The sequence below is a fragment of the Haliotis cracherodii genome, unplaced genomic scaffold, assembly GCF_022045235.1.
Source record: "Haliotis cracherodii isolate W230 unplaced genomic scaffold, xgHalCrac1.p SCAF_13, whole genome shotgun sequence".
In the NCBI taxonomy this organism is placed as follows: domain Eukaryota; kingdom Metazoa; phylum Mollusca; class Gastropoda; order Lepetellida; family Haliotidae; genus Haliotis; species Haliotis cracherodii.
The window spans coordinates 6,787,081-6,900,678 of record NW_027266268.1 but is presented as its reverse complement, the minus strand read 5'-3'; the positions used below and the strand labels follow the sequence as shown (position 1 = coordinate 6,900,678).

The 113,598-nt window shown below is 40.5% G+C and overlaps 1 protein-coding gene across 1 annotated transcript; it reads right to left on the bottom strand.

Moving 5' to 3' along the window:
• Positions 1 to 10,292: 10,292 nt before the first annotated feature.
• Positions 10,293 to 113,152, bottom strand: LOC139459556 (protein crumbs-like). Its single transcript, XM_071241102.1, has 37 exons — positions 113,098 to 113,152; positions 111,574 to 111,824; positions 110,338 to 110,544; positions 109,669 to 109,778; positions 108,249 to 108,374; positions 105,367 to 105,463; positions 104,277 to 104,421; positions 103,779 to 103,793; positions 102,393 to 102,582; positions 100,970 to 101,205; positions 96,745 to 96,879; positions 94,925 to 95,128; positions 48,301 to 48,634; positions 44,333 to 44,568; positions 35,734 to 36,075; positions 34,478 to 34,617; positions 33,811 to 34,018; positions 32,860 to 33,066; positions 31,347 to 31,487; positions 30,383 to 30,596; positions 29,267 to 29,733; positions 28,451 to 28,711; positions 27,779 to 27,901; positions 27,235 to 27,465; positions 26,584 to 26,700; positions 25,551 to 25,664; positions 25,151 to 25,446; positions 24,133 to 24,483; positions 23,034 to 23,384; positions 22,317 to 22,479; positions 21,831 to 21,984; positions 21,158 to 21,384; positions 19,264 to 19,485; positions 17,872 to 18,069; positions 14,577 to 16,511; positions 13,238 to 13,765; positions 10,293 to 12,063 (listed from the first exon to the last, which is right to left on the bottom strand). The coding sequence occupies exons 1-37, from the start codon at positions 113,126 to 113,128 to the stop codon at positions 11,810 to 11,812; spliced, it is 9,561 nt and encodes a 3,186-aa protein (XP_071097203.1). The 5' UTR covers positions 113,129 to 113,152; the 3' UTR covers positions 10,293 to 11,809.
• Between the last annotated feature and the right edge of the window lie 446 nt (positions 113,153 to 113,598).

Below are 113,598 nucleotides of genomic sequence, written 5' to 3'. Positions count from 1 at the left end.
TAAAATCATATCTTAGTTCTAGCTACATCAGAGGACATCCCATTAAGGGTTACGTCAGACCGACCTTGCAAGAACTTTGCCTGACCAATGGAATGACCAATCAGAAGGCAGCTTTCTCATGCTTTATGGCACTAATTTCAAATTGGCGACTACACGTTGAAACATATTTTGACAAATCTCGATCACAAATTTGAAACCTGAAAAAAGAACATTCTTGAATGGCTAATAGATGGTCTAGATTGTATGGATTCGGTCATTAAACCTGTAACTATCGTTCGGAGTTAAATTTTTCGAGGTTGCATGATGAGAAATCACATTCCGACTGTCACTTTCATAATCTGGTAAGCGACGTTCTGATTTGTCGGATGAAAGGTCGTTCTGACATGACCACTAATGGGATGTCCTCAGATCTTTGTTTAGCGGTAGCGAGAACTGAGGTCTGATTTCAATGAAATTGACTAAATTCCAGAGGAATGTATATTTTGATACTATGGGTGCTATATAGAGAAAGGACGTAAAATGTAATTAGAAATTATTTTTGACTCTCAATATTCTTTCTTGTATATTCTTTTCATTTTAAGTTGGTGTTTATTTCATGGCTGGTTATGTGTTGATTTATTCTAACCATGTTTCATTTGTACAGATTCACACAGAATGGTTTTACATTTATTTATATACTTCCTACCAACATACTGCCTTTGTGTTACTGTTCTCAGGTTCTGTGTCACTGAAGCCTATCCCCTGAGTAGCGAGCAGGGACCACTGATCAGACCAGTCATACATCACCCCAGAAACATTGCCATCAGAATCATCTAACTACCAGTGTTTACATACATATGCCACAACCCAAATATTACTGTAATATAGTAGGTAGTGTTCATCTTACCAAACTTTCAAACAATTGTCATTTCTATTAGATATGTGACAAATATTATATCCTGCATCTTCCCGAGGCAAGAGAGTTAAGTGACTTTAAAAGTCCAGTTTCCACCCTTGCAGAACTAGGCTGGAATTAACGGGCTCGATCGTAGCTCCACCAGTGGCTATTACTTACCAGTTAAGTCCCTTCTAAGCCTCTCCTATGGACCAGTCAAATTCCACCTCTTGTCTCACTTGCGTTTGCTTCACACAAAATGGTGGTGCCAAGTCAGGACGATCTGATCGATAATCAAGATCTGTATTGTGATAAAACGTTACTTACATCGCGAAATGCATCAAATCATGTGAGCATCTTGATAATAAACATGAAAAGATTTGGAAAATATCTGTTTGACACCGAGTTGGTGGTGCACATGCTTTGCAAATCCTTCAATCGACTGAAATCTGCACGACAGTTTATGAACCAGATTTCTATTTCGGTGCGAGATTTTGATTGGACTATGCATAGACTCGTCTGTCCAGCCAAAATGTAACTCCATAATACCAGCCTAGTTTAGCAAGGGTGGAAAATGGACTTTTATAGGCAGTTAACTCTCTTGCCTTGGGAAGATGTATATCCCGGTACTACTCAAAGAAGTTAAAGAACATCGGATTCATTCATATTACTGTAGTCTCTCATGCCATAGTTTATGGTTATATAAAAGAATCTGATGGTTTTTTAACTTCTTTCAGTAGTATTTTTACTTCTGCGTCACAAGTTGATGTATCAAAATGAAAATGCCCACCAATCAAGTTTTAAGGATGTTGAAATCTGAACCAAGACTGAATTATTTTAGGTGTAAAGTGGAGTTTTACATATCAGCTGCAAACAGACAGTTAGGTTAACCGAGTTATTTGTGTTTTAACGTAAACACTATAAGCCCTACCCTATGCTAAAATGCCATCTAGAAACAATTGTTTGTATAGAACAAGGCCTACGGCTAACCAATTTTTCATGTGTATCATAGTACTGCAGTTATCACAGCTGCCATTCAGCTTGAAACGATACACTCAAGTCTCGTGTATCATGATGCTTAGTTTACAATGTGGGGAACGTTTTAGCCTAAACATGCTCAAGTGTATCCTTGTTTTATAAACTGGGGGGATGATATTCATCCGGGGGAGAGAGGGTATTGTTAATTGGTATCTTGCTTAGCTGGAAACTGCTATTGGTCACATCGCCCTGGGATAAAATCAGTCTGTTCACAGTTAAGTTTTCATCTGACTTGAGTGCATTTTGATACTTCTCTGTGTGTATTTGCTCAAGTTAGGTAACTCTGTACATTCTTCATGTTAGTTTATGCAATGGAAAATGGAAATTCTCACTTTGTCAAAATTGTGTTTCTTGTATAAAGACATGTAAACTCATAGAAGATAAGGAATACAGAAATATTGAAGATTAATGTGTGACAGTGTCTTCAGTGAAATGTTTACACTGGGTGTAAGGTTAATATCTGATGTGTTCACTACATTTGATATTTGGTTTATGGATTTTCCTTTCATCACAATGTAAACAGGTAGTGTTTTTTAGTCTGAAGGTTAATTTCATATGGAAAAAATCCTCATGTTTATATAAAGCATATTTTCCGTCACAGAGCAATGTTCTTTCTTAAGAGATAGTTTTCTGGACTATATGAACTAAAGACTGAAATGTCAGCACCGTACCCGTGGGTTTCACCAAAGTGGTAAATGTCTGAGACCTGCATTACTTCAGGCTTTCTTTCCACATTAAGCTGACACAATATGATATAACTGAAATACGGCTGAAAGCAGCCTTAAACCCATCGATGTTGTATCACTCTTTCAAGGAGATGCTCATAATTAACCAAGGGATAATCAGACCAGTAGTCACAAGCTCTTACAAGTTTAAAACTGACTTTTGGTTATCTTGCCCAATCACTGTCCTAACAGTGAAAACACGATTATTTAGAAGTTGCTATGTGACGGCTTCATACTGTTCATGAAATGATTTCCATTTCCCATATAAGGTGTGACAAGGTTGTTCTAGATATTGACGAAAGGTCATGGATTCAAATAGATTAAGAATAATTCAAACTGTTCAATTTAGTACATTTTACTTAATTTTCCAGAAAAGACATCTGCTAGTGTAAGATTAGAATGATTTTATTCAGTTTAGGAGCAGTATGAAAATGTACATAACTTTAATAAACCTTGTAAATATCAGTTAAATATTTCACATTACTAACAGTAGTTCTGTGTCGGTCTTCTTTCAAATGTAATAAATTTTATGCAGACTATCGTGTTGCTTTGTATTTATGTAGTATAAGCATTCAAAAACAATATTTACCCATGAAGATCCAGATTAGAATTAGCCTTCAGCAACCCATGCCTGTCTAAAGAAGCAACTAAGAGGAGGTGAGGCTCATGGACTTGGTTGATGAATGTCATTGTATCCCAAATGCACAGATTGATGCTCATGATGTCAATCACTGGAATGTCTGGTCCTGTCTTGAGTATTTACTGATAGATGTCATATACATGTAGCTAAGTACAGCATTAAATGACAAACCCACAAAAACAATGTCAGATCCGAACTAAATGAACGCAGATGGATCTAGGCCTTAGGATTCATGCTGTATCGGTGCACATTCCAAAGAATTATTTTAATTACAGTCACAATTGCATCTTTCCTTTCCCCAGTCCCAAAGATGTGAACCACTGCTCTCAGATTTCTTCTCATAATAACACTACTCTACTGAGATGGCTAAATGTACCAGCCAGGAGCATATTAATCAGTTTTTGACTTACTTTAGACAAAGTCCTCGATTTTAAGGGCTTGAGTCTTGCACTCTTTAGGACAAATGACTGCATCTGTGGTTTAGTGGACAGAGTGCCTGCCTGGAGAGTGGAAGGTCAGTTTTTCAATCACCCAGCACTGTCATACAAAAAGATGGAACTTGTTACCCTGCCTGGCACTCACTGACTTGGTTGATGTATCCCAATTGCATGGATCGATGCTCATGATACCAATCACTGGATTGTCTGGTCCAGACTCGATTATTTACAGACCAGCGTCATAGCTGGAATATTGCTGAGTGCTGCGTTAAATATCACCAACCAACTAAAACTCTGGCAATGGTATCTCGATGGGCTAGCACCATAAAACCAGCATTAGTCCGGACAAGTACAAGCAGCCACATACATACAACCACATCACCATAGGTGCAATAATTGTGAAGCGATGTTTCATCCCATTTCAACTCAACTGACCTGACCACACAATACCTATGATTACTTCACTGCTACCACTGCATCACCTTCTTCCCACAAGCAATCATTTTGCAATTTATTTAATGGCTCAAGATTCCAACTGAAAGAGAATCAAAGCGCCCATGTAGTAAGAAAACAAGCAACTCGAAGTTTGTTTACCAAATGATTTATTTGTAATTTGTTGTTGGTACAGTTAAAGCATGTCACCATTAAAACAACATCACACCAACAGCAACCAACAATCAAGAACTAACAGAAATGTACTCGGGCCACCCAAGATGGCTGCCATATTCATATTAGGTAACCACAGTAACAAGATGGCTGTCCTCTCATTATAAATCAATTCAAAAAGAAATTAATCTGAAAATGGGGTAATTAGCATCAAAATTATGACCATGAAATGTAACATTGAGCAAATTACACATTTCTTTTTTAATAATTTGGAATTCTGGAGAGTTTGAATTTATGAGTCCCATGTAGTCTGCAAAGGGTTTTTAGGTGTACTGGAATATTTAACTGTAAAATGACTTGTTTTGTGCAATTTTATCATTTGCAAGTAGGGGAAATTCTGAGAGGGACAGCCAGTTGAGGGACCGGCAATTTAATATTCTGCCGGAGCCTGTAACTTTTGTTGATGGCAGAACATGTTTCAGTCAATCAAGACATACATTTTTTCTCTGAAGTATTGTCAAGTATTTTCTATAATATATTTTTTTAAATCCCACATCCCCCCATAATAACATGAAATGACTGGTCCCTGACTGGTGATGGCATCAGGTCAGGTGCACCGAGTACGACACTCAAGCCTTAAACATCAAGCTCAGTACTGCCTTCATGAACACATCATCAGATAATTCATCAACACTGTTCATTATCCGTTTAATCTACTAATCAGCAATGAATTATATAGCTTACACTTTTAAAACTTAATTCTATTGATATGGCAAACTGTTGTATAGAGAATACTTGCTTTGTACTCTGCTAGGCCACAGTTGCACGTCTGCTGATATTATTCACTTTCAGAAAGCTACAAAAATGGTTTGCTTTAAGTAAAACGCTTAGATGAATATCTGATAATATGCACTCCTGCAAATGCACACTTAGCTCAGTCATCAATTACTGATCCGACAATCAATACTCTGTGTACATAAATTTGATTTAATTTTATATTTCAAGACATGAAAATTATGCATGGCATATTGTTCCTATTCTGTATTACAAACACAAATACTTCCCAGATTATTGAATTTAAAGCCAAACACAAGGATTACGTGTTTATTTGTTAGTTTTCCAAATAATTCCTTATTGTTATACATAGAAATTGACCTTTCTGTGAAAGAGTTTCACAAAGTGAGCACGAAAGAGCTATATCAAATACTTGTAAAATAACTTGTTATAACATCATAAACACTAGAAGCAATATAAACACCAATAAAACAAGTCAAGGAACAGATACGTCTTGGTATCTGTCACACTTAAAAACAACAAAAAGTTCTCGCTGTCTCAGAGAGGCTGTCAAGAGTTGTCTTTCCCTATACACAGAGTTGTCCTTCCTTGCACACAAAAGCATGGACATTTAATGTGTACTGTAGTTTGCGAATTACAAACCAAATGACTGAATGGCAAAAGTAATGAATCATGAATTGATTGAAAACATATATTAATTATTAGTAAATACAATTAATTTTTTATTCAGATCAATAAGTGAAAAAAAGCTTAAATATTATTTTTTATTAAAATATGTCTATAAAACTGATTATATCATTTACTGAAAGAAAACATAAATCTTCCAAAAATTTCATCTTTAAGGCTTGTTGAATTTGAGATTTAACATAATTGCAAATAAACATTTAGATAAACATCCTTTCAATACAGTATTTATCCATTTTTGTTCAATAAAGCCAGCCAATTTTACAAAAATAAGAATTCAAATTGCCAAAAAACAAAGCAATGAAATATAACCATACTGAGTAGATAAGTGAATATCTGATTGACATAATAAATGTACAATAACTGTGTGGCTATAATATACACTTGCTCATAACCTATTGCTCACAATAAGCATCATGGTCAATGCTTCAGGGGTTTGTATACACTACGCTCCTCCATTTCCATGAATACATACATCTGTTACGTGTGTCTATTTGCAGTCAGGGTTGTTTGTCATTTATTTCTTTTTAACGCCGCACTCAGCAATATTTCAGCTATATGATGGCAGTCTGTAAATAATTGAGTCTGGACCAGACAATCCAGTGATTGACAATGAGCATCAATCAACGCATTTGGATACGATGAAATGCATCAACCAAGTCAGCGAGCCTGACCACCTGATCCCATTGGCGGCTCTTATGACAAGCATGGGATGCTGAGACCAATTCTAACCCAGATCTACACATGTATTATAGTCAGGTAATGAAATGAGGCCGTGTACAACTCACAAAGTCAAATGCGTACAGTAGCTGACAGCAAGACTAGGGCACATGTGCCACAAGAAATATTGCCAATGCAATCTCAGTCCTCGTTGGTCAAGACTCGCTAGTTTCCCTTTCATTGGAACCAGGCCTTGGCTTGATTCGTTTGTTAAAAATAGTGACTGCAACAGTGGCTATATGTACTAGTATTCCTAGTTCGCTTGTTAGTTTAAAGTTTAACGCCACACTCAGCTATATTCCAGCTATATGGCTACAATCTGTAGATAACTAAGCCCCGACAATCTAGTAATTATTGTTGGCAATGATCTAAGCTGTCAATGTACGAGGAAACGCTATGAACTAAGTCCGAGAGACGACCACGCGATCCATTTGGTCGTCTTTTACAACCATCATAGGTTCCAGGGGACATGGAACTGGTTCCACAAAGCGATCTAAGTGCTAAAGTTGGTCGTAACTCCCATACTTTATCATAGGCTTACAATCAACGTAGCACTAAGATCGCTTTGTGGAACGGGGCCCAGTTCTGGATGATGGTGGAACTGAACACAAACCCTGAAGTACTGACGGTTAGTAAGCAGGAAACAGGAAATTCAACTTTACAGACAACCTCCCTGACTTCACCTGATTGACATATACAAGAAAGCTTCTACATTTACATAGAGCTCATAAACAAGGAAACAAGGCCAACAGACAGAACGTACTGTTTTGCTTCAATTTCATTGACAAGGAATGATAACATATCATGTTATCTTCAAAACAAACCTTTTAGAAAGGCAGAAATCATGTGTACACACAACTTGTACATAATACCTACCTATAAAAAATTCCATTGCACTTGAAAAAATGACACTTTGGACAACACACAACACTGAAGAGATTTGAAAATTGTAAACACTTACTGTATAAAAATATACCATTGTATGTTAACAGTAGTTGTGAGCAGATAGTCTTAACAATGAACACACTTGAAAACATCATTGGATATTTGGCTATTGGAATAAAGGTTGCTAGGTAACCTGTTTATATGGAAGTTCTTAAATCTAAAACATGATCAACGAAAACTAAAAGAAGTAGAGCTGAGTTAACACTGGTGAAAATCTACTTGATGAAATATTCAGTTCACGATATAAAATTAACCTCATTACTATTCTTGATAATTTAAAATGTCATCACAAAATATATGTTATTTTGTAAATGATTGTCCAATTGTCATTAATGGTTGTCAGTTTCATTTTATTATTACGGAACGTTTAGGCCAGGGTGATATCATGATATGACATAATGATATGACATAATGATATGACATAATGGTATGACATACAAAAGAAAACCAGTAACAGATAATGGTGCATAGTGTTGAACCAGAATACTTACTGTGTTGATGGCCCTAATGAACATAAACAGGAGATATCGCTTGGGTGAAATTGATTTGCAGATCATTGTGACGTCATCGGTTACCAAGGTTGTCTGAATTACCTGTGAACAGTTACTGGGCAAAGATATTCCCTACTCTCCATGTCAAGGGCTGTCAAGGTTCATTATGTATTGATGCATCACACATTCACAGCTGTCGATATTCATATGACTACCCATGTATCGCTTTATGCCTCAATTCTGTAATAACTATCACCTGACCAGTAACTGCTCAAAACATATCAGTGTGGAAAATATAAAGAAATTTCACCAAAACTGGTTTATCCCTAAACTAATATTATTCAACACAAGACTTGCTGAATTCATGAAGAATTATTGAGTACACAATCAATTAACTTTGTAAATATAGCTATTAAACTGTTTGGGAACAAACACAGACTATTTAAGATCAATAAAAAAAAAACATTAAAAAAACAAGAAAATAAATATTCTGGTTCAACTGAGATCAGTGGAATGAAATTCTTGTCTGCCCAACATGCTGACCAATCATTGATATACTTGATCAATCATTGATATACTTGACCAAACATGCTGACCAATCATTGATATACTTGATCAATCATTGATATACTTGACCAAACATGCTGACCAATCATTGATATACTTGATCAATCAGTGATATACTTGACGAATCAGTGATATACATGAGCAATCAGTAATATACTTGACCAATCATAGATATACATGATAAATCAGTGATATACTTGACAATCAGTGATATACATGACCAATCAGTGATATACTTGACCAATCAAAGATATACATGACCAATCAGTGATATACTTGACCAATTAGTGATATATTCACCATGGTAAATAGGAAGGCAACATGTTATGATATGAGTCGTATCAAACGACTATGCCATTGATAACTGGTTGTCCATGGGTAATAAACATGTAATTGCCATGGTTATGTGACAATTGAACATCTACTGATGTATATGAACAATAAACAAGTGAGACATATGGATAATATGAGACTGATTTTCTTCTGGTTGTTTATTTTCCAATCTCATTAAAATCAGATCGTCAGCTTGCTACCGCTACACAAAGATCTCGAGGACATCCCATTACAGGTCACATCAGAATACCTTTTGCAAACTTTGACCAACCAATGAAATGACAAACAAGAAATCGCCATTAGCCAATCAGAAAGCAGCTTTCTCGAGCTTTCTGACACTAGTTTCAAACTGGCAACTTCCATTCCAGACAATGAAACGAAAAATATTTTGACAAGGGTCTTGATTAAAAATTTGAAAACTGAACAAGAGAAATTTCTGGAATGTAATTGATGGCCGAGATTGTATGGCAGTATGGGCTATTGAATGTCTCTGTTTCAAATATTTATCTGATTGAAGCAAGAGATAGACGGTTTTGATGGAATCACATTCAGATTTTCACAACGTGATCTCGTAAGTGATGCTCTGATTGGTCAGTCAGAAGGTTGTTCTGACACGACCTATAATGGCATGTCCACAGATCTGTGTGTAGCCAGAGCGAGCAGTAAGATCTGATTTTAATGTTAATTTCTCTCATTACAGAGTCTTTTCTTCAGTGGATCACATAAAACTTCTTTACATGGAAAAATGTGTACATGTATCAAACATTTCGTTTCGGGGATGAAAAATTATTAACGTTTCCATTTCAAAATAAATAATAACCAATAATTCTGATAATCTGAATCAATTTCAACCATTTTATTTTCAATTTAAGGTAATCAGACCCACTAATCCATGGTATATACAAAGAAATCTTTAGGTCTTGAATGCTAAATTAATGTATGACGGAAGACAGATTATTCTGACAATGCAGAAGAGTATTTTGTTTATATGATAAAGGATTTAGGTATTCTAGATAATGAAAAAATTTACATTTGGCACAAAAATAATGACTTGCGATGTATATAATATTATCTACAATAAAACAGTTTAGAAAATACTGTTAAGTGTATGCACTACTTATGATGCAATAAAACAACGTGTGATAAATCTCCGGATCACCCACCCCAAGTCTGTGTAATACTGACAGAATTTATACAGATCAGATACATTTTACCTCTACATGTAGTACTAGTTTCTAGCATTCTATCACAATGTAGTACCTGGTACATGTTGGAAGTTGCAGACAGTCGGCAAGTGATAACTGCAATATTGCACATGTGCCGATGAGCCTACCTTCACCAAGATTTCACAATTATTAAATACCTTATTCTCTGTAATAAGCATCCCGGGCAAAGGGAAGCACTTATTAAAACCACACACAAAGAGTTAAATGTGTTTTCAGTGATCAAGCCGTAGAGAACAAACTAAGTTCAAACATTGATCAAACCAAAACGTTTTTGATACCTGTCACGTGGTAGTTATATATCCCCTCCTGCACTGTTTTCAGTGAAAAAAGTGTAATACACAAGAAAATATGTAAATCATGTCAGTTTGTTTATCTGATACGAGAGCGCTTATATGGATTTCTTAATGATTGATCAAGAAGTTGGCCTGCATGTGCTTATTGGAGCAGGGCGCTTAATGCGTTGAATATGGTAGATTCATTTCTTATCATTGGGGTCAAACATAGCATTTGGCAGAAAAGAAAAAGCCAGTTTAAAATGCTTCAATGGCTAATAACCTAAAATTATATTTAAAGCTTTTCTGTCAAATAGCAATTAGCACACTGCCTAGCAACAGCAAAGCCCCTTCTTCTGATAACTGCTAGTAATCTCTATCTCCTATTTCATAATGATTAGTCTTCATCCCAGGGTGACTATGGAATAAGCTGGTTTCCATAAGAGACAGCAAAAGGTAACCAGAAATGTTAAGATATATCCTGCATAACATCTGCAGAGCACTTAAGGTCAAGGTCACTAAGCATGCCCTGATAACCACTTGGACAAGATCTACAGAACACTCAAGGTCAAGGTCATCACACAACCTCTAGAGCATTCAAGGTGAAGTATAGGTCAAGGTCAAACTTGTATGAATGAAATGTGCAAATGATATGTTCAATGCTTGAAGATTCAAGACAGTGGTGGAACTATGTAGGCCACTAGCAGCAAGCCAGGTCCCTGATCATGAGTCGCTCCTTGTGCAGGACATTTGTCCTTGGTGCATTAAACAAGGGTTCTGTTAGTCACTACATCACTCATCTGTCGTGAGGAAAATTCAGCGAGATTCACAAGTCATTGCAATCACATTGTGGAGGGAACAAGAAGGAAGAATGAGCGGTAAAATATTCTTCCTTGTCACATTCTCACAATGGTAACTAGAAGTTATCTATGCAACTGGACGTCCCACTTCTATCATGGCAGTGTCCTAGTTCCAGCTGGAGCTCCTCAGACATGGAGGTCTTTCTCATTTGTTTCATAGAAGTCTCTCTCAGCTGTCTCATGTGACTCTCTCCAATTGTTTGATAATAGTCTCTCCACCTGTCTGAATTTAAGTCTCTCTCCTGTTGTCTGATATGATTCCTTTCCATTTGTATCATACAAGTATCTATGTCTCATAGACATCACTCTCTGTCTGTCTAATTCAAGTCTTGTTTCGGGTGTCTCATATGACTCTCTCTCTCCATTTGTCTCATAAAGGTCTCTCTCCATTTCTCATAGAAATCTCTATCTGTCTAAATTCAAGTCTTGTTTCTGGTGTCTCATATCACTCTCTCTCTCCATTTGTCTCATACAATTCTTTCTCCTTGTCTCACTGAAGTCCTGACCCTTTTCCATTTGTCTCATACAAGTCTCTCATCATGTCTTTTTTGATGATCTCCCCATTTTCCTCAATTGTGTCTCTTTCCTCGCTTTAATCATATGAGTCTCTCACCATTTGTGGGGTCAATCATTTTCTCCATTGGAATCTCTGCACTTGACCTCTGTTCGACCTTGGCTGGCTTGTACCTTCCCTGTATCTTGCGACTGCGTTTTGTGTACCATGCCGCATACAGCAACGCTGCAGCCACAAGTAACAGCAATATCACCACGCACGCTGCAACAACTCCCTCGTTACCACCAGTAACATCACCGCTCACCGGAAGGGCTACAGCTGCCTCACAGAAACGACCTGAAATACCAACATAATTCTAAATCAGGAAATATGCACATAACTTTTACACAATCATTACATACCTGTTGCTATGCAAATGTGGGACGGTAATTATGACACGAGGTTGAGTGAAGTCAATTCATGTTTATTTCCATCTCAATGTAGACAATAAGGAAAAAAAACCAGGAGACCCATTCGATAGTTGGGACTATCGGTCCGAAGTCACATCAGTCACCACTGAAGTTGATCTGCAGTTGGTTATTGAGAAGAAAAGTAAATGCACGAGAGCGATTGTTGTCTGCTGCCTGCTTCGCTAGAGGCTTGGTGCATGTGCCGTATCTCGTGACATATGTCGCAAAGATAGTTTACAATAAGACATTATTTTATTATAGAAAGAGGACTTGACTTAACATGGAATTATAACTACGAGAAAGTTAAGTGAAAATTACGAAATAGAGTAAGGAAATGTATAATCTAAAAATTGCAAACTTCCGGAATTCGACGAAAATTAACAAAGTTAACGTAGCTAATTCGGTCTCTTCACACAAACAATAAAATACCCCAGTGTCATAAGTACCTAGATAAATATTCCATTTTCAATTGCAAGAACAGTGTTACAGTGAATATCTGAATTTATGAACCAAAACTGGCTCCCTCAGGATATATCACTTGGGTGAGGTTGGGTAAGTTGGGTAAGGTCCAAGGAGATATCATGACAATGAAATTGTATCTCAATGTTTTGCAGACCATTGTGATGTTATCAGTTACCATGATGTCACAATCAAATGACATCACCTATCACTGCCACTGAAGCTTGTTACTGTATCTTTCACACTCAAAGAGACTGGTTATTACTGTTTAAAAACTGATAATTAGAATCTCACCCTCATATCAAATTAACACTCATCAAAGAAAGTCCACGCAAGTCCACCCAAGTCCACTCAAGTCCACCCAAGTCTACTCAAGCCAACCCAAGTCCACTCAAGCCCACCAAAGCCAACCCAAGTCCACCCAAGCCAACCAAAATCCACCCTAGTCCACTCAAGCCAACCCAAGTCCACAACAGAGAGAAAACAGCTGTTCAATTGAGCTCAGAGGTTAACTCATAGTGTGCCACGTGACTTCCACTTTAAAGTGGTTTATATAACTATGTTCAATCGACAGGGAATACATCCTGTTATCGCCCACTTACCACCTTTCCCAGCTGCACAGCTGCAGTTGTAGTCCCCCCGGACATTGAGGCAGCTAGACCCTTCACTACACCTGTGTGACCCCATCACGCATTCATCTACATCCACCTGGCAAATAGTCCCACTGTACCCAGTGCCAGCACAGTCACATGTGAATGTTTCCGCCACATCGTTGCACGTTCCGTTATTCATGCATGGACCACTCTTGCATGGTTTCTCCTTTGTCTGACAGAGGGCGCCAGTGTACCCAGTTCCTGTACAGTTGCATGTGTATGTTTTCACTCCATCCATGCACCGGCCGCCATTTTGACAAACATGGCCGCCACAGTCGTCTGTGTTATTTTGGCACCTGTCACCATGGAAACCTGTGCCACTGCAGATGCAGACGTAGTTGTTCATGAGGTCTATGCATTGCCCCCCGTTCTGACACGGCTTGGTTTCACAGTCATCAATGTTTTGACCACATGTTGGCCCGGTCCATCCCGCAGGGCAGGTACAGCTGAATGCTCCGACAGAGTTCACACAGAGCCCTGGAATGGAGCACAGCTGAGTCAATATGTATCAACAAATTCAGGAAACAAATAGTATGAGCCATATTATTTATTAGAGTGAGTGAGTGAGTTAACTTTTACTCAGCTTTTTAGCAACATCACATCAGAAATATTGCTGATGTTGACATCAGCACACACGAAAAGTGAGGTTTTCCCACCTTGCACATGTGCAGTTGCAATTGCCTGAGGATAACATTTACCTCAAAACTAGTAAGATAAGTTGGCAGTGAAGAGGACGTCTGTTGAAAAATCTAAATTAGCTTATAATGTGATGACAGCCCAAACAGGAATCTATGGCAAATTCATGATGTAATCAAGGGTGTTCAAAAGAATTTTGGGATTCACACATTTTATCTATGTGGGGAACCAACCCTCGACCCTCAGCGTGATGAGCAAATGCTCTAACCACTAAGCTACACTACTGCCCCTGTTTAATCATTTGAAAGTGAGACTTGTACACTGTACAGTATATCAGCTATATCACTGCAAGTCAGCTTATGTTGGAGTAAAACACGAAGTGATCGAAGTTGTACGTCTTTACTACTTTCATGAAAACAATGAACATGGACATCGTGCTGACAGACCAAACACTAAGTCGGTGACCAGTACATCCTGGCATGTCTAAGGGAAACAACTGCCATGCCCGGGCCCTTTGTATTTTATTATTAACATTTTTCAATCAGAGAATCTGAATTTGTAATTTAACTTTTGCAATAATTTCTTCTAATCAAGAGAACAAATGATGTCATGTTTTAATTATGCAGTAGTATATTTCTACAACAAATTTTACCTCCATTATAGCAAGGGTTGGTTCCGTTACATTCATCGATGTCAATCTGACACCTGTCACCAGTGAATCCCTTTCCTGCACAGTCACACGTGAATCCTCCAACCGTGTTGTCGCACACACCACCGTGTTGACACTTGCCCACTACAGCGCACTCATCCTCATCCTCCGTACACTGCGGCCCCTTGAAGCCAGTCCCCTCACAGTCGCAGAGATACGAAACAGAGTGTGTTGTACATCCTGGTCTGTTGAAACAAGACTGAGCCTGACATGTTTCGTTGTGCCACCCGCAGTGGCTGATGATGTCAGAGCAGCTACACAAACCCTGATAGCGGCATCTCCCTGCGTTAAAACAGGGCTGACTGAAACACGAATCGGCAATATTGTCACAGAATGTCCCTGTATACCCTGGAAGACACTGACATTCATATCGGGTAATAAGGTCAACACAACTCGCCCCATTTTTACACACGTGTGACTCACACTCATTTATATCTATTTCACAGTATGTTCCATTGAAGCCGGATGGGCATTCACATTTATACGATTTGTCCTCATTTTCGGCACATCGGCCATTGTTTTGGCACGGAGACGAGCTGCACCCTCGATAGTCATATTCACAGTTGATACCTAGAAAGCCCTTGGAGCAGACACATCGATACCCGTCGATGTAGTCTTCACACACTCCACCATGTCTACACGGCTGGCTGTCGCACTCGTTAGTGTCATTTTCACATCGAAGTCCACTAAACCCTGATTTGCAAGCACACTTGAACCCAGGGTAAAACGGCACTGAAGTGTCAGTCAAGCTTTGTCGACATGTTCCGCCGTTCTGACACGGGTTGTTCGCACATTCATCGATGTCAGTCTCACAATGCTGTCCGGTATGGCCATTGTGACACAGGCATGTGTATTCCTGATCGGGAGAACTTTCGTTGAAGAAACACGTAGCACCATTAAAACACGGATTGAACTTACACTGGTTCACAGCAGTTTCACATTGGTTTCCAGTGTAGAAAAACGAACACTGGCATCGGAATCCATCTTTGTCGTTACGACATTCGCCACCATTCACACACGGCTGGCTTTCACAGTAATCACGGAACTGACAATAAGCACCATAGAAGCCTGAACTACAGTTACAGGCGTAAGCGGTGTTGCTCTGGACGCAGGTGGAGTTGGGGCTACATTGGTGGCTGTAGCAGTAGTTGAACGTCTCACAGTTGCGGCCAATGTATCTCTCATCACACATGCAGGTGTAGTTTGTGTTGTCATCGCTGGAAACACATCGGCCTCCATTGAAACACCGCTCGGACGAGCAAACATACTTGTACTCGCAATTGTCACCAAAGTAGTCATTGGGGCATTCACATTTGTAACTGTTGATAAGATCAAGGCATGTAGCCTCATTCTGACAAGGATTGCCTTGACACTCGTCTATATTCTCGGTACAATTCTTGCCTGTCCATCCCGACTTACACTTGCACTCGTAGTCGATGAGCGTGGTAGACAGGCACTGTTCTGTGTTGGTGGGGGAGCAGGGATTAGAGTTACAGGGGTGGTAACTCGATTCACACAACCGCCCTGTAAACCCAGGCGGACATGCGCATGTGAACTGTTTGTGACCATCGATGCATGTGGCACCGTTCTGACACATCTGACCTTGACAATCATCTGAACTCTGAAGACAGTTCTCTCCCTCCCAGCCTTCCATGCACAGGCAGGAGTAATCGTTCCATTTATCTTTACAGTAGGAGTTCGCAGAGCAGGGGCTGATGTGGCAGACGTCGTCACCATGGCAACCAACTTGTACACTGTTGTTCCTGGCCACCACTCCGGGCTGAGGGGCGTGGCTTGGTAGGTAGTTCAGGTATTGGTTGTTGAAGGTCACATTACGTAAACAGCCCTTGAAGTAGCCAATCAGATAACTGGAATCACCTGGAACAAAATAGTTTTAATAATGATACTCTGTGGGCTGGGATGAGGACACTAAGTGCAGTGCACAAAAACTAATCAATTCTGGTAAGTAATGTAATTGTGTTAATCGAACTAGGGTGCACAATATAGATGGTAAGAGTTATCTCCCTTTGTTTAGGAGCAACTTAGAACATGTCAACAATTTAATAAAGCTAACTAATTGAACACACTCAGGTGCAAGGATGACTTGGCTTTATACCACTGCCACAAGCTTATCACGTGACCAGACTTTCCACCCGTTTGCATACAAATGCGCTTATGAAAGCCTGCTCTGATAGACTGGCTTAGGAGAGTTGTGATAGTAATGCAGCTGAAGGGAAAGAGAAAGCTTATTAATGTATGATCTTGAACGGACATTTAGGCCTCTGTACCTAACCACAACCCATCTTAACACCAATCAGGTGCTTACCTGTACTTTGGACCTGAACAAGGTCACAAACTCTTCACAATGAGAAGTGTGTATGTAACCTGATGACATGTAACCCTGTAGGCCAGCGGGCGATGCCTGACCTGGTCTGATCGGCTTGGCTCCAAGGTACACCATGATAGTGGTGTTAACCCTGTAGGCCAGAAAACCTCACCTGGTCTGAACAGCTTGGCTCCCTGTAGGCCAGAGTACCTCACCTGGTCTGAACGGCTTGGCTCCCTGTAGGCCAGATTACCTCACCTGGTCTGAACGGCTTGGCTCCCTGTAGGCCAGAGTACCTCACCTGGTCTGAACGGCTTGGCTCCCTGTAGGCCAGAGTACCTCACCTGGTCTGAACGGCTTGCCTCCCAGGTACACCATGATACTGGTGTTAACCCTGTAGGCCAGAGTACCTCACCTGGTCTGAACGGCTTGCCTCCCAGGTACACCATGATACTGGTGTTAACCCTGTAGGCCAGAGTACCTCACCTGGTCTGAACGGCTTGGCTCCCAGGTACACCATGATACTGGTGTTAACCCTGTAGGCCAGAGTACCTCACCTGGTCTGAACAGCTTGCCTCCCAGGTACACCATGATACTGGTGTTAACCCTGTAGGCCAGAGTACCTCACCTGGTCTGAACAGCTTGCCTCCCAGGTACACCATGATACTGGTGTTAACCCTGTAGGCCAGAGTACCTCACCTGGTCTGAACAGCTTGCCTCCCAGGTACACTACAGTAGTGGTGTTAACCCTGTAGGCCAGAGTACCTAACCTGGTCTGAACAGCTTGCCTCCCAGGTACACCATGATACTGGTGTTAACCCTGTAGGCCGGAGTACCTCACCTGGTCTGAACAGCTTGGCTCCCAGGTACACCATGATACTGGTGTTAACCCTGTAGGCCAGAGTACCTCACCTGGTCTGAACGGCTTGGCTCCCAGGTACAGCATGATTGTGGTGTTAAGTCTGTTGTCGTACGGGTTAAAGTTGGTCTGTATCATCCTTGTCTCTGTATCCATAGTAATCCTCAGCTGGTTGTCTTGTCTTCGCCAATACACGCTGTGCCAGATGCCATCAGCAACAGTAGTGGAAAACGTCACAGGTTCTGAAAATCCTGAAAAAAGAAAATGTAATTGAAATCCACACCCTAAAGCATACTGAAAAGGCTACAATATTACCCTGGTGAATGGATCAGTGTGCACCTGATTTTGATTCTCAGCTCCCTGGGGAGTATACAAACCAAGCTAGCTGTGAGGCGCTAGAAGGTCGAGTCACCCATCCAACTACTCTCCATGACAACATTGATTAGCTTCGCCTGAATTGTGATCTGTGCACTGAACACAGGACCACGTGCCACCATTTATGAAGATGTAACTCGTTGGTCCCAACAGAATCCTTACCAGCACTTTGGTCTAATGTCAACCGTTTGACTCAAATATTCTTTACATTCCCAATGTTTCCAATAACTACAAGCAGTGTTCGAAATAAGCGCCTGCCCATAGGCCCGTAGCAGGGAGATCTTGTGTCGGGCCCATAGTTTCAAATTTGTATGGGTCCTTATGGCCTGCAGTAAGTTAACATGTATATTTATCACAATAAGCTTCAGTTTTTAAAATGGGGGCCTGAAGAGTTCAGTCAGGGCCTCCGGCATCCTAAGTCTGTGGGTCCTGATGGCAGCCGGGCATCTTTTTATATTTTAAACACAGGGGCAGTCGGGTAGCCTAGTGGTTTAAGCGTTTACTCGTCACGCCGAAGACCCGGGTTCAATTCCCAGCATGGGTACAATGTGTGAAGCCCATTTCTGGTGTCCCCCGCCGTGATATTGCTGGAATATTGCTAAAAGGGGCGTAAAACCATACTCACTCACTATTTTAAACACTGACTTCCAGTTGTACTGAGGCGTGCAATGAAATAACAGTGTCAGTGCTATAAAATACAAATACAGACTATACATGAGGTCAATACCTGTTTTGATGGACAAAACACAACACTGACTGAGGACGAAGTCGGAGGCTTAGGTTTGGAGAATACCACTTTCAGGTACAGCGACTCAAGTCAATACAGTAAATTATCCAACCCAACATGGAGTCAATATGAGTGACAAGTGACTGCTTCCAGGACAATTATACAGAAATGTGGCAGAAAACCTTGCATTATACAATAATAAAATCTAATTTCTCTTGACTTATTTCATTATTTTATTTTGTTCCTGTACATAAGCTTTGCAATGCTGACTGGAATATTTCCATTTTATCTAGGATAGAAGTTTACTCAGAATTATATGAAGTTGTAAGATTTTCAAACTCACTCCCTGTTCCTGTGATGCTAATCTGGAGTTTCTCCTTGTAAGTGCGGTACTCTATGAGGTTGCTAAGCAACCCATTGCTGTAAAAAAGCTCATGGTAGACGAGCGTGGCCGTAGCCTGTCTGGTCTTGAAATCGAAGCTGCCTGTATCTCCAAATGGAAACATGGACCTGTTGATGGTGACGTGGATGTAGCTGGCGTTACCGTTGAAGGTCGACGAGGATACTGGAGCAGAGAGATCATAGTCATAGTACTGTCTCGTCTTCAAACAGTCTTATTCTATACAGACCATATCGTCATGGTGACAGAACTTGGTATCCAATCAGTCTGTAGAATGTAATTTCACTTGATGCACTATATTGAATAAATGTTAAAAAATGGTAATTCTTGTAACCTTCTGTGGCACTAAGCATAAAAGTGATTAAACAAGGACTGGTCAGCTCGGAGCCAGTATACTGTGTCTGAGTGGGATACCCATGTTAAACTGCAGCAGGGTATCTCAGTGGGTTAGCACTATAAAACTGACATTAGTCAAGACTAGTACAAATAGACACACACACGGACACACACTTGCATGCATGTTGCTATATAAATGCAATAATCTTGAATGCGACATTAAACCCTATTTCACCTTACCTCACCTCATATCCTAAAGTTGAGCCATATCTGGCAGTTGAGTAGCCAAGTGATTAAAGTATTACCCTGTCACATGGAAAACCCAGGTTCGATTCCCTACTTGGTTGCAATGTGTGAAGTTCATTCTTGAAAGCCCCACCATGATCAGGCTTGAATAATGCTATACGTGGCACAAAATCCTACTCACTTACCCTTGAAAAACAGTAGTGTTCATCTTGACCATTATCAACTTGACCACAAGTATTGGAATTCTGGCTTCTTAGAAATAACAGCATACCGACCACAGTAATAATACTCAGAACCATTAATGAAGTGTCACCTGGGTATACAGGGTGACATACATGAACATATGCCAACAAGTGTCAATAGGTCTGAGTAGGTTGATAATGTGATTAACAGTTGAAGAACATGTAGTAAATGCCAATGTCACACAGATTGGATGCTTTTTGAAACTTGAAAAATGGATGACTATTAAAAACAGCGAAAAGTGCAAGATTGAGGGTTATGGAAAAAGCTACCCAAAATACACGCGTGATCACAATCAGTGGTTTAGCCCATGCACGTGCAATACATGAGAAGTAACAGTCAGCATGGGTATAAAATGGTCTATTGAGGGATGAGAATGGATATTTTCCTTTTCAGCTGCAACATCTTTGCAATGGAGCGTGGTCCATAATTTGCAGCTGTTTATGGGGGAAGCCATCAGATTTTAACAAATTTGTGGTCACTACAATTTGCGGATCTGCAGATTCTCATCCCTGCTTATTGCAGATGCAACTGAACTGCACTCTTATAAGCTGAAAATGCACCATTTTTTAATACTTTTATCCCTTATTATCTGCATGACCCCTCAATAGTGACGTTGAGCATACCGTGTTCGACGTATTAAGCGCCCCGCTCTAATAGGCACCCACAGCGATATTTGCTAATATAGTGGTTGGTGAACAATCCCAATTAGCACCCCTTCTGATTGATCAATGTACACATGACTTGTTTATTAGTGTATATTACGCACTCGTGTGTTATATGCAGCCTTAATTATGGGCAATTAAATTCTGGAAAAATATATCTGTCGTATAAACATTTCAGGCTGTCAGCATAAACCACGAAATTTACAATCTTTGAACTTTTTGTTACCAAAATAATATTCTTATAAGAGCCCCCTATTTCTAATTTTGAGAGCGCCATGGGCGCTTATTGCGTCGAATACGGTACTTTGATTTTGCTGAAGTAGTCACCAGGCATAGCATGCTGTACCTACCATCTGTACAATTCTGTCCGTGGTAGTTGGCCGGACACTGACAGGTGTGCCCCTCCCACCCTGAAACACACATGCCCTCATTCTGGCAGGGGGAGGGGCTACACGTTTCCTCCCGCCTACATCCAGGGGTGGGGGGAGGAGGATCGTTGCCAAATATGGAAGCAACATTGGACTTGAGGTCAATAGGGTTGTAGTTGATTGTCAGGTCCCGCAGGCAGCCTTCAAACCTGGACAAGAAAAATGAATTTCTTCATACATGACCCCACAAGCACCATGACCAGATACACAGTATTATTTGGTTGGTGGTCCGATAAATATGATGAAGAAAAACAATTTAAAGATGATTTTTTCACTGATCTTAAATATTAAATTAAATCAAATACTATTTCCATCATATTACATACTATTTTCCTCATGTTACAATCTACTGTCCTGACATTAAATAATATTTCCCTCATATTACAATCTATTTTCCTCATATTACATATTATTTTCCTCTATATTACATATTATTTTCCTCATATTACATATTATTTTCCTCATATTACATATTATTTTCCTCATATAACATATCATTTTCCTAACATTAAATACTATTTTCCACATAGTATTTTCCTGAGCAGGTTATAATTGACCCCAATTACACTAATTGTTTAGATCTACTGTCACGTACCCCTCGAAGGTGGGTAGTTTGCTGGGTCTAAGTCTCCACTTGTCGATGGCGGGGTGGTCATGCAGCTTCCCGATGAACAGCGGCATGGTGACAAGGATGTAGCTGCTGACCGTGCCGCTACCTGACCCAAACACACCTGTGTCTGGCGTCGACACTGACGGAGGACCAAGAGGAATATCAGTGCAATAGACACAGATGATAAGAGAGTGTAGTTGCCGATTGTGCGTGAGTGAGTGTACTTGCAGATTGTGTAGTTACAGATGGTAAATAAATAATTTCATTTCAAATATGTAAATTCTTTATTTGATTAAATGAAAAATTACAGATTGTTGAAGCTTTATTGCAGTTAATTGTCATTCAAATAAAGCTTTTATACAGGGCAGCTGCCATCAAAACAAGATAATGTGTTCAACAGGTTCCTGACAAAATAATAGTAATGTAAATGTCAGCATTAACAGTGGTAACCATTTCTGGAGAGCCACTTACCTTGAATTCTGTATCTCCCACCAGTGAGGACAAGGCTGACCTTGTACCAGTCTCCATTGTTCACATTCTGGCCCACTCGGCTGACAGTGTCTGTGTTCCCAGACACAATGTGCAGCCGGATCTGCCCACGGTCAATCATCATGGCCAGGGCATCATTAGTCACCTACAGCACACAAACAACTGACATGTAGGGCAATATTAGTCTCATATAGCACCTAAGACTCCTTAGTAAGGGCCTGCATTAGTCACCTACAGCAAACACTCAAGATTTCAGGACAACATTGGTCACCTAAAGCATACACTCAACATTTTGGAGTAACATTTAATCACCTGCAGCAAACAACACTCAGAACATTATTTGCCTTCAGCACACGTTGATTTCAAGACTTCTAGAATTCAGGGCAATACTAGCCACCTACAGCACACGAACACTCAACATTTTGGGGCAAATTAATCCTATACAGCACACAAGTACTCCATATTTAGGGGCAGCACTTGTCACCTACAGCACAAGAACACTCAACATTTGGGGCAAATTAATCCTATACAGCAGATAAGCACTCCATACTTAAGAGTGTCTGCATTTGTCATCTCCAGCACAAGAACACTCAACATTTTTGGTCCAAGTTGCCCCCCAGCAAGCTGACCTGTTCAGAGCCTCATCAGATTACCATTGCTCTCCCCAACAATCATGTGATACTGCTAGGATTGTCTTACAGTGTACAGCAGCATCCCTGAAGAGTTGGTGGCGCTGAGCCAGAAGGAGAGTTCCCTGATCTCCACCAGGCCACTGTAGTGCAGCATGGAGCCCGCAGAGAAGTGTGCCATGTTCTGGAACTCGCATGTCTCCCCGGCAAATCCCGGCCGACACTGGCAGTACTTCCTGGTCCACAGATCAACACAGGTCCCACCGTTGCGACACAGGTTGGTGCTGCATGGCTCGTGGGCCGAACATCCCGGGGTGGGGCGCTTCATGAACTGGCTGGAGATGGTGGGGGAGGGGGAGGAGGAGGAGGAGGAGTTCCCTGGGGGAAGCAGGCTCATGGTCTTGCTGTTGATCATCAGGTTCTGGAAGCAATCAGAAATATGGGAATGTTAAGATCTACAGTAAACTACGGTTATAACGAACTCAATGGGACCACTTATATTAGTTCAATTAGGTTGAATGCTGCTTCAAACAGAATTCAAACACACTGATCAACTGGAAGATGCTCCACAAACAGTACTGGTTCAAACACATCTTATTCAACGACAAGGCCAGTCATCTGAGGAGTTTCCTCCCTTAGGCAAACCAGAATCCTGTGATCATGGTTTCAAATCCTGGTTTGCCCAAATTGTTTCTAGGTTTGTCAGCACCACACCTGTGCTCGTGGGGTGCACATTTATTGAATGGGTGGAGGGTGTCACTAAAGAATATGAAAGTCTCTAGAGGAGCGTCATAAAAAATAAGAAACATATTTATGGTGGGCATGATCAATGGACATTTTATGATAAAATATAAAATGCTTTTGCAAAATATTATCACAGGGGAGGGTCACACACACACCCTCCCCTGGTAAAAGACTAGTGCACTTGCATATTCTTCTTAAATTACAAAATTATTTCAAGAGACACTTCTTCACCTTGAACGTTCGGCTGATTAAAATGATAAAAAACTGTTCTGCTGATGTTAATTATGGACACGTTTTGCTATCATTAAATGCTGACGAATGCTATGTCTATTGTCGTCTATTCGCGTCATATGAGAGCTCGGCCAAAGCCTGTCAACTCGCTTGGTAGACAGGAGCCCATTCAAACAAAACACATCTGTACTTACCCCCAGACAACCAGCAAATCCCTGCACTGTCTTGAGTTTGCTGCGGATGTATGGAGTCACGCTAGGTATCCCTCCGAGGTACATCTGCCGTTCAAAGGTGAAGGCCATGCTCTGGTTGTAGGTGAAGGACACATAGCAGGAAGGTATGTTGTTGCAGTTGTTGGGGTCCAGGGTGACGCTGGTGAAGCTGGGCATGATGATGATGTCCACGGTGTGGCTGTAGATGCCGCTGATGGCCTGGCCAAGCGGGATGCTCTTCTGTGACGTCTCCAGACCACGATTCTCAGTTACCCAGAATGCAGTTTGGTACAATTCCAGGCTGAAGTGTTGGGGTCGACCTTCTTGGTCCGCCTGGTCAATTGTTCAGAGAACAGACATGAAAATTACTTTTCATATACTATTCAAAACAAGTTCAAGAATACCTACAACATGAAGGTTGTGTGAGGCAATACCCACCAGCCATGACAGATTAACCATACTCTTGTGAAGAAATCGGGTGTTCTTTATCTTCTTTGGAGGTTTCAAAGTGTTATAAGGTTACAAAGTGTGTAAAGTTTAAAAATGGAGAGAAGAGGATTGTCCAGATAAATAGAACATTTGTTTTTTCTTGTGAAATCACATGATAGCCTCACCTTGTGACATTGTTATATTATACTTGTGGATGTGTCACACCAGTCATGAAAATACAAATTTATCAGGTCACCTTAGATATAGACATGTTATTTGACAAGATTAGCCATATATCCTCTACATCTAATATTGAGACCCCTTTGGGATTCTGGCTTAGAACAGGTTCCCAAGAACCAATGTTAGTTGTACAAGGCAAGTTAATGGATCGGGGGGGTTAGACTTAGTGACTTGGTTGATAGTGCCCCATTGACATGGATTGCTGCTCATAATATCTATCACTGGATAGTCTGGTCCAGATCGATTGCTGTAATATTACTGAGTGCACTGTCAAACAACAAATACATAAATGAAATAAAACTGCGGACCGTGAGACAGAATCTGGACTCACCCCCATCACCACCATGATGAGGCCAGTGGGCACAGTTGTCGTAAAGGTGAACCTCATCCCTGTCACGTTGACCACTTCCCTCCGACGCCGGCGCCTCCCGGTCGCCGAAAAGTCTGGCTGCAGTTGGACATAACTCAAACCATCAAAACTGGCCGTATTGACCATCTCACAGGTGGCCCCTGACACCCCACTCGGACAGACACACGAGAACTGGCCGATCTGTGGCTCTGAGCACTGACCACCGTGGAGACAAGGGGTGGACTCACATTCTTTGATGTCCGTCGTACAGTTCAAACCTGCAGAGATATCAAAACTTCGTCACTTGTGTTTTGTTTTCAGCTTAATTTCTAAATGACGAGCTAGTAAAATTTTTAAGAGACAGTTATGTGTATGTACTTACCTGTCATACCTGGGCGACAGTCACACCTGTATTTGTTAACGAGGTCCACACAGCTGCTTCCCATACCACAGGGTGAGCCAGCACACTCATCGATGTCCACGCTACAGGCGATACCTTGAGAAGTGGAGGAACAGTAAGAGGTGAAGCACTCGTAAAATATCAACTGTAGCTGTTATGGACGTAATACTTGTGAAAATGGAAATAAAGTATAAAACGGGCAATTAACAGAATCAGAAGCTGTCAAATCATGCAATAACAACCTGATGTTACTCAGCATTGTTGCATCTTCCTGAGGCCAGGGTGTTTACTGACTAGAAAAGTCCAGTTTCCAGGCCGGAATTTCTTGGCTCGATTGTAGAGCCACCAGTGGCTATTATGAGTTATGTCACCTCTATATCCCTCCTATTGACCAATCAGATTCCACCTCTCAATACACTTGCAATTGTGTAAACAAAATGACGATGCCCAGTCAAGACAACCTCATCGATAATCAAAATCTATATTATGAAAAAACATATTTTACTTCCCAAAATGCATCAAATCAGGTGAGCACCTTGATCAAAAACATGAAAAGATTTGGGAAATATCTGTTAATTTTGTAAAACCTGCAATCGACCGAAATCTGTAGGGCAGTTTAAAACCGAACGTCAACTTCATTATGTGATTTTGATTGGACTATGCATAGACTCGTTAGTCCAGCCAAAAGATAACTCCATTATTTCAGCCTAGTTCAGCAAGGGTGGAAACTGGGCTTTTATTGTCAGTCAACTCCCTTGCCTTGGGAAATGGAATTACTGAAGCTGTATCTAGTATGCCTGGATAATAAATATATGCCCAGCTTCAGTGCAGACAAACTATACAACTAAAAAAAGTTAAGGATCACCCAATCACCCAAAAAACTATTGTACTGTAGTAATATGAAAGACTCCGGTGATTCTTAACTTATTTTAGTAGTAAGGATACTGATGGACTGAGCAACTGCATGTCCGGTGTATGAATGCACACTAACACAGCCAGTCTTAGCCAATCCTACCTGTATATCCTGGCATACATTCACACCTGAAGTTGTTGACGAGGTTGACACAGGTGGCATTGTTCTGGCAGGGTCTGGCCAACTCACACTCATCAATGTCTGTCTCACAATGAGTGCCTGGAGGGTAACAAGTCACTTGATTAGACAGTGCATCACACTCACAAGCAGCTTTCCATTCTCTTGGGAATACATAAATCTTCGCTGAAGTACTTCAGCAATATTTCTAATGACACATGTGTGCTACAGATGCAGGTGTACCACTCATTCAGGTGTTCTTACAAATCGTTGATGTAGGTGCACTTGTTTTTACTGAGTTGATGTTTTTTACTGGGGGCTAAGTCTGCGCTGTACAGTTAAATCACCCACCCAGTAAGTGTATTGAGGTGAATTGAGGTGAATGGAGGTTTAATATATTGAAAAATAAAAGTGCAAAAGATATTCTGCGACTTGGTCTTATATTGAAGTTGCAAAACTTATTGAACGCCCCTCGTAATATACACATTAATTTTATTTCAATAGTGCGGTTATAGTTTCTGCTGCATATTTGATACGCTAGCATTTTTTTTGTCTGCGTATTTCAGTTTCTATAATGCCTATTTTATGCAAATACACAGCTCATCTCCAGCTCTGATGCAGATTAGCTTCCCTCACCTGTGTAGCCCTGCGGACATGAGCACTGGAAGACCCCCTGCCCCGCCTCCTGACAGGTGCCCCCATGCTGGCAGGGGTTGGGGTCACAGGGGCTGATCAGCTCCGTACAGGTCAGCCCGGCGAAGTTGGGAGCACACTGACAGCGGAAGCCATTGCTAGCATCGGTGCATGTGCCACCATTCTTGCAGGGGAAATAACTGCACTCGTCTATGTTGGTCTGACAGTTTGCACCTGATAAAACAAGACAAACAAATTGTTAAATTAAAAACAAATGTTTTGATATTTCAAAGAGGGTAACATGTTTCAAGGGTTTTCTACAGTTTAAATGCACAATTTCATCTTATGCCTAAAAATTCCAGAAGTGAGAATGTTGTGAAGTGAATATTGGACTGCAGGATATTAACACCATTCTCACACCAAAGTTAAGTGGAAGGCATTTACGTTAGAGTCTGCCAGACATAGGCAACACCCTGTTATTTCCCCCTCTCCTTGAACAGTCTTACCTGAAGGTGTTATCCCCACACTCTCACCCCCCAACACTTACCTGTGTATCCGGGGTAACACTGACAGATGTAGGCATCCCCCTGCTGCACACAAGTCCCCCCAGACCGACACGGTGAGATCTCACACCCGTAGTCCCTTGACTCACAAGTAGCACCAGTCAAACCTGAATCATTAACAAAGCACACAATGACACACAGTTGGAATACTATTAAATAATATACATCTAACATAGCTGAAAATTCATGAGTTCATAAGATGAAAGATCTATTTCCAAAACATTTTAAGATGATTTATCCCAAGCAAGAAATATGAAGACAAACAAAAATTACTTGCTTGATAACCAAGCAGTGTACTTGAATTCACATCAAACTCACTAGGCTCATGAAGATCCGGGGTAGAATAAGTTTTCAGCAACCCATGCTTGCCATTAAAGGCGACTATGCTTGTCGTAAGAGGCGACTAACGGGATCGGATGGTCAGGCTCGCTGACTTGGTTTATGCATGTCATCTCTCCCAATTGCCCGGATCGATGCTCATGATATTAATCACTGCATTGTCTGGTCCAGACTCGATTATTTACAGACCGCTGTCATACAGTTTTAATATTGCTGAGTGTGGCGTTAAACAACAAACAAACTCACTAATGCTCAAATCCACCACCTCATTGCAACCACAGATTCAAACCACAGACTAGGACCCACACCAAACTCACCTGGAGGACAGACACACCGGGGGCTCCCACCCACCACCTCCATGCAGGTTGCATTGTTCCGGCAGGGACTCAGCTGACACTCCTTGATGTCCACCTGGCAGTTGGGGCCTGTCCAATAGGGGCTGCACACACAGCTATATCCACCAATCAGATTGAAGCAGCGACCACCATTCTGACACAGAGTTGCTGATTGGTCACACTCGTCGACGTCTTGGCGACAGTCCTGACCCGTGTATGTTAAAGGGCATTGACACGTGTAGCCTGTTCATGTAGATATGAAGAAGAAGATTGTTCAGAAGAAGTCTACCATTAGGGTGTGCGATTCCATTATTTTAATGTTTGATTTTCATCAATGCGATTTAATGTCATGTTCAAGATTATTGCACTTAAATAGTGATAAGCGTATATGTGTGTGCATGTATGTTTGTGTCTGTGCATGGGTGTGTGTCTGTTTGCGTGTCTGTTTGCATGTCTGTGTGTGTGCTTCTACTAGTCCAGACTAATGAGGTTTTATAGTGCTAGCCCACTGCTATACCATGCCACAGTTTAAAATGAATACCCCACTCAGACACAGTATACTCTAAACCGACTGGTTCAGATTTTCTACGCCCTAAATGCCTGGCACCAGGCAGGGTTATAAGTACCATCTTTTAACATCTTTTAGTGTGATGGTCTGGGGATCAACCACCAATCTTCTGATCTCTGGGCAGACACTCTATCAACAAGACCATGGAGGCAGTCTGTGTCACTTGTATCAAGTAGAGCAGAGTTAGAATATAATTATTATTATTATGATTATTTAGAAAACATAATTACCATTTTGGTTTGGTGTGCAACTTCCTCCGTTCTGACATGGCGTGGACATGCAGTCGTTGGATTCAAGTTCACAGTACGTCCCTGCAAACTCTCTCGAACACCGACATTTGAAGCCTGCATGTCCATCCGTGTTCTCAACACATGTACCACCGCTCTGACAGGGGTTGGACCGGCAGTCATACACATCCCCTTGACAACGCTTGCCAATGAAACCACCCGTACAGGTACATCTGTAGCCCTCGACAATGCTGTTGTCAAGGAAACAGGTGCCGCCATGGAGACAAGGGTTAGGGAAGCAGGGATCTACATCAGTGTCACAGTTCCTGCCTGTATATGGGTATGGACACTGACAGACGTACATGTTGCCGACGTCAATGCAGGTGCCGTGGTTGTTACATGGGTTGCTATGGCAATCATCAATATGGACGTTACACACATCTCCTGTCATGCCTGGGGCGCACTCGCAGCTGGAACACAATATTTGAATGTCATTAATTTAAACATCCACATAATTAGTTCAATCTCAAATGATGGAAGAAAAATAAAGTTAAGTCTGTGTTTATTCATGTGACCTTGGTAGCCTGAAGCAATATGTGCCGCAGACTCCTTATAGGTGTGGCAGTAGGGGTGTGTACAGGAGGCAATGAGTTTGGTTTCACACCCCTTTTTCAGCTGTGTTAGAATGTGTCATTTCAGTGTCGGAAAAAAATGATGCACGTCAAAGAGGATTATCACTTTGGAGCAACTGTGAGCATTGGCATAGTGCTGACAGACGAGGGGTCATAATCAAAGATCCTGGCACAAGAAAGGGACACGATTCTCTACATCAAATTGTGGTGAGTAATGGACCACCTACTCTTTTTTCTACAATGATTGTGGTATAGCTTAACCCTAAACGGGCCCCATCCTTAAATGGGCCTCAGCCAAACACAGACAGGGGAGATAACTCTCACTAACAATCTGCTGAGTGCAAACACATGGCACCAGCCACATGCTTGTGTACTGCTACAATTCTGGTAATTAGGCAATGAACGAAGATATCTTAGTCTTATTGCCACACTGATCCTGTCTACCTGTCTGTAGTGAGGTTGGTGATGAGACGGATCGAGTACCTACCTGTAGTGGTTGACTCTATCCACACACACCTGGTAGTGCTGGCATGGGTTGGAGATGCAGTCATCTACGTTCACATCACAACTGATGCCAGTGAAGCCTGGCCGACACTTACAGCCGAAGGTGTTGAGAGCAGGTTCATAACACACGCCCTTATTCAAACATGGCTGACTTGCACATTCATTGATGTCCACTTCACAGTTCTTCCCTTCGTAACCTAGGAAACAAGGGAAGATAATCAGTGACTTGAACAGTTTCAGAAATAATAAAACCTTGAAACATAACTTTTTCAAACACACAACAATGGCATACAAAATCCAATACAGAACAAGCCACCCCAAACATTTATTAATTCCATTTTAAATTGAATTCTCAATCTGCCATTTCACCATGACCGTATTCGACGTAATAAGCGCCCAGGGCGCTCTCAAAATTAGAAATAGGGGACTCTTATTAGAATATTATGTTGGTGAAAAAAAACAGAGTTGAAAGATAAATTTTGTGTTTAATAGTGACAGAATGAAATGTTTATGTACGACAGATATATTTTTCCAGAATTAAATGTAAAAGACTTTTTTATTCGCGTATAATACGCACTCGTGTGGTATATGAACCCTTAATTATGGGCAATTAAATTCTTGAAAAATATATCTGTCGTATATAAACATTTCAGGCTGTCCGCATGAACCACGAAATTTACCTTTCTAATAAGAGCCCCCTATTTCTAATTTTGAGAGTGCCCTGAGCACTTATTATGTCGAATACGGTACTCCATTTTTGATAGGGATATATTTTTTTCTCTCCATGATACACAAATCTCATCCTCACATGTCATGTGTATATTTAAATAGAATGATATATCTGATTATCCCTATCGAAAGTTGAGTAGTATATACACTAAATGGTTCAGAGCATGCAGCTCAGTCTCTATGATTGCTGTTAATATCTTGAGCTAAAAGATGCATACCTTCCACACAGGAACAGTTATAGAAGTTGATGCCGTCACGGCAAGTGCCTCCGTTACGACAAGGAGTTGAGGAACACTCGTTGATCTCAGTTTCGCATCTGTTGCCATGGTAACCAGGTTTACAAAAACACGTGTATCCGCCTAAAACGGAAAGTAGATTAATGTCTTCAATATACAAATATCCAGTGAAATAATAAATGGTGTTGAAACCTTTTGGAGAGAGTGTATGGGGAGTGAACCAGCTATTGTGTGATCCATGCCATCAGGGCACATTATAGGGCCAGAACGTTGATGGTTCTGGATGTTTTTGATTCATGCATGAAATTATTTCTGAGTGTACGTGATGTCACACCAATACCTATAGAGCTTCGACAGCGAAGAAAACAACCCAAGCGCTGCGTAGAATAAACTCACTTCGGTCATGTGTTCATTAGAGCCAAATTGAAGAGAAAGCTTCTGTGTTTTTCTTAAGGATGAGTTACAAATTACTTATAGGCAGCTTAATTGGATTAGAAGCCAGCGTTTATCAAATCCTAGATTACAATACAAATGCCTTGGTCGTATGAAGCCAATCACCCTGCAGAAACAAGGCAGAAGTATTCCCCGAAAAACAGCGCTTCCTGACCTGAGTGCACTAATGAATTGGTCACTGAAGCAGAAACTACCCTCGTGCAATAAGACGAGCAGAGCTGAATAAGCTATTTTTTGCACAACGCTCAACATTCTGGCACTTTATGGAGATTTACATGAAGCGTTTTTAGATTTACAGTTGTTATTGAGTACTTGATGCCAGAAGTTTCATTTGGAACCTGCATATTACTTATGATATTGCTTATTAATGTTGAAAATAGCATACGTATGGCAATATCTCTGTACGTGAACGCTAACAATTAAGTTGTGTTTAGGCATGACATCATGCTGGGATGCTATATGCGACATCAAAATGCACCAGATGAAGTCATATTCTATCACAGCAACTGAAAACGCAAGGTTAGCAGAACGTGGAAAGAAACAACCGAATCCAAGTTATTCTGATAAATACTGATCAAACAATAATCAATGTGGTATCCGTTTTGCCAAGCTGAATGGCATGTTTATTAAATTATGAATTTTAATCAAGAAAATGGAATGTAATCCAGAAAAGTAATCATTTGCAAGTCTTAAAGATTTCAGTGATCACATTTACCAATGTTCGACCATTCAGACTGCAGCACACAAGAAAATACCAAGGGATACTTTTTGAGTTGTTACAGGCACTTAGAAGTTGGATGTAACCATGACACAGGATATTATCCTTCACCTGATGAAGGGGCAAAAGATGAGGTGAAAACCCCCGACCTTCCGTTCTCGGGGCAGATGCTCTACCACCGGACCACGGAGGCGGTCTGAAGGGGCAAGAGGTAGCCCTGGAAAGTTGTGCATGTATAACAAAGAAGTTCTTATCCATAATATTCTTTGTCATGAAGAGATCTTTTGGTGTCTAGGATGTATCAAGACAATGTTCTGAACCTACCAGAAGGCTTCTCCACACATACAGCGTTGTCCCCACACGGGTTGCCGAACTGACACTGTCGTATGACTGCCTCACAGTTCTTTCCCATGAAGCCCTCCACACAGTCACATCGATATCCACCAATCAGGTTCACACACGTCCCATTGAAGTGACATGGAAGACCTTGACATTCGTTGATATCGGACTCACAATGGCTTCCAGAGTACCCTGTAATGTAATGTGTCTTATCAAAGACATATATAGATCTTTGGTCTAATCAACATAAACAAATGTCCTTAAATGAGATCCAACTATAGCCATTAAGTTTCTATTTGTTGGATGACAGACCTGCATACCATTTTTCTTCAAAATATGAAAAAAAACACTATAATAATCTGAAATTAATGTGTTACTAAAAAAAAACAGCTATAAAACTTATTAAAACTAAAATTTGTCATTAATATTTCACCAATTTGTTCAGTCTATGAGACCTAGCGAAATTCCGTGCATAATATTATCTTTCCCGAAATTAACTGAATGAGTGAGTATAGTTTTACGCCGCTTTTAGTAATATTCCAGCAATATCATGGTGAAGGACACCAGAAATTGTACCCATGTGCGGAATCGAACCTGGGTCTTTGATAAGACGAGCAAAAGCTTTAACCACCAGGCTACCCCACAGTGCCAAAATTATCTCCCTTTGTCTTCCAAGAAAATAAGACCAAAAAAACAAGCTTCCAGTAGATGATGGCACTAAAGATGGAAAATTTATAGGTCATTGGGTCTGGACCAGTCAATCCAGTCATTAATACTATGAGCAACGTTCCATGCCTTTAGGATACAATGTCCACGCATTTAGGGTACGATGAGACTCAATCAACCAGGTCTACACCAGAAGACCTACAGGGAGATTTACTCCAACTTCAAAAACAGTGAAAAGCAAACATTGAGTATACATCAAGTGATGCCTACCTTCCCCACAGTCGCAGGTGTAAGAACCAAACGTGTTGTTACATCTGCCCATGTTGAGGCATGGTGAGTTGTCTCCCTTGCACTCATCAACATCGTCGCTGCACGTGATTCCCTTGAAGTTGTTGGGGCATTTACAGGTAAAGTTGTTGAAGCCGTCGACACACAAACCACCATTAGCACATGGTCGTGGTTTGCACTCATCAGTCTCCTAGAACACCAGAACACCAGAACATGGAGAGACAATTCTCACATTTAGTAAATGGATTAATGGATACACAGAGGAGATTATCAATATCTGTGTGAACAAGAATGTATGAATTCTTAAATTCTTAAATTTGGTACATAAACTCCACCCTTTTAGAACGTTTTAAAATTTTGAAATGACCCTAGCATTCGATCTTATTTGTTTACCCTCAATTCAATTCCAACTGACTTGACAAATATTATTGTGACACCAAAATGTATACCGTATTTCCTCTATTAGACACCTGGCCTCTTATAGAAGGAGGGTCAATTGTTCAGTGCAAAAAATAGAAGCCGGGCCTCTAATAGACGCCTGGTCGATCAATTCCTACAATTTACATATCGTGACGATTCAGGACATTCGTGGTCATAGTGAAATTGTGATATTAATAGAAGCCGGCCTCTAATAGAGGAAATAAGGTACCTGTTGACAGTAGCGTCCCTCCCAGCCGGGGCCACAGATGCAGGTGTAGTTGTTGACACGGTCATCACAAGTGGCACCATTCACGCACAGATGCCGCACCGGCCCACGACAGTCATCAATGTCCACCTCACACCGGCGCCCTGGTCAGAAACATACACAGTGAAAACTCCTTAAATGAAAGGTTTTAATTATTAAATTCATTTAGATTCTCATCCCCACTTACATCCCCCACCAACCCAACCTCACATCATTTTATTGCCTCAAAGTATCTCCAGACAAAGAAAATCACGATATATCCCATACATAATCCCAACAGACATTTATGCTTTCATGTGAATCTCATCCATCAAAAAGTTAATAAACACACATGCCTAAATCATTTTCTTAAAAAAAAAAATCTGAAATTTTTAATGCCTCGAGACTCATTTTCGGGATAAAATTCAAATAATTAACTGAGACAGTGCAGACATTAGGCAAAAGAGCCATTCTGCTGATGGGCCATGAAATTACAGCATCTTAAACTTTACATCACGTTTCATAAAAGGATTTTGAGTATTATTTAGATCATTCAAATCTTATCTGGCGTGCAAATTGGTGGTCTACCTTGAAGCTCTCATAAAATCTTCATAAAACCATCTTTCATTATCATTAAGCTTTGTAAAATAATCAATCAAGGCTGTGGTAAAACATTTAAGCTATTAAAGAAAATCTAATTAGAACTAATGATGATTAGCAGAAAACCAACATCACGCAACATTGATCATAGATAGGGCTGGAGGTATTTTGTATAATGTTTATCACAGAATGTTTGGGTAAACTTTTTGAAATTAGTATATAAAAACTTTCAAACGAGGTGACATAAAAAACGGGTTTGTTTTTATTGGAGCCATATTATCAAAATTTTCTAAATATATATAAGAATATTTCTAATCAATATATGTTTATCAATATAGGATAGAGTGTTTTATCTTGTGACCTCACACAAATTACATTTGACATTCTCCTACCTGTGAATCCCAAAGGACACTGACAGGAGTATGAAGCTCTCACAGAATGTTTGGGTAAACTTTTTGAAATTAGTATATAAAAACTTTCAAACGAGGTGACATAAAAAACGGGTTTGTTTTTATTGGAGCCATATTATCAAAATTTTCTAAATATATATAAGAATATTTCTAATCAATATATGTTTATCAATATAGGATAGAGTGTTTTATCTTGTGACCTCACACAAATTACATTTGACATTCTCCTACCTGTGAATCCCAAAGGACACTGACAGGAGTATGAAGCTCGTCCATCTGCACACGTGCCACCATTGTAGCAGGGTCCAGACGCACATTCGTCAATATCGTGGTCACATGATCTTCCTGTGTATCCGGCCGCGCACAAACAGGTGTAGCTATTGACCAGGTCCACGCACGTAGAGCCAAATAAACACAGGCCTGACACACAGTCGTCGATGTCCACAGAACATGTCGCACCCGTGAAACCGCTAGCGCAGACACAGGTGAAGCTGTTGATGCCATCTTGACAAGTGCCACCATTTTTACACGGCGCCACCTGGCAGTCATCTATGTCCGTCTCACAGTCAGATCCTGAAAATTATTTTCATTTGTGAGAAACTTCTTTCAAATATTAATACATGAGTGAGTGAGTGAGTGAGTGAGTGAGTGAGTGAGTGAGTATGGTTTATGCCTTTTTAAGGTGATTCAAGGAAAAATTGGGTTTAATATAATAAGGCGTCCTGTCTTCAGTTTCAAGATTATTTTACTTATAATAGCGATATGCATGCACATTTGTACGCTCAATTGTCCAAGCCCACTGAGATACTATGCCACAGATTAACATGGAGACACCTCTGAGACACATCCTTAAGTGTCTTTTGGCATGACAAGGCCAGTGAATTGGATCACCGACCTCACACTCTCCAGGCAGACACTCTATACACCACACATTAGCAAGTTTCCAGCAATATAACTAGGGGCATTCCAGAAAAGGACTTCATACATTGTATCCATGTGGGGATAACTGTATACAATATATATATTTATATAACTTTCACAGGGGGATCATCTTCCCGAGGCAAGAGAGTTAGCTGACTTTAAAAGTCCAGTTTCTACCCTTGCTGAACTAGGCTGGAATTCCTGGGCTCAATCGTAGCGCCACCAATGGCTATTGCGAGTTATGTCCCTTCTAAGCATCTCCTATGGACCAGTCAGATTCCACCTCTCGTATCACTTGCATTTGCTTCAAAGGCAAAACAGCGGTGCCTTGTGAAGATCATCTGATCGATAATCAAGGTCTACATTATGATAAAACGGGTCTTACATCGCGAAATGCATGAAATCACGTACTGAAATCTGCATGATAGTTTATGAACCAGATTCCGATTTCGTTGCGCGATTTTGATTGGATTCGAATATGAATAGACTTGATAGTCCAGCCAAAAGGTAACTCCATAATACCAGGCTAGTTCGGCAAGGTTGGAAACTGGACTTTTACAGTCATGTGTCGGTCATAAAATTTCCGAGTCCTGTGATGGGATTCGAACCACGGACCTTCTGATCGAGGTTGGACGCCTTGTCCACATGACCAAAGAGGTTAACCCCGTCAGCAAGCTGACAAGGTAAGGTCATCTGTAGAATGACTCCAGGCCCTGCTACAGTCAGTTAACTCTCTGCCTAGGGAAGATGTATATGAATCGGCTCTGTAGACGTCTGTAAATTATTGTACTTTTCTTAAAAAACAAGAAGGTATCGGTCACATCTCAATGTGGAAACTTTCTTTGATCATAAAGTAGTAGGTCTGAAGTAATTCTCCATTTTTTGAGGCAGCAGGTGCTACTGGTGAAATAAAAACCACAACAGCCTCACACTAACATGTAACACCCACAGAACAGGCTCAATAAGTTATGGCATTGTAAGGACCCATATGCTCCTTTCTTCAGACATGAAACTTAATTTTCATTTTAAAAAAAATAATTATATGCTATCACCAAGAGATAAACTCAAGAACAGTTCACACAAATTCCCTGGACACTGCTCTCTGAGACAGTCCATCTATTTCACATCGCCAACACCATCAGGTCACATGACACTCAAGACATGGATCCTCAAGAAACTAAAATCCTTTTTGCATTTGGCATTTTCAACCACTTCATGTTTTTGCTGAGACACCTAACCCTATTGGCGAACTTGTGTTTTTCCCCTTAACAACTGCAGCAGCTCAGACATGTAGGATAATCACATTTCCTTCTACAGCCCAAGAACACTTATCTCCAGTTATAGCATCTTGACACGGATATATATATATATGTATGTCCTGTGTTGATCTTGGAGGGAATATTCCACAGAGACTCTAGTGTTAGAAATTGGCATTTTTTAGTCTTGCAGTCTTGCAAATATGCCAATATCCAACTTAGAAAGAAACTGAACAAAAAAAAAGTCTGTGAGTTTGCTCACCATGCCAAAGATCAGGGCCCACTTGCACAAAGCAATCTTAGTGCTACGACTATTGTAAGCCTATGTTAAAGTATGGGAGTTATGATCATCTTAGCGCTAAGATCGCTTTGTGCAAGTGGGCCCAGGGTTTGATTCCCCACAAGGGTACAATGTGTGAAGCCCATTTCTCGTGTCCCCCGCCGTGATCTTGCTGGAATATTGCTAAAAGTGGCGTAAAACCATATTCACTCACTCACTCAACCTGAGTAACACACACATATAAAACATTCCCTTATATTAAAGAAACTAAATTCAAGCAAGCTTGACAATAGGGTGTTACCTTACGAATGTGTAAATCGAAGTCTACTAGAGATATGCTGTCACTGTGGGACATGGTAAAGATGGTGACACACCACTCAGGAGTCTCCTATCCGAGGTCTGCCTCTTCATTCCTATAACTGACACTGGGGGGTTTTAATGGATCGATTCAACGACATTTCAGACTCTCAAGGGTCCTTTTGCTCCTTTAATAATAATCTCATCATTATTGTGGATAGGGAATAGGATTTGTCTCCGTCTGACGACCAGCTGCCCTATCACTGTCGTCCATGGGGTGCTGGCCGCCATGCCCGGTGGAGATACACGACAGACATCACGCACAAATTAAACGGTCAACTCCACATAACAAATAATCGTCTTTAACATCTAAGGAACTTCCAGTCATAATGACACAAGGAAAATGTAGCACATATATCATTGTCACATTTTCAGGTGGCCTAAAAATTATATCATAATTCTCATCAAATATATGACAGGATAAACTTTCTGTTCGCAGTTCTTGGAAATGATATATGCATTTATATGTTGCAGTTTGGCAAGAATCACAAAATGTATAATATTTAACTCAATAGTTTTTCATTGGTTGCTACCTATACCATAATGTTTGAGAGTTTTGAGTTTGGTTCAACACCACTTCGAACAGTATTCCAGTTATATCACAGCGTGTCAGCTTGACGTGGGAGGAAAGCCTGAAGTGATGCAGGTCTCAGACGTTTACCACTTTGGTGAAATCCATCAGTACGAGTATGGTCCTGACAAACCTAGAATCATAACTGGGGGTCAACCAGCATTCAAATCCACAACTATAGTTTCCTGGCATGCCTAAGGGACACAACTCTGCACAGTGTTATACTATGGTATAATGCATATAAGTACAACTTAGTGTTGTCAGACGTCGACTGTTTGCTGAACAAGCAATGAAACACCAGCCATGATCTCTCCCCCACTCCCCCTCCCCCTACCCCACCAGCTTCTACAAAGCTACAGTCACAGGACATTAATTGGTGTCGACATGTGTCCACTTCCTATTGCTGAACAAGCATCGACTCCACACTACACCACTGTGCTCTCACAGCCGACTGTGAGTGTCTTGTCCCATCACAGGCGAGCTCCTTACTGTCAGACCCATCACAACCAGACAGCTTGAAGTTTAGACTGACATGCCACACTGATTAGAATGTCAGCAAATGAAAGAGACTTTCATAACCGGTCGTCCAAGGTCACTTATCTCTAACTGAACGTTATACATCGATATTTTTCTGTTAGATGAAGGATGAATCCGTGGTCTAAATGCGGCGCACGTCAAAGTGCAGAACTGCATCCTAAAGTTGCTTCATGTTTCATCTACCCTTGCTCATGCATGTGTTTCACTGAAGTGGTGATACGAGAAAAATCTATGATTTATATTTATCTGGTAATTCAAGTTCAGCCTGGTATAGTCAGTGTTTCAGATATAGAATTGATATTTCATCAGGATTGGTCAATACACCAAAATAAAACTGACAACAGTAAATAATACAAAAAAGGTTGAAAGGGTTATTAATTCATTTGGAGTGAATTCTTTTTAAAAAAACCTTGAAATATAAGTTAAAATGAAATTACAAACAATAGCATGTCTTAAAAGCATATTGTCTTCAACTCGACTTTGACACTATTTTATGTAAACCGTCCGTTATTTACGAGAATTTCCCTGCCTCTGAGAAATGAATTTACAACAGGGATTAAACTTATGTTGGTAACTTTCAGTGAGTGAGTGAGTGAGTGAGTGAGTTGGGTTTGACACCGCTTTTAACAGTATTCCAGTTATATCGCAGCGTGTCAGCTTAATGTCAGAGGAAAGCCCCAAGTGATGCAGGTCTCAGACGTTTACCACTTCGGTGAAACCCATGAGCACGGGTATGGTGCTGACAAACCTAGAAACATAATTGGGGCAAACCGGGATTCGAACCCACAATCATAGGTTTCTGGTGTGCCCAGGGGGTGCAACTCTGCACAGCGAAATTGCTGCGCCTTAGAAGACTGGGCAACCCACGACCCCCGTAATTTTCAGTACCAGTACATGTCAAGTGGTGTAAATTATACAAGCTAAAAGAAATTAAGGACCACCCGTTTCATTCATAGATTAACAATCAGCAGATTAACAATGGCAATATGAAAGTATCGGGTTGAGTAGTAATCTTTCACATGGAACAAACCATGCAAACCCTTCACCTTCCTCACTCCAGGTTCATAAGGGTTAATCAAATTAAAGCAGCACATCACGATATATCGATTATCATTGCAGTTGAAAGGGTTAAATTACTTTCAGTAATCTAAATTGTGTATCCACACTACCAATCACACAGACAGACCACACAATGACAGGACACACCAGGTCTATTCAGACTGACCACACTGTGGCCAGTTCACAATGCGAAAAGGGTTAACCCAAGTTTAAAGCTTCACTACCAGGCAGGAGAGTTGTGATGAACTCATCTTGAGGACATTGATTGAGAGTCCGCCTGCATGCCTCGTGTTGGGTATCTTCGTTAATTGTTTAAACCAAATCAGTTGGGACCTTAGAGTGACCTCCTTACCATGTAAGGCCGGGTCTGGTCAATATCTGGTCATTATCAGTGAGGCTGACCCTCTCTCACTGCCAACCTCTCTCTCAAGACATCCAGGAACCGTTATCTCAGGAGCGGCATTTGAAATACAGTCACACACATTTGTGTTAAAGTGGAAGTGACTTCCAGTAAATACTTTGAGTTATCCGAGGATCGACTCAACCAAAACATGAAGTTGGCAAACATTTCCTGATTGGCATGAAGACTGAGCAATAAGAATATTATATAAACATCCCAAATTACAAACAGCTCACATATTCAACTTGCATCACAAGCTCATATAAAATATAACACGAGATTAAACAAACTCTTAAATCTTTAGGAATTATAATAAAGAAGGAATATGCAAAGACCAAGCTTTTACTTTGAGACAACCGTAAGTTTGACACATCAAAGTTTGACACAACAGTGTTTGACTGTAGCTGTCTTCCCATAATCCTATTGTCTAGTTATATTCAAGGCAAGCTAGAAATAATTGAAATTGACTACTCTGCATAGGAACATTTTTCCAAAGTTTTTCCACATAATTTGTATATAGTGGCTTTACATCTCCTCCAAGACATGCCAGTATGCACGTTGCTAGCTCCAGTCAGTTACTCCGCAGCCAGGAAGGGGTTAATAGAAAGGTTTATCGCTATCGGAGACGTATTGGGGGATGCTGGACAGTCCTGGTGAATGTTTGCTGACTAAATGGATTAAATGTCACGATTCATTATGGGTACTTCAACATATTTGTCTTTTGGAAATGACATATCTTGTCATGTCAGTTCGGGATGTATTTCATATAAGTAGGCACAGTGTTGGGTGGGTGAGTTGGGTGAGTTGGATGAGTGTGATTAACGTCATCAGCCTTGTGACCTATGTGCACCAAGACAGCCATGACAGAACTGACTCTAGACCAGCCAAACCAGGTCCACACAATCTGAGTTTAATGACTCTTAATCAGCCAGGTCAAACCCCGTAACCACCCTTAGTGAGCTGAGCGGTAGGGTGGTAGAGTGGTTAAAGCAATCACTCTTCACACCGAAGACCCAGGTTTGATTCCACACATGGGTTCAATGTGTAAAGCCCATTTCTAGTGTCCCCACAATGATATTGATAGAAGTGGCTAAAAGTGGTGTGAAAACGCACTCATCAGATAATTCTCGCAAAACACTTCGGTACTACCCAGAAGAACAAAGTTTGAGTGTTAATTTCGTTGGTACATAATCTTCCCTTACCATGTTTAAACTTTGAGGCGAATAAATATGTCGCAATTTGCAATCGATGAAGAAAAACGGAAAGCATGGCTCAAGAAGGGACTGATTAGCATCATTACACCAAAAACTGACCATGTAACATCTCCTGACAACGCCTTCTTACAAACCCACATACTTCTCATATGAAGCTGATGCTGCTACAAACACAAGTATTCTACAAGCAAAGTGAAGACTATAGATATCACCTTCAGGTTATTGTGTGACAAGAAGTGTGACCCCTAAGGCACTGGGTGTGAACTGGAGGACGCAAGAACGTGGTGCTGATTAGCGACATTATTCTGAAGCCTACCAGCTATGGAGAGATTTATTATCATGAACATGATTCCAAGGCTTCTCACGGGATGATAACAGGCGGCTGTGCAGATTTGTAGTTCATATGCGAAAAACATTTTATTTCGATATTGTTCATCCTAATAAACATTCATATCTTTAACCTATTTAGGTATATATGTGACAAATGTATCTAATTTCAAGACAGACAATGACAATAGCTGAAATATTGCCAATGAAACATTTAAGTACTAACTCATTCACTCACTCACTCACTCACTCCAAGGTAATTGGAACAGAGAGATTTACAACTAGCGAGTGAGACATCTGTGATTTCGTTAGCATTTGTCAAGCGGAATCTGAGAGTCATTTCACCCTAACCCTGTATTACCGACTTGGATTGGATGCAATACTTAAGACTTTGTTCACCTGTAAAACTAGGAATGAGAAAAGTTGTGCACATCATGGAAGGACCTAGGAACAGACTTGATGCAGTACAAAAGGGTCATCATGGAAGGAAGAGCTTCTGTGTATCAGAGAGTCCTGAGAACCTAGGGCCAATTTCATGAAGCAGTTGTAGCACTACGACAGTCGTACGTCTATGTTAAAGTATGGGAAATATGACAATCACAGTGCTATGATTGCTTTGTGAAATGGAGCAAAGCTGGGGTAGAATTGATGCAGTAATGTGGTCAATACCAGGGTCATCAGAGGTCAGCGTGGCCTGCAGCGCACAGTAATAGGCTATTTCCCTCTCGATGTCCTCATGTCCGTGTTTCCTCCTGGCTGTTAACTGATGGAGAAGTCACTTGACTGGCCAGGCAGACATTCTACTGCAGTCCCTCAGTCTCTGGACCAGCCAGGCAGACATTCTACTGCAGACAATAGACCGGTCAGGCAGACATTCTACTGCAGCCCCTAGATCGGCCAGGCAGACATTCTACTGCAGACCCTAGACCGACCAGGCAGACATTCTACTGCAGCCCCTAGATCGGCCAGGCAGACATTCTCCTGCAGTCCTGCAGTCTCTGGACATGCCAGGCAGACATTCTACTGCAGTCCTGCAGTCTCTGGACATGCCAGGCAGACATTCTACTGCATTCCCTGGACCGGCCAGGCAGACTTTCTCACGCATTCCCTGGACTGGCCAGTCAGACATTATCCTGCAGTCCTGCAGTCTCTGGACCGGCCAGTCAGACATTCTCATGCAGTCACTGGACATTCTACTTCCCTGGGCCAACCAGGCAGACATTCTACTGCAGTCCCTGGACCTGCCAGGCAGACATTTTCCTGCAGTCCTGCAGTCTCTGGACATGCCAGGCAGACATTTTCCTGCAGTCCTGCAGTCTCTGGACCTGCCAGGCAGACATTTTCCTGCATTCCCTGGACCTGCCAGGCAGACATTCTACTGCAGTCCTGTAGTCACTGGACCAGCCAGTCAGACATTCTCATGCAGTCACTGGACCAGCCAGTCAGACATTCTCCAGTAGTTCATGTGCTAGAGGTGGCCAAACTGAAGATCTCTTGGTCTAACACCTGGCACCAATCCACAAGCAATCTTAGAGCTGTGGCAGTCTCAAATGACTGCAGGAGAATGTCTGACTGGTCGGTCTGGGGACTGCTGTAGAATGTTGAACGTTACCACCATATCGCGCAGCTCAGTGGAGTGGAGTGGAGTGGAGTGGAGTGGAGTGGAGGGGAGAGGAGAGGAGTGGAGTTTGGATTAATCCTGTTTTGAAATGTAGTAATACCATGGCATAACAACTTAATGTGGGAGGAAAGCCCGAAGTGATGCAGGTCTTCAGAAGTTTACAATTTTGGTGAAACCCATGATCACGGGTATGTTGCTGATTAACCTAAAAACAGCAAAATACCTGACTAAGCCGTCAGTGTCCCCATTCCAACTATTACATTGTGCTACTGTGTGTTAGAACTCACCTGTATATCCAGCCTCACAGGTACATCGGTAAAATCCAATCTGATCCACACAGGAAGCATTGTTCCGACAAGGTGAGGAATCACATTCGTTAACCTCCACATCACACCTTTTACCTGTCCAGGCAGGGGGGCACGCACAGGTATAGTCATTGACTGCATCTACACAGGTACCTCCGTTCAGACACGGTGTCCCCTCACACTCGTCAATATCCTCCACGCATCTCAGCCCTGTGTACCTGTTGAAGGGAAGGCAGAGCATCAACATGAATTTAATACAGTCAACTACAGTTATAACGAACTCAAAGGGACCACTAATTTTAGTTCGTTATAACAGTAATTTGTTATAAGCATATATACAGCATATATACTGACCAGGAATAAAACAGACTGTTCATTATATCCGGCAGTTCATTATAAACATGTTCGTTATAAACGTAGTTTACTGTATAGTATTTTCTGCAGGTATGTACTTAACTCAAGCCACTGTTGTTTTAAAGGGATAATTGGTACTATAATCTTCAGTGCAGATCTAGCTGAGGATATACACAATATGTGTTCTCAGATTTGCAGGCGTTATTGAGCATTTGATACCTGAAAATTTCATTTGGATGCCAGAGGTTTCAAATGTTAATATTTTCATGTATTAAATATTCAACAACAACAGAAAATATAACACTCACTGTTCATAGACAGTGCAGATCTAGCTGAGGATATACACAATATGTGTTCTCAGATTTGCAGGCGTTATTGAGCATTTGATACCTGAAAATTTCATTTGGATGCCAGAGGTTTCAAATGTTAATATTTTCAAGCTTTAAATACTCAATAACAACAGAAAATACAACACTCACTGTTCATAGACAGTGCAGCTCTAGCTGAGGATATACACATCATGTGTTCTCAGATTTGCAGGCATTATTGAGCATTTGATACCTGAAAATTTCATTTGGATGCCAGAGGTTTCGAATGTTAATATTTTCATACATTAAATACTCAATTACAACAGAAAATATAACACTCACTGTTCAAACACATTATCAAGTCCATAAAACTGTTATGGATAATTGTTTTTTAAGAAGTTATTTTAACATGTTGTCAGGTGTGTAGTGTTTATTAAATGGTTTGATCACTCTTCCACAATATTATTTTGGTGAATATGTACATTTGAAGTAAGCAGAATAAAAAAAATAGTTTTTTTCAGACATATATTCCATTTTTTAATGTTATTGGCATTCCGCCTCGAACTACAGGTCATGTGACATTTAGTACATTCTCCCCAGATTTTACAGTGATGCTACCAAATTTAAAAAATCAATTTAAAAACAGCAAATGTTGTTTGACAGCACTCAATTCTCATCTCGTGGTTATGGTATTGATTTCCACATATCACCCTCCAAGTCAGATATTGTGTGGTCGACTTGTCATTCGGATCTAACAATGAAACGACATTTAAAGTCTTCTTTGCATCATCAATTTTTCCAGCTTTTTTCTTCTTTTATTTGTACTCTAAAACCATGAATAATTCAATCAATTCGTCATTGAAATGTTTTAAAGTTAAGCCAATCAAAGAGCCTATTTCCCTAATTAAAACAACATTTAACTCAACTTTTATAGATCCTGACTTTGAGACAATGGAGGTTCCATTGAACACTCAGTCTAATGGACTTCCTCCCTAGTGAGTGAGTGAGTTGGGTTTAACGCTGCTTTTAACATTATTCCAGCTTAATGTCAGAGGAAAGCCCGAAGTGATGCAGGTCTCAGACGTTAAAACCTCAGTGAAACCCACGAGCAAGGATATGGTGCTGACAAACCTAGAAACATAATTGGGGCGAACCGGGATTCGAACCCACAATCATAGGTTTCTGGCATGCCCAAGGGATGCAACTCTGCACGGCGAATTGTGGCGCCTTAGATGACTGGGCCACCAGCGCCCCCTCCTCCTACTAGGCTTATCTGAATCTATTTATAGCCCCAACCTGTGTTGGGAGTGCCATCTCTCTAGTGCCGGGCAAAAGGGAAGTTGCAGTCTGTGCCAAAAACGTTTGTCTCTTAGCATCATTTCAGCAGAATTTAGTGTTATTTTATATATTTATATATATATATATATATATATATATATATATATATATATATATATATATATATATATATATATATACTATTATTACCTGAGCTTACCAGTCCAACAGAATTTTACTAGACTCAGGCTTCGGTCTAGTGACTAAAGTTGCAGACTGATATTGCTTTTCCACATCCACTAGGATTCTGATACAATTCTGAGACAACTAAAAACACTATTGAAACTTCAATCCTGCACCTGTAAATTAACATAAACAAAAGCTTAATGTAAAATGTTCCCTTGTTTCTCATTTGATGATAATGAGCCCTGACAGCCTTCATGTTCTGTGTAACCTTATCACAGCCCTGTGTCTTTGTGTGGAGATCTCTGTTTTGATGGCCTGAAGTTAACATTATAAAAAAATCTACATCCTGAAACAGACTAATTGAATTAGAACCCAAACAAAGAAAATCAATAACATGAAGGACTTTCTACAAATTATTCACGTTGAAATAATTATTGATTTTTTTTTTCAAAAAACTTTCAAGTGACACAAATCAGATTATAGGGGTGAACAGTTGATGGGTCTCCGAGCAGTGATTGTGTTAGACTACTGTACATTTTAGATGGCTGGAGAGCTTTTAAGTCGTGGTGAATCATGGTATCCAAGTAAGATGGATTTTGTGGTATGGTTTGTTTATGATATACAGATGAAGCCGTTGACTGGCATTTAGAAGATGTAAGAAGACGAAGTGATGAAATATTTATGGCAACAACTTCCTTATTGTTGTCAGTGGTAAGACGTAGACCTGTACCGTCATTACAAATAATTAATATGCTGTTATTCAAAAAGGTTTCTTGTCCTCATGTATACAGAGATGGAAGGGAAGGTCATGTCAAAAATTGACATTAAAAAAAATAAATATACAGTGCTTTTGCGTTATATTTTTTCAAGGATGTTCATGAAGAAAATTTACAAGGACATTGGGTCATCGAAAAATATGACAGCATTAGGGGAGGGTCATACCCCTGTAATAAATGACCTGTCCCTAAGAAACTTGTTTTCACATCTAATACATATGTGAACTGATCTACACTGAGATACATCATGCAACAACAGGTCACTTAAATGCGACTCCAAAGAAGTTCAAGAGTGAGTGAGTATGGTTTTACGCAGCTTTTAGCAATATTCCAGCAATATCACGGCAGGGGACACCAGAAATGGGCTTTACACATTGTACCCATGTTGGGAATCGAACCCGAGTCTTCGGCGTGACGAGCGAATGCTTTAACCACTAGGCTATCCCCACTGCCCTGAAGTTCAAGAACGCCAGAATCTTTAATATGACTAAAGTTAATCTATCATGGCACTTTCTTCCTTGTCAACTGTACACTTGTAAAACCCAGTAACCCGCTATTCACACCCGCAACTCATATTACTTGATAAACAATGAACTGTCCCTTTGGAAATTCATTTATGTGGACATTTTCACTGGGAACACAAAAACGTCTCGATCAAAGAGGTTGTTGAGGACATAAAAAGGATTCAAGGGCCTGTTCCACAAAACAATCGTAATGCTAAGAGGATTGTAACTTCATTACTTAAACATAGATTTACAACAATCGTAGCACTAAGATCGCTTCGTAGAACCGGGCCCTGATCCAAGGCTGGTCTTTGGTCTGAGCAGATGCTGCTTGTAACACAACTATCTGCATCATTACATCCATGACATTAAACGAAAGCAATGAAATCAAACAGTGTTTCACTTCAAAATAACAATTTAGATGATCAAAGTTTTAAAAGTTTCCCAAGGGAACCTTCTTTAACAGGAAAAACCAAGTCTATTAGAAGTCAGTGGATGCATCTGTCAATTGAAATTGACACGAACACAGGTTTCAGACCACCTACCCGGGAGTGCACGCACACCGATACTGATTGACGAGGTTGATGCAAGTTGCACCATTAGCACACGGTGCTGTTGCACATTCGTCAATGTCCGCACTGCAGTTCTTCCCTGTCCATCCTCCCGAGCATGTGCAGCTATAGTCGTTGAAAGCATCCGTGCAGGTGGCTCCATTTTGGCAGAACCCATACCCACATTCATCAACCTCGCTCTCACATATAGATCCAGTGTACCCGCTCAGACATTGGCAGCGGAAGGCGTTGACTTCGTCCATGCACGTGCCACCATGTTGACAAGGGCCAGACTTACAGTCATCTATGTTGCTCTGGCAATTGGACCCTGAAATGAAACGGGTACACTCAAATTGAGAACAGATCTGGGGAGTAAGAAAGGGTGAGCTTACCATGTCTGACGTAATAAGCGCCCAGGGCGCTCTCAAAATTAGAAATATGGGGTTCTTATTAGAATAAAATTTTGAAGTTGAAAGATCATAAATTTCGTGGTTTATGCTGACAGCCTGAAATGATACAAAAGAAAAGTCTGTGCACATTATACATGACAGATATATTTTCCAGAATTTAATTGCCCATAATTAAGGGTGCATATAACACACGAATGCGTATTATACACGAATAAATAAGTCTTGTGTACATTGATAAATTGGAAGGGGTGTTACTTGGGATTGTTCACTAGCCACTATATTAGCAAATATCGTCGTGGGCGCTTATTACGTCGAATACGATATTTGTTGTTGAATGCTGCACTCACCAAAACACTGTGTTGTTTGTCAGAGCTGTCCACTACAGGGATGGACGCTTACAATGTGTGCCTGACTGGTAGTGTGTCCTGCAACACCCAGAGCACAGACAATGTAGCTCATGACCAACCACAGGTTTAGTTGTGCCAGTTTTGATTATTTACAGGATGCTGTGACATAGCTGGAACTTAGCTGACACAAAACAACATTCACTATGAGTGAGTGAGTATGGGTTTACGCTGCTTTTAGCAAAATTCCAGCAATATCACAGCTGGGGACACCAGAAATGGGCTTCACAAAATTGTACCCATGTGGGAATCAAACCCTGGTCTTCGGCATGACGAACAAACGCTTTAACCACTAGGCTACACCACCGCCCCACACTCACTATGAAGCCATGATGCTCACTCACTCACTCACTCACTCACTCACCAATGATCCAAACTATTTATTTTTTTAAGTATAATTAATATTCCACAACCATGTGTAGATTTAATATCACACAAACATCATAATATATTCAATGTAATATATTAAAACAATTATATTAAACATATTAATTCTTACAACACTATTTAATAGTCTCTGATTTCCCTTTATCCTTCTGGTGGTACCCAGGGTATAGCAAACAGAGGACTTAGGCCTCCTCACAAAGAAACCAATCCTGAAGACCATGCATTACTTGGAAAGATTGACAATTAAGACCTTAAAATATCAACATTCAAACTAACAACAGGGTGGCATTCTCAGAGTGGGATCAATGGAGTTCCGCAAATGGCAATTTGTGTCAGACCACCATTCCTGAAAGCCCCCCCATGGTGTGAGACAGTGAGAGGGAGAGATTCGACTCAGCGTACATTTCCGAACAATGCATGATTGATGGCGAAACGAAACCAGAATAAAGAGACCTCGTGTGAAATACGAATCTCCATGGACAGCTATTGCAGATTCCTAGCTAGATGTCATTTGTCATTATTCCTTAACAGTGCTTCGTCATCACATAATGACTTTTGTAACTTTCAATAAATTTTGGAGAGAAAAAATTCCAACGTTATGGTCGAGAATGATTGCTGGTCTGAGTATGCCGAGACAAAGGATGAGGTTCGCTTGTTCAGATTATGGTAATCAAGGCACAGCTTTTATTTTGGGAAACTGACCCATATAAAAGTAACAGCCTCGTATTTCATAAATGTGAAAATTAAAGAATTGGAATACCCACCATGGGATGATATAATTTATGGGAAAATAATTAAATGGAAGCAGATTGATGGATTTCAGCTTTTGGGAAATTCTCAGCCTTTAATGCTTTGAATTTTAAATCAGAAATTATTACGCTTATGATTTCAATTTCAATACTTGATGATGAAATTTTTTTTTAAATATCTCAAAATTTTGTTGGATGTATTTTTAGTCATCATTCTGAAACCTTCAGACATAATTTCAAAAGTGCGTTGAGACACTCAAACAAAACAAACTGTGATCACATAAATATTGATAAGAAAACACTAATTATAATTATATATATCCGGATTACTAGTCTTCTAGTCTCCTACACAACTTAAACACTTGTCAAGACATTCCAGGATATTCAGGAAGCCATTTTTTCTGGTAATAAAGAGAATTATATCTCAGGCTTTCCTTCCATTTCAACTGTGGTAGATATATATACTGGGGAATCTTGTCATGTGTTTTTTGGCGGGAGGTGGAGTATATATTCATTCACAACTTCAAACTGAAAATAATAATGGACCAGGGTACATTCATACCATTGCAACGAACATTGTGGTCAAAGGTACAAAGAAAGTGACACCTCAGGTTTTTGCCTTTCTTTCAAACTACTGGCCCTCTCTACTTGGGGAATGAAAACAATCACTCATGTCACTGTGACCTTTGTCATGAGCAATTGCTTGGCAAAATTTGAATTTTATTAATTTTATTGAATTTTAATTAATTTTTTTTTAAATCTTTAGAATATGTGGTTCATTTTCAGCCAAAACAACACCAATGCACTGTAATTCTTCAAATGATAAGAAAGATTTATAATGACTAACAACAGACACAAGACGTAGATATAAAGATTTAATTAAGATTTGGCGGAGAGAGATTCTCATTGTAAAAAAATTCCCGAAGACAGGTCACACAAGCAGGAGTCTCGGACCCCGATTACTTGCCCTGATCGCCAGGTTGACCTGGTTGGCTGGAATAAAAATTCAAGTGCACCAGCTCGCGATCGAGTGCCATGGTGACCACCCCACTCAAGCCACACAAGCAGGAGTCTCGGACCCCGATTACTTGCCCTGATCGCCAGGCGGTGTTGACTAGGTAAACTAGATTGCAGTTGACAGGTAAGCTGCGACAATTTGCTGCACAGCACAGTTTTCAGGTATATTAGCAGTGAATGCTGAACATTAATCTCATATGAAGGTGCACAGTGGTAGTTTGGTAAATGAAAAGCATACAGACTGATGTAGAAGCATGTTGTTAAGGTGGAAAACAGTTACCGTATTCGACGTAATAAGCCCCCATGGCGATATTTGCTAATGTATCGGCTAGTGAACGATCCCAATTAGCACCCCTTCTGATTGATCAATGTACTCAAGACTTATTTATTCGTGTATACTACACACTCGTGGGTTATATATGCACCCTTAATTATGGGCAATTCAATTCTGGAAAACATGTCTGTTGTGTATAATACGCACAGACTTTTCTTTGGTATCATTTCAGGCTGTCAGCATAAACCATGAAATTTACATTCTTTCAACTTCTCCTCACAAAAATTACATTCTAAAAAGAGCCCCTATTTCTAATTTGGAGTGCTCTGGGCGCTTATTACGTCGAATATGGTATTTGAATTTCTCAAATTGTTCCTTTTGAAAAAGAAGGTACATTTGATATTTGTTTTGACAGAAATAAGCTCAAAGTTCACTTGGACTTGTGGTGGACTAGGGAACACAAATATCTGTTTTTTTATTTCTTTCTAATTGGTAATATCGCAATTTGTCTTGTGTATGTTGCACAGTTTTCTTGTTCAAATGTTTGTGATTGGAGGCTTTAATGACATCATGATTTTTTTTAATATTCTGTACCAACTCTCACATAAGATATAGTACTAAACCACAGTGACGAAACGAACAGGCAAGAAAACAAAAACAGAATGACCTGACTGATAAATTCATCAGAAATACAAACAAGCTGTAAAGTGCCCCTCCTAACTCTGTATAATTAGCACTATGATGTGGCCAATTCCTGGAATCAAGAGAATCCCACTTGGTGCTCCAACAATACTAGCGGCCGGATGACTAACTGAGTGTATTTAGCCAACTCATGGTGAGATTAAATATTTGACTCCCTTAGTCGTCTCATCCGTGTGAGATCATATTTAATTGCTGAGTTTAAACTCAGACTGCACAGAAGGAATACAGGCTGAGGGAGAGTGACACCAAAATTGTCAGGTTGTTCATTAGCTGAACGCCGGCTACTTCCTGTGTCAAGCAATTTGTGGTGCTTGTTGTGGAATACTGGTATCAGTGTCCACGTCAAAACAAGGTGCAACAATGTCACTGTTCATCTTGATGAACTTTCGAGATGGGTATTGGAAGTTTGAAGTGTATCACACAATATTTAACAATGCACAAGGCTGTATTGCCATACATATCAGAATATAGTGTATAATTCTAAATTTTGAATTCAGAAGAAATTTGAAACATCATTGTATGAATTGGAACAAAACAAATGGAACAAAACAAGATGCTGGAACAACAAAATGTTTACTAATTCAATAAATACACTCGAAAGCATTCTCCGGATGCACGCTCCGGGTATTTGGCAAGTTCAAACATTAAACACTTGACAAAAATTTCTCTTTGAAATAACCTGATATACCGAGCATAAAAAAATGACATTGTGATATGTATCATGGAAAGAGTGAACCTCAGTATACTGACAATACCTCGCACCCTCAATGAACTTATAGTTCAACTAAAACAAATGTGATTGTGTGCCTCTGTATGATTGGTTAAAAAATTACATTAAATGGCTTTGAAAGCCCAGAAATGTCCCAGATTTTTCACTGTTTCAAAATACTTTTGTTGATAACTTTTTTTTTCAGTTTAAAATATGAAGTTAGCGAGAGGTTTGTGGTCCGATTCCCGGCTGCATCACACAAGGTGGTAGATGTTGTCACAGTTTGCATGAAGGGGACAAAACAAGGACTGGTCGGCTTGGTTACCTAGGTTGGGTGGTTGTTGCTGCACTCAGCAATATTCCAGCTATATGACAGAGTTCTGTAAATAATCGAGTCTGGACCAGACAATCCTGTGATTGACATCAGCGGCTTCTACAGTGTTATCCAACTGAGATACCATACTGTTTCACATGGATACCCGACTCTGACACATTAGCCGACCTCCAAGCCAACCAGGACCCGTGAAGATTCCGGGGTAGAATAGGTCTTCAGAAGCCCATGCTTGCTGTAAAAGGCGACTATGCTTGTCATAAAAGACAACTAACGGGATCAGGTGGTCAGGTTCCCTGACTTGGTTGATACATGTCATCGATCCCAATTGCGTGGATCGATGCTCATGATATCAATCACTGGATTGTCTGGTCCAGACTCGATTATTTACAGACCGCAGTCAAATAGCTGGAATATTGCTGAGTGCGGCGTTAAACAACAAACCAAACCTTAACAAAGGAATATGATACCACTGTGCATATATCATATGTTGTCAGAATTCTACTTAAATGTGACTCAACTAGTCCACATGATTTGAAGTAGTTTATGGCAAATTGTTGTGTTTGTGCAAAGGTTTAACTGACCTTAGCCTAATGTTACACAAAGTGATCTTTTAAATGTTTCATCAGATGTTGTAAGCCTCGAAGATCCAGGTTAGAATAGGTCATCAGCAACCTATGCTAGCTGTATGAGGCAACTAATGGGATCAGGTGGTCAGGCTCACCAACTTGGTTGATGCGTGTCATCATATCCCAGTTGCGTAGATAAATGCTAATGATGTCAATCATCACTGGATTGTGTGGTTCAGACTCGATTATTTACAGACCGCCATTATAAAGCTGGAATATTGCTGAGTGCAGTGTTAAACAACAAACAAATAAACATCACATGTTATAACCCTAACCCTTTAGCATAGACTTTGTGCTATGTGCAATGAGGTCTGCACCTGTGTAGTTATGAGAAATATCAAAACCTATTCATTTTTTAAGATTTATACAAAACAATAAAAGGTAAATCACTAGGGGAAAAAATAAAAATGATTCAGTTTATAATTATTTGGGAGGAGAATCCTACTCCTTAAAATTTGGAACAAACGTTCCCCAGAACAAGGTTCATACAGATATGGAACACTAACATTCAAGGCCTTTTCAAAGGATTCAACTGTCAGTTTTTAGCTGGGTTCTAAGCCTTAGTCTGTCAATATTTTTTTAAAAATCTAGAATACTATATATTAATGAGTGAGGATGGTTTTACGCCGCTTTTAGCAATATTCCTGCAATATCACGGCGGGGGACACCAGAAATGGGCTTCGCACATTGTACCCATGTCAGGAATCGAACCCGGGTCTTCAGTGTGACGAGCGAACGCTTTAACGACTAGGCTACCCAACCGCCCCTGCTATATATTAGTCATAAGACCTAAAAAGTAGTATGAACATCAAAAGGTTTCTAACAAGATTTATTTTAACCAACAATAGAATAAATTAAGCCTGTCAAATATTGTAATATTTTTATTGAAAAGTATATTTGATTTTGTATAAATTCAAGGCTTTTCAAGCTATTTGGGTGATTTTCAAGGCTTTTCAAGAGGGGCCTTAAAATTCAAGATCTGCTCAAGCCTGTATAAACTATGCAGGACCAAAATTTCTGTTCACATATTTTTCATGAGATTTTTTCTTCAACTACAGTACAGATGTGGAAAACTGATTGGATCAACTGTAACATACACTTACCGGTACATCGGCCAAAACTGAAGAAATAGATCTATAGATCAAGCATTTGGGTCAATTTTGACAGAATTATATCTAAATCCCCCAGAATCCATCATTGTCCTCAGATCACATTTGACTTCACTTTCCCCAAATGAGACCTGACATGTTGTTCAATTGATCCTGTTAAAAGTTTCCGTAATTATGCACACGTTGTACCGATTATGTTGCCATGGATTATTCTTGCATAACACGACACTTTTTGCCTGACAACCTGTCATATGAGGGCTCGTACATCGTACATCGTGATTCATGGACGCAGTGATTCCAGCACTTTAAAGGCTGCAGCTCCTTGGGGAGGAGGGGTCATTAAATTTAATCGGTTTTACTGGAATTTTAACAAAATCGATGTTCGTGACAAAGAAAATCCATTTACTACAAATTTGTATTTTGTCAATGTGTCAAAACACAATACTTAAAAGTTCACTTGTTTCATAACAAGCTATTATGTATGACAAACATGGTTACAACTTATGAACAGTAAAGTTCAGTTTCTAAATTGATTTGCATATATAAAGTATCAGTCATTCAGGTCAATGTAGTTACAGTCAACTTGGGCTAAAGTTTAAAATGGATTTAAATTCACTTTAGTTTATTTGAATTAAATATCAAAGACATTATAACAAAATTACAACATTTCTTCCGACCCACTCACACACCTTACATCCTGCTGCCTTCATTACCACTCACTTCACTCAAAGGTTTATATATCTTGGCATGACATAGTTAGTTTCAAGGAAAATAGTACCTCATGCCTCTCTTAATTAAGATCTTGTGGCGTACATTACGAAGAGCAATAACCCATTGCTTCAGCCTTTCTGACGTTTTTGCTGTGATCATTTTTTAGCTATATTTCGTGAGTGATAATAGTTGGTCCAGTTGTCTGAGGAGCAGCAATTCACTTGCAGACACCTATGATTGTGGGTGTAATTTTAATCCCAGATTCCAAGATAAGCTCTGATTATGTTTCTAGGTTTGTCAGAACCATACCTATGCTCATGGGTTTCCCCAAAGTAAACATCTAACACCTGCATCACTTCGGGCTTTCCTCCCACATCAAGCTAACGGTACATCAGTGTACATGTTTCAGAAATACTGCTTCCTATTTCCAGAAGGGCAATTAATCAAGCCACCATGTCAACTTGTGTTAATCACTGAGCCAAACCGAACATCAAATAGAGACAAAATGGAAGTTAACATTAGCAGGGCATTATTGCAATTCAAATGAAGACTAGCACAGGTTCAACAAAGCTGGGGCCAATGTCTAACACCGGCAGTAATGGTCAGCAAATTGAAACTAATTACACCCTAGCCAAGTCATTAGGGCTGACGGACCCAGACCCTCTGGTCATCCAACACCGGATCTGCAGAGGATGTAATGACACAATCTGATTGGCTGATAGTCCAACAAATGGATTCCGATTGGTTATTTTGTTGTCAGAGAGTCGGGTAAATCTCTTTGATGTTTGAGACAAATCTTTGAAGAAATCTGGCCTGTTTGAGGAACATCCGATACTCAAGGCTTAAAGGAAGTTAATGATCAAACATCAGGGGCATTGTGGGTAATACTTGATCAGGATTAGTCTGTTAAATCAGGATGATTTGTTGACTCATAACTAATGGTGGGCTGTGAGAGGTGACGGTCAGTGTTTGGGTGTCTGCACCTCTGGTCAGCAGACGGTCACACAGAGTGGATGTCGGACATGTTTGATTAATAGTGTTAGATAAATGGCATGTTGGGAATTGGTATCAATAAGCACTTTCCTTACGACACACATTGAAACATGTCTACCCAATTGTCAAAACAGAAACCTTAATGATTGGTATTTTTTATCTTACATCAAAAATTATCCAAAAAGCACCATTTTTTTGCCCGCTGCTTCAAATGCCAATTTCAACCTCCATATGGACCGACATAAAAATTTATCTAAACTTCGAGACCATATTTTTTAAACAGACTGGTTTAACAAACACTGTGAATATGGCAACACATTCTGGTAATTTAAGAGAATATAAAACAGTTATACACCATGACTTTGCATAAAATCTGGAAACAAGCTTGACCAAATAACTGGGTAATACAAAAACTGGCAAAGAACAAATTCCACTTTTAACCTCTCTTGACATGCTGACAATATGTACAGTGTAGAAATTAAACAGAAAAGTCAAGGGTCTTTGTCTTAACCCTAAAGTTAAATGTTGAATAGTGGATTTTGGATATTGGATGTTGCTTCATGACAGACAATTTCTTTTTTGCTCAGAGGAGAGCCGAACAATTTGTTTTCACAACTCATTTCAAGGACCTTCAGCATGGAGGGCAAACAATTGTCTTGTTGGTAAGACCTGACAAAATTAATTATTTTTTTTAACAAACTGTCTTTGTTTTCCACTACGTCCCATTTTAATATTTCAAAAGCTGATTCTGATCGAATGGGATTCACATGAAGCGTGAATGTTTGGGCACACATGCATAGTGTATTTTACACAAATTTGGAAAATACTCAATCTCTGAAAGGCACTGTTGATTTGACAGCCGTATCACCACAGAAGCTACAAATCTATTTCAAAGAGTTTCTTTCTCAATCCTTGTCCTCAATTGAAATGATGATATGTACAATTATAGGTTACAAAATGCAGGATTGTGGTCACTACAATATTCAGAGTTTGTGTGTCAATAGATGTTAACCAATAGAGAGAAATGGACTGTGAAATGTATTTCAACAATTCATGTTACCTTACAAGGTAGATGTAATACACACTATCAATGCCTGTAATTCTAGCAAGTAAAAGAACAACACTATTTGAGTATAATGCAGTGGAATACTTTGTTTATAGGCTATTATAGGCGTTTACTTAATTCAAATCAGAAACCCTGGACACAACCAATGCCGCTTCACTCAATATCTTTGCGTACACCAAAGAGTTAATGTTAATTAAGAGTTAATTTTTGACATGATAGAATTGAGATGAACATACTGTGTTTGGTTGTTTGTTTGTTTATTGTTGAACGCCGCACTCAGCAATATTCCAGCTATATGACAGCGGTCTGTAAATAATCGAGTCTGATTAATATCATGAGCATCGATCCACGCAATTGGGATCAATGACATGCATCAACCAAGTCAGTGAGCCTGACCACCCAATCCCGTTAGTCGGCTTTTACGACAAGCAAAGTCACCTTTTACGGCAAGCATGGGTTGCTGTGACTTTAGGTTCTAAATTACATGTAGTGTCATGGGTTACAACCTAGCTCTACACTGAAATCATATCAGTATATCATATATATGTGATGAAAGTGACACTTGAGTTTATTCTATTTATTCATGCATGAACATCCAGCACCTCAGATATTAGGTGGGCGTGACCAAAATGCAAATGTCTGATCGGCAAATAAATATTTCCGGATCCCTGCTGATAATATTTTATGAAAACACCACTTTTATAACAGAACATATATTCCAGTTAAATCACAGTGTGTCAGCTTAATGTTGGAGGAAAGCCCAAGCGATGCATGTCTCAGATGTGTACCACTTTGGTGAAACCCATAAGCACAGGTATGGTGCTGACGAACCTATCCTTCATCTGTAGGCACTCTGAGACAATAACATAATGTGAGATAATTGGTAGTGAAGTGGGTAGAGATGAACGAAACCTAATGATTAATTTATTATAGTTATATGTACACATAAAGATCATACCCCTTTAAGATCCACTCCCGTTGGAGGGTGACCACAAAAATCCCACAACTTATTATAAAGTAATATTATTAAGCTAAAGACACAGGAGAGGTTAATCCCAAATGTCTGAGTAATTATATTGATATTTGCCAAGGGACCCCACAGTTTGTCTTTGATAACATTACGCGAGTGCTCGCTGGGGTCAGTGAGTTTGCCCTCAGAGTAACCCGCCCTTGATTAAATGCTAATACAGACATCCAGTAAAACAATTTTTCAAGTGACATGATTAGGTTGCATTACACAATGGTAGGAACTGGAGCCGTCATGGGCCCGGTTTTATTAACAAAATATTTTTGAAGCTTGAGTTATTTTGTGGCGTCCCAGGAGACAAAGGGGATTGGAGAAAGCCAGCCATCTGCCATCTTGGCTAGGTGCTGATAGAGACTATTGGAGGCCGTGGGAACGAGGATTTGGGAGAACAACTTTGTTCTTTATAACTTGGGTTTTTGCCGTGTTCTTACTTACAAGAAAGAGAGGTCAACTTTAACAGAGTTGTATCATTATTGTAGTAGTTTTGTAATAGTTGTATAATTATTGCTTTAGCATTGTGATAGTTAGAAATGCTATTACATTGCTTTTAGAATAGTAATTTAGTATCAGTATTGTGATAGTGAGTGAGTTGTGTTTAACACCGCTTTGAACAGTATTCCATTTATATCCCGACATGTCAGCTTACTGTTGGAGGAAAGCCCAAATAGATGAAGGTCTCACCACTTTGGTGATATCCACAAGCAGGGGTATGGTGCTGACAAACCTAGAAACATAATTGGGGCAAACAAAGATTCAAACCCCAAATCTCTTCTGATAGTATTGTGATAGTACTATGCGTTGGTGAACATGGTTTTACACCGCTCTTAAATTTGTTCAAGCAATTGTACCAAACTATCATTTTTTTTCGTGCTGTCATCCATAAGGTCCATGACTTTCCTAATCTTCCTTCTGATAACAGTTGACAAAAAAAACAGTCATTCATAATTTAGTAACGTGGTGATGGTGATTCTCCAGAAAATGTTGCAGACAAATGTCAATTCCCTTGAAAGGTTCTCTGCCAGTATCTGTACATATTTCACGCCATCCCCTGCCCAATGTTTTAACAAGTCATTGTAATTAGTGACAGTTGATAATGGCATTTAAACACAACAATTCTATTGACCTTTAGAAATATTCAGCGGGTAAAGGTTTTGATCAGTTATGAAGAGAACACATTCTGGCCCACGAGAAATGATAAATTTGAAATTTGAAAACTTCCATTTTTTATATCTGATAACATTACAGACAGACAGACAGACAGACAGACAGACAGACAGACAAAGCATTTTTGTTTAAGGAGAGAAAGTAGACATCAACTCTCAACAGTAAAGAAACTTTCATCTTGGGTAAAGATCACTATATGGAAAATAAATAATATATCTTAGACCAAACTCCTTCTGTAAGAATATCAGGCTAAAATGTCAGTCATCGTATTTTTTTTGCAAAATTCATAGCAAGTTTTTGAAGATTTTACAAAATATTAATCTTGATAAATATCAAATGCTAAATTTGTCATTTAAATAAAGGTAAACCGAATTGGTCAAATGTCAAAATCATCAACATCATTATGTTAACCAGTGACTTTAACATAATAGATTCTTCATAAAATTAAAATACTATTATAAATATCTTTAATATTTTTCTACCTAAAACATGACAAAAACAAAAAAAAACAAAGAGAGAAATGATTTTAAACAATGGTGCTTGAGTTTTCTAATGAATTGGGTCCATTATTCAACTCTAGGGTGTCTTTAGAATTAATTGGATCTCTTCCAAACTTTCAAAGAACTCAAGAATGTCCTCTGGAGTTTATGCATATGCAAATTAAGCCAGCCACAATTTGGCCACTGAAAGCCCATATTAGACAAAGGAAGAGTGTAGCAATGTCACATAGCCGAAGGCAGCTAAAATTGATGGAATGTTTAAAAAAAAAGTTTAATGAGTTCCTTGGAGAGCTGAATAGCTGTTGTCATCTGGGAATCAGCAGTGTAATCCTATTGTCTGGCCATGTGAGTCATCTGGGCCTCGCAACCTGAAGACGTGTTGGAGCAGAGGGGGATAAAACAGTCATCTTTCTTTGTCAATGTCGCAGGGACGGGGAGGAGGGGTGGGGAAGAGGGGAGGTAGACTCAGGGTAGACAAGGTTGTAGGTGCTGAAGAGGAGAGAGAGTGGAGACAGCTTTGTGGGTGGGGGCGGTGGGGTATAGCAGGTAGAGACAGTTGGGTAGGTGGAGGTGGTGGGGTGTGGGGAGTGGAGACAGCTTTGTGTGTGTGTGTGTGGGGGGGGGGGGGGTTGGACAGTCGGGGGGGGGGGGGGGTTGGAAAGTTAGAGGGTGGAGGCAGCTGGCAGGGTGGGGGTATGGGAGGCAGCTTGTGGTGGGGTGGGGGTGGTGGAGGCAGCTGGGTGTGTAGGGTGTGGAGGGTGGAGGAAGCTATGTGGGTGGGGATTGTGGGGTGTGGAGGGTGGATGGATGTGGGTGGTGGGTTGGAATGTAAGAGGTTAGAGGCAGCTGAACTATTTGGGTATGGTCTATAAATCTACCATGCTGCTTCTCCAGTTAAAGCAAACTTTTGTCATTAATGATAGAAATAGCATGAGTAATCAGCCATGGTCTAACGCCATGTGAAGAACTTAATCTTGGATTCAAAGACATGAAGCGTCTTGTAACAGACTGTAATCCTGTCATGAGTATTTCAGTAGCTATTGTCCTGTAATCCCTAACCCCGCACATCACTGTAGACGACCACTCCCTGCCGCACTGCAGCTGCAACAACTTCATCGTCCTGATACAACAGACACGCGTGATTCCCTCACAACATTAATTTCCTAACAACTAGGCATATTATATTTTCATAATTCTTGTAAAAACTTTGAAATTAGAGACATAAATGTATTGCTAATTCTGTTATGAAATTATCAGTTTTGATTGCCATTGAAGGTTTGTAATCGGATTTCATTTGAAAAGTGCCCAGATAAACACAACAGTCTTTGAGTGATATTTGAACACTGTTTATGTGACATTAGAGAGAAGCCAGGACTGTTTTTCTTGGTTTACACATAGCCTGCCTTAAAATTTATAGATAAAATACACCAAAAAAACACACACGAAAAACATACTAATATTGTTTTTGATCGAAAGGAAGTTTCTTCAAACTTTTTATTGTTGGAATTTTTCTAAAGATGTAACTTGAATTGTTCTTCCCATGACGAGAATGGGCTGTACACGAGAATGGGAAGCACACTAGAATGGGATGAATAGAGAATTGGAAGCACACGAGAATGGGCTGTGCATGAGAATGGGCTGGACAAGAGAATGGGCTGTGCACAAGAATGGGAAGCACACGAGAATGGGAAGCAAACGATAATGGGAAGCACACGATAATGGGAAGCACACAAGAATGGGAAGCAAACGATAATGGGAAGCACACGAGAATGGGAAGCACACGATAATGGGAAGCACACAATAATGGGAAGCAAACGATAATGGGCTGTGCATGAGAATGGGAAGCACACAAGAATGGGAAGCAAACGATAATGGGAAGCACACGAGAATGGGAAGCACACAAGAATGGGAAGCAAACGATAATGGGAAGCACACGAGAATGGGAAGCAAACGATAATGGGAAGCACACAAGAATGGGAAGCACACAAGAATGGGAAGCACACGATAATGGGAAGCACACGATAATGGGAAGCAAACAATAATGGGAAGCACACGATAATGGGAGGCACACAAGAATGGGAAGCAAACGATAATGGGAAGCACACGATAATGGGAAGCACACGATAATGGGAAGCACACGATAATGGGAAGCACACAAGAATGGGAAGCACACGATAATGGGAAGCACACGATAATGGGAAGCAAACCATAATGGGAAGCACACGATAATGGGAAGCACACGATAATGGGAAGCAAACAATAATGGGAAGCACACGATAATGGGAGGCACACAAGAATGGGAAGCAAACGATAATGGGAAGCACACGATAATGGGAAGCAAACAATAATGGGAAGCACACAAGAATGGGAAGCACACGAGAATGGGCTGTGCACAAGAATGGGAAGCACACAAGAATGGGAAGCACACGATAATGGGAAGCACACGATAATGGGAAGCAAACAATAATGGGAAGCACACAAGAATGGGAAGCACACGAGAATGGGCTGTGCACAAGAATGGGAGGCACACAAGAATGGGAAGCAAACGATAATGGGAAGCACACGATAATGGGAAGCAAACGATAATGGGAAGCACACAAGAATGGGAAGCACACGATAATGGGCTGTGCATGAGAATGGGCTGGACACGAGAATGGGCTGTGCACAAGAATGGGAAGCACACAAGAATGGGAAGCAAACAATAATGGGAAGCACACAAGAATGGGAAGCAAACAATAATGGGAAGCACACAAGAATGGGAAGCAAACAATAATGGGAAGCACACAAGAATGGGAAGCAAACAATAATGGGAAGCACACAAGAAAGGGAAGCAAACAATAATGGGAAGCACACAAGAATGGGAAGCAAACAATAATGGGAAGCACACAAGAATGGGAAGCAAACGATAATGGGAAGCACACGATAATGGGAAGCACACGATAATGGGAAGCAAACAATAATGGGAAGCACACGATAATGGGAGGCACACAAGAATGGGAAGCAAACGATAATGGGAAGCACACGATAATGGGAAGCACACGATAATGGGAAGCAAACCATAATGGGAAGCACACAAGAATGGGAAGCACACGATAATGGGAAGCACACGAGAATGGGAAGCACACGAGAATGGGCTGTGCACAAGAATGGGAGGCACACAAGAATGGGAAGCAAACGATAATGGGAAGCACACAAGAATGGGAAGCACACGATAATGGGCTGTGCATGAGAATGGGCTGGACACGAGAATGGGCTGTGCACAAGAATGGGAGGCACACAAGAATGGGAAGCAAACAATAATGGGAAGCACACAAGAATGGGAAGCACACGAGAATGGGATGCACACAAGAATGGGAAGCAAACAATAATGGGAAGCACACAAGAATGGGAAGCAAACAATAATGGGAAGCACACAAGAATGGGAAGCAAACAATAATGGGAAGCACACAAGAATGGGAAGCAAACAATAATGGGAAGCACACAAGAATGAGAAGCAAACAATAATGGGCTGTGCACAAGAATGGGAAGCAAACAATAATGGGAGGCACAAAAGAATGGGATGCACACAAGAATGGGCTGTGCACAAGAATGGGAGGCACACAAGAATGGGATGCACACAAGAATGGGATGCACACAAGAATGGGAGGCACACAAGAATGGGATGCACACAAGAATGGGATGCACACGAGAATGGGAGGCACACAAGAATGGGAGGCACACAAGAATGGGATGCACACAAGAATGGGAGGCACACAAGAATGGGATGCACACGAGAATGGGATGCACACGAGAATGGGCTGTACACGAGATTCAGAAGAACACAAGAATGGGAAGGACACGAAAATGGGCTGCACACATGAATGGGAAGCACACGAGAATGGGCTGCACACAAGAATGGGCTGCATGTATTGTACACATGAGAGAGATCAAACCCATATCTATGGAATTATCAGGGTACACTAGACAATAGTCCGCTACCGATGGCCCTGTATAGAGAAGTGACTTAAATGTCGACCTCTGAACGTTTCAGCTCACATAAATCTGTCCCCATGATCTGAGGGCGATGACCAGTTTACCTTCTGAGAGCTTATATTGAAACTTGACTTATGAAAATCTCAATACACATAAGTTGCCCATTTTTATAAAACATGAATTGTACATCAATGTAGAGACTCTTTTCTTTTTTTACGACTTGATTGGTAACAAAATTGCAATACGATAAGGACAATTTGTCTTTTAAAAGACAAAAATCTGACTATCCTTAATGGCTGGTTGACATGAAAAAGAACTTGCTGGTCAACACATCTATGGAATGGAACCATTTATTGTTCAATAATACATCAGAACTCCAGTACTCCAGATGATCACACGGGTCTCTGTTGTACTGGATGAATCAATAGGTACCACACTGACGTACATTGGCCCTCACTTCCCACAATGGAGGTGAGTCAGTCGGAATTGGAGATTATGAACTATTTTGACATTTTTGTAACAATATGTCAATAGAGACCAAGCTTCATGAATTGTACCCATGTGGGGATTCAAACCAGGAAATATAGTCCATGACAAGCAACACACTGACTACATGGCTACCATGAGTAAACACTGTGTTTAGGTCAAAAGTTGCTGCTGAGAAAATAATTATTTTCAACCCTCATTTCAAATTTTTTACTCAAAATCTTCGGTCAGTGGTCAAAATAAAAATATAATTATTATTAGACACATCTCTTTTATTGTGTGTGTGTAAACAATAGGGTCATTAGGGTAAGATTTTGTTTTCAAATTCTGTATTATTCATTTGCCTTTTTGGGAAAATGTAACGGGAATGTATTAAACAATAATAGTGTTACCATGGCAACAAAGTCACTCACTGCTACACCTCAAGTAAGTGAGTGAGTGAGTGAGTGAGTGAGTGAGTGAGTGAGTATGGTCTTACACCACTTTTAGCAATATTACAGTAGGGAACACCTGAATTCCCTTCACACATTCTACCACATGAGGAATCAAACCCGGGTCTTTAGCGTGACAAGCAATTTTATTTTATTTTTTTCCAGCTTCCTGATCTTGAGTGTCAGCAGATCCATAAATCATTTATTATGTCTATAAAGATACAAAAAAAGCTATGATCAGTTAAAAACCGTTTCCTATGCGTGAAGATTGATCATTACAGCAAGAGTTGATGGCATTGCCATTTGTTTTTATATTTCCCGTCTCTCGTTTCCAAATCAAATTGAAGTTGAAGAGCAAAGAGGATGCAATGTTAGATATTCTTAAAGTGCACAGTACAGCATCTCAGAATATCTTACAAATATAAATGTTTGACATTTGTAGCTGCAAGATGGATGAGTGAGTGAGTGGGTTGGTGGATGAGTGGGTGGGTGGATGAGTGAGTGAGTGAGTGGTCGGGTGGATGAGTGAGTGAGTGAGTGGTCGGGTGGATGAGTGAGTGAGTGAGTGGTCGGGTGGATCAGTGAGTGAGTGAGTGGTCCGGTGGATCAGTGAGTGAGTGGTTGATGCAAATATTTACAGACCATCTTCATATAACTTGAACATTGCAGAGTGTGGCATTAAACAACAAACAGACAAACGTTAACGTTTTTGTGATACATGTACAAAACTAACTGTAAGATTGAATACTGAAGAGTTTAGAAAATGCTTAAAACTCAAAATGTATAAACCATATGTTTACCGGAAAAAGTCCCTATATTTACTAGTCATCCCCTGGAACAGAACATAAATGGTGCTATGTTGACACCACAATGTCTGTTTAACAGGTGACAGAAATTCTAACAGTGATCATACTTTTACCCGAATCCCATGGGGAGACAAGTGTGATGTACTGGGCCCCTTGTTCCCTGAATCCCGTGAAGATACAAGCATGGGGTACTGAAGTCAAAATTCCTCGAATCCCATGGGGAGACAAGCTTGGTGTGCTGGACCCAGTGTTCCCTGAATCCCATGGGGAGACAAGCATGGTGTACCGGAGCCCAGTGTTCCCTGAATCCCATTGGGAGACAAGCATGGTGTACTGGGACCTATTGTTCCCTGAATCCCATGGGGAGACAAGCATGGTGTACCAGAGCCCAGTGTTCCCTGAATCCCATGGGGAGACAAGCATGGTGTGCTGGACCCAGTGTTCCCTGAATCCCACGGGGAGATAGGCATGGTGTACTGGGACCTATTGTTCCCTGAATCCCACGGGGAGACAGGCATGGTGTACTGGAGCCCAGTGTTCCCTGAATCCCATGGGGGGACAAGCATGGTGTGATGGACCCAGTGATCCCTGAATCCCATGGGGAGACAAGCATGGTGTACTGGGCCCCTTGTTCCCCGAATCCCAGGGGGAGACAAGCATGGAGTACCGGAGCCCAGTGTTCCCTGAATCCCAGGGGGAGACAAGCATGGAGTACCGGAGCCCAGTGTTCCCTGAATCCCACGGGGAGACAAGCATGGTGTACTGGACCCAGTGTTCCCTGAATCCCATGGGGAGACAAGCATGGTGTGCTGGACTGAGTGTTCCCTGAATCCCACGGGGAGACAAGCATGGTGTACTGGACCCAGTGTTCCCTGAATCCCATGGGGAGACAGGCATGGTGTACTGGAGCCCAGTGTTCCCTGAATCCCATGGGGAGACAAGCATGGAGTACCGGAGCCCAGTGTTCCCTGAATCCCATGGGGAGACAAGCATGGAGTACCGGAGCCCAGTATTCCCTGAATCCCATGGGGAGACAAGCATGGTGTACTGCGGGCCTGTTCTGCCATTAATGCCCCCAAAATAATATATATATTATAAATATAACTCTCCCTGTCTCTGCATCACCTCTCAGAACACTCTCAAAGCCTACCTAGCTCAATGACAGGAGATTATAAACCTGTAGCACAATTAATCCCAAATGCTGGCACAGGCCTATCAGTGCATAGACACAGACCAGGTATACAGGCTAATTGATTGCAGTGGTGCTATGTCATTTAATGTATATACAGCCAGCTGCTACCAGGCTTGCTTGTCTTGTATGTGAATGCCTGCTTCATATTTGCTGAAATAACAAAACACATAGATTCTTGCTTAGCTAAAATACCGTAAATCCTGACATAGCAGACAGGTGTTAAATAGTGCTGCAAGATAAGAACAGTGGCTTGCTGGGCTGAATGGATGGATGGATGTATGGGTGAATGATGGATGTTTCAATGGATGGGGTGAATGGATGGATGGGTGAATGATGGATGTGTGTGTGTGTGGGGGGGGGATGTGGCGGATGGATGGATGGGTGAATGATGGATGAGGGGGGGATGGATGGATGGGTGAATGATGGATGTGGGGGGGGATTGATGGATGGGTGAATGATTCAATGGATGCAGGGATGGTGCATGGATGGTGGATAGAAGGTAGTTAGATGATGGTGAGGTGAAATGGGGTTTAACATCACATTACATAGCCACTTGCATAGAACTCCAAAGATTCCACTCTCTCAATGGATAGATGCACGGTGTTCGGAGGACAGATGGATGGATGGATGGATGGATGGATGGTGGATTGATGGATGGATGGTGGTTAGATGGGTATATGGATTGATGGTGTTCAGAAGACTAATGAATCAATCAAAGGATGGATGGATGGATGGAGGATGGCGGTAGAAGATGGATGGATGGTGGTTGGATGGGTATATGGATTGATGGTGTTCAGAAGACTAATGAATCAATCAAAGGATGGATGGATGGATGGAGGATGGCGGTAGAAGATGGATGGATGGTGGTTGGATGGATTGATGATGGATGGTGGTTGGATGATGGGTGATTCAAAGGATGGATGGATGGATGGATGGTAGAGAAAGACTGGAGAAACAGTTCAACCGCATGTGGCTTGGACAGTACACTATCCTGACTGTGGCTCTATCAGATCAATGGCATGCATATGGGGCGGAGGTGACAGATGGTAGTACTAACACAACACACACAGGGTGCAGCACAGGTGATCCCACTCAAGTAGACGAAAGTGTAACAACAATCAATGACAACAATCACAAACTTCGAGATTTCTCTGTGACTTGTGAAGTGACTACTACGTTCAATACTGGACAGTCAGGGTGTCATGATCATATTATTTACTTTACCTTCATCATATTAAGAACAGAAACAGCATATTTATGTCACAAACATCTGTATTTACCTCACGATCATCATATTTACCTCATGGTCATCCTATTTACTTCACAATCAAACCTCACAAACATCAATATTTTATATCTTGGTCATCATTATCTACTTTACAATTATCATATTTACTTCATGATCAAAATGTGTACATCATGATCATTTTTACCATCATATTTACCTCAAGATTATCAAAAATACCTCACAATCATCATATTTACCTCATGATCATCATATTTACTTCACGATCATAATATTTACCTCATGATCATATTTACCCCAGAACTAATCCTTTTAACCTCACAATCATCATATTTACCTCACAATCATCATATTTACCTCATGATCATATTTACCCCAGAACTAATCCTATTTACCTGACGATCATCATATTTACCTCATGATCATCATATTTACCTCACGATCATCATATTTACCTCACGATCATCATATTTACCCCACGATCATCATATTTACCTCACGATTATCATATTTACCTAACGATCATCATATTTACCCCAGAACTAATCATTTTTACTCTAGAACTAATCATATCTATGAAGAGACATGATAACAGTCATAATATTTCCGGTCAGTAACTTCTACCATCCACTGATACCCTGAGCAAGTATGGCAGCACAAAGGGACATAACATATACTGAAATTCAAAAGAATAGTTTGCACTTGAATGGTTCAAATATGTTTTTCTCTCAAACGCATTTAATATCAAATTTCAGTTCCTGACACATCAGTTACTTACTGAAGTGAAACAAATCAGAGGCTGATGGAAAATCTAATGAAATATCCCCAACATCTTCTGGGATGAGAAGTTTCTCCCTTGACTTGCTCTCTGTAATAATGGCCTCATGTCAGTCACTGAACAGACCATATATCGAAAGGTCAAGTCACATTTGCTCTGTGATCCGGCAGTGAGTTGATGTTGTTTTACACCACAGTGAACACTATATTACAACCATTACGGAGGCTGATCTACATTGTTTAAAAAAATGGGACCAAGGTCTATTCTTCCTGTTTCCAAAGGGGGACAAGCATGGTCACCAAGGCCTATTCTTCCTTTTACCAAAAGGAGACAAGCATGGTCACCAAGGAACTATTCTTCCTATGTTTCTAAAAGGAGTGAGTGAGTTTGGTTTAACGCCGCTTTTTACAGTATTCCAGTTATATCATGGCGTGTCAGCTTAATGTGGGAGGATGCTTCTGAAGGAGACAAGCATGGTCACCAGAGCCTTATTCTTCCTGTTACCAAAAGGAGACAGCCATGGTCACCAAGGCCTTATTCTTCCTGTTACCAAAGGGAGACAAGCATGGTCACCAAGGCCTTATTCTTCCTGTTACCAAAAGGAGACAAGCATGGTCACCACGGCCCATTCCTCTGTTTCCAAAAGGAGACAAGCATGGTCACCAAGGCCCATTCCTCTGTTTCCAAAAAGGAGACAAGCATGGTCACCAAGGCCCATTCCTCTTTTTCCAAAAGGATACAAGCATTGTCACCAAGGCCCATTTCTCTGTTTCCAAAAGGAAACAAGCATGGTCACCATGATCTATTCTTCCTCTGTTACCAAAAGGAGACAAGCATGGTCATCATGGTCTATTCTTCCTCTGTTTCCAAAAGTAGACAAGCATGGTCATCATGGTCTATTCTTCCTCTGTTACCAAAAGGAGACAAGCATTGTCACCACGGCCCATTCCTCTGTTTCAAAAAGGAGACAAGCATGGTCCCCAAGGCCCATTCCTCTGTTTCCAAAAGGAGACAAGCATTGTCACCACGGTCTATTCTTCCTCTGTTTCAAAAAGGAGACAAGCATGGTCACCAAGGACCTATTCACCCTGTGTTTCCAAAAGAAAACAAACAAGACAAAGGAGGATCTATTCTACCCTATGGTTTCTATGAGAGAACAAAATGGAAAAGTCACGCGAGGACACAGAATTTCCCAATAGGTAGATATGCATTGGGTACTGCTGACAAGCATTGGGTGCTGGGTATAGTTCTGGTCAAGGAAATCAAACCCCTATCATTATAGAAATGAAAGACCAACAATTATAAATTCACATTGTTCAATTCTTTGCTCCCAGACTGCAGTTTGTCCCTGTCAGACATTGATCCTTCCTCGACCAATTATCCGCGGATTTTTCTGTTAAACGGGATTTTTTTCACCACATTCAGTCCAGGCGACCAGTAATGGGAATCTACTCAGACACCTAGTTCAGGCCTTGTTACAAGGGGGCTTAGCCCTGGGCCGAGAGAGTCTGCTGGTTTAATGTCCATGTGTGGTTGACCTGACTGACAGCACTGACTGACTGGGTGGGGCGAAGCTAGTCAGGGCTGAGGACAAGTGAAAGGGATGACCATATGGACAAATGATAGTCAATTCTTCTTTGGGAATATTTTGTGAACATGTTTTTATTCATCCTAAGATTTATTTCGGACCAGAACCAAAAAACATAAGCAAAGGACCATAATATTCCAGTCCAAAGTTCTTTATTGCCAGACGAAACGAAGTAAAAGCAGAAGATGCCTTGTTTGTTTGTTTATTTGTTTGTTTGTTGTTGTTTAACGCTGCACTCAGCAATATTCCAGCTATATGACGGAGGTCTATAAGTAATTGAGTCTGGACCAGATAACATGCATCAACCAAGTCGATCCCGTTACTCGCCTCTTAAAAAGATGCCATGTGCAGCATTTACAAGTTTTATTCAAAAACAAAATGAACAAATTAATGGAACTCCACAACAAACTGGTATCACTGAGAATTAAAAAATAGAGGCATTTAATGATTCTTTACCTCGTTTTTTCATATCTGCCAACAGACAAATGGTGTGTTGCCATTTTCTTAGATTGGTTGGTTGGTTTGTTGTTTAACGCCGCACTTAGGAATATTCCATAAATAATCGAGTCTGGACCAGACAATCCAGTGATTGATATCATGAGCATCGATCCACGGAATTGGGATCGATGACATGCATCAACCAAGTCAGCGAGCCTGACGACACAAACCTGTTAGTCGCCTTTTATGACAAGCATAGTCACCTTTTACGGCAAGCATGGGTTGCTGAAGACCTATTCTACCCCGGAATCTTCACGAGTCCCATTTTCTTAGAAAAAACACCTGAAACTTGGCATGCATGCATTATTTCTCCCAGGTTGCTTATGCAGTTCCCATCAAAATTTCCTTTCTTCGGCAGGAAACACCGTCAACATGTTCAAAGCTTGTCCAGATATAAGAAATAATTATTAGAATTGTCAGAACCAAAATTTCTTCTCACATAAATTTGCTGATTAAAATGGCATTTTTATCAAAAAGAGAAAATTCCAGTGGTAACTTTCACAGATACAGTATTTGTTCTTTCACATATAATGTTATATCTTCTTTTTCCGTCGCCTCAAAAACCATGTCTCATGTTTTAGACTGCCCCATCAAGGAAGGCCCTCTTTTAGCCAGTTTTATAGTATGGATGGTAGAAGTTCCATCAGGGAGTAACAAACATTAGACAGGGAACAAATATGTTGACACATGCAACCCGTTAAAGGAACTAATGTTCTGTGTACGAGCTCAAAAGTAGAATTACATGTAAGAGTTCCAAAGAAACTTTTACAAGCCTTGAATCAAATCTTGCTTACATATTAATAAGCACCTATTTGTAGAGATAATCAATTGGCAATAAGGTTTATGGGGTGGTGTGGAGTGGAAGGAGCAAGTGAATGTTGTTTAACTTCAAAGAAATGTGCAAGGTAGTCAAGCTACATAACCCTAGCCTGTAAATAATTGAGTCTGGCCAAAGAATACCAGAGACTGAAAATCTGAGCAGCAATCCAGGTGATCAAGATACAGCACCTCACTATCAGGGGACACAGAGCCAGACCACAGATCCATCTTAGTCTTTCATAGCGTTCTGGAGATGTAGTTTAACCCTGCAATCCCCATATGACGACAGATTCTATACGTCTCCCATCATACCATGCAGCTACCATCTCCCAGCTCACTTAGTGGCAACTGTTGTATACTACTCAAAGAAGTAAAAGAACACCTAATTTGTTCATATGTCTTTAGTTAATCTGTCATGGCCTTGACAGATTTGGAGTGAGTGAGTGAGTATGGTTTTACGCTGCTTTTACCAATATTCCAGCAATGTCATGGTGGGGGACACCAGAAATGGGATTTACACATTGTACTCATGTCGGGAATCAAACCCGGGTCTTCCGTGTGATGAGCGAACGCTTTAACCACTAGGTTACCCGACTGCCCACCATAACAGATTAACTATAGTCATTTGGAAGAAAATCAGGTGTTCCTTAACTTCTTTTGAGTAGTATAGATTGAAGCTCGAGCTATAAATGAATGATATGTCTGTACAGGTCAGATAATTCTATGATGATGCCAAAATTGCTGCTTTTGAGGCATCATAGTGTTTCCTTTGAAAACCGGATTCAATCTCACACTAATGAATCACCTCTCTCAGACTCACTCGATCGCAATCTAACAAACTGACAGCCTTCATTAAAACAGTTTTTAAAACAGTGAAACTTACCTGTAAAGAGAAGTAAAGTTGCCACGGCAACAAGTATCAGCCATCTATATCCTCCAGTATCCATGACGATATGAATGTGGTCAACATCTTCATACAACACTACTCCAACCATGGGAACATTGCCGACAACCTCAGTAGCCGACAACCTCTCAGTAGCCTACACAGTTGTCCCAACTCTGCCACACAATCCACATTGACCAACACTGTCCTGAAAACCATCCAGCCACCCGAATCACTGGTGCTAATACTGTATGATAGTACCTAGCCCTGGGGTCATGTGTGGCACTAGTCGTGACATCACACTGTCACACAGACTGTCACATCGTGACATTTTTCATTACATAGTGTGGAGTTACCAGATCAGGAACTTCGTACACAGACAAGTCCACTTAGGAATCTTCCTGAATCTCAGACATATAAAAGCATCTACAATCCAGTCTTAAAGCTTATGTAACCAAGATGGTATTGTAACAAATGTATTCCTCACACAGTATCATCAACACTTGTATTCATTCATAAAGTTCCACTGCTGACTTAAATCTCTTAAACAGACTCTCTGACAAGAGAACCGGAGGACTAATAGATATCGATGTCATCAAATATTCATTGCAAGCTGTTCCGAACAATCAGCAGTGTATATCAGACGGCCTCGTCAAATATCAGCCTCATCAACACGCAGCTCACACCAAAGACGGTTTACAAAAAATGTTCGTGTTAGCAACAATTAAGTCACCCAATATGGCTAGTTCCTGGTGATTTCGATACCACAAATGACACATCTATTTCATTACAATGTCACTAGGAATGTCAGGAGGGGAAATGATTGTCAGAAAGGTGAAACGGTTGTTAGAAACGCGACACGGCTGTCAAGCATCTCTCCAGAATCTGATGTTAAACACATAGTAAATATACTTGTTATCTACCAACGTCTTGTACATCAGCTGCATAAAATAAAGTTCATTGATTTTTTTACAGATAGTATAAAACAGCTCTTTAGTTTCGCGTATTAATGATATTTTCCTGCATACCGACACCAGCTGCTCACTGCCACCTGGACTGCAGTCATCTACAGCAATAGTGAAAGTGTCAGGTTCCGTTTATGAATAGGAATCGCCAGATCAGGGAGAAGATCTTGTGTATCTTGGTCGACAGGTCCATTTTGTCTTGAAGAAACAGAGAAACGACTGTCATAGAAACACTTACTGATCCTCCTTCTAGTCCACGGATGAAGTAAACCACATTCAGCATCCACTGCACTTCAACAAGCCTGCAGTACCTAGGCTGCAGCTACTATGTAAATGGTTTAGACTGAATTATACATCAAGCTGGCATCATCCTTTATCAGAAATCTGCAACCACTCAGTCACATGAGGACAGGACTCACCAAACAATAATTTCACAACTATAGACACCCTATTCCAATGACAATGTTCAATGCTTGTAAATCTAAAATTTAACAGTTGTTGTTTCAGAATCTCCACTGAAATGTTATCAAAACTAATTGTCTTGGAAAATATTTTTATCAAACCTGATCAGATAGTAAAGTTTCCCTACAGTCTTGGTTCCAATTCTCAATGAAGTGAGCTGTCTGAATAGTCCAGTGAAACTACTCCTTAGGGGTCTCAAGCAGCCATAAAACAGTCACGATGGAGCCCTAGGGATCCCTCACTGTGACAGCTGCCTTGTCTCAATCTGTTCACATTATCTCGGAATATTTCCACTTTTGGTAAACTCACACACACAAATTATGATCCAACACTGAACCTGCAGACCACTGCTGTCCTGACTTCACTGTGGTCAAGTTAGTTCCTTGTTTACAATGTTACAGTCAACTGAACACCGAGTTCCGAAAGGTTATCAGTACGATCTTTTCATAACGAGCCTCACACCCGCTTCACTTCTCAATCACAGCACCACAACGTTGTATCACGGTCCAGTGGACACATGGTCAATCGGTTGCTTCTGCCCAACAATGAGGCCTGACATGATCGTCTAAATGACCACACAACATGTCCACTATTCCTTTCTCATGCATATCCCTCTGTTCTCTGCACTACGCTTAGTCGCTCATTTGGCCGAGTGACACACGCAATATCGCGCCTCACGTTGCCTCTGTGCTCAGCTGTCAATAGCCCAACAGCTGCCTGGGAGGACAAATCTTACTATGAATGGATCAGCTTGAGCCTCCCCCTTCACAAAGACTCATCTGTTTCTGTTTACAACCACGCTCTACCAAGTTGATTTCTGTCAGAATAGATCCTTCTCTTGTCATAGCCTGATGCTAATGTTTCCCTGTTTTAGCGACAGTAGTTATCCTTATATTTGTTTAACATTGAGATAAGGAGTCATTCCTTGTACTTGTCAAAGCCAGGTCCCAACGTCTCCCTGTTTTAGTGATCGTAGTAATCCTTATATTTGTTTAACATTGATAAAAAGAATCATTCCTTGTATTTGTGATATTATACAAATGACAATGCAACTTAAAAGAAGTTAAGCTTTTCTATCATATACTACTCAAAAGAAGTTAAAGAGCAGCCATTTCATTCATGTTTCTACAGTTTATCTGTCATGGCAGGACAGAGTAACAATATAGTAATATTAAATAATCTTTTGAGTTGTACATTTACCTACTACATAATCTTACACAAATAAATACAAAAGACATTTTTGTTATCTAGTCATATTATACCACTTATGAATTCAACTTGGATAATCTTTTCTTATTATATGTACCGTATTCGTCGTAATAAGCGCCCTGCTCTTATATGCGATATTTGCTAACATATTGGCTAGTGAACAATACCAATTAGCACCCCTTCCGATTGATCAATGTACACAAGACTTATCTATTCGTGTATAATACGCACTCATGTGTTATATGCACCCTTAATTATGGGCAATTCAATTCTGGAAAATATATCTGTCGTGTGTACTATGCACAGACTATGCACTTTTCTTTTGTATCATTTCAGGCTGTCAGCATAAACCACAAAATTTACAATCTTTCAACTGTTGTTTTTCTCACCAAAATTATATTCTAATAAGAGCCCCCTATTTCTAATTTTGAGAGCGCCCTGAGAGCTTATTACATCAAACATGGTACCTGTTTTGAGATGAATAAAAAAAGTTGCTTACATTATTTAACATTGATACATGACTCATTCCTTGTATTTGTGATATTATACTATTGGTAAGTAGAACTTAACTGAGGCCAATCATTTCATTTTATTTAATTATTTTGTGATGAATAGAATTGTTTCTTATACTATTCATGTAATATTGACAAAAGAGTCATTCCTTTTATCTAATCATCTACTAATCATGAAAACAATATGAAGTAGGACAATATTTTCTCATTGCTTTAGTCATTAATATACATGCTCAAACAAACACTTAAATTAACAAACAATCTATTTTAAATATGTCTATGTGTGGCCCTGCAGGATTTATTTGCAAAAAATGAAATGTTAGACAAGACAGAAACAAAAATTCTGTGCATTTTGGAAGACTGTGTGAAATCATTCTTGTCAAGTATAAAAAACATAACATATAGTTAGGTAATTTTCATTTTATACTTGTCTCCATGCAGTGCATGGGTTGGTTGGGTAGCTTAGTGGTTAAAGCAGTCTGTAGGGTCCACCCTACATATTTCTGTGGTTCAAATTCAGAAAAAAATATGTTCGACGCATCACAAGTAAAATATTATGTTACAATAACTTGTAACTGTCCGAATTCTCATCACAAATGCTACATTTGATTACCGGGTATATGATGAAAAAGTCTTAAATATATTGAAAATAAATTAACTTATTAATGTTGTGATATACATAGTCATGATACCAATTATTCTTCAAAAACAAATTCACTTATTATTTGCAAAGATGCCATTTAGTTTATTTGCATATCCACGCAATATCCACTACAATATCTTAACAATTTAAACCATTATCAACTATTTTGACAGGTAACGTTGTCGAACATTTAAGCATAACTACATTTATATAAGATAAAAACATTTATTAGCTATTTTAACTACTTTCATTGTGAACATGAGAAGCATTATCAAACAACATTTAAACTTTATGGCTTTTTAACACATAAATATAAAAATAAATGCCAGAGAATCATCAGTCTTGATTATCCGACGAAACAAATTCTGCTAGGCTTAAAGGGAAAATAGTGGTGAAAATTATGTGAATGGATCACTGACAATCAGCGATGACCTCGGGTGTTCACAAAATGGGTAAAGCATGTGGAATGTTTAACAGTTTATTTCCCTCTGAAAATCAGCGATGACACCAGGTGTTCACAAAATGGGTAAATCATGTGGAATGTTAATCAGTTTATTTCCCTCTATACATGACTCTTTCAGAAATCACAACTTTGACAGATGGAAAAGAGATTCTGATAGGCTTAAAGGGAAAATAGAGGTGAAATTTATGTGAATGGATCACTGACAATCAGCGATGACACCGAGTGTTCACAAAATGGGTAAAGCATGTGGAATGTTAATCAGTTTATTTCCCTCTATACATGACTCTTTCAGAATTCAGAGCTTTGACAGATGGAAAAGAGATTCTGATAGGCTTAAAGGGAAAATAGAGGTGAAATTTATGTGAATGGATCACTGACAATCAGCGATGACACCGAGTGTTCACAAAATGGGTAAAGCATGTGGAATGTTAATCAGTTTATTTCCCTCTATACATGAGTCTTTCAGGAATCACATCTTTGACAGATAGAAAAGAGATTCTGATAGGCTTAAAGGGAAAATAGAGGTGAAAATTATGTGAATGGATCACTGACAATCAGCGATGACACCGAGTGTTCACAATATGGGTAAAGCATGTGGAATGTTAATCAGTTTTTCCCTCTATACATGAGTCTTTCAGGAATCACAACTTTGACAGGTGGAAAAGAGATTCTGATAGGCTTAAAGGTAAAATAGAGGGGAAAATTATGTGAATGGATCACTGACAATCAGCGATGACACCGAGTGTTCACAATATGGGTAAAGCATGTGGAATGTTAATCAGTTTATTTCCCTCTATACATGACTCTTTCAGAAATCACAACTTTGACAGATGGAAAAGAGATTCTGATAGGCTTAAAGGGAAAATAGAGGTGAAATTTATGTGAATGGATCACTGACAATCAGCGATGACACCGAGTGTTCACAAAATGGGTAAAGCATGTGGAATGTTAATCAGTTTATTTCCCTCTATACATGACTCTTTCAGAATTCAGAGCTTTGACAGATGGAAAAGAGATTCTGATAGGCTTAAAGGGAAAATAGAGGGGAAAATTATGTGATTGGATCACTGACAATCAGCGATGACACCGAGTGTTCACAAAATGGGTAAAGCATGTGGAATGTTAATCAGTTTATTTCCTTCTATACATGAGTCTTTCAGAATTCAGAACTTTGACAGATGAAAAAGAGATTCAGATTAAATCTGAACATCTGATCTTGAAACAATTGATGCCAGTGATTTTATAATTGAGAAAATATTATCAATGCCGACACAAATCCTACCAAACTGATACCATCTTCGTCTCCACAATGGAATAACTGCATCCTTCATATGCCATCAAGTCAGTCATCTAAAGACTAATAGTCTTATCGGATTCCTCTCACAGTAAAAAGGTTCATTGTCAGTTCATTTGTCATCATGAAAATCTCCACAATGCTCTCAAAGTGGAAACCATCACATCCAAAACAACATTCTACCATGTCCACCGGAGCAGAGAACACAAGCCATTCAAATCAAGTACACATTTCCCTTGTCAATCTGACACTAATGACAATTTTCAACTTCAAACAATTTTGGACAAACTGGCTGCATGTCACTTTACAGACGTTGCCACCTTCATCAATCCCTGTTTTAAGTTTAGACATAACACATTTTCCCCCTATTTGAAAGGCTATTATCTCAAGATAACACAAGATATTTCTTTTATGAAGGACACTGTGGGGATTCCGGGTTAGAATTGGTCCCCAGCAACCAATGCTTGTTCTGCTATGTGACTGTAAGGATCGGGTGGTCAGGCTTTTGGACTTGGTTGTTTGCGTGTCCACATACCCCGACACACTGATCTTTCCTAATAATATCAATCACTGGTTTGTCTGGTCCTAACTGCTGTCATGCAGCTAAATATTGAAGAGTGCGGCATTTAACACCGAACAAACAAAATTGATCAAAGCATTCATTACATATGATGTTCTCATGCTATAAATATGGTACATGTATTTCATCATATAGAAGTTCTTCTTAATTTGTTCACGATTGTTTTTTTTTTTCTCAACACTAACCAAGATCTTGTTGTAGCCTGGTTAGAAGAAATCACAACTCAACCCAAAAAAATGAAACAAAAAAGAAAGACGGTCTACGAGTCTTTCTGTATTCTTTCATCAAAGCAATATTTTTCTTTAAACAAAAAGACAAGTGGGTATCTGCAGTCTCCTATACTACTCCTCAGGCAAGATCGTGTTCATTTCTTGGTTTAGTAGCTTTGAAAAAAATGTAATAAAAAGACATTTCAGTTTTATATATTATATGTTATTGTGTAATCCTAAGTAAGGCAAAAAAAAAAGAATAGTCTTGGTTCTCAGGCACTGTCTGCATCATCATAAAGTTGGCCACACGTTTTGTTTTTATTTCCATGTTTTTTAAAAAATAAATATAAAATCCTCAAATATTCCAAGTCAAACAGCGGTCAAATACTGTATTCCAGTATTTTACTCATCAAGGAATACATTTATGTAGGGAGGCCCTTTTCCAGGTTGTTTGTACACAATTGCTTATTGATTAAACAACAGTTTATTGGTTACATACTTGTTTGAACAACAACAACAAAAATAGACACCGCCCACCCGCACTATATTTTCAAAAAACATTTCCTGAGAACCAGTTCTTTTATTTTTTTAAGCCTAAATACTTCAAGTTATCCCCGAAAATGATAAATAAAGAAGGAGTACGCAGGGACCAAGGTTTACTTCGAGACAACCATAAGTTCGACGCATCAAAGTAAGAGACAACAATGTTTGATTGTACATAATAAATTAGTATGTTTCCAAATATTTTAATCCAAATCACACGCCTGTAGTAAAACTAATTAATGGTGAATTATGAACACATGTTTATGATATGGTCAGAATCATACAATGGTCTCTGCTGATTTTCTATGATGATAAAAAGGCATTTGTCACATTTATTTACAAGCCACTAATGCTGAGTTAATATCCTGTTCATGATTCATAGGCTGAGCTGTCTTAAAGAACGTGGATGTTCAGAAAGTGTGACGTCTGCTGGTACTCTGTGTGTCAAGCGCAGAGATCTCAGGACAGATTCAGCCCAGGATTACTACGAGACTGTCGATAATTCATGTCTGTCCTCAGTGCAATCAACTGTTCCTAAATCTGTCGCGCAGTGTGCTTTTTCACGTCTCCGTAGCACATCGCCTCATTTAGTCTGCTGCACACGGAACAAAGGAATCTCAAAGAATGGAAGGCAAACATGCACAACAATGCTACCTAATCTTAGTCTTGTCTGCCTCAGATGACGTCTGCTCATAGGGAAAATGTCGCCAAAAACTAATCATATCAATGGAAACTTGATGAAAAATGAGCAAAATGGCCAGTCGGTCTTTGATCCTGCTAAGACAATTAACATTGCATTAAACAGCAAACACATGTCTTAGTCAGTCATTGTTTCAGGGCCTAGATGGTGGATGACATAGTGTCTTTCAGCGATCACAACTCGTTTCCTTCAACACAATTCAGAACTTAGTTTGCAGAATCTAATGTTTCTGATCAAGAGCATTGACTAAGCATGACTCTCTCTGAAAAATAATCAATAATATGTCTTTATGAGGCCAGACCAGTTTTGGTCATGTTTGAATTAAGCAGGCTTAATGGTTAGAGAGGTTATGGTTGATTGTGTGATAATTTCAAAGAAAAAGGTGCAGTCATGACATCACATGCAGGTTATCATTTTATATGGGTCTTCTGATTTTAGGTTTGTTTAATTGAATTTTCATCCAGAGAGCTCTGTGTGTGTGTGTGTGTGTGTGTGTGTGTGTGTGTGTGTGTGTGTGTGTGTGTGAGTGAGTGAGTGAGTGAGTGAGTGAGTGAGTGAGTGAGCGAGCGAGTGACATGGACCAACATATTAAGTGTTATGTACACTCAACTCATATATGTTTATTTGTTGTTTAACAACACTGTCTCCAACATTCCAGCTATATGCCGGGGCATGTTCATGTAGGAACTGCCAATCTGATGAGTGACTGAGAGTGATGCTGCTTTGAAGAGTAGTTCTAGCATATCATGGCATTTCCAATGAGAGATCAAAGATTAAAGCAGCTCGGCAAATGCCACACTTATGGATATGGTGCTGACAAACAGAAGATCAAACCGTAAATCTGAAAAGAAATGGACTGGCCTCATGATGAAAGAAATCCAAATAGTTACAGCTGTGGCATGAGTTCAGTGTTCCAGTAGACAGAAAGATATTAACACCATCCTAAACCTATATGAAATCCTGCTTCTGTTGTGATTACAAGCATGAAACAGATCAGGTTGCAGGATTAACGAGGTCTTCAGAATATTGTTATTTCAAACGAGGCGCTAAATCTTCATTATGACACATCTGCTGTCATCAAGGACATCTTCGATATTCTGGAATGTTAGTCTGAAGGCTGCCTACGGGAAAAAATGAAAATGCGGAATCAGGAACTATAACAAAATCAGGCAATTATTGGTTAAGACAACTGTTCAGTTTCTATTCAATATGTTGAGAAGGTGAGGGATTCCAAGTCAGAAAATAGTCATCTTAACAGTTTTGCATAAAAGTATAATTAATAGCATTTAACTTTTTAAAATATTTTAACAACATACTATGTTGTAAGTCAATAAAAAAACATCATACATTCTCTACTTTAGTGGGCAAATTTATAGAAACATGTGCATTTAAGCATTTCACTTAATTTCCATCGATCAGCGATATTCCATTGATGTCTTACAGTGCTATGACACCACATGGTCACAAGGCAGTGACGTCAAAAACTACTAAGAAGAAGTTAAAGAAGGCATGATAGATTAACTATGTTAATATGACAGCATCAGGAGTTCTTTAACTTCTTTTGAGTAGCATAGTTTAAAAAACTTAACAGTGCTCCTCCCATTTTACATATGCCGCAAGCAATACATGACCTGACAAAAAGTGTGACCAGGGTTTGACATGAACGCAGAAATGTGCACAATGGACGCACGAAAAATTATCCAGTGCATTTCTCAGGACATCAGTAATATTCATCATGCTAAATTCTAAATCTTACAGTACAGTACACCAAACAATGTCATTACTATACAGGACCCTCATATTTCCTGTAAGGACCCTTGAAATCAATTTTGTGGGTCCCATTGACCCTGCGTTTTGTAAGTCAAGGTAAAACCGTGTGTGACCTAATTTACCTTTTTTTTATGGTATGTTATGCTGTAAAATTGAAGATCAGACTTTAGTATGATTCTTGGCAGATTGACTCAAAATATACTCTTCATAAAAAGAAACGCAAAGCCAGATTTGTGTGAGATATGAAAATACATTCATATCCGTACAAGGTATTGAGCCAAAATTTTGTGGAGAGAACACTTGGTGATTGTAGTCATCTCAGTTATCGGAACATAGGAAAAGTCCCATGGAAGAGACGAGTATGCGAATCACATCATGGGGAACGGTAGCCCACTCGGCCTGCAACGCAACTGCTGCAACGGGGTAGTGGTTGACGTCGGCATAGCCGTCTATCCAATTCATACCACCGGTGCTCTATCAGGTTCAAATCCGGGGATCTGGAGGGTAAGGGGAGAACATCAACGTTGTTGTTGTGTAGACAGGCTCTTGTGTTCCGTGCTGTATGCGGCCAAACGCTGTCCTGCTGGAATACACCGTTGCCGTTGGCTGTAATTGGGAGGACGTGTGGTAGGAGAATTTCATTGATGTATCCTTGAGCCGTAAGATTGCCCTGGATATGGACCAAACCTGTCCTGCCATGATGAGATACAGCCACCCACATCATAACGCTACCCCCACTAAACCTGTTCACTTCCTGTACGCAGTTTCCGGTGTAACGTTCTCCCCGATGTCTGTAGACCCATGTTCTTCCATCCCCTCAACGGAGGAGAAATCTTGATTTGTCGCAGAACCAGACATCTCTCCATCGCAGTTGAGGCCATACCCTGTGCTGACAACACCAATGCAGTCGTTGTTGACGATGTTGTCGACTCAATATGACGCGTCAAACAGGACGTCTTGCTCGTAGACCTGCTGCTCTTAAACTTTCGTATGGTCTGGTATTGGGATGCGGTTGAGGTGGCTGTGGTCAGATGTAGCAATCTTGGGCGGGGTGTGTTACTCTTGGTCGTCCTGGCCTTGGCCGATCACAAGTTGACCCATGCTGTCAAAACCAATCCCAAACCCTTGTGATGGTGCTGGGCTCTACATTGCAAACACTGGCTACAGCTGATCGGGATTCCCCTGCCTGCAAGCGGCCGATGACATTGCTTTGCATATTATGGTGGAAAGTGGTCCTGTGTATGGGATGCAGGTCACAAATCAGGTGAAGATAAGCAACATTGATCGTGGAAAGTAGTTGGATGGGTGACCGTGTTCGGTAGCTTGACACCTACGAGTTTCTTGGACTCCAGTCCTGCCCCACACTGAACCTCTCTACACTATTGTTGCCACCAGTCAAAGCTCCCCACTGTGATAAGTGGCTACAACCATGCTTGGAGTTGAACTGGCAGCCGACTTGACACTTATGTTTACAAACAAGTGATGTCTGTCGTGACACCGAATACTCTTATTCCTGGAAAATTATTTTCTTTGTTTGTCAATTAGTAAGAAAGTAAGTGGGAAGTTTTTTATTTTCTGCAATCTTGAACCAATCTGATCAAAACAAACAAAAAGTTAAATTTATCTGGGAAATATGGTCGTTAACCTTTTCAAAGTTCACTAAGATGGCATTCCCAAAGACATAAATAAGAGTATAAACATTACTATATTTGTCTTTAATTTCAAGATTCTTGTAATGGCCGCGCCCACACTGGTGGCAGCGATGTTACCAATAGTGTAACGAAGGTGTCACTCGCTGGGAAGGAGCTTTGTAACATATGTGGCGTCTCCTTAGCTAACTGGCTTTTTTTAAATGTTCACTCAAAGGTTACCTGGTACTATGAGATGAAAATGTGACTGTTAACCTTCTCGTTCCTCACAGCGGCATAAGTTGTATACTCCCTAGGGAGCTTAAAAAGATAACCGAGCGCACACTAATCCAATGACCAGGGTAATAATGGTGTCAGCACTTCAAGCATGCTTTAATGGATGGACTATAGCACATTACAAATATCCATTTATTATTACTATTATCAAAACAATAAACTAGGACAAATTCAACTGGACAAAGCCCATCATTCCCATCTAATAAAGATGCAGTTGTTGATGGTCCAGGGCATCCCAATAAATGTGAATGTGACTACCATGGCCATCTTTGATCAGGTTCGACGACTGCTGTAAAACTAACATAAAACAGAGCATTCAATTTGATCTTCGCTCAGGTGCCTGTCCAGTTGATGATTAATTAAAAATTGATTTGCAGCAGTGATTTCACATCGAGATCTCAGGGAATTTATCGAGCGATCACTGAATGTTTCATGAAGGCAAGGTCGGCCCATCTACCGGCCACAATTCAATTCTATACATATACTCCCCAGGAAGCTGGGAATGAAATATGATATTTAGAGAAAAGCAACAAGGAATTACAAATTATCTGTACTGAGTGAACTAATTTTGGTTTAAGCCTTGGCAAGAAAATGAGAAAATGTAGAAAACTTTGAGGTGAGGTGAGGTGAGGTGAGGTGAGGTGAGGTGAGGTCAGGTGAGGTCAGGTGAGGTGAGGTGGGGTTAACGTGTCCAAGATTATTGCACTTACGTGTGTGTGTGTGTGTGTGTGTGTGTGTGTGTGTGTGTGTGTGTGTGTGTGTGTGGCTGCTTGCACTAGTCCAGATTGATGCCGATTTATAGTGCTAGCTCACGGAGATACCATGCCACAGTTTAACATGAATACCCCACTCAGACACAGTATACTGGCTCCGAGCCGACCAGTCCTTGTTTTAGCTTCTTAATGCCGAGCACCATACAGGGTAACAACAAGTACCATCTTTTTACGTCTTTTGGTATGGCCTGGCCATGGATCGAAACCCCGGAACCCCCCTGCTCTCCGGGTGAATTCCACGGAGGCAGTCGTGGAAAAATGTGACCAATGGATGATGTGATATTCAATTATTTTTTATTTTATTTCTTATGATGTCTTGCTGCTGTGGGTTGCTTTACACACAATGAAAACAATGGAACATTATTTCACCTTTTTCCATGCCCTTATGGGCAATATTATTAGTAATGGTGTCTTTAGTTGCTGTACAGTGTCATATTAGGTTAGCAGATAAATATTTTTCTGCTAACCTAATAAGACACCATATACGGCAACTAAAGACACCATAACAAATTTATTATGCCAAAAAGTTTACACTATTTGGTATCTTTGTCTTTAAAATCTTTTCAAAATGAAAACTTACACTTACAATCGATATAAATGATAGGACCAGTACATATGTTTTCGATACAACGCTTTAATGTAAACATAAACATTAAGAATAGAATATATAATACACTAAATGTGAACTCATAAAGTATTATAGCTAAAATGGATAGAAATATAAAAATGCATGCATGTTAACAGAAATCTGTGGGTCACTGTAACTTGACAGCAGTCGGCTTTCCCCTAACAACAGGCTGCTGACTATTCTTTTGCTATATGACATCACTGGCGTCACGTTTCGGGTTTGTGATGTCATCCGATATTATGTTCTCTGACGTTACTATTTGTAACTCAGTGAACTCCGTTGTAAGCTTTTTTTCTCTATAATTTTTATTATTAAAGTTACTAAAGTGGTTTCTTTAAAAGTTAATGCCTTTGCACATCACAATTAACTATATTAAAAACACAAAACAGTATCGAATAACGATTTTCTGTAGCAGAATTTTCATGTGAAATATGTGAGGTGGGTGTTGGAAAATCCAAAATGGCAGTAACTGGGGGTATGCGGTCTCATAATAGGTCAGTAACAACCATCTTGGATTTTTACTGACGCTATACAGGCTCATACGGGGTTAGTAGTTCTGCACTCTGATTGGTCAATCTCACTTTGAGGCATAATATCGTATATACTACTAGGGTGCATTTTGTCCATTGTTGCTGGGGGTCATTATTCTTCGTAATGCTTGGTCAAAGTTCACGAAAGGTCGTCCTGACATGACCCGTAATGGTATGCCCTCAGATCTTTGTGTAGCGGTAGTGTACACTAAGATCTGATTTTAATGAGATTACCTTAGGCAAGAAAATTTATTCAAACTATGCCTCAGTTCACCTAGCACTGAATGGGTACCAAGTAGGATGAAATAGTAATGTGAGTGTTAAACTTGTAGTGTCAGCTTGGGTTCTGTAATCCCAGGAGGCTGAGAATTAGACTTGAGTGCACACTGATCAGCTTGAAGACTTGGACTTCGCTGACGACCTAGCCCTGCTTTCCCACAGCCACCAACAGATGCAGGACAAGACAACAGAGCTTGAAACCATGAGGGCAAGATCAAGATCCTCAAGATCAACACGAAAAGTGAGGACCCAGTCACACTGCATGGAAGCGAGCTGGAAGAAGTGGAGGCCTTTACATATCTGGGCAGCATCATTGACAAGCAGGGAGGCACAGACGCAGATGTCAGAGCAAGAATCGACAAGGCAAGGGCAGCATCCTCGCATGAAGATCAGGCTGTTCAACTCCAACTTCAAGTCAGTGCTACTGTATGTAGCCGAGACATGGAGGACAACAAAGACCACCACCAGGAAAGTGCAGACTTTCATCAACAGCTGCCTGAGAAGAATCCTCCAGATCCACTGGCCCAACACCATCAGCAACTCAGACCTGTGGCAGCGTACCAACCAACTGCCAACCGATGATGAGATCCGGCGCAGAAGATGGCGATGGATTGGGAACACCCTGAGGAAGCCAGTCAGTAACATCACCAGACAGGCGCTGTCATGGAACCCCCAGGGAAAACGAAAAAAGAGGACAGCCAAGAAACACCTGGCGACGGGACCTCGAGGCAGACAGCAAGAAGATGGGACACACCTATAAACGACTAGAGAGAGAGGGCAGCCCAGGACTGAGGTCTATGGTAGACTGTTGTCAGCGGCCTTTGCTTCGGGAGGAGCGATGGGCATAACTGAACTGAGTGACTGCACACTGATCCATTGACAGATGTAATAACGTAGCGCCTTGAGTATTCACTTGGTGAAAGGAATCCGACACATATAGTATACAAAAGATATCTGAAATGTCCCTCCTACCAACCAGAATTTTTCACAGAAGAATCTGTAAAGCTAGACAAGCTAGAGTGAGGGGTCACAGCTGCAGAAGTTCTGCTGCCTCATATTGAGATAGTGAGTTGGGTTAACACACCTCTGAACAATATTCCATTTATATCACGGCGTGTCAGCTTAATATGGGAGGAAAACCCATGAGCAAAGGTATGTTGCTGACTAGCCTATCCTTCTGTAGGCACTCGGAGACAATAATATAGTGTGAGATGATTGGAAGTGAAGTGGGTAGAGATGAACACAACCTAATGATTAATTTATTATAGTTATATGTACACAAAAAGATCATACCCTTTAAAGATCCACTCCCATTGGAGAGTGACCACAAAAATCCCAATAGTTTCGAACCCACGATCATAGGTTTCTGACAGGACCAAGGAATGCAACTCTGCCCAGCGAATTACTGCACTTAGAAAAACAACTGGGCCACCCGTGCCCCAATAGACAACTGACACGAGAATCAGGTATTTATGGGTGAACTGGCTGATTGTGTATCTTCATATGAAATATTACTCCTCAAATCTCTTCATATCAAATATAATAAAACAATATACCAATTTCAGCTAAAGATTACTGTATATTTGTTCTCTATCAACAGGGTACACTATCAAGGTCATACATACATGTACTACTCAAAAGGAGCTAAATAACACTTGATTTCTTTGAACGACTATAGCTAATCTGTCATGGCTCGTGGGCAGTTGTGGGTGTTCTTTATCCAGTTTTGAGTAGTATAGATACCTCACACTCAGCACCCATGAAGATTCGGGTTAGAATAGTTTTTCAGCAACCCATGCTTGTCGTGAAAGGCGACTATGCTCGTCGTAAGAGACTACTAACACGATCCAGTGGTCAGGTTCGCTGACTTGGCTGAAGCATATCATCCTATGCCAAATACATAGATTGATGCTCATGATGTCAATCACTGGATTGTCTGGTCCAGACTCAATTATTTACAGACCGTCGTCATATAGCTAGAGTGTGGCATTAAACAACAAACAAACAAACTAACACCAAACATCAAACATACATCTCTATTCACATCAATGCACTAAAACTATAAGACATTCGTCAACGTTCAAACCAGCCATCCAGCAACACTAATCCCTTCATTTTATTCTGATTTATAGTGTTGTCAGAATACATGACCCTAAAGGTCACACTCCAGGTCAGCCAATCAGATAAAGCGATAAACCCCTCAGGCATCAATGGCTTAACCAATCAATATGTAGCTATTGAAAGACATCCTGGATTACCTCCATCCACTAACAGCTCAGACACAGCTGTGTGTACACACACGGCGGTGTTAAACCCTCAATTATGAGGATGGATCTCAGAGGTGAAATACTGGGAGAGGCGTTAAACATCGTGGGAATCAATGCAGCATCTGGATCAATGTACTGTGTCAACATAAAATACAATACAAACACTGACTGTTCACCCTCCTTGGGTACAAATCATCACCATCATCACCATCACCGTCACCATCATCACCATCATCTTCACCATCATCATCACCATCACCACTATCATCATCGTCGTCGTCGTCATCATCGTCGTCGTCATCATCATCACCATCACCACCACCATCATCATCATCATCACCGTCATCTTCACCATCATCATCACCACTATCATCATCATCATCGTCGTCATCATCATCATCATCACCACCATCACCACTGTCATCATCATCATCATCATCATCACTCAATCATTGCTGATGAAGCTGTTCCCATTATTTGTCTGCCCTGTTTTCATGTGAGTGTTATATACACTGTATACACACCTCCCTCTCAGGAGGAGTGTATACGAAGCATGGCAGATTTGAGGAATTATTCATTACTGGGTGCCTGTATGTTTATAATGTACATTATTGTTCAGACACCTGGGCATCTCAAACTCAAAAGGTTATGGACACAGTGGTGTAACTTTGTGGTCAAAGCAGTATTTGACACTAAGGGCCCAAGGGGGACCTGTGGCCCTCAATGTCTTCTACTCTCTTTGAATCAAGGAACCCCTAAATCTTTTACTGTTATCACAGGATTATGGCTAGGAAAGTTAAGCAGGAATATCAAAATGACCCCTACTTTTCCCCCACCAATATTTTTACCATCATGACATTTTCATCCATTGGCCATCATCTACATACATATGAGTGTTAGACAGACTTTGAGTCAGAGCCAGTGATGAAAGGGGACGATGGGGCGAAGGACATCCTCAACATGAACACTTAACTTCTCAAAGTCTTTACTCACCACACCAAAGCGGTACCCGACTGACGGACTGATGGACCGACAGACAGACATACAGACAGACAGACAGATAGTTTATTACAGTCTCACCTCTGTTTACATATTAAGATAAATGACATAGTAAAATAAACATCACAGTGCCACCTGTCTATGGGTTATGAGTGACAATTAAAATAAAATTGCGAATTGCATAAAAATATTTTTAGAAGGCGCATAGAACATTAAATAAACCAACACACATTCTAAAACAAGCAACAACAACTTACACAGTACACCGTGATATAAAATAGATTTGCGTTGTTGTAATAAAAGTTCTTGGAAGCTAAGAACAGTACATCTGGGTTGGACAGTATAAAAGACACTTTTTCAACATCTGAATAATCATTGAAAATATCACAGACTTGAGCACATCTTCTTGATAATGGCAGTCTAATTTCATTATAAAAAGGGCAGTGTAACAAGAAATGATAGTCATGCTCCACGCACTCTTTACAAGTAAAAAACACCCTTTCTTCCAAAACCAAGTTTTCGTATCTTCCTGTTTCTACTCTTAAAGGCGCCACACCACAAAGCAGTTGAACCAGTGAAATTCTTTGCTACCAGGGGAGGGAACTCTGCATGTACAACTCAGCTCCATAGGTGAATTTAAAATGTTGATAGATCCTCAGTTTATTTCTACCATTGCCACGTTTTTGACTTCCCCTGTTGAAATACAGCTTTAATATTGCTATTTAAAACAACACCCACACTCTCCCTTTCTGCTCTGTCTAAACAAGGAACATCTGTCAGACAGGGAACACACAGATCTGTTTCTTCAGAAAGTCACCGACTTGATCAATCACAAACCAATGACTTAATTTGCCGTAATTGAGGAAGAAGAGAGACTAATTAGATTTGTCCAGTAAGCTGAGAATGATTACCGGGCTCATGAATATGTAAAACTGCAGGGTCACACCATGGGAAGTATGATAGACGACATTTATAGGACACCATTGAAAATATATGTTTGGGACAATGCGACCAACTCATATAAGCTGGACAGGGAGTCATGGTTTTCATCCATAAAGTGATCACAGGCCCATACAGAGACAGGCTGAACACGGCATCCAACCACATAATATGTAGCACATATGTAAATGAAAAAGTGAGGTTGATGAAAAACGCTTTTCGGTTAGACCTATTTAAGATAATTCAAAGTTGATTTGATACCCTCCAAAATTAACTCATACAATAATTGATAAAATCCATAATCAAGGTATTAATATCACCATGCTGATGTAAACAGCTTCCTATCTCTTTAAATCAACCCAAAATTGAAATTATGACAAAAATGGTCACTTTGACATGTAAATTTCCAAAGCAGAAAACACAATATTAAACAGACCATTATATTGGATGATTGTTCCAATGGAACAAACGAATGTTGAACACTGATACAAACCTAAATGATCTTTACACTAGCGATAATTTTACAATATTGTCAGAAACAAAGGCAATTGGAATAAATGCATGTCTTCGTCAACATAGCAGAAATCACAAGGCATATCAGAATACAACGAGAGGAAGCTGGTTCATGTGTCACGACTGATTTGGTGAAAATTGTCATTTAAATTTAAGTACTTCATTTCTAAAAATGATTTGAGATTACTTTTTGAATACAATTGTAAAATACTGCTATGTCATGCATGGAATTTCTGTAACACAAACCAAATAATTATTAAGACCAGGATTTCATGAGAATATTTTAACCAAATCAACAATTTAGACAATGATATTTCTTTCCTAAACAATGCAAGTAATCGTCATCAGAGACTGTCTCTGTAATTCATAATTCATAAATGTCAAAAGTCTGATTGATTTTTTAAATGGCATAAAACATCTCCTGACAAAATTCAACTCTCCTGGGCCTTGGCTGTGATTGGCCCATTGTCTGATATTGTCTCGGAAAGTTGTATGCTGGGTGCAATCCTTCATGCAAGTTGCAGCCCAAATATTGATTTCGCATAATGTTTCTAATTGAAAAAGCTGACTGATTTGAGTAAATTCCTGTAAAAATAATTCAAAATTAGATTGATAAGACAAATTTGTATTTAAAACAAATGATTATCATGTGCCTCAATCATTGACGTTAATTTGTTCTGGAGCCGGGATAATGGAAGAAGATGGAAAATGAAGACCATCATAAAACAATGACACACGACCATTTCCAAATATGGCAAAAATGTTGAAATCAGATAGAAAAGAAAAGAATTTTTTCAACAGATTGTTAACTCACACAAGGATTCTATCATAGAAAATTGACTTGGTTAGGTATTGATTATTTCCACACCTTTGTCTGGCTACCGACACAATGTTACTCAGATATTTGATGGGTGTCTGACACTTGGGTGAGAGTGATTTAACAATACTTTGTCGCAATAAGATCCTCAACATCCTTTCCATCAATGTCGTCGTCATCATCATCATCATCATCATCATCATCATTGTCGACATCATCAACCCCAACATCATCCCAATCAATGTAGTTGCCACTGTCACTGTCATCATCATCATCATCATCATCATCTCTAACACCATCATCTCTAACACCATCATCCCTAACATCATCGCACCACATATGATACATCACATGATACGTAATACTGACAACTGTCACAGTAAGGAGACATATTCCATGACAAATGGCATAACTGAAAGATACAAGTAAGACGAGTTCTATGGATGAACTACTTCTTTATTACAATTAGTGCGAAGTTTCGGTGTAGATCCTAACACCTTTATCAAGCAAGTGATAAAGGTGTTAGGATCTACACCGAAACGCCGCACTAATTGTAATAAAGAAGTGGTTCATCCATAGAACTCGTCTTACTTCATCACATCAACTTCTAAATGCCACTGAAATAAAACATACAAGTAAATTGGAGTCAGTAAACTAAAGTTGGCTTCAGAACCTGTACACTTACTGTTAGAAACACACATAGTATTTTACAATTAGGAGAAACACTAGTGTGTTTTCAGTGTAGAGCTATGGGTAAGGCCTACTGACTGACATGTGGCTGCATATATTCCAGCACTGCAAGAAGTGTACATCAATACACTTTACTTTCATAAACCTCTGTGAGTTCTTTGTAAGTAAACAAGTGGAAACCTTACACACTTTGCACTAAAACTAGGTCTGAACAACGAACAACTACCGGGGTACATGCACAACATGATGTTATTAGATGCAACATCGCAACTGGAGATCAAAATAATTTTGATATTTCCACTCATACTTTGATAATTTGAACTGCACTCATATAAATACATTACCTCATGATAGAATATCTGTATTGTGACAATACTGGTAACACCTAAGCCTTGGTGAATCTTTACAATATTTCCTGAAGAAGAAAGTCATACTGGATATCCAATGTGACAATGGCTGCTGAGCATGGATCGTTTTGTTTGTTTGTTTCTCTGTTGTTCAGCCCCACACTCAGCAGTATTCCACCTATATGACGGTGGTCTGTAAATAATCGAGTCTGGACTAGACAATCAAGTGATTGACACCATGAGCATCGATCAATGCACTTGGGATACGATGACATGCATCAACAAAGTCAGTGAACCTGACCACTGGATCGTGTTAGTAGTCTCTTACGACGAGCATAGTCCCCTTATACAGCAAGCACGGGTACGTCATATAGGAAATTTGCTGAGTGCATAAAGATGGTGTCATACGAGGCATGTCGTAAGAGGCAGTCTGTAAATAATCAAGTCTGGATCAGACAATCCAGTGATTGATATCATGAGCATCGATCCACGCACTTGGGATACGATGAACCTGACCACCTGATCCAGTAAGTCACCTCTTATGACAAGCAGTCGCCTTTTACGACAAGCATGGGTTGCTGAAGACGTGTTGATAGTACCTGTATGGGTAACACCTGGATCATCACCTTTAACAGCAATGCTCACAACATCAACCATTGGTTTAATTGCCCCAGAACCTGATTACATTCAACCTTGATATAATTCTGAAATAGTCAGATAAAAAGACAAATACACACACACACACACACACACACACACACACACACACACACACACACACACACACACACACACACACACACTCACTCTCTCAACGTTCAACATCAGCTTCTCATAATCTGTGACTCTCCAGTGGTATAGGTCTCCAGCACAACATACTGATTGTAAGAAATGAAACATAATTCAGAAATTTGTTCACACACTCATTCCCTCAACACTCCCTACCTTAGATCACACCAGGTTGTTGCCACGGACTGTGACCTACAAAAGTCCTGGGTCAGGCAAGGTCACCCCATACCCCTCACCCCATGCACGTCAGACCTAACCATTGAGGATAAGGTGGTCACGATGTATGACTGGCTCTGTGTAGCTTGAGGGTGTGTATTGTTGCTCACTGTGTCAACCACCAGTTCACCAGAGCAGACTCAATTACTTACGGGTCCCATGATATTGCACTCTTAACCAGACTTCATGTAGGGCATTGTGGTCTTCATGTCTTTGTTGTTGTTGTTGTTGTTGTTGATTGTTGTTTAACACTGCACTCAGCAATCTTCCAGCTATATGATGGCAGTTTGTAAATAATCGAGTCTGGACCAGACAATCCAGTGATTGACATCATGAGCATCGATCTACAAAATTGGGATACAATGACAAGCATCAACGAAGTCAGCGAGCCTGACCACCTGATCCCGTTAGTCGCCTCTTACGACAAGCATGGGTTCCTCAGGACCTATTCTACACCAGATCTTCTTAGGTTTGGTGTCTTTGCAAACATAATTAATAATTATGTTTAAGCTGTGGTAACAAATTGTGTTAGCTTGAAATTGTCACCATTTGGCACACTGTGAAAAACATGCAGATCTAGTTGCCTGAACACTGACAAAACTTTCAAAAGTGAGTCAGCCAGTCATGATATTGCTGGAATATGTCTGACCATGGAGTAAAACAACATTCACTTACCTGTCCAGCCTGGAGCGCAGGTACATGTGTAGTTGTTAACGAGGTCAGCACAGGTAGCATTGTTTTCACAGGGAGTCGTCACGCAGTCGTCAATGTCAGTTTGACAGTCCCTCCCGGTGTACCCTGCTGCACAGAGGCAGGTGTAGTTGGCGATGTTGTTGATGCAGGTGGAGGAGTGTTGACACGGAGACGCCAGACACTCATCTGGAATAAACACAACATGGAAGCTGGAGATGGAAAACTTATATTAATGTTGGAAGATGGAGTGGGATAACTTATGTCATATGTAGGAAGGTGGAGAGGGATAACGTATGTCATGTGTAGGAAGCTGGAGATGGATAACTTATGTTGTATGTAGGAAGGTGGAGTGGGATAACTTATGTCGTATGTAGGAAGGTGGAGAGGGATAACTTATGTTGTATGTAGGAAGGTGGAGAGGGATAACTTATGTTGTATGTAGGAAGGTGGAGAGAGATAACTTATGTCATATGTAGGAAGGTGGAGAGAGATAACTTATGTCGTATGTAGGAAGGTGGAGAGGGATAACTTATGTCGTATGTAGGAAGGTGGAGAGAGATAACTTATGTCATATGTAGGAAGGTGGAGAGGGATAACTTATGTTGTATGTAGGAAGGTGGAGATGGATAACGTATGTTGTATGTAGGAAGGTGGAGAGGGATAACTTATGTTGTATGTAGGAAGGTGGAGATGGATAACTTATGTTGTATGTAGGAAGGTGGAGATGGATAACGTATGTTGTATGTAGGAAGGTGGAGAGGGATAACTTATGTTGTATGTAGGAAGGTGGAGATGGATTACTTATGTTGTATGTAGGAAGGTGGAGAGGGATAACTTATGTTGTATGTAGGAAGGTGGAGATGGATAACTTATGTCGTATGTAGGAAGGTGGAGAGGGATAACGTATGTTGTATGTAGGAAGGTGGAGAGGGATAACTTATGTTGTATGTAGGAAGCTGGAGAGGGATAACTTATGTTGTATGTAGGAAGCTGGAGAGGGATAACTTATGTCGTATGTAGGAAGGTGGAGATGGATAATTTATGTCGTACGTAGGAAGGTGGAGATGGATAACTTATGTCGTATGTAGGAAGGTGGAGAGAGATAACTTATGTCATATGTAGGAAGGTGGAGATGGATAACTTATGTCGTATGTAGGAAGGTGGAGAGAGATAACTTATGTCATATGTAGGAAGCTGGAGAGGCATAACTTATGTTGTATGTAGGAAGCTGGAGAGGCATAACTTAAGTTGTATGTAGGAAGGTGGAGAGGCATAACTTATGTCGTATGTAGGAAGCTGGAGATGGATAACTTATGTTGTATGTAGGAAGCTGGAGAGGCATAACTTATGTTGTATGTAGGAAGCTGGAGATGGATTACTTATGTTGTATGTAGGAAGGTGGAGATGGATTACTTATGTTGTATGTAGGAAGCTGGAGATGGATAACTTATGTCGTATATAGGAAGCCGGAGAGGGATAACGTATGTGACAGACACCAATAACTGCCATTGATAATATATTCTTTTTCTGTGTCTAATCTCAACATTTTTGTGTCCTGGACACACATTTGTGCATCACATAAAACTCTGATAACAGTACTTGAAATCTATCCTATAGATCATCATTGATCACAAGACCAACTATCACTGTCTAGACGACACTAGATATACAACTACACAAATACTGGGAATAGAACCCAAGTCTCATAACACCACTGGGCTACCTTAATGACAGTACAGAAAATAACCAAATTAAATTGGTAGACATTGTTTCTTAATGTCTAGAGTAGCTGTTCATCTCACCGATATCCTGGTCGCATGTGCTCCCAGTGTATCCCGGAGGACAAGTGCAGTTGTACCCTGCCATGGAGTCGGAGCATGTTGCCTGGTTGACACAGGGGCTGGGCAGACAGTAGTTCCGGACAGAACAGTTCTTGCCTGTAAGCATGACAAATAGACCAACACTTAGTCTCTGAAAATATATAATTTTGACAGAAACAAGCAGCTACATTTAAAATGGAAATGAGCCCCGGTGAGGCTGGAGATCTTGAACTTGTGGAAAAACTTGACTTGCTTCATTTAGGGCTATAGCATTACAGTAAGGGCTGGCTGAAGGGGAAATGATATGGTTTAGGGACTGTGAGACTACAGAATCAACACTTATACTTATATACTGAACCAAATTAAAAACTTCACAATCCTTAAATTTTAACATTTTGACCAGTTATCATTGTGGGCCCTCATTGTGTATTTAAACAGTAATGGCCATGTATTGTCTTCAGATAACACCCGTTTTTGTGCAGGTGAATCAATCAAAATCATGTGCACAGCACTATAGTGGCAAAAGTGTTTTTTCACGTGCAACTGGTCACGTGGCCATAATAACGTACGTGTTTTCAGCCATACTTGTTAGCAGTCATTAACAAAAAAAGAAAAACACAAGAAATCAAAAGTCTTTACGGCCACGCCTTTCAAATGTGCAACGTGAACCTGCCATCGGCATGTTGCAGACGGGAATGTCCGTAGCTGAAGTCGCAAGGACGATGGGTTGTAGTCAACGGACTGTTTATGATTTACAGGCGCATCTACAGCAAACAGGTACCCTCGCTGATCGCCCTCGGCCAGGTCGACCACGTGTGACGTCATATGCATAGGATCGTCAGATTGTCTTACGTCACCTCCGTAACCGATTTTTTACAGCTACATCAACCAGAAATGAACTATTTAGGGGTAGACTGAGTGCGCAAACTGTTCAAAACCGTCTGAGAACTGCTCACCTTCAAGCACGACGGCCATACCGCGGGCCGATTCTGACTCAATTACACAGACATCAACGTCAATTGTGGGCACAGCAACACTTACGATGGACTCAGAGGAATCGGAATCAAGTCGTCTTCAGTGATGAATCCCGATTTAATCTTCTATTTGCTGATGGTAGGGCGAGGGTGTGGAGGCGCCGTCATGAACGTTACGCCCAGTGTCGTGTACAGGAAGTTGACAGATTTCGAGGCACAAGTGTCATGGTTTGGGGTGCTTTCTGTGGAAATGCATGTTCCAGGCTTCTTGTCATCCGTGGCAACCTCAACGCTGCTGCTTACCGCGACCAAGTACTGGCAACAGAACTTCTGCCTTTTATGGCAGAACATGGACCCGGTTTGATCTTCCGACACGACAATGCCAGACCCCACACAGCAATTTTGACAAGGAATTTCCTTCAGAATGTCAACGTCAACGACTGGCCGTCAAGGTCTCCCAACCTCAATCCCATCGAACACGTCTGGGATGCTGTTGGCAGAAGTCTGCGCACTCTCCAGAACCAACCACGGAATTTGCAAGATCTTGGCACCATTTTGCAGCAACAATGGCGTTGTCTTCCCATTCATGTGTTCACAAGCATCACAAGGTCCATGCAGAGGCGTTGTGTGGCAGTTGTCAACGCACATGGTGGCCATACATGCTACTGAACTTGTGTGCCATCAGATTCTCGTGCTTGGGACTTATGATTTAAACTGTTGATGTTATTACCGAATACCGTAGGTGCTTGGAACAAATTATGGTTACCACCGTTAATTAAAAAATCCTTCTTTGGACAGAATTGATTAAAAATTACCTTCTCTGAGACATTTGTCCGTTGTATATCATATATGGGATTACTTTTAAAAATGTGAAGTTTTTAATTTTAGTATATATGAATCTAAAAAGAGATGTATAAGTAAATAATAATGATGATGAGAGTGAATTCAAGTATGAGAGCTACCGGGTAAACATTTTATTGAAATATTTGACAAAGATATCAACTTTCAATTACATCTGGTAGTGAGTGAATTGTGTTTAAAGTGGCTTTGAACAGGGTAGACACAATTTTATGTATAACAACTTCTTTAACACTGTAAAAAAGCGACGTTCCGGTATAGATTCTTATACTGTTGCCAAGCAGGACAATTCCATTATAATATGCCTTGTCAGTTTAATGTGACCCCTGATAGAATAGGTCTTCAGCAGCCCATGCGTGTCGTAAGAGGCAACTAATGGGATCAGGTGGTAAGGCTCACTGACTTGGTTGATGCATGTCATTGTATCCCAATTGCGTAGGTCGATGTTCGTGATGTCAACCACTGGACTGCCTGGTCCAGACTCAATTATTTACAGACTGCTGCCATATACTGGTAGCTCGAATATTAAACAAAGAAACAAATAAACAGTTTAAAGTGACAGTCAGGTCACAGAAACTGTACTCATGTAGTGCTGACAAACCAGGGATCATAATCTGGGAGATTCTGAGATTCAAACCCATGAGCAGAGGATCCTGGCAGCCAAGGGAGACAACTCTTCATAATGAATTGCGGCACCTTTGTCCTCTTGGTGCCAGTGTCATCCTTCACACTCAGAGATGGTTTTCAGGCCTCCACATGCAGTGAGTGAGTGAGTCTGGTTTAGGCTGCTTTTTGCAATATTCCATGAATATGATGGAGCAGGACACCAGAAATGGACTTCACAGATTGCTCTTATGTGGGGAATCAAACCTGGGCTTTCAAGAGGCCAGTAAACATCTCATACAACAGAAAACCCACCACCACCCGAATCCCAGTAGCTTTTCATGCTCAGTGAGGATGGTTTTATGTTGCTTTTAGCAATAACACGACGGCTGACACCAGAAATGGGCTTCACACCCTGTACCCATGTAGGGAATCGAACCCAGGTCTTTGGCGTGGCTAGAGCACGCTTACCTTCTAGGCTACCCGACCGCCCCTCATCCTCAGCCACGAACATGGTCATTCTAACTTCATCACTGTGTTCCACATTAAGGATGGGGTAGTCAAACATATTTGATGACCATGTCGTGAATTTTTACCAAATTAAATAGTTATTAAATTAGCTGCCTTGAACGCATGTATTCTTGCATATTTATTTCAATGTTGAATTGTATCCACGCAGTTAATAAAACAAATGACCACATTAAAAAAAATTGAGAAAAGTCTGCCACAGGCAGTGTGAGATGTAAAATTGATTTAATTTGGTGTGATTCACATCCCTTTGAGACTAGGAGCGAGCAGCGTATTTGCCTGCATGGCCGTCACCTTGCCCAGACAACTAATGAGGATCGTCTTCACCAAGCAACTTTTCTTCGCTTGGTGAAAAGAGATATTCCCTGTGAAAACTTCCATTTTTCACATTTTCAATTAAGAAATAACATTTGGGTTGCCAGTCGGGGATGTCATGTGACGAAGGAAGTGGGGGAAATAGGGGTTTGAATTATTCCATTTGCAGTGTTTACGGTTTTTATGTTGAACATGACTCATGAGACACCAACAAAGATTATCTAAATATTGGAGTATGGAAATGAATTCTTTGAAATGAAATTAGTGTAATGAAATAAAGATCCTCCCTGATCCTCATGTCTAGGGTCATGCTGTAATCTTGTCCAATCAGTGGTTCTTATTCTTATTATCTACAGATTTAAATAAATAAATGAAGCAAAGAGGGTTTGGCACAGTCAGGGTCATCATCAGCTCATCATCAGCTCATCATCAGCTCATCATCAGCCCATCATCAGCCCCCTCTACACGCAGCCCAGACAGTGAATGGAACTTCTCCCAGGAAGCGCTGCTTAGTCAAACCCACCCAGAACTTTTTAGGGAATGTGAAGACTCCCCAACACTGCAGCCTTCTGCATTACCCAGATTGTCAGAAGGCCTATGCCTGGCAGCCAAACCTGGTACTCTCCCAATGTAAGTCAACAGATTATAAATTCTAATATTTAATCAAGTACCAAACCTAAGGCACAGAGAACAATGGGGAGTTTTAATTAGTATTCTTACAATTCCATTTATACTAAATGTGCTAGTGCCACTACATAATTACTACTATGGTAAATGGATCAGTATGCAGTCGATTTTCGTTCTCAGCTTCCGTAGTGTGCTAGAAGGTCCCATTACCATCTCATCCTACCGGGTACCCATACATGTACCTACATATGATAAATGACCCTTATGTAGATCAGTTTGTATTAAAATGTGGACTTCCTTACCCTTGTTGTATGCCTTGGTGCAGATGCACTCATAGTCCAGGATCTTGTCCAAGCAGGTGGCACCGTGTAGACAAGGTGATGGGACACAGTCGTCAATGTTGCTGCACTGCAGTGGTGATGCTGAAGCCGTGGTAAACCCTGGTGAACACTCACACGACATGTTACATTGCTGGGAGGGACTTGGACAAGATGGCTGACAGACGTCTGATGAGAAGCAGCCTCCATGTTTTACACCCCTAAGAGTACCAAACAGATTCTGGTAAAAAATGAGACTTTTGGGCTTCACCTAACAGGCATATTATAATAAGATAATAAGCTGATCACCATGTGGTAGTAGAGATACATTTCAGCTAAAGCCACATGAAGGACAATATGCAACCAAAAACTTTGAAACAGTTCATAAGAATTATCTTCCTTAGAACTTCGAGTGAGTGAGTGTGTGAGTGAATCAGTGAGTGGGTGGGTGGGTAGGTGGGTGAGTGAGTGAGTCGAGATACCAGAGTTATCTAGCCAGTGGAGATGCCAAAGTTATCTGGTAGTCGAGATGTCAGAGTTATCTAGCCAGTGGAGATGCCACAGTTATCTAGTAGTCAAGATGTTAGAGTTATCTAGCCAGTGGAGATGTCAGAGTTATCTAGCCAGTGGAGATGCCAGAGTTATCTAGCCAGTGGAGATGCCACAGTGATCTAGCCAGTGGAGATGTCAGAGTTATCTAGCCATTAGAGATGCCAGAGTTATCTAGCCAGTAGAGATGCCACAGTTATCTAGCCAGTGGAAATGCCACAGTTATCTAGTAGTCGAGATGCCACAGTTATCTAGTAGTCGAGATGTCAGAGTTATCTAGCCCGTGGAGATGCCACAGTTATCTAGTAGTCGAGATGTCAGAGTTATCTAGCCAGTGGAGATGCCACAGTTATCTAGTAGTCGAGATGTCAGAGTTATCTAGCCAGTGGAGATGCCACAGTTATCTAGTAGTCGAGATGTCAGAGTTATCTAGCCAGTGGAGATGCCAGAGTTATCTAGCCAGTGGAGATGCCACAGTTATCTAGTAGTCGAGATGTCAGAGTTATCTAGCCAGTGGAGATGTCAGAGTTATCTGGTAGTCAAATGCCCGAGTTAACTAGCCAGTCCAGATGCCAGAGATATCGAGTAGTCGAGATGCCAGTGTTTTCTTGCCAGTCAAGATGCCATGTTAGAATTGATCCCCATCAACCTATGCTGGTTGTAAGAGGTTACGAAATGAATCAGGTGGTAAGACTCGGTGAATTGATTGATTCTGTGTCATCGTACTCTGACAGCTTGGATCATTGCTCATAATATCAGTCCCTTGCTTGTCTAGGCGGTTGTCATATAGCTGGAATAGTGCTGAGTGTTGCATTAAACAAAGTTGTTTGTCATCATGACAAACGTTTTTTGTACCTACCTCTCAGATTTAAAATGTTCAAAGTTGATGAGCTTGGCAGGTTCTGATGCTATGCTGTAGACAGCGAACCGAAGCTCATCAAAACATCCTTGTAGAGACACCTGGGCTGACTGCGGTAGTGACGATATCAGCGAAGGGGAGACAACTCCACCAATAAACAATTCTGCTGCATTTAAAGTTTGGGCCACACCTAGAGAACAGGATCAAAATGACAACAGCCATCGTCAATTAAGTGAGTATGGTTTCATGCTACATTTAGCAACATTAAAGTGGGGAACACCAAATTTATTGTACCTATGTGGAGAAACAAACCCGGGCCTCCAGCATGATGAGTGAACGCTTTAACCACGGAGCTACCCGACCACCCCCTTAGTAGTATGATGAAACACTAGTTCAAAGGTCATACAGATTGACTATTTATAGATTCCTAAATAATCAGCTGGGATCAAAATAAAAATAAAAAATAACAGATAATATTAAAAATCATAATTAATTTCAGTACCATAATATTTATCTATTTTATCTGGGAAAATGTTTTTTAGGGTCAATAAAGTATTGTGGAAAAATTATATGCAAATTCAGTTCCTAACCATGAAGGATGTACCTGCGTTTACTTCTGTCATAGAATAATTTGGTCTCTTTATAATGTGTTTGCTGTGGCCTGAGATACTACTTAAAACACTAACAGTTGAATATTTGTATTAGAGCTATGATTTTGGCTTTTGCTTTGGTTTAAAAAAATAATAAACCATAATTTAAAAATTAGGTTGCCTTTGTAATTGTGTGTAAAGAGTATGTGACCGTTAGGCTATTGCCAACTACATGATCACAGGGAGTGGTGGGTGCATTAACACTGAACAGTGTCTCAGTCATGGTGGGTCAACTTGACATGGGAGGAAGACCAATGTGATGCAGGTTGCAGACATTTACAATTTTGCTGAAACCCATGAGCACGATGGTGCTGTCATACCTAAAAACATAATCTGAGATTCAAACCCAGAACTATTGGTTCTGCACAGTATCTGACCCAACCATGTGAAGATCTCAACTCACATGTCAGTCAACCCGTGGAGATCCGACCCATGCTTGCCGTAAAAGGCGACTATGCTTGTCGTAAGAGGCAACTAACGGGATCAGGTGGTTCGGCTTGAGGACTTGGTTGATGCATGTCATTGTATTCCAATTGCAAAGATCGATGCTCATTATGTCAATCACTGGATTGTCTGGTGCAGACTTGATTATTTACAGACTGCAGTCATATAGCTGGATATTGCTGAGTTAAACAACTTATGGCCCAGAGTTACAAAGAAGGAAAATCAGTCAAGATCACAAAGACCTTCAGACAGACTATTTGGATGAAATACCATGGATGAAATATCTACTTACCAGTTCCACTGGAAGCTGAAAGAAACAAGGAACCAAGGGTTAGTGCAGTGATGAGGAGTAAGCAAACATCTCCTCATCTCCATGTTACACCCCTTAAAAGAAATTCATAAAAATAAGTGAAAATATTGTCCATGCTTCAAACACGCACGCACGCACGCACGCACGCACGCACGCACGCACGCACGCACGCACGCACGCACGCACGCACGCACGCACGCACGCACGCACGCACGCACACACACACACACACTCATGCACCCATACACCACCTGGATGTGTGTATATGTCATCTACCTGGTAAAACCTGCCTCACTCACTCACTCCATCACTCACTCACAAAAAAATGCAATGGACGCTATATGAACCCAGAAGACGAAGCATCTAGCCACAGAAGAAGAAATTTTGTTTTTCAGTTATCTTAAAAAGCTCGGATTTGATATAAAGGACATCAAAAGACTTTCTTTCCTCATCTTCCTTGCTGTAAAGTAGATCACTTACCATACTGAGCTTCAGCCAGCTGCATCCCTGCTCCGTCCAGCAGGACTGCGGTGTTGCCTTTACGACGCACCTGCACCGACATCCACTCCCCTGTATTGTACAACACACTCCCGGTAGTCGTGGAAAACACTCCCGGTCCAGTACCCTACAACACCACACAGATCAGATACAGTGACACTCTTTAGGTCAAATCCAATATACAAGTGTATTCTTTTGCCTAGGCAGTTTAGAAAAAAAACCCACCTATCTCAGTGAGTGAGTGGGTGGGTGGGTTTTGGGCGAGCGAGCGAGCTTGCGTGCCTGTGTAGGTGCATGCCTGTATGCATGCGTGAATGAGTGAGTGAGTGAGTGAGAGTGCTGCTTGGCACAGTATTAGTTATATCATTGCGCTTCAGTTTTCCAGGTACTTGTTCCAAAAACAATTACCGTATTCGACGTAATAAGCACCCAGGGCGCTCTCAAAATTAGAAATAGGGGGCTCTTTTTAGAATATAATTTTCATGAGAAAAAAAAACAGCATTGAAAGATCGTAAATTTCGTGGTTTATGCTGACATCCTGAAATGATACAAAAGAAAAATCTGTGCATATTATACATGACAGATATATTTTCCAGAATTGAATTGCCCATAATTAAGGGTGCATATAACACACGAGTGCATATTATACATGAATAAATAAGTCTTGTGTACATTAATCAATCGGAAGGGGTGCTAATTGGGCTTGTTCACTAGCCAATATATTAGCAAATATCACCGAGCTTATTAGAGCGTGGCGCTTATTACGTCATCCATGTTTTATTGATTTCATTTTACATACCCCGGGGTATGTCTCATATTGTAGGAAAAGATATAATGCGCCCTTTTCTTGTAGACAAGAGTCCAAAGAATATAGTTTGATATTTTATTTATTTAAAGCACCTGTTTATGTTGGAAAAAATAATTGAGCTCCTAAATTTGAAAAACATGCAAATCTCAAACCAAAATCCTGGCTCCCCAACTGAAATATACTCCCTCACAGGGAATGCAAGGGAAACTGTTGATCAATACGTCTGAGCAAATCAAGGTGATATAGATGAAATGTATAACCCACCTTAGTGTTAAGTCCAAGTGTGAGCCGACCACTCAGTTCCAAGTACAGCACGAGATAGGCGGGACCACCCAGGTAGAAGATGAGGCCTTGTGAAGCCCTGATGGAGAAGAAAACACGTGTACACGTCCAACATCACACTGCCAAGTGCCATATTAGTGTGAGCAAGTGAGTAATTTTTAATGCTGCTTTTAGCAGTATTCTATCAATATCACACTAGACTGTCACTTCAGAAGCTGTGGTATCAGTGAAGAGCGATTTGACTTACGGACATCAAGTTTATTATTCTTTGAAGGCAAAATCGGTAATTTCTAAGAGGTTACGATAAAAGGCGCCAACTGTACTTTATCCTGCAATAAAGTTCCCTTTTTTAGCTATGTCATAATGGACTGACGGCATTGTGCTGTTTAAATTACCTCCCCTGTTATATAACATATTCTTGGTAATATCGTTCTTCCATTTCTGTCAATCAAGATGGCGCTTCCACATCAATTTGCAGTAAAAAAAAGTTTCTTTAAACTTGTCGAAAATTCAAATATTATTATCTGGGTAGAAATATGTCAAGATGATGTCAACCGTCTCTCATGCCGCAGACCTATCCCAAATATATTCAATCCACTGTGTCCATGCAACAGCAGTCACAAAATTGTCCGAGTTGGGCGTTAGTGTCCAAGGAATTATGTCTGTCTCTGGACACTGGGATGAGCTATCCTTGAAAAGTTTCATAACAAAATGTGCAGCATTTAGCAACATCTGCAGCCATTTTCGTCCCCTGGCTACACCATATCACAGGGCGTCGATTCACGTCGGTTACGGTATCATGTTGAGCAACTTGGTAAACACACTATTTTCATGGCTTGCAGTTGCTGCAGTCTGCTAACATTAATGGTGGAAACAAAGTTGCAACTCGTATGGCAGAAAACACCTCAAATCGCAATAACAAGCTACACCCAACTTCGGCCATGTTTACATGTATCAGCTCGGACCTTCACTGCAATTGTGGAAAGTTTTGAGTCATGTGATTAAATTGAACCAAACAAATACAAAAACCTTAAATCTAAATTCTACTTATTGCTGCAAGGGATTATAATTAACCCCACCCTAAATGGATCATGAAATGTGACCTATTCAAATAATAAATTACCAAATTTATTAGAGTTGCATTATGTTTAAAATGTAAATGTGTCTCTTAACGCAAGAGTGCGGGCAATCAGGTTGAAGAGCCCGTCAGTAAGCCCTGTTCAAGGATTTTGAATTTATGCCACAGGTCATTACAAATTTGATTTAAACTCTACTCCAATTAAACACAAACTTAGTCTTAAATTCGACATCTTAGATAAGTTATAACATTTGCTCTACCCCCTGTGCCATGTATATATAAGGTATAGGTTTGCCATGAACTATTATAGTTAAAGCACGAGGATGCTTTATTTCCTAAATACGTCACTGCAGCAGAAAATTATTCTGCAAACCTTAAAAAAAGTCTGTCAAACTTGGTAATTATCGGATTGCAACCATTAATGTAAATAGCGCCAGTGAATGTTTTCCAGCTGTGTATATATACAATATTTCATGATATGAAATACCAATATATGGTACCCAGCTGTTGTATAACAGCCAGGTGCTTCACTAAGACAAACCCTCATTAATGGTTCAAGGGAAAAAATTAGGTAAAGGGAGGTAATTTTAATGCTGTTGAATGCACAATATTACCTCCCCTTGATCATGTATAAAGACAACACCACCACAGTCTCATTCTCTGTCTAAAGTATCCATTCTGGGGTCTGCCCCTTCATACACTTGTCCGGAAGCAGGACTAAAATGAACCCGTGCAGGGTCGTTTTCAGCAGTGAGGTCGAATGAGGTTTGCTTGTACTATTCCGGACTAATGTGAGTTTCATGGTGCTAGCCCACTGAGATACCATGCCGCAGTTTAACATGGATACCCCCCTCAGGTACAGTATACTGACTCCGAGCCCAGTAGTCCTTGTTTTATCCCCTTATGCAAAGTACCAGGCAGGGTAACAACAAGTACCATCTTTGGTATTACGTGGCCGGGGTTCGAACAACCGATCTTCCGCTCTCAGGGCAGATGCTCTACCAGATGCTCTAGACCACGGAGGCGGTGAGAAAATATGATGGCCAGAGTACAAAGGATACGTCTGCTACTTAGTGGAGAGTTCACTCCAAAACCTGTGTATGTCCAAAGTAAAAACAGAACAAGGCTCTCTAACCCACCTAAAATATGACATGCTTGCATTACATTAAAAAACAGAAGCAGTCCCGTACCCACCGTTTCCGGAATACCACAAAAATCTCATTGGAAACCATTTGGACTTGCCAAACAGGTGGTATTTCCCCACATAAGCCTAATGCAGTACACCCTTGAAACAGAAAGTCACATGCCTGTAGCTACCTTAATAACAACGTTATATGCACTTTCCAGAACATCCCTCTAGCTACCATAATAAACAAAGTCACAACCACCTCTGGTTTTAAAGAGAAACATTGAAACCGCACTCCCACTCCATTAAAGGGAGACTCAGCTCTGGGAAATTGGCAGTCCCAGCAAACCCGACTTTGTTTGCTCATTACTCAATGCAATGATATATACTACTCAAAAGAAGTTGAAGAACACCTGATTCTTTCATATAACTATAGGTAATCTGTCATGGCATGTCTGGTATATGTGTTAAATCGATTGAATTAGAGATTATGTTTATTGATTCTATCATATTCCATTCTAATATACTCAAGTTATCACGTACACAAGCTATTTTTATGATTAGTTCACACTAAGTGTTGAGAAAACCAATAGCAAATGTGGAGTTTAAATTCGAGCAAACACATTACAGGGAACTGCCTAATGATACTGTGAATCATACTTGGTGCGAAACTTGACTTGAATCATTGTGTTTGTGCGTGGCGTCAACTGGATGTCCATGAGGGCGTAGGCCTGGCTGGTTGTCATGGTGATGACTGCGGACTTGGAGCACAGGTCAGATGGACAGCTGAGTAGAAACAGAAAGAATAACTACTGAACACATGTCTGACAGTATTTCAGTCCTTGTTTGACAGTATTTCAGTCCCTGTTTAACAGTATTTCAACCCTTCTTTGACAGTATTTCAACCTTTGTTTGACAGTATTTCACCTATTCTTTGACAGTATTTGAATAAAGGTCCAACGTATTTCTTGCTGCATTATTATCCAATTGAGTGAATATTGTATCTGATCAGTAAACTATACACTTAAAATACATTGTCTGTATCTCACCTGGTCTATGTCTCACCTGGTCTGTATCTCACCTGGTCTGTCTGTGTCTCACCTGGTCTGTCTGTGTCTCACCTGGTCTGTCTGTGTCTCACCTGGTCTGTGTCTCACCTGGTCTGTCTGTATCTCACCTGGTCTGTCTGTATCTCACCTGGTCTGTATCTCACTTGGTCTGTGTCTCACCTGGTATGTATGTCACCTGGTCTGTCTGTGTCTCACCTGGTCTGTGTCTCACCTGGTCTGTCTGTATCTCACCTGATCTGTATCTCACTTGATACTAACCTGGTCTGTGTCTCACCTTGTCTGTGTCTCACCTGGTCTGTGTCTCACCTGGTATGTATGTCACCTGGTCTGTGTCTCACCTGGTCTGTCTGTGTCTCACCTGGTCTGTGTCTCACCTGGTAAGTATGTCACCTGGTCTGTGTCTCACCTGGTCTGTCTGTGTCTCACCTGGTCTGTATCTCACCTGGTCTGTCTGTATCTCACCTGGTCTGTGTCTCACCTGGTCTGTCTGTATCTCACCTGGTCTGTGTCTCACCTGGTCTGTCTGTATCTCACCTGGTCTGTATCTCACTTGGTACTAACCTGGTCTGTGTTTCACCTGGTCTGTGTCTCACCTGGTCTGTGTCTCACCTGGTCTGTCTGTATCTCACCTGGTTTGTCTGTATCTCACCTAGTCTGTATCTCACCTGGTCTGTCTGTATCTCACCTGGTCTGTATCTCACTTGGTACTAACCTGGTCTGTGTCTCACCTGGTCTGTGTCTCACCTGGTCTGTCTGTATCTCACCTGGTCTGTCTGTATCTCACCTGGTCTGTATCTCACTTGGTCTGTGTCTCACCTGGTCTGTCTGTATCTCAACTGGTCTGTCTGTATCTCACCTGGTCTGTATCTCACCTGGTCTGTCTGTATCTCACCTGGTCTGTATCTCACTTGGTACTAACCTGGCCTATGACTCACCTGGTCTGTGTCTCACCTGGTCTGTATATCACCTTTTTTTAACCTCACCTTGCCTGATTCTTGTCTATACCTCACCTGGTCTGCACATGTTGCATGTAGTCCCCAGTCAGATTGAGTCTGCGTGTTGCTGTTTCCACATACTCCAGACACGTGACCAGGTATGCCGACAAACGAGAGGTGTCAAGCTGATTAGACAGAGAGTAGCAAGTTACAACAGTCATGGACACCCACTACCCATCCCATAGGGGCCTGTTCCACAAAGTGGTCATTATCACTAAGATGATCTTCATTCCCCTATTTTAACATAGGCTTACAATAGTCGTATGGCTAAGGTGATCGTAATTCCCCTACTTTAACATAGGCTTACAATAGTCATAGGGCTAAGGTGATCGTAATTCCCCTACTTTAACATAGGCTTACAATAGTCGTAGGGCTAAGGTGATCATAACTCCCATACTTTAACATAGGCTTACAATAGTCCTAGGGCTAAGGTGATCGTAATTCCCCTACTTTAACACAGGCTTACAATAGTCGTCGCGCTAAGGTGATCGTAATTCCCCTACTTTAACATAGGCTTACAATAGTCGTAGGGCTAAGGTGATCGTACTTCCCCTACTTTAACATAGGCTTACAATGGAATCAATTTGTGGAATGGGGACCCAGGTATGGCTTATCAGAGTGAAATACACACACTTTCAACCACAGGTATGTCTGAAGGTTTGCTAGAACACACGTAATCCTTACCTTGAGGTCATTGAGAGATTTATATCCCCCTATGTAGAGCTCTCCAGCCAGGGAGGAGAGATCCAGCTGTTGGTCCAGCTCCACCAGGTACGTGACCAGCATCACGCGGCCATTGACAGTGGCTCGGGTGAAGCTGCGACTACGAAGTCCTGTGATGTCAACAGTGTAGCTTGTGTTGGGCATCAGGCTGCCATCACCGATTGTCAGCTGAAGTATAAAGAAAAACAGTTTTATTACCATGACAAATTATATGCTTTAAAACAGTCTATACTACTCAAAGGAAGTTGACCGATTAACCATAGTCATATGAAAAAATTGGGTGTTCTTCCACTTCTTTTGAGTAGTATATATTCTTTTAGTTATTTTTTAAGATTCGTTTTCTTTTAATTAACCCCATGCCCTGAAAACAAAATGCTTGGAGTTTTGTGGTTGTTAATGTTCTCTACATACACAGTATTGCTACAGACAAAGGACATATCTTGGATATGAATTGCATCACATTGCATGTGAACAAATATTGTACAAATAATATTATTTGCAGTGGCAACTATCATGATTATATTTCTCTTACATGAACAAGATCAGCTTCAGTTGTTTTATATGGTCAATTCTAAACCTTTGTAACATTAACCCCCTTATCTGTATGACCATTGAGTGTCTCCACTATAAACCTCCTCAACTCTCTCATTGTTGAGTGTCTCCACTATTAACCCCCTCACCTCTATGACCATTGAGTGTCTCCACTATTAACCCCCTCACCTCTATGACCATTGAGTGTCTCCACTATTAACCCCCTCACCTCTATGACCATTGAGTGTCTCCACTATAAACCTCAACTCTCTCATTGTTGAGTATCTCCACAATTAACCCCCTCACCTCTATGACCATTGAGTGTTTCCACTATTAACCCCCTCACCTCTATGACCATTGAGTGTCTCCACTATAAACCTCCTCAACTCTCTCACTGTTGAGTGTCTCCACTATAAACCTCCTCAACTCTCTCATTGTTGAGTATCTCCACTATTAACCCTCTCACCTCTATGACCATTGAGTGTCTCCACTATTAACCCCCTCAACTCTATGACCATTGAGTGTCTCCACTATAAACCTCCTCAACTCTCTCACTGTTGAGTGTCTCTACTATCAACCCACTCACCTCTATCACCGTTGAGTGTCTCCACTATAAACCTGCTCAACTCTCTCATTGTTGAGTGTCTCTACTATTAACCCACTCACCTCTATGACTCTGTTGAGGGTCTTCCACTCAAGGTAGATATTGCCACTATATACACCGAGAGAGAAGAAGTTATCTGCCCCTGCTTGGTAGAGGAGAAGGCCACGGCTGTTGCAGAAAGTGAAGTTGAAGGTCAGACGATCCTCGGCACCCAAGAGTTGGAAGCGACTGGCGTTGTACTTAATGTAGCTATCAACGTCGATGAAGTAGTTGGCTGCCGTCACTGGGAGGAGTAGCATCAGAAAGAGGGCCCCTGAAGAGGATTCCCATAGGTGAGGTGAAATAGTGTTTAAAATCATGTTCAAGATTATGGCACTTACATAGTGAAGTGCACGCACACGTTCCCAGACAGGGTAACAACAAGTACCATCTTTTCACATCTTATGGTACGACACGGCTGGGGATCAAACCCCCAACCTCCTGGTCTTTGAGCAAACGCTGTACCAGTAGACCATGGAGGCAGTCTGATTCAGACAGAAATTACAGAATACATCTATGTCTAAATATATTTTCTTTTCTTGTCAAAAGGCGATTGGATGACAGTAAACTCCTCTCTATCAAATGAAAACAAACATCAGTTTGTTGCATGGTCGCTAATTATAACCAAAAAACAAAACCACAGTTCTAGTGAAACAGAAATCAGTGCTCTGACCAATGATTATTACATGACCAATGATTATTACATGACCAATGATTAAAACATGACCAATGATTATTACATGACCAATGATTATTACATGACCAATGATTATTACATGACAAAAGATTATTACATGACCAATGATTATTACATGACCAATGATTATTACATCAGCAATGATTATTACATGACCAATGATTATTACATGACCAATGATTATTAAATGACCAATGATTATTACATGACCAATGACTGTTACATCAGCAATGATTATTACATGACCAATGATTATTACAGGACCAATGATTATTACATGACCAATGATTATTACATGACCAATGATTATTACATGACCAATGATTATAACATGATCAATGATTATTACATCAGCAATACTTCTTTTGCAACATGTGCCATATGCATAACTGTGCTGACACCTACACTACACATGCTCCACCATGTTCAACATCTGGCGAGGTGAAGTGAAATTGGATTTAACGTCGTGTCCAAGATTATTGCATTTATATAGCGACGTGCATGCACGTGTGTGTGTGGCTGCTTGTACTAGTCCGGACTGACGCTGATTTATAGTGCTAGCACACTGAGATACCATGCCACAGTTTAACATGAATGCCCCACTCAGACACAGTATACTGATTCCGAGCCGACCTGTCCTTGTTTTATCCATTTAATGACGAGCACCAGACAGGGTAACAACAAGTACCATCTTTTAACGTCTTTTGGTATGACACGGCCGGGGATCGAACCCCGGACCTTCCGCTCTCTGGGCAGACACTCTACCACTAGACCACAGAGGCGGTCGTTCAACATCAGGCAACTGAAAGGTTCATACAAAGTTCAGTCACGGAACAGGATAACTTCTCACCTATCCAGATCAGCAGGAACTTGCACATCATCACAATGAGGCGTCCTGGATGTCGGACATCTCCCACACACTGGAAGTAACACATGGTTAACATATTACATCCCACTTAGTATGAATGGCAACATGACAACTAAATCTGATGAAAGCAAGAAAAAATATTTTGAACAATAATTAAAATGGACAAGCAAAATTTGCAACAGCCAGGTCAAATAATCCAGACCATCGGGTCTTCTGAGGAACAACACAGCGCGAGAGTTGTTTTTCTATAGTTTCTCCTCAAAGAGTGGTCTAGTATTATCGCTTAAAGCATCTTTGTTGTATGACGCAGAACATATATTTACCCCAGGAAGATTTTTTAATTGAGAAATCTACCCAGTCCCTGTTCGTTCACCAGAAATATACCTTGGGCGAGTCCTATTCCACTTGTTACCAAACTGGGTTATCATTCCTCATTTTTCCGCTCCGTAGTCAAAATGGCGGAAAGACAGATGGCACGCTTGT

Bases quoted from the DNA above. Each gene is read 5' to 3' on its own strand.
- LOC139459556 (XM_071241102.1), bottom strand. From the start codon at position 113,128: ATGATGTGCAAGTTCCTGCTGATCTGGATAG. The intron at 24,484-25,150 runs GTGAGTCCAGAT...ACAATTGACCAG, and splicing joins TCATCATGGTGGTGATGGGG to GCGGACCAAGAAGGTCGACC. The intron at 18,070-19,263 runs GTGAGTTTGAAA...TTCTTTTTTCAG, and splicing joins TAGCATCACAGGAACAGGGA to GATTTTCAGAACCTGTGACG.